Below are 144,179 nucleotides of genomic sequence, written 5' to 3'. Positions count from 1 at the left end.
CAGGACTGCATGCCATGCTCCTGAAGACACTTTGAGGAAGAGGAATGGCCAGTGGAGAAAACACTCAGTTGCCCACATGATTCCCTATTTGAAATTAGCAATGGAATTTGCATTTCCTCCTGCACATCGTTTTCTTCTGGTGGAACAAGGTTTTGAATGTCTATTAAAGACATATCAGGTTTGAGAGTTTCTGAAGAGAATGGAAAGCCTGTCAAGAAGTTAATTAGAAAGATAAGGACAAAGTTTTTTCACATCTTCAAATATCTCTTTTTATTGATATATTGTAACATAGATGTGTTTTTAATGCACAGTTTTTCATTTGAACTCATCATCAGGACCTATCCTTTAAAGCTGAGTTAACCTTACATTGGAAAGCATTATGTAACTGTTCAAATGCATTCCAGTACTTTACCCTTTGAGAAAACACCAAAACACACGCAAAATATAGAACGTATCCTCTGGTGTAATGATTGTCCTGTTTAACTCGACTGCAGAATTTGAATATTTTCTTCAAACAAACTGCTTCTGAACGTGGAAAAAATCCACTGCCCCAGTTCCCCCTCCATTGACTGATGGGCATTTTTCTTTGAAATAGAAAAGGGTCTGTGTGTTCTGTCATCTCAAATGGAAGTTTTTATTATAATGGCTGCTTTGTTATGACTGGAACTATTGAGGTTTCAATGAGCCTATTCTACTGGAATGTGTCAATGATACAGTTTCTAGCTTGTTTAAAAAGACTAAAGGAGTATATGTTTCACGGTGGCACAGAACTGCCTCAGAACTACAGGGACCAGGGTTCAATTCCAGCCTCAGGCAACTGTCTGTGAGGAGTTTGCACATTCTCCCCATGTCTGCATGGGTTTCCTCCCACAGTTCAAAAGATGTGCAGGTCAGGTGGATAGGGCATGGTGAATGCAGGGTTATGGGGATAGAGGGTGTAGGCTTGACTAAGATGCTCCTCAGCGACTCGATGGGCTGATTGCCTTCTATCTGCAATGTAGGGATTCAATGAAATTGTATTGATAATCAGGGCTTTTTCTTTTAGATTAAATCATGTTTTCCAATGATTTAAAAATATTTCTCTTTGCTATCACCTAGCTTAAATATGGCATGGGTGAACGATGGGGCATGGAGGATCTATGGATAGCATGGAGGGGGTATGGGCTGGCATGGGATATGGGTGAGGGTGAGGATTGTTTGTGGGATGAGGGGGCCTTTAAACAATTTTAGGAGTCTGGCTGCTGTGCTGGGGAATCGAGACCGGGCCCTCTAACTGGTTCGCCACAGCATTCCCAACACTCTGCACCATAGTTTACTGATGACATTGCAAAGCTGATCCATTTGTGAAAGGACAAAAATGGCGTGAGAGTCACACAATGGTCAGGTGTATGGCTTGCAATCCCCAAAAGTGGGCACGTTGGGTTTTCTTGGTTCCAAATGAAGTTACCGCTCAGACAGGATGGGTTTTCTGAGCGGCATGTAGAGAGAGACGGAGAGAACGCAAGAACATGAAAAAAAGGAAAGTATAACAAAGGGATGTGCGAGTGAGCCCATTCAGGCCTGAACACTAGAGTGAGCCCTGCTTATGCCCCAACAATGCCATGTTCATCCTGGAATCTAGTCCTCTGTGGGAGAATGCGATAGACACAGTAGGAAATCGCAGTAAGGAAGAAGTTACACTGGTCTTGCCTCCTTTTTATGTCACCATGTTTGGAACAGATGGAACCCATGCCCCTAGTCCTTCAGGAGCTCACTCCAGATGCTTTTTTCTGGGCAGAGAGCCAGCCATGACAAGAGCTGCCACATTTTACAACACTCCAGGCCTCTTCCATCTTCTAGGATCGAATTATCCTGCCTTCCTCCATTGCATTCAAGGCCTTACAGAAGAAATTCAGAATGTGAATGTCACATCTCATACATGAAGGATGGGCATTTAGACATAGTCACAGTCACCTATCTAATCATTTACCAGAAAAATTAGGATCAAGACCACCGGAAAGTTAGAGGGAAAACAACCAGAGCATGTTTTAGCTGCAACAGGTGGACACTAAAGTTTAAAAGATTCAATCATAGATTAAGTCTGCAGGACTACTTGATTACATGACAGTATCAAGGGTCCTACAACTTGTTTGGCTGCATTAGCTTCCTTTTGGCAACAGTCAATTAATTGAACACATTGCACCATAAATACACTGGGGAGTATCATTCAGCTGCCGTATCGGAGAATGGAATTGAGTTGGGGGAGGGAATACTGAGATCGATTAACAAGTGTATCAATGCCTCTGTGATATATAATACAATAAAAGTCTATGTGTGTGTCAAATTCATTGGATGTTTAAATCAAAAAGAAAGCGTTTTAACTAATCAAGTATGCTAGTTGCTAGGCTACTGTAACCATTAGTTTCACAGCAGGATGTTCAATGTTCTCTACATTGCAAGCTCAGTCATGAAGACTCCTGAAGAATAAATAGAATTAATGAGCTGTTTACTCCAAACATTAACCCCATGGTAGGGTGCCTTGCAAACAGAAACCATTGAAGACAACAAGATTTTTCTTCTGTGATTCGCCCAAGATGTAAGTTATTGGTGGGATCACCATAAAAGATATTTATATACGTATATTATCTACAAGAGCCACTGGAAATATTTCAGAAAGTAATTACAAATTGGGTTCTCTTTCTCTAGATTCATTTGACTCATTGCTTCCGGTGCTGTCTAAACAGGGTTAAAAAACAAATAAATAAGCCTAACAAGGGGAGATCAGAGGCTGGGAATTGTCTTGAGTAACGCATCTCCTGACTGCCCAGCAATTATCCACCATCCACAAGGCATAAGTCAGGAGTTTGATAGATATCCCCACTTGCATGGATGTGCATAGCTCCAACAATGATCAAGACACTCCATATAATCCAGGACAAAGCAGTCCATGCCAGCCACCACCTTAAGCATTCCCCACCGATAAGAGTGTCAGCAGTGTCTAACCATATCCACACAGCAACCCACCAAAGCTCCTTCTAAACCCACAATGTCCACTAGCTGGAAGAACAAGCACGGAGGACACATGAGAACACCATCAGCCGCAACCTTCTCTCCCAGCCACACATCATCCTGCCTTGGAAATATTGCCAATCCAGCTCAGTCAATAACTCTGTACTCTGGGGAACACCTGCTGAGGAAGCAGAAACCTCTGCCTTTCAAATGAATGGAGTCATTAAAGGCAGGCTCTGTGAAATCCAGTAGTTAGAGTGCTGGGTGAACAATGGTCTCCAAAGCTATTAATCCCTTCCAGATTTCCCCTGATTATTGTTGATGTCAGGGCCAGATTCCACATAAGGTTCCCAGAGTAAGAAATGTAGAAACTGAGAGTGGGAGTAGGCCATTCTGCCCTTTGAGCCCGTCCTGCATTCAAAGTGATAATGGCTGATCTTCAAAAGCATCTTCCTGCTGTATCTCCAAACCCCTTGATGCCTTTAAAATCTAAAAATGTATCAATCTTTTTCTTGAATACATGCAGTGACCTAACCTCCACAGCCTTCTGTGGTAGAAAATCCCACAGGTTGACCATCCTGAGTGAAGGAATGCTATAAATTATTCAAATTAATCAAATTATTAGGGTTTCATATGGGATATCCCAAGCCTCTGAATGAGAAGGGGGAAGCTGACTAACCTTCTTTACTCACAGTTGGTCACAGCAAAAGAATGAATTTATTATTTACAAAACACAAGAAGAAAGAATAGTGCAACATGCATACATTTGATTAGAAATGAGAACGGAGTGCAAAGAAGACAAAGTTAAAGGATATATGATTCAGTCTCTCGGTTATTCATGAAGATTAGATAATGGAGCATTAATAGTTTTACAGATGATTGAGACTTCTGGCTTTGCAAGGCGATTGAAATTATTTTATCCTGTTTGCTTCGAACTGGCTTGCTTTCTAGCTTGCTTCAAACATTTAGAGTGATAAAGTCTTTTGCCTGAAACAAAGAGGTGACTGGTGGGTTGTTCTTTAACTGTCAACTTCACAGCACATTAGCCCTCAAACCCTGACTAGTACAGACAAGTCCGCAAACTCACTAATACACTTGTTTCCACTGGGTTTTTAATCCCTGTTATTCTTGAAAGGAGAAGACAAAAAAGCTCTAGAGTGCTGCATTTTCTCCCAGCATATTCACACCCTGAAATACTCAGTATCTTTGTGGTGGATCTTTCACCTTTTATACCTATCCCTTCCTTAACACTTGGTGTGCGGGATTCCATTCTCTCTCTCTCTCTCCAGACCGCTACTGAATTTAAATCAGTAGCTTGTTTGTTTCTTTAAGAAAAAAATCTTGGAATTAAAAGTTCAAATCGTCCTCAAGTCGTCTGGAGTTATGATCCGTACTTATGGTAGTTATAACTTTAGCAGTAGTCTAGAGGGAACTATAAAGAAACAGTGCTAAAGTAGCCATGTATGCTATTCCTGAGAGTTTTTGCTAAGACCCAGCCAAATTCACTGGAGATCAGATGAACTTTATCACCATATTCCCAGAATCTGAATTAAATATAACCAGTCGAGAATTTAGAGGTCATTCTGACTTTATAAAATAATGTAAAATTCATCAGTGGGCAATAACTACAATAGAAATAAAACTGGGGTAAGATATAAAGTCTGCTGCCAATGAGCTCTATCCTATTTTCCACTGTTACGCACTCAGCTAAAACAATAGAACAAAATAATTTACTAAATTAAAACTTGGTCATTATGACTGTCAGGCTGAATTCTTTACAACCAATTGCACTGCATTGTTTTGGTAATAAATCTTGTTTTGACAATTGTACCTGAAAGCAAAAAAAAAAATGGATTCACTGGGATGAAATTTGACAGAACACAGGTACTTTTTCCAAAGCTCACTGCATAGAAAGAGATTGTTTATCTGACCTAGTTCCTTCACAGGCAACTGTCGTTTAGTTGCACAAAGAACTTCTTCTGCAAAAACACAAAGTATTTTTTTAAGACATGGAAAGAGAATCACATTTAATGAGATTTCAGAATATTTGTTCATGGGCACTACTAAAGGAAAATTCAATTTGTCAGCTATCCAGCTAGCTCAGCTATAGGCATCATAAGCTTTTACTGATTGCCTCTAATTCCATGCCCTTTGATTTTAGTTAGAACTCTTTTCTGTAAAAGCTAATTAAATGTCTCATGTAATTCCATGTCTATGACATCCATTGATTCTTCACTATCCACCACTTCAATGACTGTCACATAAACCCTGTTAAGTTTGTTCGGTATGAACTACTTTCAGAAGGAATGGTTGACCTTCCCTATGCTTCAACTTTTTCAAGTGATTACTTACCCTGTTCATGAGAAAGAACTTTGCACAACTTTCCGCAAGACCAACATTAGCTTTAATCCTTCACAACCTTTCTGTAATTATTTATTGAGGCAACTCTCTTCTCTTCATTAAAATTGCTATTCCAGAAATTGCATCTTTACCCACCACATCTGTAGCTTCCCCTATTATCATACATTCATTTAAACAGCCAGCTCTGATGATCTCATTCTTAGAGTCATATTAGAGTCAGAGATGCTTGGAAACAGATCCTTCGGTCCAACCTGTCTATGCTGACCAGATATCCCAACCCAGTCTAGTCCCACCTGCCAGCACCCGGCCCATATCCCTCCAAACCCTTCCTATCCATATACCCATCCAGATGCCTTTTAAATGTTGCAATTGTACCAGCCTCCACCACTTCCTCTGGCACTTATACAAACCTCTTCTTAGTTTGATAGAGACGTAGAACACATTGTAACTTTTTTTTTCTTTGAGGCACACTTATAATCTATAAAATAATCCCAGTGGTAATTCACCCTCCCTCCATTTTTCTTAATCCTTGGTGAATCACCATCATGATGACAGAAAGGGACACCAACAGTGGCATCAGTGCTATTCTGGTCACCCTGTTATAGGAAAGGTATTATTAAGCTGGAAATGTTCAGAAAAGATTTGCCAGGAATGGAGAAGCTGGACAGATTGGGACTGGTTTCACTTGCGTGTAGGAGATTGAGGGGTGATCTTATGAGGGGTATAGATAAAGTTGTATGGAAGGTGTCCTTTCCCTAGGATGGGGGATTTCAAGACTAGGGGGCATATTTCTAAGGTGAGAGGAGAAAGATTTTAAAAAGTCATGAGAGGCAACGTCTTTTACACAGAAGTTCATGTGTGGAATGAACTGTCAGAGGAAGTGATAGATGCAGGTAGAGTTACAACATTTAAAAAGATATTTGGATAAGTACGTGAGTAAGAAATGTTGGGAAGGATATGGGCCAAGCCCAGTCAGGAGAGACTTCTTTAGTTTGGGATTATGGTTGGCATGGACTGCTTGGACTGAAGGGTCTGTTTCCTTGCTCTTGACTCTGACTCCAGCAGTTGCTTAGCAATAACTTGCTCACTAATGCTCCATTTGGGTTCAGTCAGGGCTAATCCGATCCTGACCTCATTACAGCCTTGGTTCAAAGATAGACATAAGAGCTGAATTCCAGAGGTGAGGGTAGAGTGGCAGCCCAATGCAGTGTTTGACAGAGCACAGCATTAAGCAAAACTGGAGTCAGTGGGAGCAGGGGGAAACTCTCTGCTGGTTGGAGTCGTACTTGGCACAGAGGAAGATGGTTGTGGTTGTCAGAGGCCAGTCATTTCAGCTTCAGCACATCGCAGCAGGGGTTCCTCTAGGGTCCAACCATTTTCAAATGCTTCCTCCTCCACCATAAAGGTCAGAAGTGGGGATGCTCGCTGATGATTACACAATGTTCACCTCTATTTGTGGCTCCTCAGATACTGAAGCAATCCATGTTGGATCAATGAGAAGTTGGATAATTGGACCGCAGATAATGGAGGTCCCACAACAACCTCACAGCTGTACCTTGGATTTGATGTTCCTTGATTAAAATATCTTCAATTTCAGATTGCTGCATTTTTGCAAAAATTCCAAACTTTAAATAAAAATGAAATTAAAGCTTGTGGCCAAAAAAGTCTCAGGCAGTTTCATTTTCACAAATGATTGGTGACTTAAAATCAGTGAGTTCTCGGACTGTCAATCACTGGTGAATTACATGGGTTACACTGCCAATGTACGCAAGTTGAGTAATACTATAAAAGGTACAATCAGGCTATTCATGATAACAAAAGAAACGCTGACTAGTCAAATTGCTTAAAGGGCAATTGGATATTGTAAGTGAGAAGGGAAATTGGAAATAAGAGTGTAGAGTTTTGTCTTCGTATCTGAACAGGGGCTGATGATTCAGTTTGCTCTGTCAGACTATGAACTTTCATTCCATTGCGTTCAGTCTGATTGATGACCTGTGATATCCAGATGACATCCTTCACCTACATTTATTTTGTGAAGGGTGACATCTTTTCACTTTCTTTCTGCCAGCTTTTGGAAAACATCAGCTATCTCACTAATCTTCATGGGGGGCTTGAATTATAAAGAGCTTGAATAGGCTGGGACATTTTTTTCCCCCTGAAGCATAGGAGGTTGAGGGATGACCTAATCAAATTTTATAAGAGCAGAGGGACATGGATAGGGTGAATAGCAAAGGTATTTTCCTTAGGGTAGCAGAGCTCAAAACCACAAGGTATAATTTTAAAGTGAGAGGAGAACAATTTAAAATGGGCAACCTTTTCACACAGAGAGTGGTTGGTATGTGGAATGCATTGCCAGAGGACGTGGTAGATGCAGTTACAACATTTAAAAGACATTTGGTCAGGGACATGATTAGGAAAGGTTTAGAGGATATGGGCCATCCGCAGGCTGAAGGGACTAGTCTAGTTTGAGAAAACTGGTCAGTATGGATGAGTTGGATTGAAGGTCCAGTTTCCGTGCTATATGACTATGTTTAAATACAGCTAGTTCTGGATAATATCGAGGCTTGTGCTAATAAGTGGCAAGTAACATTCACCACCCAATGAAATCACCAATAACAGAAAATCTACCCATAGCCCCTTGACATGCAATGGCATTACCATTACTGAATCCTTCACTATCAACATCCTCAAGGTTACCATTGACTAGAAACTGAACTAGACTTATCATATAATTATTATAACTGTAAGGTCACAGGTGAAGATTCCTGCAGCCAGCAACTCATCCTGACTCCCCAAAGCCTGGCTACCATGTGCAAGGCACAACTCAGACAGGCAATGGCCTATTGGTAATAATCACTGGACTGTTAATCCAGAGACCCAGGGTAATGTTCTGGGAACCTGGGTTCAAATCCCACCATGGCAGATGATGGAATTTGAATTCAATAAAAATCTGGAATTAAGAGTCTAATAATGATCCTGAATCCATTGTTGATTGTCAGGAAAAACCTATCAGATTCACTAACGTCTTTTAGGGAAGGAAACTGCCATCCTTACCTGGTCTGGCCTACATGTGACTCCAGACCCATAGCAACATGGTTGACTCTTAAATGTCCACTGGGCAATTAGAGATGGGCAACAAATGCTGCCCAGCTAGTGTTGCCCTCATCCTGTGAATGAGCAAGAAGAAAAAAAAAATCAAAACTGTGATAGAAAGCTCCCCTGGTTGACTCCAACCACACAAGAAGCTTGACACCGTTTATGGAGAGATGTGTATTCTGTTCTGAACCTCACTGTCTAACCTCACACGGTGGGGTGAACACCACTGGAAGGACTAGGCCCAGCGTCACTGTTTGAAGGGATCATGTACAGCTCTCTGGCTAGTTGCTTTATTATTTTCTACTGGCTCTACTATTATGACAGTGCTGAGCAATCAGAGGGGCTGTTTACAAATGAAGTCTTCTATGGGCAGAGAATCAATGGTGATCTCTGGAAGGGATCTGGGAGTAGCACTTGTGATGGCGTTCTGTCAGCAGTCACCCTTGGGTTCCTGGATAACAGGGAGATGGAGATTATAAGAAGATTGTCTACCCACAGAGGAGGAAAAAGAGAAAGAGAGAAATGTTCTTAACATTTAGTCTTTAGGGAATTTTTCACCTGAAACAGTGTGTATGTTGTCTACAAACCCCATTAGAACATACCTATATTTAGTCATAGAGCCATACAGTACAGAGTCAGGCCCTTCGGCCACCATGAGTATATCAACCAACAATCACCAAACAACACTAATCCTCATTTACTTGGTCCATAGTCTACCATGTCCTGGCATTTTAAATACTCACCCAGATGCTTAAGTGTTGTGACACCACTTGTCGCTACCATGCTCTTAGGCAGCACGTTCCAGATTTCTAACACCCGCTGGGAGAATGTTTGTCAGATCTCCTCTAAACCCTTCCTCCTCACCTTTGTCTTAAAACAGGTCTGCCCTGGGGAAGAGACTCCCACCATCTGCTCAGCTGGTGGCCTTGATAAGCCAGTCCAATCACTGAGCTTCATTTCCCATCCAATCCATAGCTCCCTGAGGTCTGGGCTCAGCCCATGACAGCAGCCTCCACACCCTGTCCTGGATGGAGACACCACCCATTACAATTCCCCTTCCCATTCCGACATGCCCAACTTTGGCCTCCTCCATTTCCACAATAAACCAAACTGCAAATTGGAGGAACAACACCTCATCTTCCACCTACAGCCTGGACGACACAACATTGAGTTCTTCCCTTCCCATCCCTCCGACTCCATTCTTAGCCCCTCCCCACCACCAACCGGATTCATTCCTCCCATTGACCAACCAGGTCGTACCTTCTACACATCTTCACCTAATCCCACTTCACCACCCTGCCCCTGCCACCCCCTTTATCTGCAGTTCCCCCAACACCCACCCCCAGCCCTGATGGGTTACACCCAAAACGTCAACTTCACCTCCTGACACTGCCTGGCCTGCTGTGTTCTTCCAGCCTCCTGTCTGTCTACATCCTCTTAGAGTCAGTTCTGATCAGAAAAAAAAAACAACTCAGCTCAAGAGGTTCACAGGTAGATGTGCAATAGCTGTTCAGGGTTAACATTGCAAAGTGGTGCTGGAAAAGCAAACGTCGATTTCCCTGCTCCTCGGGTGCTGCCTGACCTGCTGTGCTTTTCCAGCACCACTCTAATCTGGAGTCTGATCTCCAGCATCTGCAGTCCTCAGTTTCGCTAGGGTTAACGTTGTGTCAAATTAATAAACCCACCTGCTGTATATTTGTGGTCGTAGAGTCATAGAACACAAACAGACCCTTGTCAATATTCTAGGCAAAAGTGAGGACTGCAGATGCTGGAGATCAGAGTGTGGTGTCGGAAACGCACAGCAGGTCAGGCAGCATCTGAGGAGCAGGAGAGTCGATGTTTCAGGCAAAAGCCCTTCATCTGGAATATGCTGATGAAGGACTTTTGCCCGAAACATCGATTCTCCTGCTCCTCGGATGCTGCCTGACTGGCTGTGCTTTTCCAGCACCACACTCAACTCTTGTCAGTCTTCCCCGAGAGCTAACTTGGGAGCCTCAATATCAATGGATTGTAATCAATTTCAACAATCTCTCCGAACACCTTTAGTTTTGAAATGGGCCTTCAAGCAGCCATGTGGTTATGGGATAGATTAGCTCCGTCTAACATGGACAGACTAACTTGTATTACCAGAAAGCATAAGTCCCAGTAGAGTCAGCTTGCTTTTAATCATTCACAGAATGTGGACATTAACAAGGCCAGCATTGGTTGTTCATCGCTGCCTGAATGTTGAGGGTAATGGTGAGCTGCTGGTTTGGATGTTAAGAGTGAGCAGGTTGGAAATCAGCTCAGGCGAGAGGAGCAGATTTCCTTCTCCATCATGAAACCAATGCAGGATCTTCAACATCACCTCTTTACAAGGGCACCACAGCTGCTCTTTTTTCCACCATTTAAAAAAAATACATGTTATGACTGTTGCATTGTGTTTTGAACACATCTCCAGAATCAAAGGCTTCGGTAATATCAACACCAACAGCTCTCACATCAAGCTTGTACTTAGGTCAGATGCTGTTGTTGGGGGAAGAAATTGCAGTGTTCACTCTGAAAACTATCTCACTTCAACTTGTGAACAGAATATTTTGAGTTAATTCCTGGTGATAGTGAAATGTTTCCAGAGGTCACTTTTCTGTATTCACTCTTTCCTCCATTGTGTTCTTCTGTAAGTAATATTATTTGTGATAAACATAACACATAACAGAGAGATCGACATCAGCCAGCGATATGGGACAGTATCCCATAGAAACAGCCAGCGAGAGTGGAATGATTTTGAAAGGGTGAGAATACTGTAAATGCTGAAACTCTGAACCAAAAACAACATTTGCTGGAAATACTTAGCAGGGTCAGGCAGCAGCTGAAGCAGAAGAAACAGTTGTATCATTTTCTCTTTATTTGTTTTTGGGAAATCATGTCACTTATGCTTGCATTGAATTTGCATTGTCTGCCCATGTATAGTGATTGACTGCCACCTGCTGACAACTTTGTGAATTGCAGCAAAGCATTTGACAATAACAATCTCGTTGTAACAAGTGCGTAGGATACATTTGCTAGATGTTACATATTTGCTTTCACGATGCACTTTAGACAACTGGGACACAGGAGCACAAGTGGTATACTGTGGCATGAAAGGCCAAATTATATATTGCTGTCCTGCCCATCTCCTCTCCCAAGATGGCTGAATCCAGCTGGGATTTGGTTCAAGGAATGATGACAGTCCAGAGAAAGGTCAGCAGCGTGCTCACCACACAAGTGTTTGATGAGGATTTCATCAGGCGATTAGAGTGAAGTCTGATTCTTAAGGTCCACTTTCCAACAGGGATCACAGCGATCAGAAACAGCTGGTAGTTTGAGTAGGAGGTCACTATAGCCCCTATACTGCCCAGAATCAGAGTGGGAATCAGGTTGAAAGTGAAAATATATTTCAATTAACAAACTACATGTTATAACACTTTGAAGGAAAGGGATATGGGGATGTATTGTTGTTCTGCCTAGAATGGTGCCTTTGCTAGAAACTGGATAAAATTATTTTGACATTCAAATAGTGGATCATTCTGTTCCATTCACACAATTTGACTAGAGAGGAGCACCAAACTACCTGAGAGTTGTGAAGAGGGGAAGAATTGAAAACCATCTATATATACGCAGGGAAACAGACAGGCAGGATTCTATACGTAACATCATTGAGGAACCACATGAGGTTGACAGTGACAGTGGCAATTACAGAATCAATAACCCACAAACATCACCACTGGAGTTTCCAAATAATCCTGAAAATCCACTGGTAGGATCCAGACTGACATCAGTACCTTCCCTCAGGCCCACAACCCTAACATTAAGGCACTGGTTACCATCAGTCAGCTACACTGGATGGGTCAGATTGTCCACATGGCTGACAAGACTTCCCAAAGAAGCTGTCTACTCCAAGCTTCATCATAACAAGTGATTACAAGGAGGACAGAAGAAATCCATCAAGGATGACCTCAAAGCTCCCCTTAAACTACAATACCCTCACTGACTTTTGGCAATCGCTTACTCCAGACGGCTCAAACTGCAGAAGAAGCATTACTGAAGGTGCCACCCATTTCAAGTCTCTCTGGCAAGGCCCAGGCAGAAACTGCAGTAGGAGTATGCATCGCACCCAGCCACCACTTCAAAGATCACCTTTTGGATCCAGCATTGAATGTTATAGTCACCTCAAGAAACAACACTGGAGGGGAAGAGCATCATAACACAAATAGGTCTGGAAGCATCTGTGAAGAGAAGTCAGAGTTAACATTTGAGGCCCAATGACCCCTTCTCAGAACTCCTTGGGTCACCGAATCCAAAATGTTAACTTTGATTTCCCTCCACAGGTGCTGCCGGACCTGCAGAGCTTTTCCAAAAACTTCTGTTTTTGCTTCTGATTTACATAGTTCTTTTGGTGATTTTTTTAGGAAGAACATCATCATCTATCTCAAGGGACTGCCTAAAGAAAACTTCGAGTCTGGAGACCCAATCGCATGTTCTGGAGACAGCAACCGATAGAATTTCAATCCAATCAAGAAAATCTAGCCTTCGTAACAGCAACCGTAGAGCCATCGCTGACCGTTGTAAAAACCAATGTCCTTTAGGGAAGGAAGTCAGCCATCGATATCTAGTCAGGTCTGCATAGGATTCCAAACCCATAATGGTGTGGTTGACTCTTAACTGCTCTCTGGAATGGCACAAGAGACAAAACAAACTGCAGATGCTGGAATCCAAGGTAGACAAGCAGGAGACAGGTAGAACACAAGAAGAGTTACACCCAAAACGTTGATTTCTCCACCTCCTATTGCTGCCTGGCTTGCTGTGTTCTTCCAGCCTCCTGCCGGTCTACCTTGAAATGAATGGTCTTGCCATTTCAAGGATGGTCAGAGCTGGGTAAAAAGAAGTGACAGTCTTTGTCAGTAACACTTAAATCCCATGGTCCTGTGAAATTCAGTCATCAGCAGTAGAGGAAGGCCAGCTAAAGAAATAAGGAACAGTGACACACCATGATCTTAATCATAGTAAAGGCCAATGGGGATCTTGAACAGCATAGTCCCCACACTGTAGCCCAGGCTAACAAGGAATGTAAAGGAATTCAAACAGAGTTTGGATCAAGAGATCAACCCAGTAACCTGATCAAGAATTTTAGGCAGAGTTTTACCAGGAGATGGGCTGGAAAAGCACAGATACTTTGTCAGTGACCTGGCATGGCTCCAAAGCAAAGGCATGTTCCCAGCAGTGGGACCCATCAATCTGTATGTGCCTTTCAGAGGCTCTACCATCACTGCCCACAACCACAGGAACATATGGACGGGTTTGCTGTCAACGAAATCAAATTGTGAGAGCCATAGGCTGATGAACGATATTCATTTTAGATTGAAAATCGAGCTGGATGTAAGCTTTGTTTCACAGTCAGATATTCAGGGTCTAAAAAGGTGGTCAGAAATGCTGATATTTAGAATTTTTAAGTCAGATTCCCATAGAGAGGGAAACACAGAGGAAGAGAGAAATACAGATAGGGAGAGACAGAGACACAGACACAGAGACACATACACAGAGGCAGGCAGATAGAGAGACAGGGACAGAGACATGAACAGATAGAGAGACAGACAGAGACGCAGTTCCAGAGGGTTTTTTAAATATCCTTCTAGCTTTATGAAAATAAAGCTCAGGTCTATAAAATGTTGTTTAGCAACCATCAGCACAGATGTCATTTCAAAGCCAAGATTTCTGACAATTAAGGGCGATAAACTCAACATTTTATCTCCCTCAAAGCTTTGCTTGTCTTTTCTCCAAAGTCATTTGGCGTTCTGTAAACAGCAGTAAACCACATCACACCTTGAAGTATTAACTTCATTTCCAAGAAATCACATGGCAAAAAATATTTTCAATCCAGACAGTTCTATATATTCCAGACTTTTCCATTAGAAATAGATATATACATATATAAATACATATTCCTAACAATATGGCCTTGGACAAGAACCAGAGACATTACAAATAGAAGTTTACTTGCCCCACCATCTTTGAATCTACTTGCATTGAGTTCTAATCAGCCCTGCTGGTGACTTATTCCAAATACTAGCATCTTTTAGCTGAACAGGGTTTAACCTGATATCCCTGTTCACACTTACTCTTTAGCCTCCATCCTTCTGTTTTGTAGGTGTTTTAAAGCCACAAACAACCTTCTGTTTTTTTTTATTTTTTTTTATTTTATTTTATTTCTTTATTTTTGTTTTATTAACCCCCACACTACCGCCGAACTGCGGTAGTATTTATTTAATGTCCTCTTTTATTTTTCTTTTCTTTCTTTACCTAAGTGCGGTAGTGCTTATTTTAACAAACAACCTTCTGCACACTAGTCTCCCGCATTCCAATTGGCTTCCTGGTGATTGCCCTCATAAAAGATGAAAGCAACTTATTTAAGTCCAGCTTTAATGATTAGGGCTTGGTAATAGCGAGCTTGTAATGAGTTTGACAAGCCATCGATGAATTGGGAAACAAGCCTCTCCCTCACTGAACAATCAATCACAACAGCCATGAACATCAGCTTATTATCACGGTCAGTCAATGGATTATCTCCTTCAGTAGCTGCATCATCAGTCAAAGTGGCTAATCAATTTCTATAATTTGTTTAGGTCACCCTTCATTTAACTTGGGAATCATCTCTTTACAACCTGAGCAGGTGCATTATTCGAGGGGATGGGATCCTGTTGTTCAGGGATAAAAGAAAGGGGAGGTCTTTTCTTTCTGTAATTACTGCTTTCTGCCACACCTTCAACAATGAAGGATGGGAAAAGTATGCCTGGTCTTGTCCTGTGAATACAGGGTTGTGTAAATAACTACATCATCCATGACTTCATGGGGTATGACCATATTTTAAATTAAACACGATCTGCATGCATGAAATAATGTGAAATACGGTGTGCCTGGGTCAGACAATGGACACAACAACATCTTGCAATTATATAGCATCTTTAGCATAGCAAAACATAGAAAGACTCTTCAGAGAAGCATTATGCAATTTGCTGGAGAGATCCATAAGCTGACTTTAGGTCAGACAGTCAGGCCCCTGGTAATTGTAGGCACAGCTGCCAGTGGTGGAGCGGGTGGCATAAAGAATTCCAAGCTGTGTGTTTAGCCTGTACAATATTCAATAATAGCAATGGGGTTCATACCAGATACTCTGACATTTGAATTAGGGATACATGTTATTTTCACAATGTGTTTGTGATTTCCTTTTAGTTACACCTGAGAAGATGGATGGGGCCTTTAATGTAGAACACAGAACAGTACAACTCAGGAACAGGCCCTTTGGCCCACCATGTCTGTACTGACTATGATGCCATTCCAATCCAATCCCACCTGCCTGCACATGGTTCATATTCCTCTATTCCCTGCCTGCTCACGTGTCAGTCTAAGTCTCTCTGAAACATTGCTATCAAAACTGTTTCTATCACATTCCCTGGCAGCGTGTTCCACTTTCTGAGTAAAAAAACTTGCCTTGAACATCTCCTTTAAATTTTTTCGCTCTCACCTTAACCCGATGCCCCCTAGAATTTGACATTTTCAACCTGGGAGAAAGACTGACCAGCCTTTCCATGCCTCTCACTATTTTATATGCTTATATCAGCTCACCCCTCAGTCTCCAACACTCTCGCGAAAACAATCCAAAATTATCCAACCTCACCGGTTAGCAAGTGAACTCTAATCTTGGCAACATCCTGGTAAACCTCTTTTGCACCCTCTCCAAAGCCTCCACGTGCTTTCCATAGTGTGGTGTCCAGAACTGCTCACAAAGCTCCAAATGTGGCCAAACTAAAATTTTATGCAGTTGCCACATGACTTGCCAACTTTTATATCCAATGCCCTGGCCGATGAAGACAAGTATGCCTTCTTTGTCACCTTATCCATCTGTGTTGCCACTTCCAGGGAAACAGGGGCTTGCACCCTCTCTATGTCATTGCTCCTAAGGGCCCTGCCATATACTGTATACTTCCCTCTTGCATATCCCAAAATGCATCACCTCACACTTGTCCAACTTAAACTCCACCTACCATTTCTCTGCCCAACTAACTGACAGATCTATTACCCTTCTGCACTCTTTGACAAAACCTTCCTCACTATCCACAACTCCACCAATTATTGTGACTTCTGAAAACTTGCTATTCAGGCCACTTACATTTTCATCCAAATAATTTATTATATATTACAAACAACAGAGATCCCAGCACCAATCCTTGCGGAACACTACTGTTTACAGTCCTCCAGTCAGAAAAACAACCTCCCCCACAACTACCCTCTTTCTTTTATGACCAAGCCAGTTTTGTATCTAACTTACAACTCAGTGTTGATCCCATGTGACTGAAACTTCATGAGGGACTTCAACAAAAGCTTTAATAAAGGCCATGGAGACAATATCCACAGCCTTATCCTCATCAATCACCTTCGTCACTTCCTCAAAACATTCAATCAAATCTGCAAGACAAGACCTAACCAGCAAGAAGCCATGCTGACTATCCCTATGATAACTTCAATCTGTTCTACACAAGGCCCCAGTGCGGTTTTGGTCACACCTATTTTCCATTTCCAGGCTGCATTTACAATTCACATGAGAGCATTTGACATTGCAGGTCATGTTTAGCAGAAGCTGTTTAACAGCTCTTTGGAAAGGCAGGCACCTCCAACAGTGCAGCACTCCCCTGAAGGCTCAATCTAGATTCTGGACACAAATCCATGGAGTGAGACCTGAGCGGACCATCTCAGGGACTGTGAGTCTTACCACAGAACCAAGGCGGGCACTTTAGAGGTTGCCCTCAGGAGCACTGGATGAGAAAGGTGTAAATCGAGAACAATCCGGGCTCTATGGATGCCAGGCATGGACTGGGCCAGAGTTGTTTATGCTCCCACATAATCACCATCGTTGGTGGCAGCCATGGTAAAGGCGAGGAGCTTGTGGTTACTGCTCACTTACAGAACCGAAACCCCAGCAGGAGAATTGTTTTTAGAAACACAAGGCTCTTCATCTATTTCTGCACCCTGACATTTTGTCTGATTCGATTAAATGTTCCTGCAGTGACAATGAAAAGCCAGATACTGGACGGGTCCTCAGGTTGGAATCAGATTGTCCAAACATTTATAACCTTAAAGTAAAATAGAAGAACACCTGAAATTGCCCACCTGCACTCCCAGCCCAGAATTAGGCACATCAATTAGCTTCCTGGATTCCTGGTACAATTGCCAGGACTTTCGGACAGCAGTGAAACAGGGCACTGACCTCCAGACCCAATAGTCTCAGTTGTGCTCCCATTGGCGGAGACTTCACAGAGGGAGCAGAGTAACTTCATTGACCATGTGGAGTCCCACCCAGGATATCGGGGGGGAGTCCCACCCAGGATATCGAAAAGGAGGCACTTTTCACCTCAAGGATTAGGAACAAGAACCCTGACAGGGTTTTTTTCCATGCTCTGTATGTCATTGAGTGTTTGTCCCAGGACCATGTGACATTTACCAACAGAGGTACCACAGAGACAGTCCTCAGCTATGATCAAGAACCATTATACTGATTCTTATCTTATTGGAGAATTATATGTTTCGATGTCCCAATTGTAATCAAATGACAATATACCTAAAGCGAGCAAACATCAGCAGGTTGTAGTACCTTGGGCTGCAGATGTGTATTCTCCGGATACTCATTCCCAGTGGCTGTTGTTCCATGATGGGAACATATTATTGGAATATCAATCTCCAACTTATTCCCAAATCATGAGCAGTTATCCTGGCTCTTTTTGTTGTTTCTGTCTGAGTATAATTCTCAGGGCGGTGATAAAGGTGAGGAATTCGTTTGAATGAATTCAAGTTTTAATTTGCTTTATTCAAGTTCAATTTGTTTTGGATTAGCTAGTCATGCGTGACACTGCCTCCCATAACTGATGGAGATTAGAGAGAGAGAAGCTGATTCTCCCTCTCTTTCTACATGACTGCAGCCATTTAATTGTAGTATTTTGATGCTTCTTCCCCACCTTTTCCAATTTCTGCCTCTCACAGGGAAAGGGGTTCCAAACGTATTGTTCTTTGTTATTCATACATTGGATGTGGGCATTATCGGCTAAGCCAGCGTTTATAAGATGGTGGTGTGCCACCTTGTTGAACAGAGAGGAAACCAAGCTGAGCATCAGGGAGTAAGTGATAGCACTCTCATCAACAGCTTCAATGATTTTCATAATGATTGAGTGTAGACTGATTGGACGGTAATTGGCCAAGTTGGATTTGTCCTGTTTAATGTGATCAGGATGTACCTGGGCAACTTTTCACTTTGCAAGTCGATTTCAGTGCTGCAACAGCTTAGCTCCTGGTGGGGCAAGTTCAAGATCAGAAGTCTTCAATACTATTGTCAAAATGCTGCCACAGCCCAGAGCCTTTGCAGTATGTCCATCCACTTTTTGATATCATGTGGAGTCAATCAAATTGGCTGATGTCTGGCATCTGTGGTGCTGTTGACCTCAGGAGTAAGGTCATCCATACAGTAGGGTGAAAGTGAGGGCTGCAGATGTTGGAGATCAGAGTCAAGATTAGAGTGGTGCTGGAAAAGCACAGCAAGTCAGGCAGCATCTGAGGAGCAGGAAAATCGACGTATCAGGCAGGAGCCCTTCATCAGGAATGAGGGTGGGAGCCTCCAGGGTGGAGAGGTAAATGGGAGGGGGGGTGGGGCTGGGGGGAAGGTAGTTTAGAGTGCAACAGGTGGATGGAGGTGGGGATGAAGGTGATAGGTCAGAGAGGAGGGTGGAGCAGATAGCTGGGAAGGAAGATTGGCAGGTAGGACTGGTCATGAGGATGGTGCTGAGCTGGCAGGTTGGAACTGGGGTAAGGTGGTGGGAGGGGAAATGAGGAAACTGGTGAAGTCCACATTGATGCCCTGGGGTTGAAGTGTTCCAAGGCGGAAGATGAGGCGTTCTTCCTCCAGGCGTCTGGTGGTGAGGGAGCGGCAGTGAAGGAGGCCCAGGACCTACATGTCCTCAGCAGAGTGGGAGGAGGAGTTGGAATGTTTGGCCATGGAGCGGTGGGATTGATTGGTGCAGGTATCCCAGAGACGTTCAGGTCTGGCTGAAGATGGATGCAAATGCTTCAACTTTGTCCTTTACACTGATGTGTTCTGCAAATCTGTTATTGAGGATCGGCATATTTGTGGTGTCTCCTCCTCCAATGAGTTCTTTACTTGTCAGTCACCATTCATAACTGGATGTGGTAACACTGTAGAGCCTAGATCAGATCCTTTCATTGTAGGATACTTTAGCTGTTTGTTGAATGTTGCTTATGTCACTTGGCACACAACTAGTCCTGTATTGTAGCTTCAACGGGTTCATTTTTAGGTTTATCTTGGTGCTGTTATGTAGCAACCAATTGATATTTGTGTGTAAGCTCAAAAGCCCAAAGCAGAATAATAGCCAGACAGAATAATAATATTATATACACACGGATGATTTAAAGATGGACTCTATTAAAGGTCAGAAAGACACACCACACCCTCCTGCACTCTTCATTGAAGCAGGGTTGATCCTCTTGCTTGATGGCAATGGTAAAGTATGGGATGCACTGCGTCGTGAGGTTACAGATTGTGGTTGCATGCAACTCTGCTGCTGCCGATAGCCCACAGTGTCTGATGGATGCTCAGTTTTGAGTTGACAAACCTGTTCAAAGTCTGTCCCATTCAGCATGTTGGTCACAACACTAAGCATGATGGCGGGTATCCTCAATGTGAAGACCAGATTTCAGCTTCAGAAGGACTGTGCGGTGCCACTCTTACAGATACTGTCTTGGGTAGATGCATTTACAACAGGCTGTTAGTGCTGATGAGGTCAAGAGATTTTTACCTCACCATCTGCAACACACCCAGTCTAACAACTTTGTCATTTAGGATTACTTTGTGGAAAGGTCATATATCTGTGTTTATGACTGACAGGTGTTTTGGGTTTGAGTTACTTGTATATTGTTTCTGGGAAAGTCATCTGAGGTTGTAGACTGCCCTGAGAAAAATCAACCCAACTCATCTTCCCCCACCATTTATCAACAAAGGTCTCTAACTGTTCAGTACGAGAGCTGGAAAACCGATGTGGCTGTTCTCCTGAGAAGCTTCTGGAAGGCTTGCTCTCAACACCCCCTGAATGACCTGCTTCAGAAAAGATCTCTATGGCAACTGCCTGAGTCTAGTGACTTATCAATGTATACTACGACATTAGACAAAAGGTCATCCGGAAAATTTCATAACCTATCCTTCTTTCTTCAAGAATTAACAATTATTTAATAAAAACATATTTTATAAAATTGATCTCTGCAAAGAACTTGTTTTCCTTTGACTGTTTTTTTAATGTATATATATGTGTGTGATAGGGTACTTGGAAGAGTTAATGTTTATACTTTCATATTTCAAACTGTGCTTTAATCACCGTTGCTCAGTAAATCTTGTTCTTATTATTTAAAAAATTGTTTATTAAAGACACCTGGCTGATATATCTTTTCTTTGTATCCTGAAAATAAAATATATAATTGGCCATAAAAGTTATTGGGTAAACATTTGTATATGTGTGTATACACACGTTTGAATATCCCTGGTGCAGTAGTGGAAATACAGAAAGAGAATGCACTTCACCAATCTCAGTCATAATAATATATTCACAAGACTAATATTAAGAAAAAATGGCAAGCCTTTCAAGCCTGTAATTTCTTCTGAATATGGCAATCTACAACTTTCTGCACAATGCTATTTTTATTATCTGTCTCATGATGTTTAACACTAGCTAAATGATAAACTGTAAGATCAAATGGTTGGAGGTGGTATGGTAAGATGAGGTCCTTTCCAACATCTGCAGTAATTTACTCCTTCAATAAACCATATGCCCATTAGTGATGATGACTAATACAGGTAAACAGAGCATTTTTCTAAGGCTGCTTCCATAATTTAAAAACCTTAACGTTAACCCAGACCTTTAACAATGCGTCTGTTCCGATCAGTGCAAGAGGATAAGCTTGAACAGTTTGTCTCTGTTTCTAAAGAGACCATTAGGAGACTGATGGATGATATTAAACAGTGCAATACTTGCATTGAAAAGAAAACATCATGTTTGGAATACTGAACTTTACAAGACTGATCTGGTTTATTTGATTTAATGTTGCTGTCACATGTATCTAAATACAATGAAAAGTTTTGTTTTGGGAGCAGTACAGGTAGATCATGACATATGGACCATAGGGTTTTTAGCCAAGGCAAGTAATACAAGCTATGCTTTTAAATATACATTTAATGCAAAGTAAAACAGAGAATTCCAAATATATGTATTCTCTCGAGACCTGCCTATGTGATCTGGTTACCAAAGAGTCATAGTGTCATACAGCATGGAAACAGACTCCTCGGTCTAACCAGTCCATGCCGACCATAATCTCAAACCTACCTGCCTGGTCCTGGCCTATATCCCTCCAAACCTTCCCTATTCTTATACTTATCCAAGTGTCTTTTAAACATTGTAATTGTACCCACATCCACCACTTCCTCAAAAGGTTCATTCCACACACACACCACCCTCCATGTAAAATATTTGCCCCTCATGTCTTTTTGAAATATCTCTCCACTCACCTTAATAATGTGCCCGCTAGTCTTGAAATTCCCTATCCTATGGAACAGACAATTACCACTAACCCTATTTGTAACCATCATGATTTTAAAAACCTGGTCATTTTTATACCTTTTCACAGTATCGCAGAGAAAGGGACAGCTGCTGTTTGAGATGTAGAAGCAAAGGAACCACTGCAAGGGGAAAGTAAAGTGAATTGTTTTGCATTAGGCTCATTTGAGATATGGTTTCTGTTCAAAAGGAAGGGAACCAAATCGACAGAGGACTTCATGATTTAAGGAACAGACATCCCTTTGAGATGGTCTTATAGGTAATAATCATATCTGGGAAAAGTCAGGCTGAGTGGATTAATTGTCAAGCGACTTTGGAAGAATCATAATAAGAGAAGCGAACCTGGGTGGGTTTTTCTTCGGAGGGTCGGTGTGGACCTGTTGGGCCGAAGGAGGAAACCTAATCGAGAGCTGTTCCTGTAATTCTGCACTTCAGCAAGAAATGTGGATTTTGATAAATGCATTTTATAAGACATGTTTTGGTTATATTTGTTAGTGCAGAGTAAAACTTCTTTTCTTTAGTTTGTCATAATAGTTGCTTGTTAACTAATATCTGATTGATGCTGGTTTCGGTTTGATTGTTACAGTAAAAGTCTTAAAAAACAAAATCTTGACTACCACATTATTTCTGTTAATAGTTTGGGAAATTCATTTCTTTTTAAAATTTAGAAGAGTCTCTGGAAATATTAACACAGTTTTTTTTTAAACAAAGACAGGAAACAAGTCATAGAGATGTACAGCATGGAAACAGACCATTCAGTCCAACCTGTCCACGCTGACCAGATATCCCAACCCAATCTAGTCCCACCTACCAGTACCCGGCCTATATCCCTCCAAACCCTTCCTATTCATATACCCATCCAAATGCCTCTTAAATGTTGCAATTGTACCAGCCTCCACCACATCCTCTGGCAGCTCATTCCATACACGTACCACCCTCTGCGTGAAAAAGTTGCCCCTTAGGTCTCTTTTATGTCTTTCCCCTCTCACCCTAAGCCTATACCCTCTAGTTCTGTACTCCCTGATCCCAGAGAAAAGACTTTGTCTATTTATCCTATCCATGCCCCTCATAATTTTGTAAACCTCTATAAGATCACCCCCCCAGCCTCCGACGCTCCAAGGAAAACAGCCCCAGCCTGTTCAGCCTCTCCCTATAGCTCAGATCCTCCAACCCTGGCAACATCCTTGTAAATCTTTTCTGAACCCTTTCAAGTTTCACAACATCTTTCCAATAGGAAGGAGACCAGAACTGCATGCAATATTCCAACAGTGGCCTAACCAATAAAATTACACATTGTGCACACGCTGGCCATATTGGTGAGTTAAAAGTTGATAATTCAGCTCAACAATACCAGAATGCTAGGATTTCTAAGGATAACAAGAAAATAATGAGATGCTGATAAAAATAGATCCCACAATGTTCCAGAAGCTACTTATCATCCATAGGGAATGCCTGTGTGAATGGAGGTGTTGGCTGAAAGGACTTTGACCATGATAGATTAATATATAACTTTAGTGAGTCATGTAATTAGTGTTATTCTGAGTTCATGGAAAGTGGGCATCACTGGCCAGGCCAGTATTTCCTGCCTATCTCTAATTTGCCCTTGAACTGAGTAACTTAATAACACATTTCAGAGGGTTGTTAAGAATCAACCACATCTCTAAAAAAAAAGTAAACATGGGGATAGAATTAGCATTTGAAATGATGACTTTGCAATTTCAGTAAATATTCTATCTATAAGCTGTCCTCGGGAAGGTCCAAGAACAAACAAACAATAAAGTTTAATCTGGACATTGCTTGTTAGACAATGTCAAATTGAGAATTTTAAGGACTTGTCCTAGAATTGTTTGGAGGCCGCTGAGAGACATCCATTGCTACACATTGGATTATAGGGAGTGACATCCCGTGCTTTAATGCATGAAGTTCGTTCCTCACACTCAAATTGTCTCGGGAAGGTCTTACTCGAAGCAGACAAGGGTGGAGATTGCCTAACAGTTGTCTCAAGACTCAGGGCACTCAAACAGAGCAAGTGCCTTCCAGAGGTCCAGGTGGCCCACAGCCAAGAAGAACAGTGAGCTGCCCACCATATTTACGCATCCTACTGCACCCTGTCAGAGTTGAGCCCTGTGTAAACTCCTCTCAGCATGGTGGCTCTGTGGTTAGCACTGCTGCCTCACAGCACCAGGGACCTGGGTTCGATTCCAAACTTGGGCAACTGTGTAGAGTTTGCATATTCTCCTCGTGCCTGTTTGGGTTTGCTCCAGTTTCTTCTCACAATCCAAAGATGTGCAGGTTAGGTGAATTGGCCATGCTAAATTGCCCATAGTGTTCAGGGATGTGAAGTTAGGTGCTTTAGTCAGGGGAATAAGTTAAAAATCACACAACACCAGGTTATAGCCCAACAGGTTTATTTGAAAGCACTAGGTTTTGGAGCACTGCTCCTTCATCAGGTGGTTGTGAAGTACAACACAAACACATCGGGGAATTGAGGCTTGTGCCTGAAACTTTGATTCTCCTGCTCCTCGGATGCTGCCCGACCGGCTGTCCTTTTCCAGCACCACACTCTTTGAGAGGAATGGGTCTGGGTGGGTTACTCTTCAGAGAGTTGGTGTGGACCTGTTGGGCCGAAGGGCCTGTTTTCACACCGTAGGGATTCTATAATTCTATGATTCTCACCTAGCAGGACAATCCTGGTGATGGGTTGCAATCGTGAGGAGGGGGAGCCCAGGGAGGCAACTTGTTTCATGGGACCCGGTTGAGTACTTCCATTCACACACCCCACCCCCACCCCCAGCCCCACAGCCATGACGCAAAGCTGAGTTTTTTTAGTCCTCTTCAGCTGTACCATCAGGACGTTGTGTAGAGGCAACAGGTTCCATCCAGCTCTGTATTGATAGTCAGGCTCCTCTGGGACATTTTAAAGGGGCCTCCTGCCCGAAATAGGCAGAAGGTTTGTCCACAACAGCCTCTTACAATACAGTAACTTCACAGAGTCCATTTTCAGTCTATTATGTTATTGCCCATGCGGTCAGGTGAAAATCAACCCTTGGCATTAACTCCTAGCCCTTGCAGAGAAACTCCAAACAAAAGCAGAGCAAGCAGAACTCAGTCCTTTCCATTTGAATCCAGCACTTGCAGGGTCTCTTTGACTCCATAAACTTTCCAGACAGAGTTTTGCTGATTATTTCAATGGGTAACAATGGAGCGGTCTGATCCGGGAAATCAGCATCCTGTCCCAGACAGGAACACAGCCAGGCTGGGTGTGATTGCTCATTGCAGCTGCTATTGTGATCAATGGGAGAAAAACAGCAAACACAAGATCTGGTGAACAATGAACGGTGAAATCACCCTCTCAGGATGCAGAACAAGGCATCCTGTTTATTAATGGAACCTTAGTCCCCAAGCGGCTCCGGAGACATGATTGTGAAATCTAAAGCAAAGGCTGAACAGCATTAAACTAATCCAAAGAGAGGCCAAGATTTGAAGTTTTAAGTGGATGGCAAGAACATACTTTATCCCAGCTAATAAGTGGATAGACTACAATAAGAGGTGGTGGTGATGGTGTGTCTACATTCATTCAGGGGTTCCCAGTTGCAACATATAATTTCAATAGGAGATGACAGTCCAGTGACACAACTAGTGATGATAACGGTTACAATTTCGTCCCATCACACAACTGACCAGCAACCTCTCCCACTCTCACCATTGACATGCGTCGCAAAGGTTTGCAAGTTGATGCTCAAACTGTTTGGCCACATTATGAACGCATCTTCCTTAGCTATCAAGTTGGAACATAAACTTGGAGCTTCCAGCTCAGAGGCAGGGACACTACCTACCATGCCAAAAGACATCACAAGCAGCAGTTCAGACTGCAACCCTGAAGTAATGCACATCATTTCCCTAGAAACTCACAGAGAAGAAATAGAACAAAGTTTAATCGTGTAATGAGGCAAGTTGAATTCTCAGGAATTTGAGGACCAAGTAATATGTAGGTAAAATCTTTGCTTTGGACAGCAAGTGTAGGGACAGCTTCTACAATAAAGTTGATATTAGGTAGACTATTGATGGAGTTTCATGAAATAGAATTACTGCCTACAGAATAAACTGTGTATGATTGATGGGAAGAGCAAAGCTGAGGAACTAAATAACTTGTGTAGTTGTATGTTTTTTGTTCTCTCCTCCCTCTGAGGTCCTTCAGAGCCACACGTGAGGAAGATTTTATTATTTTTCCATCATCATGTCCTTTGTGTCTAATCCTCTGACCACAGGAAGAAATCTGTTTCGGAGAAACGCTATGAGACATCATGTTTACAGTGCCTTTCTGGAGCTAAAAACTGAGCCAAGTGCTGTGTCCAGTCTACAGGCAATATCTTACATGTTCAAAAATGATGTAATTCATTGTAACTATGTGTGTACTGATTAGCCACATACCAGTACCTCAAGGCACCACTTATGAGCTGCTAAAGGAATGAAGGGAGCATTTACTCACACTCTTGCACAACTATGAGGTAATTTTACAATCATGATTAATTCTTGACTGGTTTCACTATTGCGAAGCGCAGCAATCATTAACTTTAATTATATTTCTCTCAAGTCATAATGGTGGAAGATAAATAGATTAAACACTAAAGATGACTGTTTGCAGCTTATTGAAGAGGCATCGGGGTATTCTAGAGTTGAGTGTGATGTAGACTGCACATGAGTAACTCTTTGGTCAGAATGTCATTTTTTTTTGTCTGAGTCGGATACTCACCAACCTTACAGCCTACCTTTCTATTTAAATTCATACACCCAGATTGGCCACTGGATTGTGCATCAAAGAGCTATCATTGGCTGTGATTAGCTTTGCCAAAAGCCAGTTCAGAATCCACAAGATACAAGTCAGGAGTGTGATGCAAACTCTCCCCTTGTCTGGATAAGTGTAACTCTAACAACACTCAAGATGCTCAGTACTAGCCAGGATAAAGCATTCCATTATATTGATACCCAACCACCACCTTCAGCATACATTCCTTTTATGAGATTAGATTACATTACAGTATGGAAACAGGCCCTTCGGCCCAACAAGTCCACACCGACCCGCCAAAGCGCAACCCACCCATACCCCTACATTTACCCCTATACCTAACACTACGGGCAATTTAGCATGGCCAATTCACCTGACCTGCACATCTTTGGACTGTGGGAGGAAACCGGAGCACCCAGAGGAAACCCACGCAGACACGGGGAGAACGTGCAAACTCCACACAGTCAGTCGCCTGAGTCGGGAATTGAACCCGGGTCTCTGGCGCTGCGAGGCAGATGTTAAGTCGCAACAGTGTGCACCTTCTGCAAGGTACACTGCAATAACTCACCAAGACTCTTTAACAGCATTTTCCAAATCTACCACCTCTACAGAAAGAGAAGGGCAGCAGATACATGGGAATGCCATTAACTGCAAGTTCCTCTCAAAGCCACACAGCATCCTGACTTGAAAATACATCATTGCTCTTTCACTGTCACTGAGTCAAAATCCAGAAATTTCTTTTCTCACAGAACTTTGGGTACAACTACACCACAAAGACCACAGCAGTTGAAGAAGGCAGCTCAACATGATCTCCAAAAGGGCAATTAGACACGGGCAGTAAATACCAGCATAGTGAGAACCAACCACACCCCATGAACAACTTTTTTAAACGTCTTCAGGAAAGGTGTAGAGAAAAAGGAGAGAGGAGCACAGATAGAGTTCAAATAAATCAAAAGATCAATCATCTGTTTAGATTTTGTGTGTTGGTGTGACTGAACTGCAGAACTAAATATGTTATATTTTATGGTAAAGTGGCCAACTGCCTAAGCATCTAGGCCCAACATAAAATTGGCAAAACAGTTCCTGCAAGCAAGGCCTAATGAAATGCAAAAGGGCAAGGTTCTGTGACTCATGCCCTGTAACCCCATTGACTGAGGCCAGAGAACATTCCAGAAGCACTGAGAAAGGGAATAGAAGAAGGGAGAGCTGACCGCAGTTCCCTCAGTGACGACTTAGCCTTTGCACCAAGAAGACCCTGTGTGCACCCATCGACGGAGCTCAGCAAATCAAATCGGCACGGTGGCTCAGCGGCTAGCACGGCTGCTTCACAGTGCCAGGGACCTGGTTTCAATTCTCATCTCGGGTGACTGTCTGTGTGGAGTTTGTACATTCTCCCCGTGTCTGCATGGGTTTCTTCTGGGCGTTCCAGTTTCCTCCCGCAATCCAAAGATGTACAGATCAGGTGAATTGGCCATGTTAAATTGCATTAGGTGCATTAGTCAGGGGTAAATATTGGGTAGGGAATGGGTCTGGGTGGGTTACTCCCCGGAGGGTCGGACTGTTTCCTGAATCTAATCTAATTAATCCAATCAAGTTCACCAGAGCAGGTCATTTGAATGTTTTCAGGCAGTGAGCCGAGCCTGGGGAAAAGCGGACTTCATTTGTTACATAAGAGTTGTTTTCTTTAACTTGCGGGTGTTTAAATAAAATGAAGTTTAAACCGTAGTTCCTTTATTTTGTCTCATACAGTAAGAATACCTGGGTAAACATGTTGTATGAGTAATAAGCTGGTCAAAGTGTCCGTAATAAATATTTCATATTGTAGCATCCTTCGATAAGACGTAACTCGAAGTTACTCCGAAGTTGAAACCACCTGCCTTGTATTGTCCAAAAACCAGTCTGAGCCTGCTTTCAGAGGGCAGCTGCCCCACATGATGGCCAAGACACAACTGGAAGAATGAAGATACAGGTGACCATCCTGGGGTCATAAACCCAAAGGTTTGTAAATTGAGACAAAAACCTGGCAGAATCTGAAGCTCAGTTAGTTAAGGGTATGGGTAAATTCGAGAGTCAGCCACAAGAGGGGAGAAGACTTATCTTCTGGAGTTTCAGAGGGGTGCAACGCACTTTTCTGATATGCCTTAGCCTTAGGAGGGACTGGAATGGGAATTTAGTCAAAGATGGACCCTAACCCACATTTAGATAAATGTGAGGTGCTGTATTTTGGGAAAGCAAATCAGAGCAGGACATATACACTTAAAGGCAAGGTTCTGGGAGTGCTGCTGAACAAAGAGACCTTGGAGTACAGGTTCATAGCTCCTTGAAATTAGAGTCACAGGTAGATAGGATATTGAAGAAGGCGTTTGGTATGCTTTCCTTTATTGGTCAGAGCAGTGAGTATAGGAGTTGGGAGGTCATGTTGTGGCTGTACAGGACATTGGTTAGGCCACTGTTGGCATATTGCATGCAATTCTGGTCTCCTTCCTATTGGAAGGGTGTTGTGAAACTTGAAAGAGTTCAGAAATGATTTACAAGAATGTTTCCAGGGTTGGAGGATTTGAGATATAGGGACTGGCTGAATAGTCTGGGGCTGTTTTCCCTGGAGCATCGGAGGCTGAGAGGTGACCTCATAGAAGTTTATAAAATCATGAGAGACATGGATAGGATAAATAGACAAGGTCTTTTCCCTGGGGTGGGGGACTCCAGAACCAGAGGGCATAAGTTCAAGTTCAGAGGGGAAAGATGTAAAAGGGAACTAAGGGATAACTTTTTCATGTAGATGGTGGTGCACGTATGAAATAAGCTGCCAGAGGGAGTGGTGGGAGCTGGTATAATTACAGCATTTAAAAGGCATCTGGATGAGTATATGAATAGGAAGGATTTAGAGGGATGTTGGCCAAGTGCTGGCAAATGGGACTAGGTTAGGTTAGGATATCTGGTCGGCCTGGACAAGTTGGACCGAAGGGTCTGTTTCCAAGCTGTACATCTCTATGACTCTATGATTCCCATATCCCTGTGATGAACCCCAGGGACGGTAAAAATAAAGATGCGGGGAAGCTGAATGCAGGGTCAGAGAACCCACATGGTGGTGAGAAGTCCGATATTGGGGCTGGGGATACATGAGGATACAGAAAAGTGAGTGTAGAGTCAGCGACCCAATGTCACAGAGAAGCAAGAGTGCAGCTAATATAGGATCAGGGTTGCACGAGAGAGAGAGAGAGAGAGAGAGCAGTAAATTGAAAGAAAACAACAGGGGAAATGGCACAGTACCTGGAACAGGAGGAGATACTAAGTAAGGACCTCAATAATAAGTGGCCCAGGGGGTTGACTTTTGCAGCGAGCAAATATCAGGACTAGGACCCACGGGGTGCAAAAAGCTGAGAGAAGGCATTCTTTAAAGCTTGGCAAGGCCACAGTGATAGCCAGCTGCATGGAGTGGCTCAAGGAGAAAGATTGCAAAAATACTCAGCTAACACAGGAGTTAGATGAGATGAAGCAGGAGGTGGAGAAAATAAAGATTAAAGTGATAGAACAGGAACAGTGAACCAAGTGAACTTATTGTCCATGGGCCAGTTCCAGAGCCAGTGGGAAAAGGCTTATCAGGAAGGGAGAGGCAATAGCCTGAGGAAATTATTGCTGGACTTTTAATCCAGAGACCCAGGTAATGCTCTGGGGCCTGAGTTCAAATCCCATCATGGTGGAATTTGAATTAAAGTTTTTAAAAATTTGGAGTCTAATGTTGTCAGAGGGTTCACCGGGGCATGGTAAGACCAGCTTGGTGCAGGACTTTGAGTGCAACCTGTAAATTAGCACCTTCTTCCAATTTCTTGCCTCGGTGTTTAGTTGGTTTGATCACGGTCACTAATTGCATGCTGTGCTTTTTAAACATTTACTCATACAATGTGGGCATCACTAGCTAGGCCATTGCATTTGTCAGAAAAACCCAACTGATTCATCGATGTCATCTAGGGAAGAAAACTGCCATCCTTACCTGGTCTGGCTACATGTGACTCCAGACCCACAATATGGTTGACTCTTAACTGCCCCTTAGGGATGGGCAATAAATAAATGCTGGCCTAGCTGGTGATGCCCACACTGTATGAATACATTTTTTAAAAAGCACAGCATGCGATCAGTGGCCGTGATCAAACCAAAGGTAAGGTATCCAAAAAAGGTGCAAATTTACAGGTTGCACTCAAAAGCCTGCACCAAACAGGTTTTACCATGCCCTGGTGAACCCTCTGACAACAAGCTGCTGGGAAACCTAAAATAATGAAAATCCAATCACAGACACAACCTCGTGTACACGAGTACAATTGACTGAGATAGCGAGAAAGAAACCCACAATTGAGCCCTCTGCTGATCTTGATGTGTTCTTAGAGATTACCCACCAATAAAGAATTTTATATAGGCCCAATGACACAGGGAAAATAGCGTGAATGTGCCTGAGTCCTGTGGTCCATTGTGCCTAATCCAATCCCAGAACGTCAAGGCGAGGGCAGCTGCAGGACAGGAAAGCAGTGACTTTAGCAGCAGTCGGCTACAATAAAGGAAATCCGCTGGGAGGTTTAAACATATGCAGTCTGAAGGAAGAGGGACAGCTGACAGCAATCACTAGTCGCCTGTGGACTTGCTTCACTGGAGTCTTTAGGAAGAACAAACAGAGCGAGGTTAAAGGGGCAAAATCTCTCAGATTGGGCCAGGGCTTTAGTAACACTATGTCATTGAAGGGGGTAGAAAGGCATGCAAAGATTTTGGCCCTACAGATAATACCTGCACAGAAACATGGGCGTTCAGGAGAATGGCCTGAGTTTGGAAGAAGGGCTTCCAGCAGGTAGATAAGGCAAGCAAGGTTGGAAAAGTGTTCCCAGTACAAGGCCCAAACACTGATCCTTGTGGAGAAACAGGGGAGGGGCAAAGAGGCAGAAGGAGAGTCACTTAACCCCAAATGGTCCACCCCACCCCCCTAACCAATTTCACCGCCACAGGGAGAGGCAGTGATCAGGCCCAACATGAACAGGGTGGTGTGGCCAAAAATGCAGAGCAACAAACCAGGAACAGAGCAGGGATATCGGACCATGCCACTATAGGGACTGGCACCCTCAGCCCCCAGAAACCCCGACGGAAGACACCACAAGCCCCTCTTCCCTGTCCCTTCAGCGGAACATAGGCCCAGAGGCATGATAGGGTCAGACCACACCAACTGGAATGGGTAACACAAGGTGGACAGTGTAGGATCACCCTTGGTGGATGGTGAGGAAGGGGGACACCCCTTGAATACATGTGGGACATACAGGACTCCTAATACATCTCCAAATGTCAGGGCATCATGACACCCAAAGAAAAAATCATTTTTTAGTGGGTTCACTGGATATTTAGAAGAGGGAGCAGAGGCCAACCCATTAGAATTTAAATGCTCCATCAGAGAAATCAAACCCTGACTAGGGCTGAACTTGTCAGAGCTTCAGGTCACAGCCCATAGCCACATAAAACAATGCACAAGAAGGCAGCAGCTATCAAATTAGTGAAAAGGCTCATCTTGAAGAGAAAGTGACCCAGTAGAAAGTAGGGCAGTGGGTAATGCTGCAGGTTTTTCAGCCAGCAGTGTTCCTGCTCCCCTGGGTTTCCAGGTCTTACAGATTAGACAAGCCCATCTTATTGGACTCCAGGAAGCCTGGATGGCATCATGTGAATCAATTAAAATCATGTGGAGCCCAGAGCAATAGTAACCAGTTGGACCTGTTTTTTAAAGGGTCTGGAAGAAGCAAATCCTAATTCTAAACGTGTGGCCCCTGCTGATCCAGTACCAGTCCCAGTTACTGTTCCTGATCCCGATCCCGATCCTGATCTTGATACTGGGCAAGACCCAGTGCCTATTCCCGATCCTGATCCTGATCTTGGGAAAGATCCTATTCCGGATTCTGATCCAGATCCTAATTGTGATTCTGGGCAAGATCCAGTGCCTCTTCCTGATCCTGATCCTGATCCCAATCCCAAGGAAGGCCCAGTCACTGAGGGCAATGACTAGCATCATCACTAACATTGTTCATTCCCAGGCATTGACCTCAGGATCCAACTCAGAGCTGACCCTGCCCACCCTGGCCTGGTTAGTAAGGCCTCAGCATACAGCAACTCTGAAATGAAAGAGGTGGATAAATATGGGGAAGCATCCAGTAAGGTGTTCCAGTCCAGAGGCCATGAAAGAGACAGTCCCTTTGCTGACGTACTCACTCCAGTGTTCCAGCTGAGCCACCATGGAGGAACCAATCCTGGTCATCTAAGTTCTCCTAAGTAAGCCGGGGACCCCCTCAGCACAGGTCCAGACACAGTGAGCCCAATCCTGGTACTAAGGTCAACAATACCCTCAACTACCATTCATTCACGTTCATTTTCTTTCAAACTGGCCCAGAGCCTACGGTCTCTGTCAATCTTTTATCTGCTCATTCATACCCACAACTCTTTAGAAAGGTATCCATCTTAGTAAGACAAGAGCATGGGCTCCTGCTTTCACAGTCCCCCATCTTACAATTGGTATTGATTATCAGCAAGTTACATCATGGTACAATATGATTGGTAATCATTATCCTGCACTCTCCTGAAGTTGGCTAATCTCTGCCTCCATTTTTCATGCTTATGTCTTCACAACACGGTGTCTCTGTTTATGGGAGTCATTGAATTTTCAAAGTGTCGACCCACTTTTTATCCTTCTCATTCTCATTACCGCTGTACCACTCTGGTGCCTGTGAACTTAAAGTTGTTCTGCATTCATTAAACTTTTCTCAAAGGTGTCCATGCGCCCACATAATCCAACTCCAAATTTTAGGTTAAATCCCCCAAAAAATTGACTAGGAGAAATAGGTACCTGACAAATTGTCGATTTTAGAATAAAAAGGGAAATTGGGAGGAACCAATTCTTAAAGAACAAAACTACAAGTGGGAAAAAGATTTGATCAAGGAGCGTAGGTCAACTCTACATCTGTATGTCTCCATGTGTGGGAATACTGTGAAGATGGTAATCCATATTGGTATTAAATAAGATAATGACACATGCGACCTTGACCTCTTTCAGAAATTGAGCAGCATGTAGTGAACAGCTCTTCTTCTTATTGTCAACTTTATCTTCAGGAGATCAGATAAACCGGGAGAGAACTACCCTGGCTGCATTTGGTTCTCCCCTGCCACAGTGGCCAAGTATGATAATGGTATTCTGTGGGTCCATTTACATTCATTCACATTAATTTGATAGAAGTAAGAATTACTGTGAAGTATGTGGTCAATGTTCAACCAATCCTCTCCACATATATATTAAAGTCTCTCTTGTACATATCTATATATATTTATTTTGTATTTGAATTCAGAAAGGATGGTACAAGACCAATCTATTTTTGATTTTACAACATTTGAGATTTGTATTGACATTTGAGAAAATGTTTAAGATTAGGACGTATTTGGTTTTGACTTTTGCAATGCTTAGTTGTTCTGTGCATGAAGTTTGAAGTTAATATTTTTAAAGAACTTAATTAAGGGTGTTTGTGTAGTGAAAGAGCTGGAGATTTTGCGTTTACTGAGGCTCAGATGCGTGCCTGTGAAAGGATTTTGACTTGAGTTGTGTGACCCTATTTGCTGAGGCTCATGGGAGCAAGAAGAGGGACTATGGCCATGTGACCAAAGACCTAAGCCCAACATAAAAATGGCTCAAGGGTTTCTGCCAGCAAGGCAGGATGGAATGCAAAAGGTCAAGGTTCTGTGACCCCTGCCCTGTAACCTCATTGGCTGAAGCCAAAGAACATTCCAGAAGGACTCAGAAAGGGCATATAAGAAGAGGGAGCTGACGTCCATTCCCTCAATGAAGAACTCAATGTGAGACCCACCTTCTTCCCATCAAGACCCTGAGTGACCTGTTGACTGAGCTCAGTGAATTAGATCCAGGCAGTCAGCCTAGTTTGGGGAAACGTTAACTTCATTTGTAAGAGTTATTTCTTTAATTTGCAAGTGTTTTAATAAGACAAATGTTTAAATAATGTTTGAACTGCTGTCCTTTCTTTGTTTGTCTCATATATTAAGAGCACCTGTGTAAACGTGTTTTATGATAATAAATTGGTCAAAGTGTCTGTCTAGAATATTTCACAGGCAACAATTTGAACATGCATACAATGCTTGAATAATCTCATTTCAATTACATTAAACTAATACAAGCCATCTGTCACAACAGAGCAAAGCATAAATTCCAACAATGGCTTCAATGCAGCTACCAGAGCTGACAGATTAATAACCAGCAGCGACATGGGAGGGGGGACGTGGCAAGGTTCCCGCCACCCCATGGTAGGCTTATGCGGAAAGTCAGGAGGCATGGGATAGAGGGAAATTTGGCCAATTGGATAGAAAACTGGCTAACCGGTCGAAGGCAGAGAGTGGTGGTAGATGGTAAATATTCAGCCTGGAGCCCAGTTACAAGTGGAGTTCCGCAGGGATCAGTTCTGGGTCCTCTGCTGTTTGTAATTTTTATTAATGACTTAGATGAGGGAGTCGAAGGGTGGGTCAGTAAATTTGCAGATGATACGAAGATTGGTGGAGTTGTGGATAGTGAGGAGGGCTGTTGTCGGCTGCAGAGGGACTTAGATATGATGCAGAGCTGGGCTGAGGAGTGGCAGATGGAGTTCAACCCTGCCAAGTGTGAGGTTGTCCATTTTGGAAGAACAAATAAGAATGCGGAATACAGGGTTAATGGTAGGGTTCTTAGTCAGGTGGAGGAACAGAGGGATCTTGGGGTCTATGTACATAGATCTTTGAAGGTTGCCACTCAGGTGGATAGAGTTTGTAAGAAGGCCTATGGAGTATTATCGTTCATTAGCAGAGGGATTGAATTCAAGAGTCGTGAAGTGATGTTGCAGCTGTACAGGACTTTGGTTAGGCCACAGTTGGAGTACTGTGTGCAGTTCTGGTCGCCTCACTTTAGGAAAGATGTGGAAGCTTTGGAGAGGGTGCAGAGAAGATTTACCAGGATGTTGCCTGGAATGGAGAGGAAGTCGTACGAGGATAGGTTGAGAGTTCTCGGCCTTTTCTCGTTGGAACGGTGAAGGATGAGGGGTGACTTGATAGAGGTTTATAAGATGATCAGAGGAATAGATAGAGTAGACAGTCAGAAACTTTTTCCCCAGGTACAACAGCGTGTTACAAGGGGACATAAATTTAAGGTGAAGGGTGGAAGGTATAGGGGAGATGTCAGGGGTGGGTTCTTTACCCAGAGAGTGGTGGGGGCATGGAATGCGCTGCCTGTGGGAGTGGTAGAGTCGGAATCATTGGCGACCTTTAAGCGGCATTTGGATAGGTACATGGATGGGTACTTAATCTAGGTTAGAAGTTCGGCAGAACATCGTGGGCCGAAGGGCCTGTTCTGTGCTGTATTGTTCTATGTTCTATGTTCTAAGGTTCATTACAATAACAGACCTGGTCGCTGTATTCATTCATTCATTGGCAGTCCCTCACAGATGAGGATGACTCTCTTCCACTCTCAGGGTGAGCCCATAGGTGGCTGTACAGATACCGCAGGCTCTGTTTTACTTGGGTGGATGGTAGTCACGGGAAGAGCTGGGTGGGACATTGTTTTCCGCTGACTTCTGCTTTTTCTCAATGGCAAGTCTCAAGGTGCTCGACGCCTTCCCAAATGCTCCTCCTCCATTTTGGATGATCTTGTACCAGTGATTCCCAGGTGTCTATAGGAATGCCACACGTTGCCAGTGAGACCTTGAGGGTTTCCCTGAAGCACTTCCTCTGTCCACCTGGGGCTCGCCTGCCACTTCAGAGCTGGGAGTAGGGCACCTGCTTGGGGAGTCTCATGTTGGTCATGGGGATGAGGTGCCCAGCTCATCAGAGATGATCACTGTTGTTCGTGACAGCGGGTACAGGGGGTCATGTGCAAGCAGCATTGGAGGTACTGCTCCAGCCTTCTTGAGATATCTGCTGCAAAGAGTCCACATCTCAGAGCTATAAAGGAAGGTGGGAACCACCACAGGTCTGTAAACCATGTGCTTGGTGTCGGATCTAATACTGTTGTCCTCAGACATCCTTTTCTCCCAGCCGGCCGAAGGCTGTACTAGCATACTGGAGATGATGTTAGGTCTCTTCACCCACAGCTGCTTTGGCCAACAGGACAATCCCGTGGTATTGGAAGTGATCAATGTTCTTAATGGCCTCCCAGTGGACCTTGATGATCAGCGATCACTCCACAAGGCCAGGATAGGTTGGTGGAAGACCTTCGTCTCGTGGCTGTTCAGGATGAGACACTTGCTATGATATGCTTTCATAAAGATGCTGATGATAGTCTGGAGTACATCCTCGGATTGCACACACACAAGCATCATGTGCGGACTGCAGCTCAATGACACTGGCTGGGGTGACTTTGGTTTTGTCTTGAAGGTAGTGGAGGTTGAATAATTTCCAGCCGGTTCTGTGGATTAGCTCCACTCTCGCGGGGAGCTTGTCGGTTGTGAGGTGAAGCATTGCAGCGAGGTCGATTGCGAACAGTGTTGAGGCAATCACACAGCCCTGCTTGACACCGGTCCAAACGGGGAATTGGTCAGTGGTGGAGCCATTTGTCATTATCACAACTTCCATGTCATTGATGGTTGCACCATGAAGTTTGTCACCAAAGTGGAGAAGGACAGTGTCAGAGAAGGCCATGTACAGGGGTGGGTTCTTCTCTCTGCATTTCTCCTACAGCTCTCACACGGTGATGATCGTGCCCCTCTGTGGCCGAAAGCTGCACTGTGATTCTGGGAAGGGTTCCTCAGCCACAGGGAGAACATGGTTGAGGAGGACCTTTTCTAACAGTTGACAGGAGGGCGGTTCCCTTGTCGTTACCACAGTCCGACCTGTTCCCTTTCTTGAAAATGCTGATGACTGTGGCAACTCAGAGCTCTCCCAGGATGCTCTACTCCTTCCAGATAAGGAAGACAAAGGCCTGTAGCTGCATTGGGAGCACTGTGCCTCTGTACTTCAATGCCTCAACAGGGATACCATCTGCTCCAGCAGCCTTGTTGTTCTTGAGCTGGCAGATTGTCTTCTCTACTTCATGTGGGGCTGGAGCATTGCTGACATCGTGGAGGGTAGGGTGAGTTCAAGGACGCTCAGATTGATGACTGAGCCATGGTTGAGGAAGTCTCTGAAGTGCTCCCCCCACTGTTGTTTTGATAAGTGCCACTGCATTCTTGGCCAGCAGTGGGGTAGGGCCTTGGATGTTTGGTCCATACGTGGTCTTGACAGAAGAAACCTTGCACATCATGGCTGTCAGTTATTCATTGAGCCTCCAATGCTCTCCCAACCCACTGCTTGATCCTTATATCATCGGTTTGTTGTTGGATCTTAGGTATAATTCATCTGTCAGCCTGCCTTTTCTCTTCCGAGAGCATTTGTTGTTTTACACTCAGAAATGCCACATGCTTTTGGATACCAATTCTTGGATCACCTGATCATTCTCCTCAAACCAGTCTCAGTCTTTCCTGGATGAGTGACCAGCCAAGTTTCTGCAGGCATTGATGATGACAGCCTTAAGGGCAGACCAGAGGCTGTTGGGATCCCGCAACTTGGTATTGCCAAGAGCCGCTAGGTTTCTGGAGAGGAGCTGGTTGTACGAGGCTATCTTTTTGGGTTGTTTAAGTGGCTCAGTGTTGAACCTCCTGTGACAGTAGCTCTGTTGTCTCTGCTTCGTTGGGGCTGTATTTATGGTCATCGTGTCTCAGATCAGGTGTTGGTCTGATCATTCAGCAGTCGTCAGTTCATGTCCCATGCCACGTGTGATTTTAATGTCTTTCCAATCCCTCACTCTGATGACAACTTAGTCAAGGGGGTGCCAGTGTTTGCAGCTCAGGTACTGCCACGTTGTCTTGTGTTTGTCCTTTTGGCGGAACAGTGTGTTGGTGACAAGGAGGTTATGGTCATTGGTCAGGAGAAGTGTGTTGCTGGAGTTTTGCTTCGCTACTCTCTGTTTGCCAGTTACTCTGGCTGAAGTCAGCAAGGATGATTAGTTTGTCCACTGCAGGCAGCTGTGAGCGGTTGGTCAAGGCTGGAGTAGAATTCCTCCTTGTCTTCAACTGATGTACTGAGCGTTGGTGCATACTGTGATATACTGGTTCTGAGCAAGGGCGAGTTGGAGTGTCACGAGGTGTTCACCTATTCCACAGGGAGAGTCTCTGAGTTGGTCCACCAGTTCGGTTTTGATGGTGAAGCTGACTCCATGGATTGGGGGCTCTCCTTCGACGTTGCCTTTCCAGACAAAGGTGTAGACCCCACTTTGCTCTCTGAACTGTCCTTCCCCTGCCACCCCTGTTGGATGTCACTCAGGACAGCGATGACAGGATCGTAGTGGCTGAGTTCACGGGCAATGATGGCAGTGTGGCGTTCCGATCTGTCACTGGCAGGACTGTCCATAAGGGTCCTGGTCCCAAATTCCATCCTGAGGATGTGGAAGGTGCCTGATTGAAAGTTCCTTTAATGTGGGGAAACCATTGCACACTGACTACCAGAGGGGATTGGTAGAACAAGGCCAGTCACAAAATGGGTCTAAGAGAGAGGAGGCAGTGCTGTTCAGCCTTGGCTTGACTGTGGTGGAGTGCGGACACACAGCTCGGTACTGGGCAGCAACTCCTACTGGGGTAGTGCAAGGTCCGAGGTGAGGAGAGTGGGAAAAAGGGGAAAGAACAAGATGTATAGTGTGGTCATTGGGGTTGGTCTCTGCACCATGATTTTGACCCACACCGTGAAGCAGAAGCACAGCACCTAATAGCACCAACAAAGAAAACAAAAAAAAACCCAATATTGCCACAAAGCATGCGCTGCCTGACTGAAGTTGGAACTGAAAGGGGTAGAAAGTGGAAATCTCCAGGGCCCATGGTCAGATCCCTAACACTGACCTCAGCACCTCTGAGCCAGAGGCAAATTCAGCACCCCACCCCCCAGATCACTATCCAGGGGAACCTTGTTAGTAGGTGATGTGGTTATTATTGAGGACAGTTCAGTGTGGATGCCTCATCAGTGAATAGGTCAATGGTACTGCCAAAGCTCATATCTTGATATGACGGGGCTGCTTTTAGAGTGCAAATCTGCCTGTTCATATCTCAAGGCAGTTCACAAAGTCCCAGAACAACAGCATACATCGACTCTCATTCCTGCCTGTGCAATTCACATCAGAGCGGTAATGGTGGTCAGTCCAAAAAGCCAATTTGAGGAGTTTACACAATTCCTACATATAGGACTGTAAGCTCAGATCCTCACCCCGTTGTGAACTGAACTGGATGATGTGTCTCTTGCAGTGTCCCCACGTACTCTCGCATTAGTAGAGGATGGAATACATATGGTAATATAACAGGCAGACTATCTCCATGTTATATTCCTGCCAACGGTTTTACATGAAGAAGTTCCAGATTGATTACCTTCATAACATTTTTCTGAACCTACTCTGCCACCTTCATTCATTTGTGCACTAGTTGCCTCAGGTCACTCTGATGTAAGATTTATAATTACTGTTACTTCAGTCCAACAGATCCAGATCCTTGATTGGATGGACAACTCGGGCAAAGGAACAGATTTCCAAAAAGCCAGGCAGATATGAATCCAGTGTAGGTAGCAGCTAGCCATTGGGAATCCCTGGCATAATACTCTCTGAAGGAATTGCTCAGGAAATTGAATTTTCCACTGGGCAATTCATGTATGTTTGAAAATCTGAAAGGCTCCATGAAAACAGAGGCTTTGTGCGATTCCAGTGAAATTAAGTAAAATAGTTATTCTTTAAACATTAGTCTGAAAACAACAAATGCTGAAGATCTCAGTGGGTCAGGTGGCATCCATGAAGAGAGAGCAAGCTAATGTTTAGAATCTAGATGACTCCTCAGCAGACCTAACTTGAAGTGTGGAGGGGACAGCAGATATGCAACAGTTGGGAGAGTGAGTTGGAGTGCTGGGGGAGAAAGTATGTTGATAGTTCAGTTTCAGTGATTGGAATGTGAGAATGACAGACACACCATCGTTCTAACTGCAATTGTCAGTGGGGGAGCATTTTGGGGCCAGCGACAATAATTCGATTCGTCTTAAAAAAGTGATGGAAAAGGATAGACCAGATCTAAAGATTGAAGTTCTAAATTGGAGAAAGGTCAATTTTGACGGTATTAGGCAAGAACTTTCGCAAGCTGATTGGAGGCAAATGTTCACAGGTAAAGGGACGGCTGGAAAATGGGAAGCCTTCAGAAATGCGATAACGAGAATCCAGAAAAAGTATATTCCTGTCAGGGTGAAAGGAAAGGCTGGTAGGTATAGGGAATATTGGAAGACTAAAGAAATTGAGGGTTTGGTTAAGAAAAAGAAGGAAACATATGTCAGGTATAGACAGGATAGATTGAGTGAACCCTTAGAAGAGTATAAAGGAAGTAGGAGTATACCTAAGAGGGAAATCAGGAGGGCAAAACGGGGACATGTGATAGCTTTGACAAATAGAATTAAGGAGAATCCAAAGGGTTTTTACAAATATATTAAGGACAAAAGGTTAACTAGGGAGAGAATAGGGCCCCTCAAAGATCAGCAAGGCAGCCTTTGTGTGGAGCTGCAGAATATGGGGGAGATATTAAATGAATATTTTGCATCAGTATTTACTGTGGAAAAGGATGTGGAAGAAATAGACTGTAGGGAAATAGATGGTGACATCTTGCAAAGTGTCCAGATTACAGAGGAGGAAGTGCTGGATGTCTTGAAAAGGGTAAAGGTGGATAAATCCCCAGGACCTGATCGGGTGTACCCGAGAACTCTGTAGGAAGCTAGAGAAGTGATTGCTGAGATATTTGTATCATCGACAGTGACAGGTGAGGTGCCGGAAGACTGGAGGTTGGCAAACGTTGTGCCACTGTTTAAGAAGGGTGGTAAAGACAAGCCAGGGAACTATAGACCAGTGAGCCTGGTGTTGGTGGTGGGCAAGTTGTTGGAGGAAATCCCGAGGGACAGGATGAACATGTATTTGGAAAGGCAAGGACTGATTAGGAATAGTCAACATGGCTTTGTGCGTGGGAAATCATGTCTCACAAACTTGATTGAATTTTTTGAAGAAGTAGCAAAGAAGATTGATGAGGGCAGAGCGGTAGATGTGATCTATATGGACTTCAGTAAGGCGTTCGACAAGGTTCCTCATGGGAGACTGATCAGCAAGGTTAGAGCTCATGGAATACAGGGAGAACTAGCCATTTGGATACAGAATTGGCTCAAAGGTAGAAGACAGTGGGTGCTGATAGAGGGTTGTTTTTCAGACTGGAAGCCTGTAACCAGTGGAGTGCTCTACTTTTTGTCATTTACATAAATGATTTGGATGCGAGCATAAGAGGTACAGTTAGTAAGTTTGCAGATGACACCAAAATTGGAGGTGTAGTAGACAGCGAAGAGGGATACCTCAGATTACAACAGGATCTTGACCAGATGGGCCAATGGGCTGAGAAGTGGCAGATGGAGTTTAATTCAGATAAATGTGAGGTGCTGCATTTTGGGAAAGCAAATCTTAGCAGGACTTATACACTTAATGGTAAGATCCTCGGGAGTGTTGCTGAACAAAGACACCTTAGAGTGCATTTTCTTAGCTCCTTGAAAGGGGAGTCGCATCTAGATAGGATAGTGAAGAAGGCGTTTGGTATGCTTTCCTTTATTGGTCAGAGTATTGAGTACAGGAGTTGGGAGGTCATGTTACGGCTGTACAGGACATTGGTTAGGCCACTGTTGAAATATTGCGTGCAATTCTGGTCTCCTTCCTATCAGAAGGATGTTGTGAAACTTGAAAGGGTTCAGAAAAGGTTTACAAGGATGTTGCCAGAGTTGGAGGATTTGAGCTATAGGGAGAGGTTGAACAGGCTGAGGCTGTTTTCCCTGGAGTGTCGGGCTGGGGGGTGATCTTATAGAGGTTTACAAAATTATGAGGGGCATGGATAGGATAAATAGACAAAGTATTTTCCCTGGGATCGGGGAGTCCAGAACTAGAGGGCATAGGCTTAGGGTGAGAGGGGAAAGATATAAAAGAGACCTAAGGGGCAACTTTTTCACGCAGAGGGTGGCACGTGTATGGAATGAGCTGCCATAGGATGTGGTGGAGGCTGGTACAATTGCAACATTTAAGAGGCATTTGGATGAATAGGAAGGGTTTGGAGGGATATGGGCCGGGTGCTGGCAAGTGGTTGGGATATCTGGTCGGCATGGACAGGTTGGACCGAAGGGTCTGTTTCCATGCAGATCTATGACTCTATAACGGACATTCTCAATGGGCTTGGGGGGAGAGGACATGATGACAGAGAAGCAAAAGGAAAGGGGAAAAATTGGAGTTGGTTCACAATTTGAAGGTGTTGAACTTACTATTATGTCCAGAAGGCTGTAAAGTGTCGAGTCTGATGAGATGTTGTCCCTCCAGTTTGTGCTGTGTTTCACTAGAGCACTACAGCATGCTAAGGACAGATAGTGGGTATGAGAGCAGGACACTGTGTTAAAATAACCAGCTACGGGAATGTTGGGGTCCTGTGTGCACACTGACTGGAAGTGTTTCACAAAGCTGTCACACAGTCTACGTTCCGTTTCTCCAATGCAAAGTAGGCCACATTGGGTGCAGTGAATACCCAATGTGGCCTACTCTACATTGGAGAAATACCCAGTGTTTTTTCTCCAATGAGGTGAAATTCTGCTTCACCTGGAAAGACTGGTTAGGCCCTTGGATGGTGAGCAGGGAGGAGGTGACGGGGCAGGTGTTGCTCCTTCTGCGGTTACATTAGAAGGTGCCGTGGGAAGGGGGTGTTGTGTTAGTGGTCGACGAATGGACCAGAAGGTCGCAGAGGGAACCATCCGTATGAAATGCACACGGGGGCTGAGGGGAAGATTAATCTGAACTATCAACAGCCTTTCTCCCTACACTCTAACTCCCCTCCCCCCAACTATTGCATAAATACCGTCCCTTCCCCACTTTACTGCAGCTCTGACAAAGGGTCAGCTAGACTCAAAACGTGAGCTTGCTTTCTCTTCATGGACACTGTCTGACCCGCTGTGATTTCCAGCATTTGCTGTTTGCAGTACAGATTCCAGCATCTGCAGTAATTTGCTCCTACATTAGTCTATTTAGTACTTAGCCTAACTCCTGAGCAACCATTAAACTGATCCCCATATTTATCTCCTGCTCCCCAACTTTACCCATTCTCAGATCCCTTACACCATCCAGATCCTGACCTGACACCCCAGGATCCCATACCTCCCCCAGCATCTAACACCCCTGGCCTGGGACACAACACACCTCTTTCCGTTGAACTTAATCTGACCACACCACCCCGCCAATCCCAACCCTCCCATGTCATTGCCCCCAAGCCCCACCATCAGGCATGACCTGACCCAACACCACTACTGATGGACCAACCACCCGTTCCTCTCCCTTCGCTGTACCAGACTCAACCTCAACGCACACCACAATCCATTGCCTCAGACCACTCAATACGTGACCCGAATCTCTCAAACCTGGCACACACCTTGCAAAACTCGATTTCTCCAGCCCACCCCAACATACCCTAAATACTCACCTGTTCCCCCCCCTTGCCACTTTGTGCCCTCCCCCACCCCAACTCCAGCTGACACCTTACCCTAACACAGATGGTTGGAGATAGTGAGGACTCAAATGTTGGAAAGTCAGAGTCAATAAAGTGTGATGGTGGAGGAAGCACAGCAGGTCAAGCAGCATCAGAAGAGCAGGACAGTCAATATTTCAGGTAGAACTCTAGTATCCTACCCACCTGGTGCCCTATCCCCTTACTATCTGACACCCTGTCCTCCCGGCAGCTGAACATCACACTCCCCTGCTAGACTCACCCTTTGACAGCTGTTGTCACAGTGGCTGGCAGGGCTTTGAAATTTCAGATTATTGAAGCTGACTTTCGTGAAATGGGGATATGCTTCACCTGACTCTGACAGGTCCGTAATATGAAAGGACTGTCAGAATGGAAGCTCACCACTGCATTTCTGAGGATGGCCTGGGCAGAATCTCCTGTCAGAAATGCAGAGCTCCCTTTTTCATTAAAAATGGGATGTGTGAAATTGTCACTGCCAGAAAATCTGGGACAACGTTTTCAAGGTAACTGCTTCTTTACTTAAAACTAAAACTAGCTACCACAATCAAGCATCATACATGCTTAAACCAACAAAAAAAAGTGCATCTATACATCCCTCCTCCTCAATGTCTCAAAGTATTTACAGTCAATGAAGTACTTTTCACTGTAGTCTTTGTTGACAAATGTAGGTAATGTACTATTCAGTTTGACCCACAGCAGACTCCCACAATGTGATAGTAAGCACAGAATCTATTTTGGTGATGTTGACTGACTGCTAAAGGTTGATTTGATGACCATGGATAACCTCACACAGTTTCTCGTATCTGATTAAATGAACATCCAAGCAAAAGTTTACTACATCCCTTCAGAGAAATGGCTATACCACTGTGACCTTATCTGACCTATGCAAAACTCCTGTCCCTCACCATGTAGTTAACTCCTAGTATCTTCCCAAATTTGTCTAACAAAGCACTCAGTTGTGTAAATATTTGCAACCACTGGGTTAAGAAATCTCACCTTCTCAGGGCAATTAAGGACAAAAGGTCACTGGCCTGAAAGGTTAAATCTGTTTTTCTCTCTCCACTGCCTCTTCAGCTGAACACACCCACCATTTCTAATTGCCAACATCCACAGTATTTATTTTTGGGAAAATAGCCATTGCCCACAATCTGAGAACAAATAAACATGAGGTTTCTCAGGTACTCATCTCATTTCCAGCTCGGACTTACCCAACATTGGCAGCCAGGGATGGAACAAGCCAGAATGGCAATTGTATTTTCAAACCACCTAGGAAGGCAAATGATCTCCGGATGTAGACTTGGATTTTGACTTCCAAAAGCGTTACTGCCTCCAGAAGGAAGAAATAAAAATAAATTTTGACTGGGGGAGGAGAGTAAAATTTTTAAAAATGAATTTGCTTTCATTAGGAAGGAAAATTGAGAGGATGTGAAAGAGAGAAACAGCTGCAATGTCTGCTTTTCCATTGTATTATTTTCTGAAGTTATCTGAAAGGGGATTGAAATACTAGAGCCTACCAGCATCCCTTCATGCAGACTTTGTCCAATGGGGTGCAGATAATTAATAACTGACATAATGGTCAACACAATTGAGAACACTTTGAGAAAGACAAGAAACATTGAACAATTCTCAGCAAAAACAAGACAAATTCTCTTAAAATTTCTGACTGAAATTCAATCTTGAATAGATGGAAAGATTACAGGTGTTCAGATGGTCAGACCGTCCAGCTCTAATGTGTCAGTTCTGGTAGGCAGTAAGGTGACACAATGGTTAGCACTGCTGCCTCACAGCACCAGTGACCCAGGTTCAATTCCATCCTTGGGTGACTATCTGTGTAGAGTTTCTCCCCCACGTCATTGTGGATTTCTGCTGAGTGCTCTGGTTTCCTCTCAGTCCAAAAATGTGCAGGCTGGGTTGGCAATGCTAGTTTGACCCATGATGTTCAGGCTAGGTGGATTAACCATGGCAAATGTGGGGTTACAGGAAAAGAGTGGAGGTCTGGGTGGGATGGTCTTTGGAGGGCTGGTGCAGATGTGATGGGCTGAATGGTCTCCTTCTGCAGTGTAGGCATTCTATAAACCACCAATGATTTCCTCAACAGTTTCCCAGAGTGGAGAGTTGTTCAGAGTATCTTGAGGCATGTCACAATGTGGAACCATGGCCACATTAGAGTCATAGAGATGTACAGCAAGGAAACAGACCCTTTGGTCCAACCTGTCCATGCCGACCAGACATCCCAACCCCATCTATTTCCACCTGCCAGCACCTGCCCCATATCCCTCCAAACCCTTCCTATTCATATACCCATTCAAATGCCTCTAAAATGTTGCAATTGTACCATCCTCCACCACTTCCTCTGGCAGCTCATTCCACATACGTACTCTGTGTGAAAAAGTTGCCCCGTAGGTCTCTGTTATATCTTTCCCCTCTCACCCTAAACCTATGCCCTCCCCGACCCCAGGGAAAAGACTTTGCCTATTTACCCTATCCATTCCCCTCAATTTTATAAGCCTCTATAAGGTCACCCTTCAGCATCTGATGCTCCAAGGAAAACAGCCCCAGCCTGTTCAGCCTCTCCCTCAAATCCTCCAATCCTGGCAACATCCTTGTAAATCTTTTCTGAACCCTTTCAAGTTTCACAACATCTTTCCGATAGGAAAGAGACCAGAATTGCACGCAATATTCCAACAGTGGCCTAACCAATGATTCAAATCAGTTAGGGTCTTTTTGAAAGGCAGACCAGCTCAAGGTGCTGAATGATCTACTCCTGCTCCTACGAAACATGTTTGTTTTCCAATCCCTGGAATCTATCCACCTTCAACACCTCTGAAAGAGGTTGAAGACACCCAGGTAAATCAAAACCCAAAGCACCACTCAAAGATGCAGTGCTTCCAAGGGTTTGCCCTGGCCTCTCCATGCAAAATATTAAAACGTGCAGATATTCTCTGTCTGTCTTCCTGTGTAGTGATGCACTACAGGGGGCTGGCTTATTTGGCAGTTCAGTCAAAACGTTCATTTTCGTTTGTGCTGAATGACTCATTGGTATTTACAGACATTATCTTTGTATCGAAGATGTAAATTACAAACTCTTGTATAACTAATGGAAACTACACCCACAACCTGTGTTTCAGTTTGAAATAACATGTTTTCTATATAATCTCTGATGTTACAGCAGTGACTACACTAAAGAGTATTTAATTTGACTTTGAAAAGTTTTCAGGTTGTGCTAGCTGAACGAAAGTTTTTTTTCTTCTTTCCTAAAACTAATATTAACTGATCATGTAAAATGACCAATATCTATTCAACAGAAATTTTCATTTCACATTAATTGAATTGAATTGAATCATTCTTATTAATATTCACATTATCAAAATCATAATTACACCCAAAGGTGTTTAACACTTTAACGTGCAGAGCATTGAATTCTCCTACAGTCTGCTTTTAAACAATGGCTAGGCCCGGAACAAAACCCAGCTGTTATTCTCTGGCTTTTGGCCAGGGCTGTAATTTTTACCAATCATTTACTCAGATATCCGGATGACATTCAAGAACTGCTGATACCATTTGCTTGATCAAATAAAGCCCATTCATGGTGAATGCCTTCCTCATGAAAGTTATTCCAGCGGTTTTGCAGGAACTGAGAGGAGAATTCCGCAAGCAGTGTGTTCTGGGTACAATGGCTCAGGCAAGATCATGTACCATTCAGATTCAGACCTGTAACCCCATCACTCCGACCATTCCACTCAGCTTGGTCCAGTTTGATGCGAACACTTAATTGAATAACAGTCAACTTGCTGGAGCCTCATTCCCGATGAAGGGCTTATGCTCGAAACATTGATTCACCTGCTCCTTGGATGCTGCCTGACCTGCTGTGCTTTTCCAGCACCACACTCTGATCTCCAGCATCTGCAGTCCTCACTTTTTCCTCCCTGCTGGAGCAGGGAATCAAACTACATACAGCAATATGCTCAAGCAAAGTTAAAGAGCAGAGGATGACTGGAGCCAAATGGGGTTGGGGAAAACAAAGCAGATAAAAGACAGACAGAAAGAAGGGTTCAGTGAGAAAGAAGGGAAAAGGAGCTGGAGATCAAAGGAGAAAAGAAATGGACAGGGAAAGTATGGAAGGGTAGAAATCCAAAATGGAAGGTAGGAAGTATCATGTGACTGCGGTAACTGTGTTACCAAAACAAAGGGACATTCAGGCAATCATTAAATGTTTATGAATATTTCTGTTTCTGTTCTGCAAACAACATATTTTCCTAAATAAAAGCCAAAAGAGCTGAGAGTGCTGTAAACCAGAAACAAAAACAGACGGACCCAAAACGTTAACTCTGATTTCTCTTCGCAGATGCTGCCAGACTTGTTGAGCCTTTCTAGCAACTTCTGTTTTTGAATCGTATTTTGCTATTTTTTTAAAAGAGGTGTTTGTTGAAGTGACTTTGGCCAAGCGGCCATGAGAGTGGCCATCTTTTTAAACGGGACCATGAGAGCTTTAGCAAACAGCTGAACCAAAATAAGTGAAGAATCCAAGTAACACTGTCGGTCAGGTTTGCAGATGTGATTGCAGCAACTACAAGCATCGCCAAATATGTTTTTTTCAAATTATTCTTGGGATGTGGGCATTGTTAGCCGGGCCAGCATTTATTGCCCACCCTTAGTTGCACTTGAGAAGGTGGTAGTGGTGAGCTGCTTTCTCGAACTGCTGCAGTTTATTTGCTGTAACATTAAGTAAGGAGTTCCCCAGGATTTGGCATTGTGACACTGAAGGAATGGCGATATATTTCCAAGTTAGGATGGTGAATTGCTTGGAGGTGTGCCACGTTGTAAAATTAGAAGTAGCTGATCTTAGTGATCATCTTTCTTTTCAGTTAAGGCACTGCGGCCTTATCTTGCAGTTCTGTGTGGTATGCTAAAATCCCACGGGGTAGAGGCAAGAAGAATTTTATCTTAATTCTTTCATCCAAAATTCATCACAACTCCTGAAGCATAGCAATCATAAGGACTTTTAACAACAGCAGAATATTTTCTTCCACTATCCAAATTGTAAATGAATTTCCTATGTTGATCCCTCTTTTTGTGAAGTAGTTCTTCCTGATAGAATTTCTAAATTCATCTGTCAGCAGTTTGACCCTGTGATTCCTTGTCCTCATGTGACAATTTAACTCAAACGCCTGTTCCAGGTTTACAGACTCGATGAGTTTTCAAACTTCTCCAAGATCACTTCTCATATATTTGTTTCAAACACGAAGAGCTCATGTTTCTTCAGTCTGTCCTTACACCTCAAACTCCTAATTCAAGGGCCTATTCCAGGCACCACCTTTCAGCACTTGAACATCTGGACTGAATCTGAATGGCTAGAATTAAACATGCTGCTGTTACTGATGGGATAGTTGACTGGTCTGTTTGCTGGATGAATTTTTGCTGAGATACAATTAGGTAGTGTGTTAAAAATCGCTTTGAAAATCACATTTAGTTAGATCAGCGGCATTCAAAGAGATTGTAAATATAATGTTTGTTCCTTACCTTATGCTTGTTTTGTACTTGGTGTATTTTGTCTGCCACTGACCTATCCAATCATATTTTCCTTGGCTGCCTCTTCTGATTGAATTACCCCGCCTGGTCTGGTATTGTCTGCAGGTTTGACTAGTTTGCATTGAGTTTCTCGCTGGATGTTTAGTAGCCGCAGGCTATGCTAGTTTCCCGTTTCTCTTTGCTACTCTTTTTACATGTTTCTGAGGGTTTTTGTTTTTATCTGACTTGCTCCCTGCAGGGATTTTAAAAGTTTATTTTGCTTCCTTATTTCACTTCATTCATCAAGTGTGACATTTGTTTAGTCAATGCTGGGGATGTATTTCTCCTTTGACATTCAGCTGTGTGTACTTAAACATATTCCATTTATCCTCACAAACAATGCTTTAAATTCTTCATTCATTCCCCCCGAAACTGGCCTGGTTAAAATTGTTTCCTTGAAGCTTGGTGATGAAATAGTGAAACGAGGATTACATTGATTTCCACTGATGCCACGCAATGATTGACAACAGAAATACCTTTGTATTTTCCCCTGTATTTTCTGTTGTTATTGACTGTTGTTGAGATCTGGGTGTATAGACTCCAGCTACTGATACTTTATCCAAGGAGGTATTCTTCCTAGTTGAGCCAAGAGGCAAAAGAAAAACAATTTAAAGTCACTCAATCTAGAGGGAACTCACAACTGTTTAAACTCTCCTCCAATAACCTACAAACCTCATTGTGTTTCCAGTCTCACTCTCCTTTATGGTCCCTTGACAATTTCTTCAGGCACCCAAATCAGGGGAGAACCTCATTAGTCCATGCAACATTTCATATTGTTCAAACGCTGCTTTGCTTCAACAACGGCAGGAGAAAGTGAGGTCTGCAGATGCTGGAGATCAAAGTTGAAACTTTATTGCTGGAACAGCACAGCAGGTCAGGCAGCATCCAGGGAACAGGAGATTCGACGTTTCGGGCACAGGCCCTTCTTCAGGAATGGATGTGAAGACCGCAAAGACCGTTCCCTCCGTGACTACCTGGTCAGGTCCACGCCCCCGTACAACCCACCCTCCCATCCTGGCACTTTCCCCTGCCACCGCAGGAACTGCGCCCACACCTCCTCCCTCACCTCTATCCAAGGCCCGAAAGGAGCCTTCCACATCTGAAGAAGGGCCTGTGCCCGAAACGTCGAATCTCCTGTTCCCTGGATGCTGCCTGACCTGCTGTGCTGTTCCAGCAATAAAGTTTCAACTTCAACAACGGCAGTCACTCCATTCAGAGAAACCTAGCCTACAGGAAGAAAAGGTCAGATATCACCAGTGTTAAGTTTCCCTAAGTGGATGCAGGGGAATAAGAACACCTGATTTCACCTCCTGCTGTCCAAACCCTTCAGTCTTTACAACTGAACCTCCTTCGCCTACCCCCAGCGGAGCAGCTGGACCTTTACTTTGTAACATGAACATGAGCTAGGAGCAGGAGTTAGCCGTACGGTCCCTCAAAGTCCATTCTTCCACTCAATTAACCCATAGCTGGTCTGAATGTGACCTCAAATCCACATTCCCACCTACCTCCAGTAACTTTTCACTCCTGCTTTGCTTATCAAAAAACGATCCATGTCAGCCTTAAAACATTCAAAGACTCTGTGTCCACTATCTTCCAAGAAAAAAATCTCACCTTATTTTTGTCTTAAATGAGTGACTGCTTACAGTTAAACAGTGCCCCCTCCATTGAGATTCTATAAGAAGAGGACACAGCCTTTCCCCATCCACCTTGTGAAGATCTGTCAGGACCTTATATATTTATGCCATCCTGTATTCCCAATTCCTCCGCCTCCGCCGGATCTGCTCCCAGGAGGACCAGTTCCACCACAGAACACACCAGATGGCCTCCTTCTTTAGAGACCGCAATTTCCCTTCCCACGTGGTTACAGATGCCCTCCAACGCATCTCGTCTACATCCCGCACCTCCGCCCTCAGACCCCACCCCTCCAACCGTAACAAGGACAGAACGCCCCTGGTACTCACCTTCCACTCTACCAACCTTCGCATAAACCAAATCATCCGCTGACATTTCCGCCACCTCCAAACAGACCCCACCACCAGGGATATATTTCCCTCCCCACCCCTTTCCGCCTTCCGCAAAGACCATTCCCTCCGTGACTACCTGGTCAGGTCCACGCCCCCGTACAACCCACCCTCCCATCCTGGCACTTTCCCCTGCCACCGCAGGAACTGCGCCCACACCTCCTCGCTCACCTCTATCCAAGGCCCTAAAGGAGCCTTCCACATCCATCAAAGTTTTACTTGCACATCCACTAATATCATTTATTGTATCCGTTGCTCCTGATGCGGTCTCCTCTACATTGGGGAGACTGGGCGCCTCCTAGCAGAGTGCTTTAGGGAACATCTCCGGGACACCCGCACCAATCAACCGCACCGCCCCGTGGCCCAACATTTCAACTCCCCCTCCCACTCTGCCGAGGACATGGAGGTCCTGGGCCTCCTTCACCGCCACTCCCTCACCACCAGACGCCTGGAGGAAGAACGCCTCATCTTCCGCCTCGGAACACTTCAACCCCAGGGCATCAATGTGGACTTCAACAGTTTCCTCATTTCCCCTTCCCCCACCTCACCCTAGTTCTAAACTTCCAGCTCAGCACTGTCCCCATGACTTGTCCGGACTTGACCTACCTGTCTATCTCCTTTTCCATCTATCCACTCCACCCTCTCCTCCCTGACCTATCACCTTCATCCCCTCCCCCACTGACCCATTGTACTCTTTGCTACTTTCGCCCCACCCCCACCCTCCTCTAGCTTATCTCTCCACGTTCCAGGCTCACTGCCTTGATTCCTGACGAAGGGCTTTTGCCCGAAACGTCGATTTTGAAGCTCCTTGGATGCTGCCTGAGCTGCTGTGCTCTTCCAGCACCACTAATCCAGAATCTGGTTTCCAGCATCTGCAGTCATTGTTTTTACCCCTTATATATTTCAGTCAAGTTACCTCTTGCTCTTTAATACTCCAGTGGATACATGCCTCATCCATCTAACCATTTCCTCATTAAACAACCCACCCTTTCCTGACTTTCATCTCCTAAACATTCTGTGAACAGCTTCCAACATATTTACATCCTTCTGGAAAAAATGGAGATCAATGCAGTACACAGTACTCCAAATGTGGTCTCATCAATGCCCTGTATTACTAATTGAAGCGTAACCTCCATTCTTTTGTATTTTCTCTAGTCAGGTAGTTAGTAGAATATAAATTGGGCCCAAAGTTAACCAAGCCCAAACCTCAAACTAACAATGTCAGGGAGGCAATGATTGAAGTTTCATCCACCCATTAACCACCCAACACTTGTTCACAATTAAATCCTCCACTCCCAGATGGCACCAAGCTAATCCTTTCGAAGAGGCAGTATAGGTGATACTGATCCTGCCAGCATTTGCCATCTACGCACAGGATGGCAATCTAGTGGAGAAACCTGGCTTGCTTTATTTGCCCTGCCTAAGTTCAAAGGTGCTGGGGTTAAATGAAGCATCGCCACTGTCATTGCAGCAGAGATAAAACACAGTTTGATCAACTTCTGCACTGAACTGAGTACATATCGATCGGATTCCAACTGCCTCGATGAAATAGGGGAATCAATTTAAACTCACACTGTGAACCTTTTTAACAGAAAATCAAATCTATTAAATCAAAATTAGATTCCTTTTCAGAGCCTGGTAAAAATAATAAATGTGCAGGAGAGTGTATCTTTGCTCCAAACCTATATGTACTCTCAATGTATAATATGTGGACCTGGCATTTCCTCTCAATTGAATGTTTTCCTTTGGTACAATTCTCCCAGCACCAGTGAAATCAGTGCAAACAAGTTGCAAAAACATTCGAGCAAATTGCACTCATCATCCTTTACACTCCCCCAAAGTTTTACCCAATTCTTAAAAAATATCGGTTTAGAAGCAGAGCTTATTGACAGAACTAACCACACCACAGATAAGTTAATCAGCATTGGCACTTACACTAATTATACTGATTTGTTGGCTTTCAAGGAGGCCAACATGTGTTAGAATGTCTTAAGTGCGGAAGCACTAAATGAACCTTTTAAATTATTTTCTTTAAATTTACAAAGAATTTTTAATGATCATGTAAACTACTGACCCATAATCTTTAAAATATCGACGCTTGGAAATGAATGTGAAAGTCACTTGACCAGAAAGTATCCAAACTTACAGGAAATGTAAAAGGCTTATCATACTGGGGAACCAGGATCAAATGCAATACCAAGATAAGGCAATCCAAGGGTTGATTACCAAGACATTGATGAATTTTAATTTATAACTTGCAATGAGGCTTTCAAATACCCCTCAATGAGGGTAAGACTTCTCAACTATAGGCATTGCGGGAACAAAGATTTAAATTTGAATTCCTGCAAAGAGAAGGATCTATATCAAAGGACAACAAGGCAGCTTTGATATAGATCCTTGAAAGTATTTATAAAATTGGATTGTTCCTATTGTGGGCCACTCCACAGCTTTTAGCTCATCGAAACCGATCAGAGTCTCAATAGACATTAGCAAACGCCAAGTGTTGAACATTGGCTGTTGTAGATAGAACAACGCAAGGAACCTCTTGGACATATACTCTGGAACTAGTATTTCAAGAGAGGTTCCAAGAGCATTTTGGCAGGTAAACGGTGAGAAACTGCTGTCCATTTTCTGGGTCATTGAAGGAAGTGATTCCCAGAGAAACAGCAACAGGGAAAGGTTATCAAGGAGCCAAGAATTTTCAACTACCACTGACTGTATTTGCTTGTGTGTGGGCTCACGTAACTGCATGAAAGCTGTGTGCCTGATATTGTACTTTTTATTTTCTTTGTCCAGTTTAACAATTAGTTTGTTCCTTCTTTGACTGATGGAAAACGTGTAAATTGGCTCCTTATTGCTCTCAGTGTAAAATGACTAACTATTTTGAATTTAAGACAGTCACAATCTCATACAAAATCAACTTAAACATTCACTGTGACCAACCAAGGAGTTTGAACAGAGGAAGCCTTGTCACCTGGTTGTAATAAACTCTACATTACCCTTATTGAACCAGAAAATAGATTTGTGCTTTTTTAAGGTCATTTTCAATATTTAAAATTAGACTACTCAAGGTAGTTGATTGACTATGATTTAAAATGTTACTTCATTCTTGGGTTAAGCCCATTTTCAGCTATCATAAATAAGCTGAACCAAGCTACCACTCAAATACATGGACCATTTACATTTTAAAGCAAGTGCTCTTTTTAAAAACAAATTCATACTTAAATGATGCCCGCTTGCTGTGGTTTGTTGGACATTTTGTATTAACAATATGCAAATTATTTCAAGTGGTAGTCCAGCAAGAGAATAACACTATTTGAAATGGGTAGAATTTTGGCCATTATTCGTATTGGTTTATAAATTGCACCTGGCAGAAAGGCCAGTGCATATACTATTTGATATATTAATATATATGAATCACAAATTCCAGATAATACCTGTTCTCCTTCCTAACAATCATTGTAAGGAAAAAAGGAAATAACAAAAAGCCTGTCTTCTCTATGTTTGTATTTACTTTTACTACAGTCCAAAGATGTGCAGGTCAGGTGGATTGGCCATGCTAAATTGCCCATAGTGTTAGGTACATTAGTCAGAGGGAAATGGGTCTGGGTGAGTTACTCTTCGGAGGGTCAGTGTGGACTTGTTGGGCCGAAGGGCCTATTTCCACACTGTAGGGAACCTAATCTAAAATTTGTTATCCGGCTATGCTGAATGAAAACCACACATAATTTCAATTTAGAATGTGAAAGTCACTGAAGGTTCACAATACATTACCCATCTTCAATTAACCAGTTACCATTTTACCTTGATGGCACTTGACCTTCAAGCTATGCATGGGTACATGCAGCAATGCTCATGGGAATCTGAGGGTGAGATTGGATGATAAACAGGAAGTTAGCCAGACAATGTCTGATAGTTCCTGACAGGGCATGCTCTCTATAACGCAACATTTTTCTTCACTGAAACAAACAGATAGACAGAACTGTAGATTACTAAGCTGCATATTTAAGGAAACAGACAAAATATGACTTATACAATCCTCCATCCCCTGTCTCAGAATGCTTCATGTAGCTAATCCCATGGAGGCATAGTGACTGTTGTACTGTGTGGGTAAACATGGAATTTTGCACATAGCCAATTTCCATAACAAGCAAATGCATTACATGACCAATTAGCCTGTTCCTTGACAGTTAGTTGAGAGAGGTACATTGGCCAAGCTGCTTACTTGTCTTCAAATTATAGTGTAGGATATTTACTGTACGTGTGAGCTAGGAAATAGATGTTTCAGATAATGTTGCAAGCAAAACTCTGCACCATTGATAAAGGCAGCAGTTCTCAATATAGCACTGGATTGTCTATCTACAGTTTGTGCCAAATTCTCAAGTGGGATTTTAAATCACAACTTAGGCACAGATATATCCAATTGAGCACACCATTAGGATCAACTAATATTCATACAGGAACAGAAGGAAGACAATCGTACAATCAAAATTCAACAGCATATGACCAGTTTGGTACAAAAACAGTGTCATGCCTCAGCTTGCATGCAATATGCTGCCTTTCACTACCACAGGGCAACTCAAAGCATTTCACAGCCGACTATAGCCGGAGTTATAATGCAGGAAAACATACACGGTGATGTGTGCACAGCAAACTCTCAAAATTGCAATGAAGTAAATTAACAAGTCATCTAATTCATAGGTTGTTACTTGAGCAGTAAATCCTGGTCAGGACACGGAGGCTAATCTTCTCCTCAATTCTCCTTCAAATAGAACCAGCTTTCACACCCAGTTGAGGCAGTAGACAGGGCCTCAGTTTAATGTTGAAACTTTATTGCTGGAACAGCACAGCAGGTCAGGCAGCATCCAGGGAACAGGAGATTCGACGTTTCGGGCACAGGCCCTTCTTCAGGAATGAGCAGAGAGTGTTCAGCAGGAGAAGATAAAAGGTAGGGAGGAGGGACTTGGAGGAGGGGAGTTGGAAATGTGATAGGTGGAAAGAGGTCAAGGTGAGGGTGATAGGTCAGAGTAGGATGGAGGCAGAGAGGTCAAGAAGAAGACTGCAGGTCAGGAAGGCGGTGCCGGGCTGGAGGGATCCGGCTGAGACAAGGTGGGGGGAGGGGGGATGAAGAAACTGGTGAAGTCCAAGTTCATCCCCTGCGGTTGGAGGGTTCCCAGTCGGAAGATAAGACGCTCCTCCTCCGACCGTCGGGTTGTTGTGGTTTGGCGGTGGATGAGTCCAATGACCTGCATATCCTCGGTGGAGTGGGAGGGGGAGTTGAAATGCTGTGCCACAGGTTGGTTGGGTTGGTTCGTCCGGGTGGCCCAGAGGTGCTCTCTGAATCGCTCCGCAAGTAGGCGGCCTGTCTCCCCAATATAGAGGAGGCCACACCGGCTGCAGCGGATGCAGTAGATGATGTGGGTGGAGGTGCAGGTGAATCTGTGGCGGATATGGAAGTTTCCCTTGGGGCCTTGGAGAGAAGTGAGGGGGGAGGTGTGGGCGCAAGTGTTGCACCTCCTGCGGTTGCAAGGGAAGGTGCCGGGAGTGGTGGTTGGGTCGGTGGGGGGTGTGGATCTGACAAGGGAGTCGCGGAGGGAGTGGTCTCTACGGAAAGCTGATAGGGGAGGGGAGGGAAATATATCCTTGGTGCTGGGGTCTGTTTGGAGGTGGCGGAAGTGACGGCGGATGATGCGCTGTACATGGAGATTGGTGGGGTGGTAGGTGAGGACCAGTGGGGTTCTGTCCTGGTGGCGGTTGGAGGGGCGGGGCTCAAGGGCGGAGGAGCGGGAAGTGGAGGAGATGCGGTGGAGGGCACCGTCGACCACGTCGGGGGGGAAATTGCGGTCCTTGAAGAAGGAGGCCATCTGTGTTGTACGTATTTTGAACTGGTCCTCCTGGGAGCAGATGCGGCGGAGACGAAGGAATTGGGAGAATGGGATGGCGTTTTTACAGGGGGCAGGACGGGAGGAGGTGTAGTCCAGGTAGCTGTGGGAGTCGGTTGGTTTGTAGTAGATGTCCGTGTTGATTCGGTCGTCTGAGATAGAAACAGAAAGGTCTAGGAAGGGGAGGGAGGAGTCCGAGACTGTCCAGGTGAATTTGAGGTCGGGGTGGAAGGTGTTAGTGTAGTGGATGAACTGTTCAACCTCCTCGTGGGAGCACGAGGTAGCGCCGATACAGCCTCAGTTTAATGTCTCCTCTTGAAGGCTGTACCTCTAAGAGTGCAGCATTCCTTCAGTATGACACTGGAAAGGTATCTGAGGTTATGGTTCAAAATCTCAAAGCTATAATTCAAAGACAACAGTGGTGCCAATGAGGCAAAGCTGAAAAGTAAGGGAAAAGGGCTCAGGGGAGAAAACTCAACCATGAAAACACTGACATCGGTATGTAAAATAAATTAAAACCATACTGACAACGTCAAAAATATCGTATCAACAGAATAATATCCAGAGGCATAATAAAAACAGATAAAATCTATTTTATCTTCAAGTTTTGTGAAGAACAGCAAAAGATAAAATGTTCTGAATTAGATTAAATGTATGATCCAGTTTCACCAGAGGCTTTTCACTATTTGTGACTTGCTTCAGAATTTAATTGCAATGAAACTGGCAGGAGTATATGATGTAACCTCTAGCCTTGGGGGATAAAAGACAGCCAGGATTGAAACACACTAAATATCTTGATTCATAAAGACAAAGGAAGAAAGGGGGGGAAAGCATTTGCATCTATGATGTGGCTTTCTAAGTCTTCAAGATATCCTGTGCACCTCATCTGATTTTTAAAAGATTAAAATTGTTGCAATTATGCAGACCATAGCCAATTTTCACACAGTCAGATCCCGCCAGTGATACCTAAGTTAACTGAGAAGTCCATGTTCTTCTGGGTGGTTGATGATTCTAGTTGAGGGAGCAATGCTGATCAGTATAATAGCAAGAATCATAAATAAAAACCTGGAATGCTAAAAACCTGAAACAATGCTGGCAAGATAAGAAAAGGTCAGTTAACATCTGTGAAGAGTAAAGACTGGTTACCATTTCAGGTGAAAATCTTTCTTATGTTCTGTTCTCTCTCCATCAGGAAAATGTCAAGCATTGAAATGACACTATTAAAAGATTACATGTGATTTCCTTGATTCTCTGATATCTGCTCCTTCCTGCACTGCTTGGCCTCTCTGCAGTGAATTCACCAAGCCACCCCTCAACTGGACTGTTTTGTCTTGACTGTACCTGTACCTAACCAAACCGAGCCAAAGCATGTGATGTACTGATTTCCCTCCCTAACCTGGCAAAGTTAACTGCAGAACTGATCTGAATTCCACCCTTGGCATCATCCTCTTATCAATTTACTTGCTGCCCCCAAGGCAACATGACACGCAGACATGGTGCATGCCATGGATTAGAGAGAGATGTAAATTGAATTTATTTTTTACTGTTTTTATCTCCTGTCTTTAACAGGAGATTTTATTTTAAAAATTCTTTTCATACCTCTTCTCCCTTGGATAAATAGGCAATGGTGTATTTCCCCAAACACTGGTTGGTGATGTCCATTTTAAAAAAGACCCAGAACAAATTATTTAGGTGAACCACTAAGTAAACGTTTATTATTACATGCAGTTTACACTGGAGGTGGTGGAGGTGGTGATAAAGGTTAGCAGCACAGACTCACACATACAAGCGTACAAGAAGAAAGAAATGAAGGAAATGTTTAAAAGAAGAGTTACAATTACAAATTGTTTAAAAATAAAACATATTGGTGTTAATTCAGATGTATTAGAGCCCAGTAAATCAATGTCTGATGATGTTTTGCAGTTGGCTAGTCTGACAGAATTCCTTCGCATAGATGTTCAAATGCAGTTGAAGGTAGTACAGCTACATAGTTCTAGTAAGCAGGGAAATGAGTTCATTTACAGGTGAAATGCGTGGTTATTTCCAGAAATCAGGTTTCAAGAGGGGTTAAGACTAAAATCAAGCTGTAGCTGATTGTCATTTCTGTCTTGGTCTGAAAAAGGATACTATGGAAAATGTTAAAATTTCGAAATTAAACTTGTTCAGTAACTGTCGGTTTCAGTTACACGGCTGGGGCTGCTGCTTGAAAAAAAATCAACTAACAAAATGGCTGTGATGATGCTTTTCAAATGCATTGTGTTAGGAGATAACTGTGGCATCGTAAGTGCCTATCCATGTATAATGTGTTTCTGAGAGACATTGCATTTGCAGATCCTTTCTGTTGGCTTGGCTGGAATATCAATACGATGCAAGAAGTGTGACGTTTCAGCAGAATGATGTAAGCTTTTGTCCCCTGGTTACTGCTGTTCAGAACATTTTAGAAATTGGGGTTAACATGCATCATGTGATGAGCAACAGTCATATCATCAATGCAGAAACGTGTAGAAAATAGTTTTTAAAAACAGTTTAAGCAAGAACATTTTTTTAAAAATATGATCTCTTCATGCCTTCTAGACATGACAGTCCCCTCACGCCATTTTCTGAACATACTCACATGATTATTCCAAAAGCAGTCTTTTATTTCATAGCAGCAATGTTACAAATAATTTCTTTAAAATTGCTAAGAGTGACTCCCTCTAGCAGGTTGTGATTCTGTGTAGAATAAGAATAGGTGCCTCCTCTTATGTGCAAGTGTTGGAACTTCCACCTGACTTCCAACAAGGTTCAACCTGATTCCTGTCATAATGGCAACCAGATCATCTCAGTTTATCTCTGTGCAGTTCGAATATGAGATCAGGTTGGACTGTATCCAGGCAGATTTAGGATGCAAACAATTGTTCCAAGCAGATTTCCTAGGAAGTCACCTTCCTTACTCCAAACTACTCATTTTACCTTAAGTTTAAGAACGTTACTTAAATGCCCACTGTTTTGCAACATCCAGCAATTATAACATTAATCTTCAGGCCCCACCCTGCTCTATTTCTGTAATCTTTTCCACCATCGTTATTTCTCTGAATCAAATTGCCCAGTCCTCTGACTCTTCTCCAACACCCTTCCATTATGCAGCATTGTTAACCATGTCTTCAGAATCTTATTCACCGAAATTCCCTCCCAAATCCTTCCAACTTTCATTCCTTTTTTAAGAACTTGCTCAAAACCCATTACTTCAAGCAGCTTTCCTGTCACCCATTTCAACACTCCAGGCTCAGGGTACCGAGCACCTATCAATGAAGAGTCTCGTGACATTTTATTTGACTATAAATGTAAACTGTCCCTCTTCTTAAGTTGTAGAAGAATTTTATACAGCCAGCTTAACAGGCAGATCGGCTTGCCTTTGTAACAAATTGAAATGCTACAACTCAAACTAAGTCTTTCCTTATCTTACTGGTCTCACACAAGAAGCAAAAACATTACAGTTCTGACCAAGCTAACCAGTTCTAACTAGGTTTTGTAGTAACTCTGCATGTTTCCTGGTTAGCTTGACACAAATGGGAACTAACCCAATTAGCGAATGCCTCTAATGTGTGACCCTGTGAAATGGTAGGTTTTAGATCTTGCAGGTGCCAATATTCTGGAATAATCCCATTTTACAATTCAGATCTTGGAACTTTCATCCAATACATTTTACATCCAATATATGTTATATCCAGTATGTATTACATCCAAACATCTTCCATCTCACCGTATATTACTTAATCATAGACAATTACTTTCCAGTACAGATTGTAGCACACCAGTGGGCAATGTGCCATACATATATACATACACTTGATAATATAGTTCCTAAGTCGTTTTAGAATAATATAATCAAACAACAATCAACCTCCAAATAGTTTAATTGCATTTGAAGTTATTTTCAACTAGTCAAAATGTTCACGGAGTTGTGAGCGAGTTATCCAAGTGCAACAAGCAGATGTGGTTGCCTAATTCAACTGTAGGGATACATGTGTAGAAATGTTCATTATTCCAGTATTGTATGTTTGCCCTTGAGTAAATAAGTATGCCGGAAGAATATGTGGGAAACAGGAAAAATCTGATCATGGTTTACAAGGAAAAGATGTGTAAATATTTGTTGCAATATTCATTCAGAAATTGCAAACCCCCGCAAAGCCGCCTGAATTTGGCGGATAAGGAATGAAATCTTTAAATGGGAATGGGCTGGAGAAAGGAAGTGTACCGAAAGAAAAATAAACTACTAACATTGAAACTTGGCGTTGGTAGACAGCTCTGCTCAGTGCCCGCCCTCGTTCAACTCCACAGCTCGCTACCAGCGACACAGAGCATCTGGATTGGTCACATTGAATGTCGATCAACAACTCCTCAGCCGTGTGGACATGACAGTTCCTTGCAAATTTGAAACTTTTTTCTCTCTCTCTCTGCTGGAGTCAAGTTTCAAACTCGGCTAACAAGGGGGTTCAGTTTCTGAGTACCCGCCGGTTCTCGGCTGTTTATTTGGCGAATGATTCACCCTCCGAAACCTGGAGCCTGCTACGAATTTACAGCCTTTCAAACCTGATCCGTGGAAACGAAAAAGGGCTTCATTTTTGTCTCTCATCCACCGCCCCCCACCTCTGTTTGCAAAAAAAAAGTTGTGAGGAGTTCGCAGGGAGCCGGATCAAAGTTCGCGGTTTAAGGAAAACAGGTAAAAAGAATGATTTTAGCGGAACAAATAGAGAAGAAGGAAACAAAGAAATATTTATATAGATTATATAAACATAGAGTAAGTAGCGTGACAGAAGGAATCTATGAAGGTGGGTATAACCTCTACATTAAAACCAATACTAAGCAAATGTGTACCTTGAGTTCTTGAATGTAATCCGGTTTAAACCCCTTTAAGTCTTACATAAACCCATGTAGAGGGTTCAGTCGCTCACTTAGAATAACCACTTTTACAAAGGTTCAATTGCGAAAATCCCCAATCTCGCTATATTTTTGATATTTGTTGACTTTTCGGTCTCTGTATTCAAAGGATATTTTTATGGGACGATGAGTTTTCCCTCACTGCAGGAGTTGCATTTTGCCCGATAAATATACATCAGAGAGAGAACAGGTCAATTTGTGTTTTTTTTTAAAAGGTAGTCAGTGAAGCCTGGAGATAATAGAACAAGTCAGATTTTTTTCCCCTCTGCTGTAGTTGAGCGAGCAGGAGAATCTATTCCACTATCCCTGGAATTAAACCTGTTTTTTTTGTTTGGAATTGTTGCCAATTGTACTGTCAATTTCATCCTATTCGAAATGTATCCAATTAACGTGACGTGTAACAGAGCCAATCAGAGACGACCAAGTGCTTAATTGTACCAATCAAGAGCTCTCGGAAGCAGAGGAAGGGAGGGGAATAGTTTCCATGGTAATGAGTAACAAACTTTAGCCAGTCTTACTAGTTTACCTGAATCACCTTTCCTCTGCTCAGTTGCCTGGTGATCTCAAACTACTAGAGGTAGCAATGGATGTTAAATGGTATCTTAACATGTCTTACACGAGTCATCTTCTTAAGGAGGATAGGTGTTTAAAAATGAAGGAGCCAAAGCAAGACCCCAGTAAATTTATGAAACTTTCAGACTCAATATGGAAATGTACTTTACACTCTTTCGATACTCAGTGGTGAATACATTGTCCTGACTTGGAAGCCTTACAGATCAGGAAGTAGCTTTCCAGTCTTTGCTGACCTGAAACAGAATTGGGAATTGCTAAAGTAAACAAAAAAAAACTGGGGATGCTGGAATTCTGATACAAAAACAGAAAGGGCTGAAGAAAATCAACAGGACTGGCAGCACTCTGGAAACAAAAGAAGTGCTAAAGTTTCAACTCCAATGATCCAGACAAAGTGTCACTGACCTCGAAATGTCAACTCAGTTTTTCTCTCCATGGATGCTGCTGCACATTCTGTTTTTGTTTGTAAATTGTCACAAAAGGTAGCTGGAATGGACAGCATATACGACTTCAGGAAGGGAGGAAATGGGGATGGATGTAATATTCACGTCATATAAGTCAGTTGCTAAGCCACAAAGACTCAAACTATTTCTATTGTTCACATTCCAAGTAAAAGAAAATTTGTTACTGCTATTTCAAGCTAGTCTATTGCAAAGAGATTGTTATCTTGCTGTGGTTTTTTTTTTGAACCAAAGAAACTTTATTTCTGAGTCATTTGTGATAACAGAGTCATAGTGAAAATGTAACCGATCCAACTTTCAGGTCAGCTTGGCACATATTGTTTGGACTTTGTACTGAATTTGTCATCTCCTAGTTTTGCCCATGCTGGGAAGGGAGTTCTCCCATCCTGTGTGCCTCTCATTGAGAGAGTCTGACACTGACTTGTAATGAAGGAGGTGGAACCTGTGTTTAATGTCTCACCCAAAAAATATGCAGCCCTTTCTCAGCATTGCATTCTGACTCTGAAATGGGGTTTGAACTCAGAATCTTGTGTCTCAGAGCTGACAGTAAGACCCACTGAGCCACACTGATCTGTGGTGAGCATCCCCAGCATTTACGGATGAGAGAGAAAGTTGTAAAGAACGTTCATTTTATCCTAAGAATACATTAAAGGAAGGATCAAATAATGTCCTTCATTTATTTTGTTCTCATTTTGAAAGTACAAACACTTCCTGGGGTATCAGGTCTTCATTTGTGTCATCATTGTCCCACCTAGCCTGAGCAGTCAATCTTCCCATGTCAGTCTGGATCTTCACTTGTGGAGGGCATAATGACCAGACAGCATCTTGTCTTCATTTGATACCCACATTCAAGCTGTCACTAGCATGAATTGGTTACTTTTCTCTCTCCCCTTTTCCCTAGCTCAGGTTGCAGAACCTGATGGCAGTTAGATTAGATTACTTACAGTGTGGAAACAGGCCCTTCGGCCCAACAAGTCCACACCGACCCGCCGAAGCGCAACCCACCCAGACCCATTCCCCTGGATTTACCCTTTCACCACTACGGGTAATTTAGCATGGCCAATTCACCTAACCGGCACATTTTTGGACTGTGGGAGGAAACTGGAGCACCCAGAGGAAACCCACGCAGACACGGGGAGAATGTGCAAACTCCACACAGAAAGATGCCTGAGGCGGGAATTGAACCTGGGTCTCTGGCAGTGTGAGGCAGCAGTGCTAACCACTGTGCCACCGTGCCGCCCAGTTGTTCAGTTACAGCCTTGGCTAAGGTTAGCCAACCCTGGAGGGGATCAAATCTGAGATTTTTCTTCACCTGGTGTGGTTCCAGTCCACACCAGCCAGTCCATTTACTCCAGTAAGCCACTTCAAAATACTGCTTTATTTTTCTTAGTTTCTTCCCAGCTCTCTTTTCTTTTTTTTTGCAATGCTGGCTTTGTAGGCAGTGCCAAACAATTTGATTTTATTCAGGCTTCTTCTGGAAAGAAGCCAACTTCTTTCTGCATGTGTGAAAGCTGCTTTTCGATTGCTTCCTTCTGTTGCACCCAATATGTTGGATATTTTCCAGTGAGGCAAAGTATTTGTGGAAGATTTGTACGTGCCCTGTTAATCGTTCACAAGAAGTTATTCCTCCTGTTTTATTGCTGGAAATGTCCCCTATTTGAAGATGCTGAATTTAGGCTGGATTGCAAGGATGTAGATGTCCTAAGGCATCTACCTATGTAGTCATTGCCTTTTGCTGAGATCTACTTGCTCCAGGTTATTTGACTGTATTAGTATTGCATCACAGCTGAATGTGTTCCTATCTTCACCCAGTGTCTATTTCTAGTCGGCTGACTAACAGGGAATAGAAGCAGGAATCTTTGCTGATTGTGTTTTTTGGTAATCCAAAGGCATTGAAGCCAACAATTGCTCTTGCAGATGTAATCAGAACTCTTACCCAAACTAGGAATCAAATCTGGGCTATCCAGATTTTTTATTAATTTAAAAGCCTCATGAAATATGGGTGTCACTAGATAGGTCATCCTAACCCTCTTAGAGAGCACTATCCTGGGAAGCATATTTAATTAGGGAGCCATTTGGATAAAAGTGGAATTACCTGCTAAATTTTGAAAATAGTTCCCCATCATGCAAGTTTTATTTTGATTTTTTGGCTACTGTTGGATATTTACCGCAAAATTGTAAGGCATTCATCACGCTGTTAGTAGTTTGGACCTGCATGTCGTCTTATATTGACTGATGTGTCCAGTAAATTATCTGAAATGAAGGACTAACTGACCATGATAAAATACATGATATCTGGCTTGACGTTCCAACAAGATCACTGACTTATTTTCACAGTTTATCACGGAGAGGTTATGGTGAGAACCGGAGGCAGCAAATGTGCAGAAATCAATGCTCCCTTCTGTTTCTAACAGTTTTCTTTGCTGAATAACTGGTTACATTATTAACTCTGATCCAATCACTTGACTCAGTTCCAAAATTGTAACGAAGAGCACTGCGCAAAGGGAACTATTTTGTAGTTTTCAGCAAATTCCAACTCCTACCCTGCTCCCAGCAACCTCCATGCACTACAAAGGTCAACCTCTCAGTTTCAATTTGTCATATAAGGGCCTCTCCAATAAGAAAAAATTGAATTTATATAGCATTCTCATTGGAAAGAGACCCTGGCTACTTTCCTGATTAGATAAATGGAAATAGGCACAAAATAAAGAAAAAAGGTGAGTGAATTCAAACGACAAATTTAGTTCAAGCAAAGCATATTTCGGAATACTTTGAAAGCTCGGATGGTAAAGGGAAAAGTTGTTGAGAAGATGTTTCGAGATAGCAGGGCAATGATGAGCTGTCACCAGAGCTGGAGTGAAAGAATGGTGCAATGTCACACTGATGTCTCAGGGTTGAGCGTTATGAGCGGGAGTATGGGGCTGATACAGGCAACTGCAATAGACAAGATGAGCCTGGGGCAATACTTAAAGATGAGAGCAATGATGGTCTCATTTAGTACTGAAATAGAGTTCCTTCAGCAGTGTGTTTGTACTGTGGAACTGATTCACACACACACACATTGTAAATGACATTGGAAGAGCTGAGAATAAGGCAGAAACCAAAGAAGAAACTTTCTGAAATGAAATAACGAGAATCCAGAAAAAGTATATTCCTGTCAGGGTGAAAGGAAAGGCTGGTAGGTATAGGAAATGCTGGATGATTAAAGAAATTGAGGGTTTGGTTAAGAAAAAGAAGGAAGCATATGTCAGGTATAGACAGGATAGATCGAGTGAATCCTTAGAAGAGTGTAAAGGCAGTAGGAGAATACTTAAGAGGGAAATCGGGAGGGCAAAAAGGGGACATGAGATAGCTTTGACAAATAGAATTAAGAAGAATCCAAACCGTTTTTACAAATACATTAAGTACGAAAGAGTAACTATGGGGAGAATAGGGCCCCTCAAATGGCAGAAAATGGGGGAGATACTAAATGAGTATTTTGCATCAGTATTTACTGTGGAAAAGGATATGGAAGATATAAACGGTAGGGAAATAGATGGTGACATCTTGCAAAATGTCCAGATTACAGAGGAGGAAGTGCTAGATGTCTTGAAATGCATAAACGTGGATAAATCCCCAGGGCCTGATCAGGTCTGCCCTAGAGCTCTGTGGGAAGCTAGAGAAGTGATTGCTGGGCCTCTTACTGAGATATTTGTATCAACGATAGTCACAGGTGAGATGCCGGAAGACTGGAGGTTGGCTAACGTGGTGCCACTATTTAAGAAGGCTGATAAGGACAAGCCAGGGAAATATAGACCAGTGAGCCTGAGTCGGTGGTGGGCAAGTTGTTGGAGGGAATCCTGAGGGACAGGATGTACATGTATTTGGAAAGGCAAGGACTGATTAGGGATAGTCAACATGGCTTTATGTGGGAAATTATGTCTCACAAACTTGATTGAGTTTTTTGAAGAAGTAACAAAGAGGTTTGATGAGGGCAGAGCGGTAGATGTGATCTATATGGACTTCAATAAGGCGGTCGACAAGGTTCCCCATGGAAGACTGATTAGCAAGGTTAGATCTCATGGAATACAGGGAGAACTAGCCATTTGGATACAGAAGTGGCTCAAAGGTAGAAGACAGAGGGTGGTGGTGGTGAAGGGTTGTTTTTCAGACTGGAGGCCTGTGACCAGTGGAGTGCCACAAGGATCAGTGCTGGGCCCTCTACTTTTTGTCATTTACATACAGATTAGATTCCCTACAGTGTGGAAACAGGCAGTTCAGCCCAATAAGTCCACACCAACCTGCCGAAGAGTAACCCACCCAGATCCATTTCCCCTCTGACTAATGCACCTTGCACTATTGGCAATTTAGCATGGCCAATTTATCTGACTTGTGCATCTTTGGGCTGTGGGAGGAAACCGGAGCACCTGAGGAAACCCACGCAGACATGGGGAGAATGTGCAAATTCCACACAGTCGCCCAAGGCTGGATTCGAACTAGGGACTCTGGTGCTGTGAGGCAGCAGTGCTAACCACTGAGCCACCATGCCAGCCCAAAATGTTGAATCAAATGATCTGCAGCATCAAGATTTTCCCTTTAGCCCAACAAGTCCACACCTTCCAAAGTCCTGTACAGTGTAACCCACCCAGACCCATTTCTGACTAATGTACCTAACAGTATAGGCAATTTAGCATGGCCAATTCACGTGACCTGCATATCTTTGGACAGTGGGAAGAAATCCACGCAGACACAAGGAGAATGTGCAAACACCACACAGACAGTCACCTGAGGCTGGAATCAAACCTGGGACCCTACTGCTGTCAGTCAGCAGTGCTAACTACCAAGCCACCGTGATTTGGATGTGAGCATAAGAGGTACAGTTAGTAAGTTTGCAGATGACACCAAAATTGGAGGTGTAGTGGACAGCGAAGAGGGTTACCTCAGATTACAACAGGATCTTGACCAGATGGGCCAATGGGCTGAGAAGTGGCAGATGGCGTTTAATTCAGATAAACGCGAGGTGCTGCATTTTGGGAAAGCAAATCTTAGCAGGACTTATACACTTAATGGTAAGGTCCTAGGGAGTGTTGCTGAACAAAGTGACCTTACAGTGCATTTTCTTAGCTCCTTGAAAGTGGAATCGCAGGTAGATAGGATAGTGAAGAAGGCATTTGGTATGCTTTCCTTTATTGGTCAGAGTATTGAGTACAGGAGTTGGGAGGTCATGTTGCGGCTGTACAGGACATTGGTTAGGCCACTGTCGGAACATTGCGTGCAATTCTGATCTTCTTCCTATTGGAAAGATGTTGTGAAATTTGAAAGGGTTCAGAAAAGATTTACAAGGATGTTGCCAGGGTTGGAGGATTTGAGCTATAGGGAGAGGCTGAACAGGCTGGGGCTGTTTTCCCTGGAGCGTCGGAGGCTGAGGGGTGACCTTTATAGAGGTTTATAAAATCATGAGGGGCATGGATAGGTAAATAGGCAAAGTCTTTTCCATGGGATCGGGGAGCCCAGAACTAGAGGGCATAGGTTTAGGGTGAGAGTGGAAAGAGACCTAAGAGGCAAGTTTTTCACACAGAGGGTGGTACGGGTATGGAATGAGCTGCCTGAGGAAGTGGTGGAGGCTGGTACAATTGCAACATTTAAGAGGCATTTGGGTGGGTATATGAATAGAAAGGGTTTGGAGGGATAAGGGCCGGGTGCTGGCAGGTGAGGCTAGATTGCGTTGCGATACATGGACGGGTTGGACCGAAGAGTCTGTTTCCATGCTGTACATCTCTATGACTCTAATCATGAGCCTAATTCCTTCTGCCCCAGGTCAAAATGATGAGGAAAATCTTGATAAACTTGAAGACAGGTGTTTCTGAGATTGTCTTGCAGATATACGTATTGATCCATGGCCTTGAGAAAGTTCATCTGAGGATTACTTTCAATTAAATTCACTTTCGGAGTGTTGCTGAACAAAGATCTTGTTGTGCAGGGTCATTGCTCCTTAAAAGTAGAGTCGCAGGTAGCCAGGATAGTGACAAAAGCGTTTGATATGCTTTTTTTATTAGTCAGAGTATTGATTACAGGAGTTGGAAGGTCATGTTGCTGCTGTACTGGACATTGGTTAGGCCACTGTTGGAGTGTTGCATGCAATTCTGGTCTCCTTCCTATCGGAAGGATGTTGTGAACCTTGAAAAGGTTCAGAAAAGATTTACAAGAATGTTGCCAGGGTTGGAGGATTTGAACTATAGGGAGAGGTTGAATAGGCTAGGGCTGTTTTCTCTGGAGCATCGGAGGCTGAGAGGTGACCTTATAGAGGTTTATAAAATCATGAGGGGCATGGATAGGATAAATAGACAAGGTCTTTTCCTAAAACTAGAGTGCATAGGTTTAGAGTGAGAGGGGAAAGATATAAAAGAGACTCAAGAGGCAACATTTTCACGCAGAAGGTGGTAGGTGTATAGAATGAGCTGCAAGAGGAAGGGGTGGAAGCTGGTACATTTGCAATATTTAAAAGGCATTTGGATGGGTATATGAAGAGGAAGGGTTTGGAGGGATGTGAGCCAGTTGCTGGCAGGTGGGATTAGGTTAGGTTGGGATATCTTGTTGGCATGGATGATTTGGACTGAACGTTCTGTTTCCGTGTTTTACGTCTCTATAACTCTATGACTCTAAATTGAGATTAAGACAAAAAGACACAGTCTCGAACTCTCGGATTACAATACTAAATACAATATTGGAATAATATCAGTAAATTCTTCATACAACATGTGATTTTACTTTTCTTGGGATGTCAACGTTGCTGTCAAAGCCATTACATATTGTCCATCCTTATTTAGAAGGCCATTGCGAGCTGCCTTATTGAATTTCTGACATTTACATGTTATAGTTACATCTGCAGAGTTATTAAGAAGGAATCTTAATGCCTAGGAATCTAGGATCTAATGCCAGTGAAATTGAGAGAGTATTGATAGCATTCCAAGTCAGGTTAGAGGCCAACTTAGAGATGGTGTTGCTTTTGTTGCCAATTAGTGGCAATATTATTGAACTGCAAGGACATTGGTTAGGTTCTCTCTTGTTGTAAGATGGTTACCGATGGACACTTAGTGTGGCGCAAATATTACTTGTGCTGTTAGAGAGGTGCTCAGATTCATGCTGGTGGTGAGTATTCCTTGTAGATATTGAATGGTCTCTTGAGAGGCAGGAAATCTAGTTCCTCACCACAGAATTCATGATCTCTCACCGCATCATGGGAATCAATTTGTAGGATTTAATTTCAGGTCGAAGAGAGGTGAAGAAAACTCCAATATTATTTAATAACATGAGCCATTCCTCAGTTGATCTCAAAGTAGTGAACTCAAAGTTGCCTCTGAATAGATGAAATGGCTTTGTAATTGCCTTATGATTCCACATTTCTTCCTAATTCATTCACAGAATATGGGTATCACTAAGCAGGCCAGTGTTTATTGTCCGTGCCTAACTGTCTTTCAGGCAATTAAGAGTCAGCCACATTACTGTGGGTCAGAACTCACATGGAGGCCAAACCAGATAAGGACAACAGTTTCCTTTCCTATGGGATATTAGTGAACCAGATGGCAATTGTCAAATGGACAATTGGACCCTTAATTCCAGAGTTTTAATGAATTAAAATTCCACCATTGGCCATGGTTAGGTTCAAAACCGGGTCCCCAGAACATTATCTGAACCTGTGGACTAACAGTTGACTGACAATGCCACAAGGCCATCACATCCCCCTTATTATGCCCTTACTCTTGATGCTTTGGGCACACTGCATTTGCACAAGAGAGGGAAATCACAACATCAGCAGCAACACTGAGATGGCTGAGGGTACACAACTGCTCCAAAGTAGTGATGCCACCTTATGTTTGTTGTCAGGTTTCGTGAGTTTTGGAGGAAATATGTTTTGACTCTACTGGCCTCACTATATTTGAGAAAACGAAGGTCTGTGGTTCTCATTTGTATTTGATAGACTCAGTGCTTTGCATCAAACAACCCAAAGACAATTATTTCATCAAGAGAGGTCATTGTTATAGAAGAAGATTTGCATTTACCTGTATACAGAACCTTTCATAACCTGGGACTTATGCCAGTAAAATGAAGCAAGATTACTAAATCCTGACATTCCACTGACATTTATTTTACCATCATGTGCCACTTCGCACCAAGTCATTTGGGGAAAAGTTTTGTGTACAATCACTGAGTTACAAACCTCAATGAATCTTTATATTTTAATTGAGTGGCAGTGGGACATTGTAACTATACTCCCCTGCACAAAAAAAAGCAGGCAAACCCTGACCAATGAACAAAATTTAAGGAAATGTAGGTTTCCACTGCTGCTCTGAAAAGATAGCAAGGGTTCTGCATCCAATTACTCAATTGCCATTGGCTTTGCTCAATAAATGTGAAAGAACTAGCAAAGACACTGTCATCAGGGGATCTGATTGAGACGTATAAGATTATTAAAGGATTGGACACTCTGGAGGCAGGAAGCATGTTTCCGCTGATGAGTGAGTCCCGAACCAGAGGACACAGTTTAAAAATTAGGGGGAGGCCACTTAGAACAGAGTTGAGGAGGAACTTCTTCACCCAGAGAGTGGTGGGTGTGTGGAATGCTCTGCCCCAGAAGGCTGTGGAGGCCAAGTCTCTGGATACTTTCAAGAAAGAGTTGGATAGAGCTCTTAATGATAGTGGAATCAAGGGGTTATGGGTATAAGGCAGGAACAGGATACTGATTGAGGATGATCAGCCATGATCATAATGAATGGCCTACTCCTGTACCTATTGTCTATTATCACCGAAGTTATATCACTTACATCTGTAACACTAATAAAATGTTGACATCTTTAGAACACAAAATGTTAAAGGATGAGATATGACAGTTGTTTAAACAGTGAGGGGTTGGGATACAGGAAGTAGAAACAGACTTTGACCATTGATTGATGCAGCTTAAACAAGGTAATATGGGTATAAAATTAAATGTAATATGTCTAGGACAGAGAATAGGTGAATAGTGTTATCAAGATTAGAGTGGTGCTGGAAAAGCACAGCTCCTCGGATGCTGCCTGACCTGCTGTGCTTTTCTAGCACCACTCTAATTTTGACTCTAATCTCCAGCATCTGCAGTACCCACTTCTGCCCAGAATATTGTTATCATATGATGTTAAGAGGCCATGGAATACACTTCTGGGGTCAACAATTGGACGAGTTGGACCAAAGGGTCTGTTTCTGTGCTCTACATCTCTATAATGCTATAACTAGAGGCCATATCATCATTTAAAGAATGGCTTTGTTGCTGGTTGAAGGAAAAGGGAACAGAGCGATTTGTGGGCAAGGTTTACTGTCCACCTGGATATTTAAAATTGGCAGGCTGGTTGAGCCAAATGGCAAATGTCCATGTTGTAACTTCTCGATGATGTGATTACTTTGATTTCAGACTCGAGTGTTGACATTTATGAGCACACCCCATAAGGGCTATTTTCCTTGTCATAGTGTGTAGTGCCTGTCATTGAAGCACTATCATTTAAGCCTCTTAGGTGACCAAGATGGAAATTTGAGTTGCTTGAATAGTTATCTTTGAAAACATAATGCCGGCTCGCTGAAGAAATCTAACTGAGCACCAGGAATGGAGACAATTAAGCCTCTGAGTATCAATTGGATTGGCTTCAAGTACCTACTAAAGAGGCCATCTTCCATTTCTCAGGTTGGTTCTGCAATTACAGACCTTGATGAATGACTAGGAGTGAAAAACAACATTGGTGTGGATTGTGAGCCAGGTTCAGCCTTCACTTGCTGATTGAGATTGACAATGTTTGAAAAAGAATTTGGATACATATTCAGACTTATGGGACATTTCATCAAGACTTCACCAATGCATGAGCAACATCTGTCTGGAAATTCATGGCCACATCACTTAAAGAGAGTGAGTGATGTACCTTATTGAAAACCATATTGCAGTGACCTGGAGAAAGGGAATACCTGGTCATATGAATTTAGTGAGGGATTCTCTTTGGTCTGGAGGAGATACTAGGGGTAGGTGGAACAGTACTAGCTGCTGGAGGAGGGACTGGAAGAGGACAACTGGAAAGCTCCAGATTCCTAGTGTTTTGCTGTATATTCCACAATCTGGCAATTGAGAAATCAGCTATTCACACCATTACTGGTGTGAGAGGGTCAAAGGTCAGGAAGCAAAAGAGAACAAGGACAAGGATGAGGCAAGCCAGAAGACCTCCAGATTTCAGCACGATGATCCATACCTGAGAGGAACATGCATCACCATCTAATTATAATCTGCTTTTGAGAAGTAACCTTGAGCATCAGACTTGAAAGCGCCGCTGTCACATGCCTTAGTGAAAATCCATCAACAATTCACCATTGACACTCAATTGTTTCTATCCCTTCACCAGAAAGAATAAGACAAGAGTTGAATCACCAAATCTAACACTTCACACTTTGCATTCTTCTAGTACTCAACACATCCAAGGACACTTGTAGCTTTACCTTGCAACGTGTTTATATTGACTATCCTGTGGGTGCTATCAGATAGTCTGGCCAGGAACTGAAAGAGCAGCAGTTTAATGACAGGGGAAGGAGCAGAAATGCTGGCATCCAGAAAGGGAGATATTTCTAGGGTTTGATCTATGACTCTGATTTCATTGCCTTTGGGGCATTTGGTCAGATGATCTGATGGAGGAAAGACCTCTGGGAATCTGAGACAAACTGAAAGCTCCTTTCAACCCATAGCTACAGTAGTAGCTGCCTGAGCTTCTGTTGCAATCCCCTGCCATCTCTTGCCAGCTTCTTGGCCTTCCATGGAAGCAGTGAAGTGTTATCTGTTATGCGATGCTCCACCATGTTTTGGCTCCACCAGTTGCTGACTCCACGTTAGGCCAACTGACCAAGCCAGAGGTGGACCCCACCATGTCCTACCTCCACCAACCTTCAGGCAGACTATCCATTGCGCCAAACATTTGGTTTGTCAAATTCATCCACCATCTTCTTAAGCCTGACTTTTCAAATATAATTTCCACTCCCTACACTGAACAAACCCTGCATGAACCCTGGGCCTTCTTTCCAGGTGTAGAGGAGCTACCATTTACAAGCAGTAGGTGTGTGACCCAGCCAAGCCAATAGCCCCTTTAAAGGCCCATTGACAGAGGATGGTCTGCAGTTTCTCTGTAGCCTGGGGAACAAAACAGGTGGCTCGAGGTGACCTTCCATTTGCAAACCAGGGATGCAGCACTCACCCCAGACAGGAGCTTGGGCCTTCCTGCCCCCCTGGTGACAGAACCAGCTACTGACTACCACCATCCCCCATGAGGGTGGCCATACCACTGTTGGCATTTTGAAATTTACAAGTTTTAAACATTGCTGAGAAATACTCCAAGATGGCAGAAATCTCTTACCTCAACAGCAGGCGGGAGTTTCTTCTGAGCTGGAGGACTTCTTATTTAGCTCCCTAACTTCAATATTCTGCTCAGTGTCCTTAATGGGGCAGGAAGCATGCTCTGTGGCCAATTCAGGGAAAATCATTGTCCAATGTCTATTCGCCACACAATGCAGGGTGAGAACCTTCATTTAGCATCAACCGCAAACACAAACACTAAGAATTCTGCCCCTCTGTCACACAGGACTGTTGGCCCAGCTTAAATCCAGCAAGGTGGCATCTGTGATGCCACTGCTGTTCTTCAGTGCCAGCATGTACAATTGGCTACACTTCCAGACGTTTCATTACCTTACTAGGTAGCATGTTCAGTCAGCCTCAAGCAAAGCAATGCTGAAAATTCCTGCTTTCTATTTATATGTTTGGGTTTCTTTGGGTTGATGATGTCATTTCCTGTGGTGATGTTATTTCTTGTGGTGAAGTCACCCCCTGCCCCTTTTCTCAGTGGGTGGTAGATGGGGTCTAACTCGACGTGTTTGTTGATTGAGTTATGTTGGAATTCTCATGTGTGTCTTTGTTTGGCTTGTCCTAGGGTGGATGTGTTGTCCCTGTCAGTGGTGTCCTTCCTTAGCTGTATGTAAGGAGACTAGTGAGAGAGGGTCATATCTTTTTGTGGCTAATTTATGTTCATGTATCCTGATGGTTAGTTTTCTGCCTGTTTGTCCAATGTATTGTTTGTTATAGTCTTTGCACGGTATTTTGTAAATGACATTAGTTTTGCTCGTTGTCTGTATAAGATCCAGGAGTGACTTCACCACAGGAAATAACATCACCACAGGAAATGACATCATCAACCCAAAGAAACCCAAACATATAAATAGAAAGCAGGAATTTTCAGCATTGTTTCGCCTGAGGCCCACTGAAGATGTTACCTAGTAGGGTACCGAAACGTCTGAAAATGAACCTTGCAGCTCACCACACAAACCTACATCCAAACCCTCAACCTGAGCTACAAATCTTCTCAAAACTCACTAATTAGTTACATATATACACATGTGCACATGCACATAGACATGCACAAACACACACGTGCACAGAGACACATGCACGCAGGCAAATTACAATCATTCACAATCATTACTTTATCCCTTTTGGAAGAAAGATGGCAACTATGATCTTCTGAAGGGTGAGAAACGCCATTGAAATGAAAGTGCTGGCAGTATTTATGTGAAGAGCTATAGATACTGCTGCCAGAAGCTGAGCAGGGCTCTCATCTAGCAGTATGAAGCCACTCTGGGTTTCTTGTACGTTTGTACTATTCCCAATCCCTCGTTCCCTAACCCAACCTTTAGATGATGTGAGATGCTGGTTTCAGAGCTGATACATCGTACTAATGGGAACAATGTCTATGTCCTGCACTCCCCGCACCCCACTGAGGGTCAGGTGGCTCTTCCTCATTTTCTAATTAGACTGGAAGGGAAAAGGTGTCTCTTGTTCCTGGGAGCATGCAATGACATGATGAGAAGAGTTCAGGGTACAGCGTGTGTGGCTATCATCAAAAGAACTGGGTGAGCAGCCATTCTGGCACTTGAGAATGAGAGCAGGTTCAGGGAATTAGGAATCTGAAGTAGTTGTGAATACAGAAGGTCTGGACACCACATTGCAGGAAGGATATGATTGCACTAGGGAGGAGATTTCAGAGGGTGTTGGCAGAATTGAAGAATTTTAACTTTGAGCAAAGATTGAATAGGCTGAGGTTCCTTTCCTTGAAAATGAAAAGGCCAAGGGAAGACTGACTTGCGCATAAAACTATGAAAAGCCGACATAGAATGGAAAGCAAGGTCATATTTCCCTTAGCAGTGAGATCAACAACCAGAGGACACTGTGATTGTTTAGATTGTGGTTGGAGTGTGTTGAGTTTGTGACGGTGTAATTATTTGCAGCACAAGAGACGAGTTATGGGTACTGCACTCCTCACTAATTGCTTGCTAACTCTGAAGCTTTCATTCCATCCCTTTCTGCCATCCCATCGCTGATTTGTGAACAACGGCATTCCCTCTACACTGTACCACCTCCACCAGAACCTCGAGTGAGAACCATCCAACCTTCCCTCTCATTCTCTAAGGGAAACCGTTGTCTGTTGTCAGCAGACTGAAGTGGAAATATGTGTGGAGGTTGTAGATACCACTGCACAACAAATGCACCTATTCATTATTTGAATGCTGAACATGTAGGACTCTGCTTAGGAACCTCAGGGCATGGTTAGATATGAACATCAGCAATTGCCCATAAAATTGTGGACTAAATTCAGACAGATGGGTTTTTTTTTTGGAGGAAGTGAGAACTGCAGATGCTGGAGATCAGAGTCGAGAATGTGATGCTGGAAAAGCACAGCAGGCCAGTCAGCATCCAAAGAACAGGAGCACATTCCTGATGAAGGGCTTATGTCCTGCTCCTCGGATGTTGCCAGAAGTGGATTTTATTCGTACAGTACCCACTTAATTTCTGTTTCACGGTTCCTCAGAATGACACTGTTGTATTTTATCATTTTGGACAAACTAAAGTACATAAAAGCAAATAGTGACTTGTCCGTGGTGTTGCCCACTATCAACTGATATTTACATTTCCTCAGATTTTCAAAATGGAAATGGAATTAGAAAATCATAGGAACTTCCCAAGATTGGCACCTACCTGTCAGAGCCTGCAACCACATCATGACAGAATCATGGAGCCATACAACATATAAACAGGTTCTTCAGCCCACCATGTCTATACTGATTAGCAAACACTTCGATAATCTCATTTACCTGCATTTTGTCCATAACTTACTCTACTCTGGTATTTTAAGTGCTCATCCAGATGCTTCGTAAATGTTGCCAGAGTATCTGCCTCCACCACACTCTCAGGCAGTGCATTCCATATTTCTGAGTGAATTTTTTTTTCCTCCTATCTCCTCTAAACCATTTAGTCCTCACCTTAAAATAGTGCCGTCTGGGCTTAGAAATGTCTGTGGTGGGGAAATTGTTGGGGTGTATAATTGAAGATAGGGTAACTGATTACCTCAAACTTTCAGCAAATCAGGGAAAGTCAGCATGGATTCATGAAGAGTAGGTTATGCTGATAAACCGCAGAAATACTTGGAGTGGTGACAAAGGTGGTGGACAGAGGTAATTTGATGGATGGACTTTTGATAAAGATCCACGCAACCAGACTATTAACCAAGGTAGAAGCCCACGGAACAGAAGACACATTACTGGCATGGATAGAAAATTTGTTGCGTGGCAGGAAATAGAGCGTTGGAATAATGGGTAAGTACACAAGTTGGCAGGGCGTGATTAGTGGTGTGGGGATCTGTGTTGGGACGTCATGTATTCAGAATATTCATTAACAACTTTGATAATGGCATAAAAAGTCAAATATCCAAATTTGCTGATATTGATTAGCTGAATGTGCAAAGCTGTGGCAAATAGAACACCTCACATTACATCATATTAAAATCTATTTCAGACCAAAAAAGGATATATCAGGGTATTTTTATGAGAAGGTGCAAAGTTAAGTACAGTAGATGTCCAATAAAACTTGGGGGTTCAAGTGCATAGCTGTTTAAAATGCCATGAACTGGTACAGAAAATAGTCAAGAAGGCTAATGGAATGCTGACCTTCATATCTAAAAGGCTGGACCATAGGGCTGCAGATGTTATGTGGCAGATATACAAAACCCTAGCTAGAGCTTGCTCAGAGTATTGTAGGCAGACTGGGCACCACATCTAGGGAAGGGTATTTTTGGCTTTGGAAGGAGTTCACCACAGGTTTACAAGGACGATACCTGCACTTCAGAGGTTAAGTTATGAGGAGAGATTCTACAAATTAGGCCTTTCAAAGGTTAAGGGGTGATCCAATTGAGGTCTTTAGGTTAGTAAGAAGAAAAGACAGGGTAGATAAAGATAAACTGTCTTTACTGGTGGAAGATTCTAGAATGGGCGGGGGGGAGGTGCGTAGTCTAAGAATTAGGCCCAAACCACTCAGGAGAGATGTTAGAAAGACATGCAAAGAGTAGTGGAGGTTTGGAACTCTCTTCCTCAAACGACTGTCGATGCTCAATCAATTGTTAAATTTAAATCTGAGAGATAACCTTTTATTAAGCAAGGATATCGAGGGATATGGGCCCAAGGCAAGCATTTAGGTTTAGGCTACAGATCAACCATGATCTTATTGAATGGAAGAACAGGTTAGAGCGGCTGAATGGCCGACCCTTGTTGTTATGTTCATATTTCTGCCATAGGAAAAAGGTTTTCACGATCTACCCTGACTCTGCCTCTCATAATTTTGCATGTCAGTTAGATCCTCCCTCAGCCTCCACTGTTCCAAGGAAAACAAATCCAGCCTATCCAGTGTCTCTTCATAACTGAGACTTTTCATCTACATTCATGACAAACCGACAGGTAAATATTGACAGAAAACTGTGGCCAAAACATGTGATAAGATGTAAGGATGTAAATGGGAGATTGCGGATCGAATGCAAAATTTGCCATGATACACAGGTACACTTCTGTCTTCAATGCAAATCCCAACAAGTTTTGATTGGGTTATGTTTTGCATTCCCATTTAACTGAGCTGTGTCAGCTTTTGCTGTGTTGGCTGGGAAGAATGTTAGAATTGTTGTTGCTGGACACATCACTGTGTCATCCAACTAATGTCTTGCTGCAGATTTAGCCTTTGTTTAAGGTGGCTGGTATCGTGTTTATGCTGGCAGCATCAGGAGATGGAGAAGTCAACGTTTTGGGTCTAACCCTTCTTCCGGACTGGGGGTGGGTGTGGGGGGGATAATGGGGGTGGCAGAGGCAGGGTGGTGAAGTGGGGATTGGTGAAGACAGGTAGCAGAACTGGAAGAACACAGCAAGCCAGGCAGCATCAGGAGGTGGAGAAGTCATAATTTTGGGTTGCCTGTTTTGGATTCCAGAATCTGCAGTTTCTTTTTTGTCTCGCATTTATCCTGGCACCTGCTAATTGGACCAGTTGATAATTTCTAACTATTGTAAACCTTGTGAAGCAGAATGCATTGCAAGTCCCTGTAGTTAAATGTCTGGAATTCTGGAGCACTGCCACAAGCAAATGTAAGCTGGAAAGTTAGCGTTCCTTCTTGTACCAACTATTCTCCTGCCTGTGCCTCTCTGTTAACCTCCCTCTGCCAGTCTTGAAGCTGCTGAGCAGGCAGGGGTGTTCAAATGCTGACCGCTTTTCTGTAGCAGGCGAAAGTGAGGACTGCAGATGCTGGAGATTAGAGTCGAGAATGTGATGCTGGAAAAGCACAACAGGTCAGGCAGCATCTGACAAGCAGGAAAGTAGACGTTTCGGGAAGGGCTTTTGCCCGAAACATTGATTTTCTTGCTCCTCGGATGCTGCCTGACCTGCTGTGTTTTTCCAGCACCACACTGCTTTTCTATAGTAGTCAATGTTGACAGACTGTTTGATTAGGAGGACACCTCGTGGCCATAGTTGTCCTCCCTTGCTATCCACGCACATTCATTTTGCAACAGGGGAAGTTGGACAGTGAACAGGAGCAAGAATCTGGGCCAGTCTCCCCTGAAAAGCCCCTCCCATGCTCTAGCTTATCCAGCCAAAGGCAGCTAACTTCACACAGACCCAGAGTCCAATTGCTGGGCATATACCTATTGGACCACTCGACAGCTACTAACTTGGCTGGGCATACTTCAGCCTAAATGTTAAACCTTCCAGGAGTATTTACACGTTACGATTGCAAATAAAGCTGCTGTCGAACACCAGCTGGATCAGCATCAAATTGTAATCAACTTTGTTGGAACTCATTATGGCTCTGATAATTGCTTCACTGTGGGTGGATAGACCAGTATAAATCATCAACACACTCTTTCTTCCTTTTCTTGTTTATTGTTTCCAGTTTGGATTGAACTGCAGTTTAATAGGAGCATTTCCCTCTAGCCTTGCTCAGTACTGATTTTGATCCTTTGTGGCTCGAAGTATTTTGACTATTTGACAGTTGCCAAGAAGGAAGAGGCTTTGTAACTCAGAGGCTTTCAGAGAGATTCCAGTTCTGCACCGCTTGAAAATAATTGTGATGCTTTACAAAGGATTTGCTTGCAGTGACCAGCAGAGAGTTGAGAATCTCAATTGTAATAGCTTCTATATTTCTAAAAGTGCTGACTCATAGTTGGTATGGGTTTCTCCCCAGAAGGCTATTCTTACCTGGAATTTGCCACAATTTACATTTAGCTCAATGGGTAAATTCTCCACATAAACCTTACTCGGATTCTAATTAAAAACTGAATGAACTCTGGATGCTGTGAATCGGAAACCAAAATAGAAATTGCTGGAAAAGCTCAGCAGGTCTGACAACATTTGTGGAGAGAAATCCGATTTAACGTTTCAGGTCAAGTCCTCATAACTGATGGTAGCTAGGAAAATGTTGGTTTACCATGCAGAAAATAGGGTGAGGGAAGGGTTAAGGGGTAAATGAGAGATGGGGATAGAGCCCACAGAGAGAGAGAGAACAACAGTTGGACAGGCAAAGAAGTGGAGAACCATCCAGCTAGGAGGGTGAATGGGGTCTGTTCATGGCTAACAATGGGCTGTGTGTAATAGCAGACCGTGACAAGGCCTGGTGTGCGGGGATTGGGGTAAGGATATGAGAGAGCACAAACTCTGAGACTGTTGAGCTCTATATTGGGTCCCAAAGGCTGCAGTGTCCCCAAGCAGCCTTGTTATCGCATCTGTGATTACGTCCTTTGTCTGTGCAAATATTCTGTCTCCCTTTAGGCTCTATCCTTACCTATCATTTACACCCTTATTCCCTATCCCAACCCTACCTTCTGCATACAAACCAACATCTTCCTAGCTCCCATCAGTTCTGAGGAAGAGATGACGTGACCTCAAACATTAACTTGGATTTCTCTCCACAGGTGCCGCCAGACCTGCTGAGTTTTTCCTGCAAATTCTCATTTTATTGTTCCTAATTCTAAATCCTTGGAAACAACGAGCAGTTTCTTCTGCAGTTTCCTCACTCGTGTGGTGTGCCTCAGTTGCAAGCACTCTTATCTTCAAATCACAGACTTCAAGTCCAACACCAGGATTTGAGCCCAGAAATCAAAGCCAGCACTTGGCGTGCTGAGGGGGCCAGTGTACTATCGGAGATCTTTGGCAAGATGTTTAGCCCATGGTCCCACCTGCCTGCTGATTGCAGGTAAAAGATCCCTTTGTAGCATTTCAAGGAATGGCAGGAATGTTGTCCCCAAAGTCCTAAATAATATTTATCACTCCATCAACATCATGAGCAGATTATCTGATCATTATTGCATTTGTGCTTGTGGGAGTCTGCTGAGCAGGAATTAGCTGCTGCACTTCCTACAACACTTCTAAAGGAACCTCCTTGTTAATTAAAGCAGTTTGAGATGCCCAGTTGTCATGAAATATATTTTGATTGTGCAAGTCTTACTTTTGCTTCCCATGTGCTTATTTTGTTTCCCTATTATTATTCATCAATGCAGTCTCTGTGGCAGCATGGTCATCCCGACAATTCTCTGGGTAAAAAAGTTTCTTCCAAAGTCCATCATTAAAGTGACTACTGAATACTTTACAATTACAAGCCCTAGCTTTGGACTCCATTACATGTGGTCTGTAAGTCTTTCTGCCAAGTCCTTTCATATTATTGAAGGCCTCTGTCAGGTTATTCCTACTCCCACAAAACTGTCTTCAGCCCCAACATTCTCTTCATCAGGAAAAAGAGTTCTAGCCTTTTCCTGAGGGCCTTCGGACAGTGAATGTTGACATCGTAACTCACAGGCTTTCAGAGAGATTCCAGTTATAGAGTCATAGAGATATATAGCACGGAAACAGACCCTTCGGTCCAACTCGTCCATGTCGACCAGATATCCCAACCCAATCTAGTCCCACCTGCCAGCACCCGGCCCATATCTCTCCAAACCCTTCCTATTCATATACCCATTCAGGTGCCTTTTAACATGTTGCAATTGTACTAGCCTCCACCACTTTCTCTGTCAGCTCATTCTATACACATACCACCCTCTGCATGAAAAGGTTGCCCCTTAGGTCTCTTTTACATCTTTCCCCTCTTGCCCTAAACCTATGCCCTCTAGTTCTGGACTCCCCCCACCACAGGGAAATTACTTTGTCTATTTACCCTATCCATGCTCCTCATGATTTTGTAAGCCTCTATAAAGTCACCTCTCAGCCTCCGACGCTCCAGGGAAAACAGCCCCAGCCTGTTCAGCTTCTCCCTATAGTTCAAATCTTCCAACCCTGGTAACATCTTTGTAAATCTTTTCTGAACCCTTTCAAGTTTCACAACATCTTTCCAATAGGAAGGAGATCAGAATTGCACGCAATATTCCAACAGTGGCCTAACCAATGTCCTGTACGGCTGCAACATGACCTCCCAACTCCTGTACTCCAGTTCTACACTGTTTGAGAACAATTGTGACACTTTACAAAGGACTTGATAGCAGTGACCAGCAGATAGTTGAGAATCTCAGTTGTAGTAGCTTCAGTTGCATTAATGCAATCTCAGTCATGGTCCTTTGCCAAGATACACCATTGCCCACTTCCCAACAGAAGTCATTTAAATTATTCATGGAAGAAAAGCCTGTTAATTTCCTAACCTCACCCTAGCTGAGACTGATTCTAACTTCACACACAGTCCTGACTTCAGAATGGCTAACACAGTATAGTTGTTCCATTTGTGGTTGATGCATGAAAAGAATTAGGTTCATCTCTTGTGAGTGCGATTACTAGGTTAAAGCTCAACTGGTGGTAATGCCGTGTGTGGGTTCCCAACTAGTGGCCAGAGTCATTGGATTGGCATGGCAGTGGCCAGAGTCATTGGATTGGCATGGCAGTGGCCAGAGTCATTGGATCGGCATGGCAGTGGCCAGAGTCATTGGATTGGCATGGCAGTGGCCAGAGTCATTGGATTGACACCCATCAATGTTCCCTGTAAGCTGCAGAGCTTTGTAACAGCTGGAAGCCTGCAGTGTAGATCATGCACAAGAATCCCCTTCAAGTTAACATTCAAGCGCAGTTGTGCCAAAAAATTGAAAGAATCCATACAAAAAAGAAAACAAGGGGTTATGGTGTTTACCCCCTATTTACTCTCCTCCTCCAGCAGCCTTTCCCAGCCCAATAGTTCAGAGGTCAGATGTTCTAAAACATTGATATCCAGTATCCTATTGCTAAGGACTGTAATTATCTCTTGTTTCAGTGTTTTCTTGCCTACAGATTCAATAATTTGCTCAGTCTTGCTGTGGAAGACCTTTGATTCCCCCGTCTGTTTTCATCTTGTTTGTTTTAGTCTTTCTAGATCATGCCAAACAATTTGAGATATTTTACGAGAAGGAACTGGGAGGAAACTTTGTGCAGAGTATGGTTGGGGTTGTTTACTTCTTTCGTGTACTTACTATCTTGGATTCCTTTCAATGAAGCAAAATATTGAAGGAAGATTTTTACGTAGGTGGTCACCAAACCGCTACTCCTCCTGATTGACCTGTGTAGGGTCTGTCTTGCTCTTCTTCCCAGCTTACAAGTGCTGGGAAACACAGAACGACAGACACACTGTGTACTTTGGATCTCTGTCCAAGTAACCTAGATAACTTAGATAATACGTTTCACTGGCCTAGTTAACTGCTGGGAAAGGCCAAAGCCCAAGTGCAGTTCCAACTGCAACTTATATATTTCAGAAAGGCTACACTTCCTGTTTAATTTCCACACGCACCCCTTATTGCTTTACCCTGCTCAAGGCATTACTGAGTATTGTACCCCTCCTGCTGCCTTTGTGGGATTTGGAACAAACACAGCACAAACAGGAATCAAATGTGGGAATGTCTAGTCTTTGTGCTTTATTGGCACCTTCACGGAAGAAAGGACCAGCTACTCTAAAAAACTATTGAGGAAGCCAAATATTTCACTGCTACAATATTCTATTGGAAGGATGTTGTGAAACTTGAAAGTTTCAGAAAAGAATTACAAGGATGTCGCCAGGGTTGGAGGGTTTGAGCTATAGGGAGAGGCTGAACAGGCTGGGGCTGTTTTCCCTGGAGCGTCAGAGGCTGCGATTTAGAGAGGTTTATAAAATCATGAGGGGCATGGATAGGGTGAATAGCCAAGGTCTTTTCCCCAGGAGAGTGGAGTGTAAAACTAGAGGACATAGGTTTAAGGTGAGAGAGGAGAGATCTGTTAAGGACCTAAGAGGCAACGTTTTCACGCACAGGGTGGTGTGTGTATCTAATGAACTACCAGAGGAAGTGGTGGACGCTGGTACAAGTATAACATTTAAAAGGCATCTGGATGGGTATATAAATAGGAAGGTTTGGATGGATATAGGCCAAAAGCTGGCAAATGGGACTGGATTAATTTAGGATATCTGGTCAGCATGGACGAGTTGGATCGAAGGGTCTGTTTCCGTGCTGTACATCTCAATGACTCTATAAGTGCATCTTGAACATGAGTACAGAGTGAAAATGAGGAAACTCAAGCAGTACGATTTAATAATAGATAGGTTCTAACAAAGCAATAACATCCATTATTGATACTGCTTCTGTAGTTTGACTCCACAAGCTTTAGTGTATTTCAGAGACACCGTGACAAATGGTTACCATATTGTGAATTACCAAATTTCCATGGCATGTTGTGTTTGTGCTTCATGCTTGAAAGTTAGTCATTATTTGAAAACCAAACACATTCCTTTATTAACAGCTTTGATGTACTGAAACTATTGGAGTTGATCTTTTAAAAATAATTTGGAGTAATATCATTGTGTTGGGGGTATAGATTTAATTCATGAAGAGGTTATGAAAACCAAGCTGTATTAGAAGAGGTTAAATAAACTGGAGACATGACAATAGCCTACTGTCCACAAAAGACCATATTTCACCATTCAAATATGCATTGCACTAAGTATAATGAAGACCGATGGGATTCTAATGCTCACCGTGCCAAATGTACGATATCTGGTCCTGAAGAAGGGCTTATGCCCGAAACGTCGATTCTCCTGTTCCTTAGATGCTGCCTGACCTGCTGCGCTTTTCCAGCAACACATTTTCAGCTAGGATCCCACTAGGCTTGCAGAGTCATCAGATGTCTTTAAACATGAACAAAGCTGGTCAACATTCACATCTGTCAAAGCAGAGCAGACTTTTTTCACCATTTCCAAACTTCAGTGAAATTCGCAGAACAAGAACTCGAAGACTTTTTTTTTGGAGACTTGCTTCCTGGTCTTACTGTCACATTTACTTGCTTTGAAATTTATAACCCTGCCAATACTCCAATAATTCATGAAAAGAAAAGCATCACAGTGAGAAAGATCAGCTACAAGTCTGGTTCTGTGCTGTGGAGAACAATTTTCAAGCCTTCCATTTTCCTTTTGGCAGCTAGTACAATCCTAGGGAGTTTCGCAAAGAGTACCTTGGTAGGGTGGGTCACTTCTTATGGTGTGCCAAATAGCAAGCCTGCTGTCTCCCTCACTTCAAACCTGAGTGACTCCACGTTTGATTTGTAGCTGACTGTCCCAGTCTGGTAATGGGGCTAAAATAGCTTTTGTGCAGCACAGATGTGCCTGAGATGTTAGCTGACCTAACATCTTGGCAGGCTGCAGGATGCCTCCTCGTGTATATGCCCCACAGACATCACCAGACTGGGAGCTAGGTGGATGTGAAGGTGGGGGCTGAAAAAGCACAGCTCCCTATCTCCTGCAGCGTCTGCACAGTAAGGTCTTCTTGGCCATCTCCCCGTCAATGGGCTCTCCCTATCACTGGGAGGAACCCATCCCAGAGCAGGGGCTGCTACATCCCTTGCCATTACTGTTAAAGGAGGAATGATACATCTCCTCATCCAGATGTTAGAATGACCAGTGGCACAGATGGAGCCAGTTATGTCATAAAATCATAGAAACCCAATAGTATGGAGGCAGGCCATTCAGTCAATCAGGTCCTCACTGACTCTTCGAAGAGCATCCCACCCAGATCCACCTCCCACCCACACAAGCCCTGCATTCTCCATGACCTATCAAATTAACCTGCACCTCTTTGGACTGTGGCAGGAAACCAAAGCACCCAGAGGACATCCACGCAAACACAGGAAGAATGTGCAAACTCCACACCAACAGTCCCCTAAGGGTAGAATTGAACCTGGGTCCCTGGCGTAGTGAGGCAGCAGTGCTAACCACTGAGTCACTGTGCTGCCCCATGTCAGCTGGCCGTGACACTTTGTGCGCGCGCGTGTATGTGTGTTCCAGTGTATGTTAATATGTGTTCCACTGCGTGCACGTGTTTTCGTCTGTGCAATTTTCTGTGTGTCCTCTGTGTGTGTGTTTCTCTGTGTTTCTGTGTGTGAATATTCACATGCTCATTGGCCCATCTCATGGTGGCATTCACAATAAACATAAATGGAGAATGCAGTACATCATCTTCATTTGGATTTCATGCAGTAGCAAAAATATTACAAACCTGTGTCACAACATGGACAGGTTTAGTGCCCATTTCCCTGTTGGTAAAAGATAAAGTCACCTTAGTCCTATTGGACCATAGAGCTGCTCTCTCATTAGAGAGATGCTTGGTGGTGGAGGTGGTGGTTAAACCTGAGGGTCACCATGCCTCAGGCAAGGGGAGAGATTGACCAGGAGGGACCTTCATACTAACCTCAAAGTGAAGTCGGAATTGAACTTGTGTTTTTCCCATCACTTTGTATCACTAACCAACCATCCAGCCAACTGAACCCTAAATTAGGTTCCCTGACCAGGAAAACAGCTCAAAGATGCCATCTACGATTTTAATATTTTAATATTCTGATCAGACATAAAGATAACAACTCATGATTTTATAGCTGGCATTTAAAAAGGCACTGAACAATAAATTAACATCATTGCTACTTACTGCTGTTGCTAAATAAGTCTGAATGATCGCGATAGAATTCAAGGTCAGCAATCTTAGGCTGGTGACAAGTCATTTCCAGTGACCTTGGCTACAATGTCAGCACTTTGGCTCCAGATCAGCGTTAGCTGTGATAACCCTGCTGACCCTGTCTGTCTAGCCTCTGGCATGAGGCTACACTGACCAGTGGGTCCTGTCAGTGCCTGAGTGAATGAAGGAAGGGAGAAAATTGAGAGTCTAACAAAACAGCCAGCAAAAATACAGAAAGACATTTTTATATAGTAAATTCTTTATTTGGAGCCCAGGGCAGCAATAGGTGCTACCACCTTCTGCAGGGAAGACCCATGGGACAGGAACAGGAAATACTGACATGCTTCTGGTCCCAGTGTATGTCGTGTTAGTCCTTTCAGGCAAGCATCTGGTTTCAACTTGTTTCCAGTTTGTTACAGCCTGGGATTGAGGGAAGGAAGAAAGTTGCTGAATTTGCTCTGATGGCTTTGTACCTGGCAATGTTAGTTTGGTGAGATCTTACGGTTTATTTTCAAGCTTTCTCACTCAGGCAGCTGTACTTTTGTGTGCATTGTAAAGCACCCTCCATTCAGAGACAGAATGTATGTCTCACTACACAGACCGGAGCCTACTTTAAGACTGCCATCTTACTTCAGTAATTTCGGAGTGCCGCACTGCTGGAGGTATCATGTTTTGAAGGCCTTTCTCAACCAGGCATGTACGAAGATCAGTGAGAAATCGCCCCAGTATCCTGTCTAGCATTTATCCCTCAACAAACACAACCTTTTTATCTTGAGGGATTATCTGGTGATGATCCCATTATGGTTTGTGAGTCCTTGCTGTGGTCAAACTGGCTGACAATGTTCCTGCATTTCAGCGCTTTTGAAAGACCGTGGTGTCAGAGAAGGGACTTAATAATACAACCAACTTCCTCTGTCTGGCTGAGCTCATCCTCACTCTGAACAACCTCTTCTACAATTCCTTTCACTTTCTCCAGGTCAAAAGTGTGGCCATCGATACCTACATGAGCCCCAGTAATGCTTGTGTGTTTGTGGGGTACATGGAACGTTCCTTGCTCTGGTCCTACTCCAGCCCCCACCAACTCCTCTTTCTCCAGAACATTGATGGCATCATTGGTGCTGCTTCCCTCTCTCATCCAGAATTGGAAACGTTTTCCAATTTCACTTCCAATTTCCTCCTCCTCTCGTCTTCACCAGGTTCATTTCTGACTCCTGGAAATGGAAACAGAGATCTTGAGGAAGGGAAGGGAGGAACCCTACCACAGGCTAGCCACCAATATCCATTACTAAGAAACCAACTCCCACAGTTATCTTGACTATACATTCTTGCACCCTGCTTCCTGTAAATACTCTATTCCATTCTCTTCTGTCTCCATCACACCTGTTCTGATAATGCCAACTTTGAGAAGAAAGTGTCTGAAATGGCCATCTTCTTCCTTACTCGAGGATTCCCAACTACCATGGTTGACTCGGTCCTCAGCCGGGTCTGACCCATCTCCCACGCTTCAGCCTTCATCCCCACAATAGCGATAGCATCCCCCTTGTGCCACCAGCATCCACATTCAAAAGATTATTAGCTGCCATTTCTGCCACCTCCAGCTGGATTGCTCCCAACACCATACCCCAGCCCTATGGCACCTTCCCATTCAATCACAGAAGGTGTAACACTTGCCTGTTTGCTTTGTCCCCCCTCACTATCCAAGGACCCTAGATACACCTTACAGGTGAAGGAGCAATTTACCTGCACTTCACCCAATCTAGTTTGCAATATTTGCTGCTCACAATGTGGTCTTCTCTACACTGGGGAGATGAAGTACAGATCGGTGACTGCTTCACAAAACACCTATCTTCTATCCTTAGAAATGACCCCCAGCTTCCAGTTAGGTCCCATTTCAACAAACCACTGTGTTCCCTGGACAACATCTCTGTCTCAGGCTTTCTACAGTGCTCCAGCAAAGCTCAGCACAAACAGGAAGAATAGCGCCTCATTTTCCACTTGGGAATCACGACTCAATATCAAGTTCAATAATTTCAGGGCCTGAGTACCTTCTCCCATGTCCTTTACTCGACCTCCAAACACCAGACCTTGTCATCTCATAGGCTACTATCATAAACTGCCCTTTGTCAGACATTTCCTAGCCGCAATCAGTTCTGAAGAAGGATTACTGCACCCAAAATGTTAACTTTGCTTTCTCCCCATACATGTTGCCAGATCTGCTGAGTTTTTCTGACAGTTTCTGATTTTGACATAATAGTTGTGTTTTTCTTTCTCAGCTACCTGGAGCAACAGCATTACTCCTTCATGAGGGGATACTGAAAGAGACAGAGATCCCTAAGGATGATAGGGAGCAATGTAACAGTGAGAAACAATACAGTGGTCAGTATAATTCCCCAACATGCACAAAGACAGGCACAAAAGCCACATTATCTGGTAGACTTGTATGTTATTTCATAAGAAAAAAACTGAGCATAAATCTTTATCTACAAAGCCATTTTCCCGCTTCATTTGTGTTTTTCAGCAAACTTAGCATATAAATCAATTCCCCGTTTCACCATGCTGTACTTGCATCAGTAGTGGCCTCGATTTTTCACCCCATAAATGAATGTTTTACTCGCTGGTATTTTGTACTGGACTTGACAGGTCAAGGAGATGATACAGGCTGTGTTGTAAAGACAAGGAGTTTAAGACATGCCTACTCTTTGCATGGAATGCTGATGATGTTTCAAAATGTGACCACTCACAGTCTGACATCAGCGGTTTACTATTTTCCTGGGCATTCAAGTCAACCCTGGTTTTTGGAGGAATTTGCCACGGCTTCAAAGATTGAGTCGAAGAGTGTGGTGCTGGAAAAGCACAGCTGGCCAGGAATGATGAAGAGCTTAGGCTCAAAATGTCTCGCCTCCTGCTCCTCCGATGCTGCCTGACCGGCTGTGCTTTTTCCAGCATCACGCTCTCCGACTCTGATCTCCTGCATCTGGAGTGTTCACTTTCTCCCGCCAAAGATTGATTGACATGTTGATATCTATGTTAGATTTTACATGCATTATCATCAGCTTCTGCAGCTGCTCTAGAGGTCTTTGTTGAGCTATCATGTCTTGAGGATTTGAGGGCAGTAGTCCACTGCTTCCATTTAAACTTTGCTAAGCCCTAGTTCGACTACTACACCTGAAATACTGAGTGATGTTGTGGGCACCGTACTTCAGAAGGATATTTAGTTATTGAAGGGAGTGTAATATGGATTTACCAGAATAATGCCTGGATGCCAATGGTTAAATTACAAAGCAAATTTACACAAACCTGGATTGTAATCCCATTAACTTAGAAGACTGGGAAATGTTTCAGGATATTGTGGGGAACTGTACAGGGTAATCAAAGAGAAACTATTTCTGCTGATTGAGGAGTTCAGTACTTGGGGAAATTTTGTAAAAATTACAGCTGGACATTTCAGGATTGCAATTGGGAAATACTTCACAAACAAATGGTAATAGAACTTTGGAACTCTTGTTCATAAGTCACAAAAAGCTAAGCTGCAGATATAACAAGCGATTAGGTATGCAAGTGGAATATCCATCTTTATTCCATTGGGGAGGGACTGTAAAAGGAAGAAATTTTGCTTCAGCTGTTAAGGTAATACCAGAGGATCAGAGGGTTGCTGTCTTGTTACAATGACTAGTGGTGGATTAACCTAAGGGTCCCCACACCGCTCACACAAAATTGATGGTGTAATGAACAGTGAAGAAAGTCACCTCAGGATCCATTGATCAGATGGACTGATGGGTCAAGGAGTGGCAGATGGAATTTAATTTAGATAAATATGAGGTGCTACATTTTGGAAAGGACTTGTATCAGGGCAGGACTTATACACTTAATGGTAAGATCCTGTGGAGTGTTGCTGAACAAAGAGACCCTGAGGTGCAGGTTCATGGTTCCTTGAAAGCAGAGTTGCATTTAGTCAGGGTGGTGAAGGAGGTATTCACTACGCTCACTTTTATTGCTCAGTGCATTGAGTATATGAGTTGAGAGGTCATGTTGCAGTTGTAGAGGACATTGGTTAAGCCACTTTTGGAATACTGTGTTCAGTTCTGTTGCCCTGCTACGGTAAAGATGTCGTTATACTTGAAAGGGTTACAAAAACATTTACAGGGATGTTGAGAGGGTTTGAGCTACAGGGAGAAGCTGACCAGGTTGGGGCTATTTTTCTTGGAGCATCGGAGGCTGAGGGGTGACCTTATAGAAGTTTATAAAATCATGAGGAGCATGGATAGGGTGAATAGACAAGTCTTTTCCCCAGGGTAGGGGAGTCCAAAACTAGAGAGAATAGGTTTCGGGTGAAAAGGGAAAGATTTAAAAGGGACCTAAGGGGCAGCGTTTTCACACAGACAGTGGTGTGTGTATAAAATGAGCTGCCAGAGGAAGTGGTGGAGGCTGGTACAATTACAGCATTTAAAAGTCATCTGGATGAGTATATGAATAGGAAAGGTTTAAACAGATACAGGCCAATTGCTGACAAACAGGAATAGATTAATTTATGATGTCTGGTTGACATGGACATGCTGGACTGAAGGGTCTATTTCCTTGCTGTACGTCTCTCTGACTGTATGACTTCAGACAAAGTTGGAAAAATTGCTAACCTCAACTGGCTTGGGAATTGAACCCATGCTGTTGTCATCACTCTGCATTACAAACCAGTCATCCAGCCAACTGAGCTAAGCAAACCCCAGCACCATTGTACAAGTCACTGGTGAGATCACACCTTGAGTACGTCATAGAATTAAGGCCTCTTTTTATTATTAAGAAAGGATACAACAAGCAATTGGCCGGCGTTGTTTTATGAGAAAAGATTGAACACGTTTTGCTTCTATCCATTAGAGCTGAGAGGAATAAAAGCTGATCTTATTGAAATATAACATTTGAAGAGATCTTGACAAGCTCGATGCTGAATGGCACATAGCTTCAGATTAAAGTATCACACCTTTCCGATGCAGATGAGAAGGAATTTCTTTTCTCAGAAGAATTTATTTGGATTTCTTTCTCCCCTGGAGCTGTGGAGTCAGGGATATAAAATCTGTTCCAGGCTGAGTTAGAGAGATGTTTCAGCCATGGGGGTCTCCAAGGTTACCGCAAACAGGCTGGAGAGTGGAATTGAGCCCAAGATCAGATCAGACGTGATTTTACTGAACGCTCAAGCATATTCGGGGGCTACATGGCCAACTCCCTGAATTTACCAATGATAATTGATGATAAATCAACTGTAATTTTTTTTGAAAAAGAGATTGATAGATCTTTTGTACTGCAAACATGTTAAGAGATTTGGGACAAAAAGGAAGTCAGTCAGAGATCAGCGTTGTTAAACAGCAGAATCGCTAGAGGGGTTAACTGGGATCCTCCTGTTCCTAAGTTTCTTGACAAAGTTAAAATGCCACAATGTCAGGAGGAAAAAATCTTCAATGAATTTTTTATGCCCAGGCTTGCCTTGAAATAGCTTTAAATGCCAGAACAAGAAATGCTTCAGAGACCTGGATATGTATCTAACATTGTCTGTTTGTAACACATCGCAATCGAATGGATAGTAAACCTGATGTAGCTGCTATCTTAGAGAGAGAAAACGTGCCATTGGTTATAAGGAATGGTCATCTGTGGACTCTGTTTCTTGCATGATCTTGGTCCAGCATCCCTTCACATGTGATCCTGTATGCGAGTATGAGATTTTCCTGGAGTTGCCAATAGTCTATGGGGCTTCGAAAAAAGTGAATAGGACCCAAATATGAACATCCCACTCCTATTTCTGACTGACTGAATTTCTGCTGATAGAGGAAAGGGAGAGTGTAAAGATGTAATTCACACATGAGGGGAACCCGGACCTCAGTGGTGCCATTTGAATGCAGTGCTCAGTTCAAACAGCAGACAGCGTTTTGTCAGCCAAATGGGACTTAACACGCATTATGGGAGTCATGAGTGGACATAAAGATTCTTCACCAGTGGAGTCTGAATAACTGTCATGATATAAAGTTATTTAAACCCCCAGCTCTTTGGAAATGAAAACAAATCAGTGGGAGTTTTAAAAATAAACTCCGTTCACATAGTTTAAATAGCTGTTTATTGACATTTCCCACATGGCTAGCATTATATTATGTTGATTGCAGGCAGACTTCCAAAAGCTACACTTGGCTGATGAAGGCCTATTCTGAGTTCTCATTTTGGTGACAACTTAAACAAGCTAATTAGCTGTCTTAGACACAGGGACAAAAAGAATTCATTTTTAGAAAGGATCAAGCAATTAAGATTTTAAAAAGTTTGAATGGGCTTTGATAAACTTTGTTTAAAATATCTAGTCTGTCTCATAAAATCTATATTAAATTTTTAGCATTTTATTTGATTTCACCTCTGCATGGCTCCTGATGCCATCCAGGTTAAATACTGGATGTGTTGGCATGGTTGCTAAAAGATACCATGGAGTTGGTTGGAGGAAGGATTTGACATTAAGGTGACGTGGGGATGGGTGGGTGATGATGAAGTGTGAGCAGAGGGCTAGAGGACCGAGGGACTGAGATAGGCCTTTTAGTCAGGCCGCCTGGGCATTCAGCCACCTCTTTGGCCATGCTTCCATCATTTGTGCATTCGACTGGAACCTGCTGCAGAGCCAAGATCCTTCTATGTGGAGTCTTTCTATTGAGGCTATGGGGACAAGTCAGGAAATTTCCACAAAAGCGAAAATCTAGGCTTGAGTCTTTGATTATGGTCCACTAAGGTATCACTGGAGTTGAAATGCAATTTGTCAATCATTCCCACTGTAGAATGATAAAATAAATAATTACATTTATATATCACCTTTTATGTCATCATAGTGCTTTACAGCTAATGAAATACTTTGGAAGTGCAATCACTTTTTTTTTGTGTAGGAAATGTGATACCCAATTCATGCAGAGCAATTTCCCACAAACTGGGTGGATGGTCTGATGGTTTTCTGCTTGCCATGCCTGGTTTTAGAGGATTAATTGATGGTAATTACAGAAACTGTGGTATAACCTGGCTTAATGCAGAGCAGGGATTAAACCTGGAACTTATTGGTGCATGTGAATTCAGAAAGGGGAAAGAGAAATTTCCTCTTTGGTCTGTGTGTAGCATGATTTTAAATTCTTATTTATGCTTGTGCAGAAGTGAAATTGGAAAAATGTCAGAAATACACAATATTTCCTTCAGTGTAAATAGAAAACTCTCTAACATTTTGGGTATTACCCTTTCTCAATTCTGAAGTAAGGTTTATCTCTAAAACAAGTAAGCTCCCTTTGTGCAAAGTCTGACAGACGTACAGGATATTTACTGCATTTCCTGTTTTAGTATAATATGCAAAACGCATCAAACCAAAAGGAGAAAATTCAATGTCTAGTTTATGAAGTTAGTATGCCTATCTCCTGTGATTATCTCTTCCCTGTGCCCCCACCCTCCCCACCTTCAGCGAGTGGTGATCATATCAAGGAGGGAAGAACGTTTTCCAGCTGGCTGCCTGGCCGGACCTGAAAGGGTGTCTGTCGTCAGTCAGGGTGGAGGACAGGGCAGGGCAGGGCCAGCTTCAACTGACAGATTCCAAAAAAAAACATTTTCTGAACTCCTCTCAGAAGTGTCTTAACTGTTGCACACTCGGGATTCAAGTGTGATTCAGCCCCTTTGCACAGGTACTTCTTGAATTGGTGGGGAGTGCACTATTCCGCAGTGATTTAACCAAGTTGTGCACGTTACTACAGATCTTTACCAGCCATGGAGTTGGAAGACGAGGTAAAAGAAGGTAAGGGATGGACTGGAATTTCACTGCAAGTCATAACAAGTCAGATTGTCTCTCCAAACTAAAAGTGTTCTGAAGTTTTCGCTTGTTAAATACCATGTATCTTCTGTATACTTGGGCAAACTTTAAAAAGTCATTAATACGTGAGATTATTGGGAATAGATTTTGAAATGCCATAATTCTGTAAGTAGCACTGAAAGTGAATTTCATGAAGACTTGGTCACTATTTAAAAACCTGGTAGATAAAATTTCAGGAAAAATATATTTTTGTTCTCTCTATGCCCTATGAGAGGTTACCACTGTCAGAAAATCGATCAGTAAAATGAGTTATCAGCAGGTTCATGACTACTGGAGGAAAATCTGGGGGGAGAAATTCATAACAGCATTTAAACGCCTCAAAAACAAGTTCTAAATTCAATTCTGAAGGTGTAATGTGAAATCTATTGATCTGTCCACAAATTAGACCTGGATCAGGCAATGCAGAAATGATAGTTATGAAGAGTGAAAAAGTCTCTCTGGCCTGTAGAACCTCATAGTCCATGTATTAACAAAATAGTATGAGGAGGACACAAATCATGAGTGAGAAATTGTGAGGGCCCCTTTGAATCCAGAGTATCAATGTAATTCTGGCACCTCCGAGAAACATCGAACTGAGTTATATACAGCCGGCTACCTACTGCTATCTAGCAGAGGAAATGGAGCTGTTCTTTTGTTTTCCTAGGGTATCAAATGTTACATTTAAAGACATTTGAACCCCATTTTAATATTCAAACAATTCAAGAATCAGTTCTTTTTAACAGTTCCTAATTCTAAAAGTAGTTAACTTTGTGTAGGTTTAAAAAACCAAGTCGTGCCATCAGCATCAATTCTCCCACCTAGAGACCCACGAGAACAAAATGGTCTATTCATGAGATAAACAAATTATGTTCTTTTTAAACTCACATCCTCTGGAGAGAGGAAGAGGGAGTCAGTTTAGTTGATTTCCCTGGAAAAGAACTCTTCAAAAAGACTGCATTCCCATTACTGGGAACACAGGAGATAAATGAGGGGACTAGCCCAGTCAGTTAGCCAGCCAGGCTTTGGGAGGAATCTTTGTCAAGCAGGGAGTAGCATAATGATCTCAAATTCAGAACTAGTCTGAATGAGAAAGCTGACCTTAAAAGGTTAATCAAATCTGCTCAAGGGAATTAGTGTGACTTATAATATTTCTTGGCCTCCAGGAGGGTTTGAGAAACACTTTGATTATATTGGCACTTTGTACACTAACGTGCTGTCTGCAAAATAATGCTGCTCAACAATAGGCAGAGTATCTAGTTCTGAACGCAATTGGACCCTTTTGTTCTAACCCAGATTGTCCTTTGTACAATTAGATGTTGAGCAGGACCAACTGTGAGTGAGTCTGATTGGACTGCTTAAGAGAGTGGCTGTCATTGCTGTACCAGTTTCTAAGGTGCACACAAAACGAGTGACATTATCAAATAGCCAATGGGACGATCTGTTCTCTAAAAGGAGTAAAAGGATTCAAAATGAAGTTTGAGACTTCTCCTGTTGTGTGGTGGCAGTTTAGAACTGGATATTACTTGCTACCACTGGGTATTTTCAATGGGTGACATGTAATATAGATCGGGGGTTTAGCTCTCACAAGTGAGGGCATCCACCATGTGAAAATTATTGAGGGTTTTTAAAAGCTTATTGATCTCACTGTGACACTGCCCACAAAAGGAATACATTAGGTTGGGTAGAAAGGTGAAAGCAGGCAGGTAGTTTTTCCAAACTGATTAAAACAGTGAGAAGAGAGAGAGTGTACTATCATCATTGCCCCTATTGGGCAGTAGGCACTTGACTGACTTTCTTCTTAGCCACAATATAAAAACCAGTGCCGTCCACCCACCCTTCTCACCCTCCTCCCAAAGCTGCCAAAACCCCTGCTACCTTCACTTCTGGTGTTCCTGTAATTGTCTGCCTTTAAACTTTATTTTCCACTCTTTCTACATTATCTACACTGCAGTGCGTGTGCAATTGAAATGAGGTGAAACTATCTCCTTCAGCTGATCTTTGTATCTGGGCAACTGAAGTTACATCACAGTTTATCTTGATGCAAGCCTGAAACCAATTTTGACCAGCTCAAGTTGTATGTTTCTCCCAATTCTGCAATTGTAAATTTTAATAATGTAATTGTATGTTTGTATTCCATTAATGTACTGCTAATATAATGGTCATAATTATAAGACATTTCAATAATTATCATCTCCACATATACCCTTTAACAAGGGGTAAAGGATTGTCTTGTTTTTGCAATGCATCACATTACCCCGGAGGATGTAGAAGATCAATCGTTGAGCAGGTTCAAGTCGAAGATTGATCATTTCTTGAGACTGATTACTTTAAGGGATATTAAATGCAGGAAAAAGGTATTGAGGAGACAATCAGCCACGATCCAGAATGGTAGGGCAGGCTTGATGAGCTGAATGGCCTATTCCTGTTCTTATGTGATTGGTATTATTCATTCTAAGTTACCCCAATACAGCATTTTGAGTACGAATTATAGTAACTCAGTTTTATAATGAGATTCTATGCAGATCCACAAATCTTGTTGCTATTGTGATTTCTCAGCCTCCTGGTACAGGTGACTGTTAGTCTTCAAATCCATTGCAAGTTTGCAGATAATAGCGTTCATGTAGTCCATCTTAGCTCAACTCTTCAGAATTTCCAAAATAATAATTGTAGGATCCCTACAATGTGGAAGCAGGCTGTTCGGCCCATCAGGTTCCCACCAACCTTCCGAAGAGCATTCCACCCAGACCCCCCACCCCCACCCCCGCCTTATATCTATAACCCTGCATTTCCCATGGCTAATTTACCTATCCTACACATCCCTGGATACTATGGGCAATTTAAACATGGCCAATATCCACCTAACCTGCACATCTTTATACTGTGGCAAGAAACCAGAGCACCCGGAGCAAACCCATGCAGACACAGGGAGAATGGACAAAATCCATACAGCCATTCGCCCAAGGCTGGAATCGAGCCCAGGTCCCTGGCTGAGGCACTGATGCTGACCACTGTACCACCTCTGTCCCATTGCACCTTCTCAGTTCTTGAATGGGCCAAACTCTTTATCTACTCTATAAGAAAATGTAAATTTTACTAACTGCACATAATTGTAACATTATCGATTTGACAGTGTTTGATCAAGTCTTTGGCACATACAATGTTTCAAAATAAAGGACATTCAGAGAAAAAAAGTGAAATTACTGTGCTTTTATGAGTAGAAAGGTAACCTTCATCAGTGTGAACAGTTTTGATCTCCTTATGTAAGGAGGGTTATATTTGCCATGGAGGGGAGTGGAAGGGAAATTCGCCAGATTGTAATGGCAGGGTTGTCAGACGATGGGAGGTTGAGGAGACTGGATTTGAATTTCCTAGCATTTCAATGAGGAGGTGATCTCTTTGAAACTTACAAAATCCTTATAAGCTCTCATCCAGGTGGATGTAGATAAGATGCGTACCCTGGTTAGTGAGTCTAAAACCAAGGGACAGAATCTCGCAAAGGGCAGGTCTGAGATGAAGTGGAAGTTTTCACACAAGACAACGAATCTCTGGAATTCTCTACCCCCAAGGGCTGTGAAGCTCAATCATTGAAAGACAGAAATTGATAGATTTCAGCCGTGATCTGCAACAATGCTAGCACAGGCTGAATGGCCACTCATCTTTCTTTCAAATTTGACTCAACATTTGTGAAAGGAAGCACGAGATCTTTCTAGCCATTGTCTCTCACAAACACCCTTCTTGCTGATTTATTATGGCGTGACAAATGTGATTGTACACAGGCCCCAGAAATGATACTGATCCTTCAGTGGCCAGATGTAAACAGCTTATTCACCATCTCAGATGTGACTAATCACCCTAAACTCCACTGTGCTGCACTTTTATCTCAAGAATGTCTTGGCTATCTCATTTCATAATGTGGCCACAAAAATAAATCGACCGACATAAATCACACATCCTGCGTCACAGCAGAAGCTAAACAGCATCATCAGCCAGATTACAACCCAACATTTGAAACCGTATTGTGTCCTGGGAATGAACGATTTTAACTATTTTGTTATCTCTAGGTTTATTACAAATTCACGAGCTGTTTCCTTTGAAAAGAAAGCAAAAACACAAATCATTTAAATTAAAGCAAATCCTGTCCCTGTGCATATATGTTAAAGCAACTAGGATATCTTACAGAATACTAAGACCATTCCAAATCCATCATTTATCATCTTTTCTTTTTGTAAAAGAGTCTCAGTTATGTGCCCTCACAGTTAGTGCTTCAATTACCCCAACCCTTTCCTCTTCACTTGACTGAGGCAAGTGACTGGCCTTAAGCTTCTCTTCTACACTGACAATTGTTTACTTTGCCATGGTGACCCAACAGAACACTCTGCTGATGGTGACACCTGACCCAACCAGAATGATTTATAGTTTTAGCAAATCTTCTGCCAATTTATGTGCAAGTGATCTGGTAATGTAATAGTCAGTAAACAGCTCGCTTCCAAGCACATGAGAAATAACAGCAGGAGTCAACCATGGGCCTCTTGCTGAAATATTTGTATCATCGATAGTCACAGGTGAGGTGCCAGAAGACTGGAGGTTAGCAAACATGGTGCCACTGTTTTAAGAAGGGCGGCAAAGACAAGCCAGGGAACTACAGAACAGTGAGGCTGACCTAAGTTGGTGGGCAAGTTGTTGGAGGGAATCCTGAGGGACAGGATGTACATGTATTTGGAAAGGCAAGGACTGATTAGGGATAGTCAACATGGCTTTATGCATTGGAAATCATGTCTAACAAACTTGATTGAGTGTTTTGAAAAAGTAACAAAGAAGATTGATGAGGGCAGAGTAGTAGATGTGATCTATATGGACTTCAGTAAGGCAGTCGACAAGGTTCCCCATAGGAGATTGATTAGCAAGCTTAGATCTCATGGAATACAGGGAGAACTAGCCATTTGGATACAGAACTGGCTCAAAGGTAGAAGACAGAGGGTGGTGGTGGAGGGTTGTTTTTCAGACTGGAGGTCTGTGACCAGTGGAGTGCCACAAGGATCGGTACTGGGTCCTCTACTTTTTGTCATTTACATAAATGATTTGGATGCGAGCATAAGAGGTACAGTTAGTAAGTTGCAGATGACACCAAAATTGGAGGTGTAGTGGACAGCGAAGAGCGTTACCTCAGATTACAACAGGATCTGGACCAGATGGGCCAATGGGCTGAGAAGTGGCAGATGGAGTTTAATTCCGATAAATGCGAGGTGCTGCATTTTGGGAAAGCAAATCTTAGCAGGACTTATACACTTAATGGTAAGGTCCTAGGGAGTGATGCTGAACAAAGAGACCTTGGAATGCAGGTTGTTAGCTCCTTGAAAGTGGAGTTGCAGGTAGATAGGATAGTGAAGAAGGCATTTGATCAGAGCATTGAATACAGGAGTTGGGAGGTCATGTTGAGGCTGTACAGGACATTGGTTAGACCACTGTTGGAATATTGCATGCAATTCCGGTCTCCTTCCTATTGGAAAGATGTTGTGAAACTTGAAAGGGTTCAGAAAAGATTTACAAGGATGTTGCCACAGTTGGAGGATTTGAGCTATAGGGAGAGGCTGAACAGGCTGGGGCAGTTTTCCCTGGAGCATCGGAGGCTGAGGGGTGATCTTATAGAGGTTTACAAAATTATGAGGGACATGGATAGGATAAATAGACAAAGTCTTTTCCCTGGGGTCAGGGAGTCCAGAACTAGAGGGCATGGGTTTAGGGTGAGAGGGGAAAGATATAAAAGAGACCTAATGGGCAACTTTTTCACGCAGAGGGTGGTACGTGTATGGAATGAGCTGCCAGAGGATGTGGTGGAGGCTGGTACAATTGCAGCATTTAAGAGGCATTTGGATGGATATACATGGATGAATAGGAAGGGTTTGGAGGGATATGGGCCGGGTGCTGGCAGGTGGGACTAGATTGGGTTGAGCTATCTGGTCGGCATGGACAGGTTGCACCAAAGGGTCTGTTTCCATGCTGTACATCTCTATGACTCTATTTGGCCACCCAAACCTGCTCCACACACCATTCAACAAGATGATGGCTGATCTACCCCAGACCTCAACTCCTCTTTCATGCCAGCCCCTCTGATTATTTTAAAACTCAATCAATCTTTGGACACTTTCTGTGATTTAGCCTCCACTTCCTGGGGTAGGGAATTCCAGACATCCACTAACTTCTTGAGAGAAAAACAAAATCCTCAGATCTCACTTTAAAACGAATGTCCTCTTATTCTGTAAATATTTTCCTCAAGTTGAGATTTCTCCATTAGTGGAAACAGCTTCTCAACATCTCCGCTGACAAGCTCCCTCAGATTCTTGTATGATTCAATAAGTTCTCCCCTGCTGAATGGATAAAGGCTTAACCTATTTATCCATACTCAGTACAATTCATCTCAGTAAACCTCCTTTGAATTGTCTCCAATGCCAGTATATCTTTTCTTACATTTGGTGATCAAAACAGTACACAGTATTCCAGTTGCAGCCTCATGAATAGCCTGTACGTTTGTAACAAGGCTTCCCGACTTTAAAACTTCATCCCCCTTGTAATAACTTCCATTTGCTTTCCTGATTATGTGCTGCACCTGTGTCCTACCTCTACTTCATGCACTGCAACTCCCAGATCCCTCTGCACTGCACTTTTATTTTGGAGTCGCTCTCTATTTTCATAATAATAGTCTGCCTTTTTGTCCTTCCTACCAAAGTACATGACTTCACACTTCCCTGCATTAAATTCCATCTTCCAAGTTTTTGTCCATTCACTCAAATTGTCTTTATCCCTTGCATGGATACTATATGCCCTCATCCCAGCATACCCTCTCATCTATTCACGCATCATCAGCAAATTTGGATGCATAAAACTCTGTCCACTCCTCCAACAATAATAATCAACATTGATGAGACAAATTCTTACAAGGGTATGATCAGATTTGGAGTATCGGACAGCAAGGTGGGTGAGGCCTATCTTGATGCCTCTCTCTATGTTTTGTGCTCTTGACAATCGACATGGTGGAGCAAGTTTCTCGTATGGCAGCAGCAAGTTGCCAAAGAGGATTATTGCTACTTAAACACTTTGTGAACAGCCAAACAAGTTTCATTAACATTCAGTTTCCTAACTTACAAAATGTGCCAAACAAACTAGATATTGAGAAGACTCTATATGGAAATCAGGATGAGCACCTAGTGTCTACAGTCACTGCTTACTCCATGTCTACCAGCCACATACCCCAAAACCATGGACACTGGCATCTGATGCATGCCAACTTCTTTAAAACCCTCGTGGCTCATCTCTGATTAATTTTCAGGATATTTCTGCACTTCAGGGTACCTCAGGCTCTATTGGCAGCTATCAATGTAATGCTGCAGCAAAAGTATTCTGTGCTCAGGGATATGCAGGCTGCTTATGGACTGGATCAGGCTGTGTGTTCAGGCTCATTGCTCACCTTGAACCTATCTGGATACACACTGTATCCCTATATTGCATTGCCTTGCCTTGCCTATTTGTGCTTTACCCCTTCAGTTAGAGATACCACATGACTTCTGTCTTGCCTTTAGTATAGTGCAGACACAAAGCTGAGAAGCTTGTCATGGTTGTCAGCAGACCTCAATGAAGTCAAACTGGATTTGGCCAGGCTTTCTCAGCACAGGAAGTTAAGGGCAGCCTCGAATACTAGACCAGGAGCAAGGACAAGGTCAGTCAGCCCCTCGGGACAGTCAGAATTAGGATGCCCTCCTCGCAACGGGCAAGGAGTCTAATGTTGGCCAGCCCACCATCTGTCTTAACTATTCAAAGTGAGGCTGTACACTGCTCCCAAACATGTTCCTAACTTGTCTTTGAGAGGGTGTTCCAAATTTATTCAATTTCAGAAGGTTGCTCCTCTTTAGGTAGACTTATAGAATCTCTGCAGTACAGAAGCAGGCCATTCAGCCCATCGAGTCCACACTGACCCTCTGAAGAGAATCTCACCTAGACCCACCTCCTCCCTTATCCCTGTAACTCTGCATTTCCCATAGCTAACCCACCTAGCCTGTACATCCCTGGAAACTGTGGGAGGAAACGCACACAGACACTGGGAGAATGTGCAAATGCCAAACAAACAGTTGCCCAAGTTGAACTTGGGACCCTGGTGGTGTGAAGGAGCAGTGCTAGCCTCTGTGCCTTTTACTGAAAGACCGCAAGCATAGATTCCAATGTCTAGGTTTTAAATATAGAGTCCTACAGCACAGAGTCAAGATTAGAGCGGTGCTGGAAATGCACAGCAGGTCAGGCAGCATCCGAGGAGCAGAAACATCGACTGCATCTGTAGTCCTCATTTTCTCCTACAGCACAGAGACAGGCCCTTTGGCTCAAACTGGTCCATGCCAACCAAAATGTGCATCAGTGCCAACCCCATTTCTCTGCACTTGGCCCATATCCTTCTAATCCTTTCCTATCCACGTATTTGTCCAAATGCCTTTTAAATGTTGTTAATGTACCCACCTCAACCACTTCCGCTGGCAGCTCATTCCATATGTGTAACACTCTCTGTTTAAAAAAACTTGCACCTCAGGTTTCCTCTTATTCTTTCCTTTCGAACCTTAAACTGATGCCCTCTAGTCCTCGATTCCCAACCCTGGGTAAAACACTGAGTGTATTCACCCTATCCAGGCCCCTGATGAATATTTCTGTTCATCAAGGTTGGGAATGTTTTGAGCTGCAGAATGAAATATTATCATCCGGTGTTTTGTCAGGATATTGAAGGTTAAAATTTGAGGTTGCATAAACTTGGCCTATATTCTTGTGATGCCAACCCTCTTGTGCAGTGCTTTGTATAACCCTGGGGAAAAAAAAACCATAGGAATACTTTTTAAAAAAAAGAGCAACTCTTGCTTTGTAATTTTCTTTGAATAGGTCTCTTAGCCAGGTATATAGGTATTGAAAATAGGAAAGGGAAAACATTGTTTGGTCCACAGCCAGGCAGACCCCGATAGGGAAATACATATTTTTGCTTTCCAGTTGGCGTGGGAAGGCAGTGTGTGACAAGGGTGAATGTGGCTGGAATAGAAGGGCCTGTCATGTGATGAAACCTCCCAGAATAGGTGAATATGGCAATCATGGTGAATTCCCTTGGTTATAAAAGTATAGTAAATTTTCTGCTTGGCTACAAATGTTAACAGGATTCAATAGGATGGACACTGGAAAACTGGTTTCTTGGGGATGGGGAAAGAGTGTGGGAATCAAGAACAAAACATAACATTATTCAGGCTTCACCATTTAGTAGCGAAGTCAGAAAGTACTGTTCCACACCATCAACAATGAAAATCTGGAGATCTGTCCTGTAAGGAGGCTGAGGATGTGGAATTGATTGGAGTTTTGAGTCTTGTTTAGATAGCATTTTGATGGATAGAAGTATGGAGCAAAGGCAAGTAAATGGAATTGAGGTGTAGCTCAGTCATTATCTAACTGAATGGTAGCTCAGGCTTACATCTACCCCTGTTACTCAGACTCCTAGGTCTGGTATTCTGCATCTATTTATAAAGTAATACTCCATATATACTGTGCCTCTGCCTCCAACCATAACAACTCAGCGACTAATATCGTTAAGGTCTACCAGCCTGACCCCCAAAGTACCAACAAACACTACATTGTTCTAAATTCATTTGTTCTGAATTTGCAGTTCACTGCAAACATTCACCAGCCTGAGGTAATTCTCATAAATCTAAACTTTCACAATTTTCCCTCTCATGAGCTTGAATATTTGCTAAACACAGTGCCTTCTGATTCACTGCTATGATTACTTCTCCCTAGACTGACCATCCCGAGGCCTCAATAAGTAATGCTGTCAGGTTAAAACAATCTTATACTGTGGGCTGTTCTCCATACTTCAGTTTGGTATCTGAATTCCTTTAATCTGCAGACTTACTTGCCACCCTGTTTCTGAATTCCCATCCTGGGCATGGATAACTTGATGCCCCAGACCACACAGTCTCTCTTTCTGTTCAGCTTAAATGTAGTTCTTTATAGATCATTTCCAGAGTATTAAGGTTCAAGGCAAAGTTGGACTGGGAAGCTAGAAATCTTTTCCCACAAAGACAGTACAACGTTGTACAAGTTGTAAGACTATCAAAGTAAAGCATTTGGCTCAACAACGTGTCAAAATTCAAATGCCATTTTAGCCCCTATTAATTTGGGACCTAATTCGGTGTTAGGTGTGGATGTCAGCACCTGGAATTTCCCCTTGTAACTTGAGGATCAGATCCTGCTATGACAACCTTGCATTGTTTGTTGTCAAGTCTGGACACATTCTTGGAGTGATCACCATGTGACCAACTGCCCCATCCATGCATTCCTGTCATTGGTCAACTGATATGGCCATCTTGATGGCACCACTTTCCTAGACCAGTCCTAAGGGTGCAGAGAGTTGCTAACATCTGTGTTTGTAGCTTCCATTTTCTGGTCAGATCTAATGTCTGAAAACATCTTCAGAAGCTTCTTAGAAATGCGCTCCATGAAAAGAACACTTGTGAAGCCTCAGTTAAAAGAGCTTTAACTTGGTAAGAGTTTGTTGGTATTCATTCATGTTATTGCTGCCAAAGAGCACCAAGAAACTAGAGGTAAATGGCATGGTCTATGTATATCCAATACTACTTAGCTCCAGATCTTTTGTGGATCACGAGTTGGTTTCAGATCTCCAGTTAGAAATGAAAGTCAAGAGTGTAATTCTTCACTTTGAGCAAATTTCAGTTCTTGAAAAGTGGTGAATGGGAGTGGATCCAATCGAGGTATCTAAGATAAATGTTTAGTGTATATCCAGACACCAGTTTAACTTAAACTATGACAATTGGATAAAATTATTGGTGATACATTTTAATGCCAATGGCAACCTCTCAAAATAGAGTAATCCACATGTAGTACAGAATTTGGGTAACCTAGTGGAGTGAAAAGTTTGAAATTGTCTTAAATATTTGGATGCAGTTTGGAAGCCATGACTGATGTGATAGTCTGCAGTGTATTTCATAATGGATTGGTGAGGATAGGCTGGACAAACTTTCTCAATCTGATTTGTCATATCAAAGTTATTTCCAAGTGTCTGACTTTACGCTGGTTCTGTGATAGCAGGAGCAGGTCAATATAAACAGAGACAGCAGCACATAAAAATGACGCCTTCTGTTTGAGAATCTCCTCCTCACTCAAGCAATGTTTAGCATGGTTACAAATGGTCCTTTATAGTACTGCTATGCCTCCCAGCAAGAGTAGAAATATAATTGGTGATTGTAACAGAAATGACACAACAGACGAACAATCTTTTGAATCTGCTGTAATGGAATCACTGAAGCTTATTTTTTCTTTTAAGTGGTCGGTGGATAACAAGGTGTTAAATTGCATTCATCAAACAGAGAGTAGGTTTGTAATATTGGCAATGAATTGTGAATTATGGAGATAGAAGTACAATAGATTAAAAAATCAAACCAGGCTGTAGATGTTAGAAATTTAGAGGATAAAACTTCCTTAGAAAGTGTTATGATGGTGAGGGACTTGCTGAGGGGTTTATAAGTTCCCTGGAAGAATATGGGCTCCCAGTGGTACACTTCACTATCCCCTCCATCCCACAGTCCCAGCTCCCTCCTCATATTCGAATTACAATCCTACATGGTAACATTTATACAATGCACAATACACTGTATATTGTTTGCTGTTCTGGTTACCATGCCACAAGAATAATACCCATGTACTGGAGAGGATGAAAAGAGAAGTTACAAAACAAAAGATTACAAACTTAGTCCCAAATAAATCCAATACAGAATTTAGGAGAATGTTCTTTACATAGAGAGTTGGTTTGAATGTGGAATCTGCTGCACATTTGGTGGTGGTTAAATGTCGATACGTGGAAAGGGAAGGCAGGTAAGTACATGAGGGAGAAGGGAATAGGAGGATCTGCTGATGTCTGGAGTGGGAGGAGGCTCAAATGATGGACCAACACTAGCATTGGCCGGTTAGGCTGGGTGGCCTGAATCTGTGCCTACATTTTATGTATTACGTCTGATTCCAGGCGTTAGCCAATGAAGTAAGAAACTGAATTAAAAGAGCTTTGATTTTACAATGTAAAGGGAAGACTTTTTAAAAGAAGGACCTATAGCAATTGCCAGTTATACAGAACCTTTAATCAAAACAATAAAATTTCACATTGCCTCACCAAGGAGAGTAATGAAAATACGCTTGGAACCAAGAGAAGTGACTTGAAGCTGGATCAATGTTAGGGGAGGGTGAGGATGAAGAAGAACAAGGAGCAAGAGTAGGCCGTCTGACCCTTCAAGCCTGCTCCACCATTCAATAAGATCATGACTGATCTTTTCATGGCCTCAGCTCCACTTACCCACCCTCTCACCATAACCCTTAATTCCTTTACTGTTCAAAAAATTATCTACCTTAGCTTTAAAAACATTTACTGAGAAAGCCTCAACTATCTCACTGGGCAGGGAATTCCGTAGATTCTCAACCCTCTGGGTGAAGAGGTTTCTTCTCAATTCAGTCCTAAATCTGCTCCCCCTAATTTTGAGCCTATGCCCTCTAGTCCTAGTTCCACCCACCAATGGAAACATTCTGTCTACTTCTTTCTTATCTCGTCCCTTCATAGTTTTATATGTTTTGATAAGATCTCCCCTCATTCCTCTAAATTCCAATGAATATAATCCAAGTCTCCTCAGTCTGTCATAAGCAAATCCACTCAACTCCAGAAACAACCGAGTGAACCTCCTCTGTACACCCTCCAGTGCCAGTACATCCTTTCTCAAGTAAGGAGATCAAAACTGCACGCAGTACTCAAGGCATGGCCTCATCAGCACCTTATATAGTTACAACATGACCTCCCTGCTTTTAAACTCAGTCCCTTTTGGCAATGAAGGATAAAATTCAATTTGCCTTCTTAACTGCCTATTATACCTGCACACCAATGATTCATGCACAAGGATACCCAGGTCCCTCTGCACAGCAGCATGCTGCATTTTTTTTTACTATTCACTTAATAGTCCTTTTTACTGTTACTCATACCAAAATGGATGCCTTTACATTTATTAACTTTGTACTCCACTTGCCAGACCTTTGCCCACTCATTTAAGCTATCTATATCCTTTTGCAAAGCTTACAGTCCTCTGCACACTTTGCTCTCCCATTCATTTTAGTGTCTTCCACATACTTTGACACACTACACATGGTCTCTAACTCCAGATCATCTATGTAAATTGTGAACACTGTGTTGAAGTAGTCAAGTCTAGTCTGTGATTAGAGTGGTGCTGGAAAAGCACAGCAGGTCAGACAGCATCTGAGGAGCAAGAAAATCAACATTTTGGGCAGGATTGCCTGAAATGTCAATTTTCCTGCTCCTCAGATGCTGCCTGACCTGCTGAGGTTTTCCAGCACCACTCTAATCTTGACTCTAATCTCCAGCATCTGCAGTGCTCACTTTCGCCGAGCCTCGTCTGTGGATGTGGTAAAATGCAGGGTGAGTTCAAAGCCTTCAAGCAAGGACATTTGGCAGTTAGTTCATATGAACCAATGACCATCTGTTACCAAGAAAGTGATAACCATAAATTTTCTCTATTGGTATAAATGACATGCTTTAAATATTTGGCAGATTCTAACTTTTACACCTGCTTTCTGTATTCAGTGATAACTGGTCATTAACTATTCATCATGCACTACCAATGAATTCCTCCCTTGAGGTTATATAATTTTGGAGATACTGGCTAATACTTTAGTTGCTTGTTATATTTGATCCATTAGATTGTGAATGATGAAGGTGCTTTGGGAATTAAAATGTTGCTTTGGTACTCTATTGGTGAAATTGACAATCAACGTTTGAGATTTCTGGGAACTCTGGCTATTTAGTCAAAATTGCAGCTGAGACGCTTAGTCATTCTCTCATGTCCTTTGAATAATGTAATGGCCCTCAGTGGGTTACCAGAAAACCCAACAAGACCATGTACTGGAAAGGATGAAAAGAGAATCTGATAAAAGTTACATCAATTACTGAAGTCAATCATTGCATGAAAAAAAACATTTCAAAATGGATTCATTTGACTCAGCACATGCAAAAGCAAAGACCCCTGAGGAAATCAGGTTCTGAGAGCTCTTGTAGCAGAGTGGATAGTGTTCCTGTCTCTGAGTTTTCTCTCCCTTCCAACTCCATTCAAATTAAATGCCCTCCCTCTTTCCCTATCCTGTTAATTGACATTTTGGTTAGAGACTCAGGTAACTTGGTGATAATTTCATTCAAAAAGAGACTAGGTTTTCTATCCTTGAACTCTGCCTTACTTTAATCTCCTCCCTCCCTTCCCTATCCACAGTCCAAAGATGTGCGGGGCAGGTGAATTGGCCATGCTAAATTGCCCGTAGTGTTGGGTAAATGTAGGGGTATGGGTGGGTTGCGCTTCGGCGGATCGGTGTGGACTTGTTGGGCCGAAGGGCCTGTTTCCACACTGTAATGTAATCTAATCTAATCTATCCTCTCCCTGTTTCCATTGGTGCTGGTGGTAGTGCTTGTGATTGGTGAAAGTTACTTTAAAATAAAGAGCTAGGTTTCTCTCAAATGGGGAGGAGAAAGGATCCAGTAGGGGAATGGAGAATTTGCTGTTTGTGCTAAACTGTAGATTTACAATAAAACTTTTCTAAGCCTCTAGAAATCTTTCGCTGCGTAGTTCAACATACATTGTTACCTGTTGAACACTGGGCACTGCTAAGTCTTGGATTACTTGGTTTTTAAAAGGACATCTGGAAATTTCCAAAGTATAATGTGAACATCTTTTCTTTAAAATAACACCGTTTAAATCTATTTACTATTGTGTTTTGCAATGTGGAGAAATCAGTAAGTGGGAATTGCAATTATTTGTATTTGTAGAACATCAGAATTCTGAACTATACTCCTGTCCCTGACACTCTATTTGTACAGCAGCTTTCAAACGAATGCATTTCAAAATGTTTTTTTACGCAATGATTGACTTCAGGAATTGATGTAACTTTTATCAGGTTGGTGAAGGTAGTGATCATTCTTTGAGGAAGGTGAATGAGCAATTCATTTGGTGGTTGACAAGAAACATTAGCTCGGACACAAGGAGAGATTCCTGCCCGACTTTTAGTACCGTGGGACTTTTAACATCCACTTGAACTTGCAGGCAGAGTCCTCATGTAATGTCCCATCTGAAAGATGGCACATCCAGCTTTGTAGCACTGTGACAGTGTTACACTGAGGTGTGCCAAGCTTGGTCTAGACTCTATAACTCTAGATGTACTTAAATCATCACCTGCAGATCCTATGTATGACAGTTCTCCCAAACAATTCAAGTTAATATGAAGTAAACTGGAGCGATCTCAAAGTTTGGAATTGTTGGTGTATATGTTTGATATACTCCAGCTCAATAAAGGTTTGCAAGGCATGTTGCTTCCTGTTATCTAAAGAGCTGCTGTTGTTTGAAAATTATACCTGAAATTCCACACCTATGTGAATGTCACTGCAACATGTCCAGCACTGACATGTAAATGCAGTAAGTTAAATCAACTTATAGCTCACAATTAACTGCCTGAAATCTCTCACTGCTGTAGAGCTGAGATTGTTAGTTGGAAGCTTGGTTTTGTGATATTTACACGCCAAGTTACTTTCATTATAAAGCAGTGTTGACACTAAATGTGTACAGCACAAATTAAATGCCAAAGATGGAACACATTCCAAAGAGAGGAGTGAAATTTCTTTCTCCCAGGCTATGTTTCCATGGCATCAGGTCAAACTTTGGTTCTGGGTTCAGTCTGCATTTACATTGCACCTCATTTTCCACTTTGGATCCTGCAGCCTCAGGATTCAATATTGAGTTCAATAATTTTAGGGTCTGGGCACTTTCTCCCACATCGTTACCCTAACAACCACTCGCCAGGCCTCTCCACCCTTCAGGATCTCTGCCTGTATTCCTGATGAAGGGCTTTTGCCCGAAACATCGATTTTACTGCTCCTAGGATGCTGCCTGAACTGCTGTGCTTTTCCAGCACCACTCTAATCTAGCCTCTTGTCATTACATGGGCTGCTACCACAAACAATCCCCATTGTCAGCCACTAATGATCCCTATTAGCAGCTACTTGAATTCTTCCAGGCTGACCTTTTACCCATCCTTTGTCTGTCCAACAGTTTTCCCTCTCTCTGGGCTCCATCTTTACCTATCATTTACTACCACCCCACCACCACCCTGTCTTCAGCATGTATAGCAACCTTTTCCTAGCTACAATCAGTTCTGAAGAAGGGTTATTGGACCTGAAACATTTAACTCCGCTTTCTCTCCACTCATGCTGCCAGACGTGCTGAGTTTACCTCGGTATTTGTGTTTGGATTTCTGATTTCCACTATCCACCAATCTTTAGCTTTTTTTTTACATTTCAGCACGTTGTGTTAGTGTGAAACTATGTCTGTCCAAAACCATGGGCAAAGTCTAACCTGACCCCAAAGGGAGATACATTGGAAAGGGAAATCTCCCTCCAGGTGGCTTTGGAATCAGGTCTATCTTGGGTCTCAGATTAGCATTACCCAAGTTTTCTGTTGACAACTTGATTGTTTTTTTTTCAGTGTGACCTTGAAAGCAATAGTTGCAGTTTATTAAAACGGAGATTAATCATAGCCTTCCACCGTCAACTTTGGTGAGGAGCACCAATGGAAACAGGGAGAGAGTAGGAAGGGAGGGAGGAGATTAAATTAATGTGGAGTTCAAGGATGGAAAACCTAGCCTCTTTTTGAATTAAATTATCAACCAAATTACCTGAGTCTCTAACCAAAATGTCAATTAACAGCATAGGGAAAGAGGGAGGGCATTAAATTAGAATGGAGTTGAAAGGGAGAGAAAGCTCAGACAGGGACACTATCCACTCTGCTACAAGAGTTCTCAGAATCTGATTTCCTCAGGGGTCTTTGCTTTTGCATGTTCAGAGTCAAATGAATCTGTTTTGAAATGTTTTTTTTGTGCAACGATTGACTTCAGGAATTGATGTAACTTTTATCAGATCCTCTTTTCTTCCTTTCCAGTACATGGTCTTGTTGGGTTTTCTGGTAACCCACTGAGGGCCATTACATTACATCTTCAATGACCCTCTGTTGAAGTAGGATGTTAGTCGTCATGTACATCTGGAATGACTACTGCATGTCTTTAAAGTATTGTCACAGTCAAAAATAAAATTGCATTCAGACTTCCCACACAGGAAAGAGCACTTGGCTATTTGTGGCTTAAAGAAGATGGAACCCAGACTGTATATCCGGACACCCATCGCAGTATGACAATCAAGTATGATTAATGCCCTAGTTTGGAAAATGATGGTCATTGTCTTTAAAACTGCCTGCCCCTTAATATAGGAATGAAACTCATCTGGTGTTTAAAATGCAGAATATCCATGTAAATGAAAAGCAGCATTCAGTTTGCCTGGGAACAGCTGTGGAATGAGTGAGGAGCTTGATTCCAAATCATTATTTGATTGTCTATCTGTTGCTATTTTTAATTTTCTGCTTCTAGCAATCCCTGAATTCTAGAATTATTGCAACACAGAGGAGGCCATTCTGTCTGTTGTCTATGGGAACCAGCTTTCTCCAACCACTTCCTGGCCTTTTCCCACTTAGCCCAGGAAAATATAACTTAGTACTTACCTAATTCCCCTTTGAAAACCATGTTTGACTGCCACACTCTCAGCCAGTGCATTCAAAATCCTAAACATTTGCTACTTGAGAAAAAATGTTTCTCCTCACGTCACCATTGTTTCTTTTGACCATCACCAGTGACCTCTAATTCTTGAATGTTACATCAACGTGAAAATCTCTATCTACTCTTTTAGGTCCCTCATGGCAAATCTACTCTAAGGAGAACAACCACATGCTTCTTCAATCTGTCCATTTAACCAGTTCCAAGGATGAGGATTAAGCCCTTCTATATCGTTTCTGCATTGACTCTAAAGTCTTCATATTGTTCTGAAAATGTCCAGCGCAGAATTTAACACTTGAGGTCAAAAATAGTCCAATGCCTTCTATTGAGTGGGACTTGATTCTATTGGTGTCTACATAACTGCAGCCAGAAAATTACCAACACTTTTTCTGCTGTTCCTGCTCCTCCACTATTACTTTCCTTTTGTCTACCAAGCATTGATCCATGGCTGCCTTCTATTTGTTATGTACATGCTGCCTCTTGGCAAAATCTATTGATGACACTGTATTGGTTTTCCCATGGACACAGATGACACCCATCTCAAAATCACCACAGTCTCTTGTGACTGCTCTACCAGTGCTCAATATTCAGATTGGACCCCTATTTGCTCAGCTGTGACATTCTGCAACTTTTTTCCAACTGAGCTCAGGAGCTGCTGGAACTTTTTATCCATGTTGTTGTCACCTATAAACCTGACTATCTCCATTCATTCCTGGTTCCTCACCCATGTTCTGCCCGCTCCAACTCGGGATTACCAAAACCTCTGCCCCCATCAAATCCTGATTGCAATCACTCCTAAATTGTTTGACATTGACTGTTCCCAATCAAGTAACATCTTCATTTAAAATGATTTTCCTTGTTTTGATTTGTCTCCGTGGCCTCCGAATCCCTATCTCCGTAATGTACTCCAGCCCCTCAATGCTCCAAGATAACTAATGAAAACAAAAAATACTGGTGGTCACAGCAAGTCAGGCATCATCCATGGGAGATAAAGCAAGCTAATGTTTTGAGTCGAGATGACTCTTCATCAGAGTTCTTCGTCATAACTGTATTGCTTTAATCACTCCACTATGACACCAGTTACCTTGGCCTGACCTCTGGGATTCCCTCCCTTTACCTCTTTACCCTATCTATCCCACTTTCTCTCTATTAAGCCACTCCTTAAAACCTACCTCTTAGACAATATTGTTAGTCATCTGCCTAAATATCTTATATGGCTCATTATTTTGCTTTACTGGATAATGCTCCTGTGAAGTGTCTTTGGAAGTTTAATTATATTAAATGTGCAATGTAAATATAATATTGTTTTTAAAGTAATGTTTTATAAATGTTCTTCATAACATTCTTGCTTTTGAACTGTGCCTCTGTTTTTAAAGTCGAGTGCCCTATATGTCTTTGAAATTACTTTCTTAACCTGCCCTGTCCCTTTCACTGATTTGTGAGCATACACTTCTGGGTCTCTTTGTTCCTTTATCGCCTGTAGAATTGTTCATTTAATTATAAATTCCCTGTGTTCTTTCTTCCTACAAATGAATTAGCATTTCACATTTCCTGGAGCAGATCTTTATCTGTTATTTTTCCACAAGTTTGTCAGGTTCTCTTGAAGTCAATCATGATCCACCTCACAGTTGACAATATTTCCTTGTTTTGTATTTTCTGTATTTTTCTAATTTGTGCCCAGAGCACGCACCTCCATGCCATGCTTGAATCAGGAAAAATTGTGGTGTTAGTACCCTTGCTGAACCTGACTGTATATGTTGAAGCAGTCTAAAGAAGATAAACATCAGTTTTTCATCATTTAGGTAACTGTATCTGAGCTGCCCCTTTTTCAAATGTCTTTTGGAAATCCATATACGCCACATCGACTGTGTTGCCCTCATCAATCAATTTTGTTACCTCATCAGAAGTTAGTTGAACACAATTTGGCTTTGTTTCCTTGTTCCTTGTCCAAGTGACTTCTGTTTTTCTTTCAAGTTATCACTTCATTCACACCAACAACACTAAACCAACTGGGTAGTTGTTTGATTTGCTCTTACACTCATCTTTTTTTCCCAAAGTAGTTATGACATTTGCAGGTTTCAAATCCAGCAACACCCCCACACCACCCACCCCTGTTTCTGAAAAGAATTGAAAGATTATGGGCAATTTCCAACTTGTACTGCCATCAATGTTCTCAATGCATTCCATCTGATTCTGGTAACTTTTCAACTTGTAAGTACAGCCAATCTTCTAATATTACAACATATCAATTGTAGCCCATTGAATTTTTTTTTACTGCTTTCTCTTTCACTATAATGATCATAACTTCCTTCCGGAAAAAAGATGCACAGTATTCACTTCACATTTCTGGCATACCCTTTCCCTCCCTGGAGGTACTGTTTTTGATTCCTGATCTTTCCAGGGCCTCTAATTGCTAATATTTTATTGGTTGTATACCTATAGGTTCCCTTTACGTGAGCTGTCAGTCTTTCCTCATATTTTCTCTTTGTCTCTTTTATTTCCTTTATATCACATTTCCTTTGAACTTTATTATATTCAACCTAGTTCTCACTTGTATTATTAATCTGACATATTTTCGTGTCATTATGTTGAATGCCATGTATTGTAGGGATAGCAGTCAGAAGCACAGAAGAGGGGATCACATGCTCTCTGGCAAGCAAAAGCCGGGATTGAGTCTTGAAGTTGTAACTCTCCAAGTTAAGAACCTGCTAAGAATGATAGATCAGAATGTTTGCCGCCCTAGTCAAAACTGAACTGACTGATCTCAGCTGGCGCAGTCTGTGTGATGTCACTGTTAACCTCAATATCCTGACCACGGAAGGACACACATGTGAGGAAAGAGTGAAGCTCATTGAACATTTTGCATCTGAAAGAAAGACTTGCATTTATGTAGTTCCTTGCATGATCATAGGATGTCCCTAAGTACCTTATACCAATGAGATAAGGTTTGAAACATATTAACTATTATAATGGAAATAAATGACAACCAATTTGTGTATAGTAAGTTCCCACCAACAACATTGTGATTATGACTGAGTAAACTACTTTGGGGATGTTGATTGAGGGATAAACATTGCCTAGTACATTAGATAATTCCCCTGCTCCTCTTCAAATACTCTCTTGGATCTTTAAACCGACCTGATACAACAGATAGGGTGCCGGTCAATACCTCATCAATTGCGTCATGACTCATTTGCACGTCACCCTCATTTACTTTCTTGTTGGGCTGAAACTCTTTTTTCTCTCTAATTTCGTAGCCATCCCTGGAGATCAGTCCCTTGTTTTTATTCCCATCCAGTCCTGGAGAGTGCATGTGTCCCACCATTTCAAACTTGCCTTTGGACGAATTCATCCCCAATGGGCAAGAATAAGTTATGTAATAAAATGCTCTCAATCCACCAAAGAATTAGTTTAAAATTTCCAAAATATTATATTCCATGTCTGTCTGATCCACTTGAGTCACCTCCTATCTTCCCTCAGCTAAATCTGCCATGCTAGCGAACTATTGTATTCTTCAGTGAACGTACTGACTATATTTGTATTGTGGTTATCTTTCATTGATCAAATGACACAGCATCAAATTTCTACAATGTAACTTTTGTGAGAAACAAAACTGCCACTGAATCCAAACCAGAAATGACTGGAATTTCTCCCTCTTGGAGTTTGCTAGTGCTGTGAAGTAGATCACATCCTCTTCCACTCATACCCTCTCTTACATCTCTTAATTTCCCAAAACATCCTCAAATACATACTTTATTGGTGTCATAGTAGGAATTGGTCAATTAACCTTATTCTGATTCATCATTTTTACTAGTGATGAAGCATTTTAACCTTTGAATTCCACTTGCCTGTCTCTTTATTTGCTGGGTGAGTATTTCTGTCCCTGGGAACCGGTTTAGCTCAGTTGGCTGGATCATTGATTTACAGAGCGGTATAATGCCAACAGTGTGGGTTCAGTTTCCATCACCGGTTTGAGGTTACCATAAAGGAATCTCCTCAACCTCATCCCTCACCTGAGGTCTGTTGGCCCTAAAGTTAAATCACCACCAGTTGCTTCTCTCTCTGAGAGAGCAGCCCCTATGTTCTGGGAAGACTATGGTGACACAAAAACAATTTCTGTCCCTTATTTCAAATGGTGCAACTGATTTTGATCTGTACTTGCTAATCTTTCTACAAAAAGGCAAGGACAGGAATTATTCCCCATCTGCTTTACACATTCCCTTTTGTTAATTTTAACTTCTTGATCCAGGGAATTTTCCTCAGTGCCACATCATATCTCAATCCTAACTGTTCCTGGACTCTTCGGAGGCCATGCTTGTCTTTGCTAACATGAACCAAATGACTTACTGCACTACTCCAGCGTCCTTTTACATTTTTCCTAGACTGGATCTTGTTCGCTCTGAGTTTTTTCTTTTACATCTGTAGGCCAGCTTTCAGTTAATTACTAATAGAAACAGTTGAAATGCATAGCAGGTCAATCATTGTATCTGGTTTTACAAAAAAGAAAAGTTATTGTTGCTGATTTTTATCAGGGCCTGAGAATAAGTAAACAACTTCATATGTTTTGGGGAAAAAGGGAGGAGGCACAGAATATATCGGCCCCCAATCTCTGAGAGGTAATTGATGGTCAAATGATTGTAATTGCTTTATCTTAACTTTAAAAAGTTGCAAAACATTATGGGTGCTGAAAATCTGAAATGAAGGTGAAAAATATGGAAAACCTGGTGGGTCAGCGAGAAAGCAACAGAACTGGCATTTCAGATTAATCATCTTGCAACACATCTGCAAAATGGAGCATTTTGTGTTTTTTTTTATTTTTGTACTGCACAATAAAAACTGTTAGATGGTATAAATAGTCCTGATTGGAAAGACATTACAAAAACAAATGAATAAGTAAATATCAAAGGAGAGGCCTACAAACAAAGACAATGAGGTGAGGGTTGTGAGGTCTATTTGGTGTCATCATAAATGTAGGAGACCATGGAGAGATTCAGGTGTTGGGTTCAATGTCAGATTGCTTTGGCAAACAGCGGGCAGTGACAAAATGGTTTTTTATGTTGTTGTGAATCTCTGTGGTTCTCCAGAAATGAAACGAGGAAACATTGGCAAAGTGAGTGAGCTAAACAATTGGGCCAGGAGTCCGTGGATTAATATCCTAATCTATACTCTTATGACCATGCCCTGAGCAAATTTCCATAATTTGATATGATTCCAGAATGGATACCCAAATCATTGCGCTTCTGGGAGAGAAAAGATTAATTGGTTCCTTTTCTCTATTCACTCGTTCTCTGTTTGTTGCAAAAGGGCAGTTTACAAAGGATCTTCTCACATTTCTCCCAGACCAAATGATTTTATATTTTAAAAGGAGCCAATTTTACCAGATTTTCTTGAGTTAACAAAGGAGTGAATTTATCAGTTACTAAACATGAAACAGTAATGCAACATATATACACATAGATTAGGGCTACAAAGTGAGACCAAAAAAAGCTTTTTTTCAAAAGAGATCAGTCTCATGGTCATTCATGCAGTGGATATTGTTCATTGCATTGACATTGGCAGTTGAACAGTAGCTTTGGTCGATTGGAATGCTTTTGGCTTGCTTCTTTTTGACAGCAGTTGGTTGGTAGCATTTAGAGCAAGGTACAATATACCTCTTATTTCCTGCAGTGCAGGGGTGTTTAGCAGGTCTTCTCAAACTGTAACCTTCACAGGAACTAGTCCACACACTAGGACATCAGACTAGTACCCCACACTAACAGCTTGCTTTTAACCCCAATATTATGTATATCCCTAGAAGGTAAGATACAAACATGTATGCAGAAGGTGTCCTCCTGTAAGAGGGGATTGAGTAGTCAGCCTTTTGTTAGATCTTCCCTTTTATTCTTTCTGTTTGAATTTCCGCTGACTCTGTATAGGTGTGACATTCCAGACCTCCGCTCCAGACAGCCACTGATTTTACATTCACAGTTAATTTTTGGCTGTGTCTTCTCTTTGTTAATAAAATACATACTGCAATTCAAACTTTAGTATGGCCATTGGTGATCTCTGTTATGGATCATGGTCATGATGATACAGAATCCTCTTACTCTTCCCCTGTATCTCACCCGTGTTTTGTAGACTGCTGACAAGATCCTCACCATACTGCACAAGAGATTCCAAGATGATTTTGGAAAGTTGGAAACCCCTCTGTACTGTCTGTTGGGTTGGTGAAAAACCCACTGCTGTCTTTATTTCTCCTGCTAGAGAATGCATGTTAATTGAGGACATTAGACATGGTAGTGCTGCCCTTCATCACCTGTCCAGTGTGAAAATGGCCTGCCAATGTTCACTCTCACAGTGCCTGAGTGCCACCTTGACCAAAACTAAAGGAAGGCAGTGGGTGGCCCAGGAGCTAAAATAGCAAGAGTCACTGTCCAAGTGAGCAAAATAAATCATATATTCTATATATTCTGTCAAACTGTGCCCAGTGGCTTTGGGATTGGGATTAGATTGGCAATCAGATGTGCCCCAGTGGTACCTTTGGATTGTGACTAATAAGCATTTGGCAGACCATTCAGTGCAGTCTTCTCATTCAAGCTGCAGAAAGTATAAGCATTGATATATAGGCAAATTCAGCTGCTGATTTACACCCATCAGGAAGTTAAATGGCCAGATCATGTGACTTTGGTGGTGGTGTTTGGTGAAAGATTGTTGCCAGGAAACTGGAAGAATATAATGTTCTCCTTTTGAATGTAGCCATAGAGACCAGCATTCAAAAATACACATATAGATAATTCTGATGAAAGAAAAGGCACTAAAGGATAAACGTGCATTTAATTAGCTTCCTTCACAATCTCAGAACATCCAGTTTGGTATATAGTGACTGACCTAATATAGGAACCACAGCAACCAGTCTGCACACAGGAAGCTACTGTAAACAGAAGTGAAGTAACTAATGACCAGGTTAAGTTTCTTTTGTGGTGTTGGTTAAGGATAAATCTTGACCAGGTTACTGTATGAAGTCTTTATTTTGTTTCGCCTTGGGATCTTTTATATTCACCAGGGGGATAAACTGCACTGGAGGCTACATTTTGTGTTTGAGTCTGGACTGGGATTTAAACTCTCAGACTTCTGGCTCAGGCAGAAGTGCCAGTACTCAGGTCAGGGCAACGACAGCTTCAAATTGAAATGTTCATTTTCCTTCTCTCTGACCGACTGTGTGCTGCTTATACCTTCTGCTCTTATTTGATTTCCAATACATGGAGGTTTATGTTGATCTGAAAGAACATACTCATTGTCTGTTGTAGTTGGTGTTGCTGAATTGTGATCAGGAAGTGAAGCTTCCTGAACTCAGGCTAATATTAACCTAATTAAGGTCACCTAACATGGCACTAGGTCTTTCAGTTGACCAGCTCAGTTTGCCCCATGGACCATTGGGAGAGCTGATATTTGGTTGACCTTGCCACCAGCAGGCAGACAGAAACCATTCTCTATAATTTTCTGCACTGTTAAGGCTGTGCCATTTGATTTATTGAATTGATTTATTTATTGTCACGTGTACCAAAGTACAGTGAAAAGCTTTGTTTGTGAGCAGTACAGGAAGACCACACAGTAAGGATGTACAGATCAAAGCAATTTTGAGGTTACACTGCACACAGGTTACACTGCATGGGGCGTGCACCAGGCGAGATCAATGTTAGCAAGTTCAGCATTACTTGAGGCTTCAGAGTACACTTGTTCGTCTAATAATGGCCAGGGGGAAGCTGTTCGTGAACCTCTAGCGGTTCAGGCCTAGGGTTTATGACAATAGACAATAGGTGCAGGAGTAGGCCATTCTGCCCTTCAAGCCTGCACCACCATTCAATATGATCATGGCTGATCATCCTTAATCAGCATCCTGTTCCTGCCTTATCTCCATAACCCTTGATTCCACTATCTTTGAGAGCTCTATCCAACTCTTTCTGAAATGATTCCAGAGACTGGGCCTCCATTGCCCTCTGGGGCAGAGCATTCCACACAGCCACCACTCTCTGGGTGAAGAAGTTTCTTCTCACCTCTGTCAGAAATGGTCTACCCTGTATTTTTAAGCTGTGTCCTCTGGTTCAGCACTCACCCATCAGCGGAAACATGTTTCCTGCCTCCAGAGTGTCCAATCCTTTAATAATCTTATATGTCTCAATCAGATCCCCTCTCAGTCTTCTAAACTCAAGGATATACAAGCCCAGTCGCTCCAGTCTTTCAGTGTAAGGTAATCCCACCATTCCAGGAATTGACCTCGTGAACCTACGCTGCACTCCCTCAATAGCCAGAATGTCTTTCCTCAAATTTGGAGACCAGAACTGTACACAGTACTCCAGGTGTGGTCTCACCAGGGCCCTGTACAGGTGGTCAAATTGTAGCTGCAATCGTCAGGTCTGTCATCTTGCAATCCTCTGAATTGCCTTACCATACAGTGGAGTTTGTGGAGGGTGGATGCCAGGGTCAGGGAACCTCTTTGCTTCTATACTCAATCCCTCTTGTTATGAAGGCCAGCATGCTATTAGCCTTCTTCACTACCTGCTGTACCTGCATGCTTACCTTCATTGACTGGTGTACAAGAACACCCAGATTGTCTGTACTGCCCCTTTACCTAAATTGATTCCATTTAGGTAGTAATCTGCCTTCCTGTTCTTGCCACCAAAGTGGATAACAATACATTTATCCACATTAAACTGCATCGGCCATGCATCTGACCACTCACCTAACTTGTCCAGGTCACCCTGTAATCTCCTAACATCCTCCTCACATTTCACCCTGCCACCCAGCTTAGTATCATCAGCAAATTTGCTAATGTTATTACTAATACCATCTTCTATATCATTAACATATATTGTAAAAAGCTGCGGTCCCAGTACTGATCCCTGCGGTACCCACTGGTCACTACCTGCCATTCCGAAATGGAGCCGTTTATCACTACTCTTTGTTTCCTGTCAGCCAACCAACTTTCAATCCAAGTTAGTACTTTGCCCCCAATACCATGTGCCCTAATTTTGCTCACTAACCTCCTATGTGGGACTTTATCAAAAGCTTTCTGAAAGTCCAGGTACATCACATCTACTGGATCTCCCTTGTCCATCTTCAGAGTTACATCCTCAAAGAATTCCAGAAAATTAGTCAAGCATGATTTCCCCTTCATAAATCCATGCTGACTCTGACCAATCCTGTTACTACTATCCAGATGTGTCGTAATTTCATCCTTTATAATAGACTCCAGCATCTTTCCCACCACTGAGGTCAGACTAATTGGTCTATAATTTCCTGCTTTCTCTCTCCCACCTTTCTTAAAAAGTGGTATAACATTAGCCATCCTCCAATCCACAGGAACTGATCCCAAATCTATCGAACTCTGGAAAATAATCACCAACGCATCCACGATTTCTCGAGCCACCTCCTTCAGTATCCTGGGATGTAGACCATCAGGCCCCGAGGACTTATCAACCTTCAGACCTAACAGTCTCTCCAACACTAATTCCTGGCAAATATAAATTCCCTTAAGTTCAGGTCCTTCAGCCACTGTTACCTCAGGGAGATTGCTTGTGTCTTCCCCAGTGAACACAGATCTGAAGTACCAATTCAATTCTTCTGCCATTTCTTTGTTCCCCGTAATATATTCCCCTGTTTCTGTCTTCAAAGGCCCAATCTTAACCATTTTTTTGCCTTTCACATACCTAAAAAGACTTTTACTATCCTCCTTTATATTATTGGCCAGTTTACCTTCGTACCTCATTTTTTCTCTGCGTATTTCCTTCTTAGTAATCCTCTGTTGTTCTTTAAAAGCTTCCCAGTCCTCCGTAATGTTATACTTTTTCTCTTTTAACTTCATATGTTTCTTAACTTCCCTCGCCACCCATGCCTCCTCCTAGGATCTTTCTTCCTTTTTGGAATGAACTGATCCTGCAACTTCTGCATTATACACAGAAATATCCGCCATTGTTCCTCCACTGTCATCCCTGCTAAGGTATTGCACAATTGAACTTTGGCCAGCTCCTCCCTCATAGCTCCATAGTTCCCTTTATTCAACAGAAATGTTGTCACTTCCGATTGTACCCTCTCCCTCTCAAATTGCAGATTGAAGCTTATTGTATTATGGTCACTACTTCCCAATGGCTTCTTCACTTCGAGGTCCCTGACCAATTCTGGTTCGTTGCACAATACCAGATCCAGAATTGCCTTCTCCCTGGTCGGCTCCAGCACCAACTGTTCTAAGAATCCATCTCTGAGGCACTCCACAAAGTCTCTTTCTTGAGGTCCAATACCATCCTGATTCTCCCAGTCTACCTGCATGTTGAAATCCCCCATAACAACTGTAGTGACACCTTTGCGACAGGCCAATTTCAGCTCCTGATTTAACTTACATCCGACATCCAGACTACTGTTTGGGGCCTGTAGATAACTCCCAAGAGGGTCTTTTTACCCTTCGTATTTCTAAGCTCTATCCACACTACCTCTCTCCCCTGATTCTAGGTCCCCCCACGCAAGGGACTGAATATCATCCCTTACCAACATGGCCACCCCACCCCCTCTGCCCGTCAGTCTGTCCTTACAATAGCACATGTAGCCTTGAATATTCATTTCCCAGGCCCTGTCCACTTGAAGCCAAGTCTCAGTTATCCCCACAATATCGTATCTGCCAATTGCCAAAAGAGCCTCAATCTCATCCATCTTATTTCTAATGCTTTGTGCATTCATGTTTAATATTTTTAATTTGTTACTGCCCTCACCCTTCCCATCAACTCCTATTTCACTCCTGTTTATACATTAGACAGTCTTGAATCGGTCATTCTTAATTGGAACAGCAATGTGCACTGAATCTATGGACAACATAAATTCAACTAGATCTTCCCATGAGAACACACTGGGCAGAATTTTTTCTGTTGTGCTCTCGATGTTCTGCTCGTGATCTTTGTAACAAACCTAAGCCTTGTCTTCACTGGCTGGCCTGTCAGGACAGGCCTGTTTGTATTGTGGTGCACACCAATTGCCAATCACAGAATCTTATTTACGAGTAATAGTGATTCTCAACAATGCAGAAAAATAGCGAAGCTTGTGCCCAGTAACCTGCCTGTTTGTTTCCAGCTGGGAGGAAGGGTAGTGGATACTTGGGAAGGGGCCCTCCAAAATCTGCCAAATAATCTTTGGCAGGCATTGCACGCCATCTGTGAAGCATGTATAAGGGCTGATGCAAACATCTTGGAAAAATTCTGGCTCTGAATCAGTCATTTCACAAGCAGGCATTTGCAAAGTCTTTGAACAAGCCTGTTCTGTCTTCTGGTTCCCATCAGTTACAAATAATCACACTTTACACAGACTGCTGGGGCTTCACTGATTCTATATCTTGCTGCTGTCCATGTGACTGATATTGATCGGCTGACATATTTAGTCAGCACATGACTGCAGTGCGACAAGGAAATAAGACTCCTGGTGATAGATATTCCCAATACAATTAATTCCTAGTCCTGTATGAATAATAGAACAGCATTATAAGGCTTGTAACTGAGTAATACTGTATTTCTACATGTAACTATTATTGGGATGTTCCAACACTGAACTTAGTTTGAACTTAGTAATATTGTCCTGTTGCGGTCAATTTAACAAGCTGTCTTGGTTTCTATCCTAAAGAAAAAGCAAAAGTACTGCCGCTGCTGTAAATCAGAAACAAAAAAAAGAAATTGCTGGAAAAGTTCAGCAGGTCTTAGCAGCATCTGTGGAGAGAAATCTGAGTTAACCCTTCATTGTGAAGGGTTCTGAGGAAGGGTCACCGGACCTGAAATGTTAACTTTGATTTCTCTTCACAATTGCTCCCTGATCTGCTGAGCTTTTCCAGCAACTTCTGTTTCTGTTTTTGACTCTATCTTACTCTACCTTGGTTAAGTCGATAACTGTACCAACCTGAAAATGCAGGAAAAATTAAACTCTTGAAATATCAAAACAAAAGTTTTTGAAGAAGTAACAAAGAAGATTGATGAGGGCAGAGCAGTAGATGTGATCTATATGGACTTCAGTAAGGCGTTCGACATGGTTCCCCATGGGAGACTGATTAGCAAGGTTAGATCTCATGGAATACAGGGAGAACTAGCCATTTGGATACAGAACTTGCTCAAAGGTAGAAGACAGAGGGTGGTGGTGGAGGGTTATTTTTCAGACTGGAGGCCTGTGACCAGTGGAGTGCCAAAAGGATCAGTGCTGGGCCCTCTATTTTTTGCCATTTACATAAATGATTTGGATGCGAGCATAAGAGGTACAGTTAGTAAGTTTGCAGATGACACCAAAATTGGAGGTGTAGTGGACAGTGAAGAGGGATACCTCAGATTACAACAGGATCTGGACCAGACGGGGCCAATGGGCTGAGAAGTGGCAAATGGAGTTTAATTCCGATAAATGCGAGGTGCTGCATTTTGGGAAAGCAAATCTTAGCAGGACTTATACACTTAATGGTAAGGTCCTAGGGAGTGTTGCTGAACAAAGAGACCTTGGAGTGCAGGTTCATAGCTCGAAAGTGGAGTCACAGGTAGATAGGATAGTGAAGAAGGCGTTTGGTATGCTTTCCTTTGTTGGTCAGAGTATTGAGTACAGGAGTTGGGAGGTCATGTTGCGGCTGTACAGGACATTGGTTAGGCCACTGTTTGAATATTGCGTGCAATTCTGGTCTCCTTCCTATTGGAAAGATGTAGTGAAACTTGAAAGGGTTCAGAAAAGATGTACAAGGATGTTGCCAGAGTCGGAGGATCTGAGCTACAGGGAGAGGCTGAACAGGCTGGGGCTGTTTTCCCTGGAGCGTCGGAGGCTGAGGGGTGACCTTACAGAGGTTTACAAAATTATGAGGGGCATGGATAGGATAAATAGACAAAGTCTTTTCCCCTGGGGTTGGGGAGTCCAGAACTAGAGGGCATAGGTTTAGGGTGAGAGCGGAAAGATATAAAAGAGACCTAAGGGGCAACCTTTACACGCAGAGGGTGGTACGTGTATGGAATGAGCTGCCAGAGGATGTGGTGAAGGCTGGTACAATTGCAACATTTAAGAGACATTTGGATGGGTATATGAATAGGAAGGGTTTGAAGGGATATGGGCCGGGTGCTGGTAGGTGGGACTAGATTGGGTTGGGATATCTGGTCGGCATGGATGGGATGGACCGAAGGGTCTGTTTCCATGCTGTACATCTCTATGACTCTATGAAAAGTGTCTTTATTATTTAAACCTTGACCTGTTAATCTCAGTAAGGCCAGTGACTTAAAACAGTTGACCTCCATACTCCACAGGATTGTTTAGTGGTAGAATTGAGGGAAAAGAAATTGGATAGGGAAAAGATCAACTGTGGGCCCCTTATGTAGTTGAATAGTCTTTCAGCAATAATTGTGTAAGGTCATTCTTACATGCAAGCTACTTGAGTGACACTAATAAAATGGCTGTATCCAAGGTCAAACACAAAATTGCACTTTCAGGAGACAAAAAGTAATAAAGTGATCAAGCAGGCAAGCAGATTCTTGCCTTTACTCACCACGGAATAGAATATAAAAGCTGGGACGTTATGCCAGTACATTCTAAACTGCTTGACAGGCCACAGCCTAACTACGTGCATGATGTGGAGATGCTGGTGTTGGACTGGGATGGACAACGTTAAAAAAATCACACAACACCAGGTTATAGTCCAACAGGGTTTTTTGGGAGTACCAGCTTTCGGAGCGCTACTCCTTCGCTAGTCTGGTCACCACATTGCAGGAATTTGTACTTTTACCTGGACCGGAGAATTTTAGTTACAAATAAAAAAATGGGTATGTTGGGGTTCTCTTCTTTATAGCAACAGAAACTAAGAGGAGAGCTGAGTGATGTGTATAAAAATGAAGGCTCCAGATAGTGAGTAGGAAAATCCTATTGCCCTGGATTGCAAGGGTAAATATTTAAGGTAAGAAGTGGAGGCTTCACAGGGATTTGATGGGAAATCTTTGTCACCCAGAGGGATGTGAAACTCACTGAGATAGACACGTTTATTTAAAAGGCATTTGAGTGGGCAATTGAAGTCCCATAATCTACAATTCAACAGACCAGGCATTGAAAAGTGGGATGATACTGGATGGTTACTTGGCTAGCAAGGATATAATGGCACAAACGCCCAGTTTCTGAGCTTTAATTTTCAATAATTCAAGTAAAACTGGTCCAGGAGCTGGTGGGTGGTGGGGGTATTTGTAGTTCTGGCTTAAGGTTTGGTGCTGAGGTCCTCTCATGTGGAATTGTGCTTTGCTTTCCTTCCCCAGAGACGATGGATGTCTTCAATACCAAAAGCCTGGCCATGCAGGCACAGAAGAAACTTCTGGGCAAGATGGCGTCCAAAAGCATGGTCAACATCTTCATCGACGACACGAGCAGTGAGGTCCTGGATGAACTTTACTATGTGACCAAGGAATACACGCGAAACAAAAAGGAAGCCCAGAAGGTCATCAAAAACCTCATAAAGGTGGTGGTTAAACTCGGAGTTCTCTACAGGAACAACCAGTTCAATGCAGACGAGCTGGTGTTGGTGGACAAGTTCCGCAAGAAGGTCCATCAGTTGGCTATGACAGCCGTCAGCTTCCACCAAATTGACTTCACGTTCGACAGGCGTGTTCTTGCGAACATCCTGAATGAATGCAGGGAGTTGCTGCACCAGGCCATCAAACGGCACCTAACATCCAAGTCCCACGGGCGCATTGACCACATCTTTAACCATTTTGCGGACTGTGAATTCCTGGCGACACTGTACGGCCCCACAGAGCCCTATCGCGCACATGTGCAGAAGCTTTGTGAAGGGGTCAACAAAATGCTAGAAGATGGCAACATTTGACTGGGACATTTGCGAGAATGACTGACTGTGTGGGTGCACTGTGAGGTGGGGGGATTTGTTTGAAAACAAAAATGCGCGGCAAAAAACGTTTGTTTTGATGAGATTCCTTTTTTCATACTGATGGCAAAGTACCCTAACCACAATATGATGCTGAAGTATCTTTCTACAGGGATCCATTTAATAATTAGGGCATTGAACTGTAGTCTACCCAATTCCTAAGCCTGATCGCACATTATTATACACTCAGGCTCTGCAAGAAATACAGAGGTCTTCCTTAAATGGGTGCTTTTAAAGCCAAGCCCTTTGTCCAAGCAGTTGGAAATAAGTGTGGCCTTGTGAGGGAAGTAGCTTTTACATTGCACATCATTTCCAGTCCAACTGATGAATGGATGATTCAGCAGCTGTGTTGACCCAAATAGTTTTGTTTCAAATACAATCAAATCCATCAATCACTATTCTTAGACAAACCGGCTGTTGTTGGTCACAAAATGGGTAAGTGAGATCAGATGTGTCTTGCTTGTCCTGGGGGGGTAGAGTGCAAGAAGGTTGGTGAGTGGACATTCAGTCGGGTTTCCAGATTGGCTATCCAATAAACCTGGCTCAAAACTCTCTGAAGGTGAGATTCAATTTGACTGTCCTGTTCCTGCAACCAAACAGCCTAGCCACTTTCCTTACCTGGGCTCAGGTGCATGATTGAGATACACAGTGGGGTGTGATTCCCTTCAGTGAGTGTCAGTGCCTTTGAGGGAGGAAGGGATAAAAATCAGGATGGACATGGCCAAGGAAGAGTGCAAGCCAAGTCGGTCAAGCACTTCCAGCCACTGTGAGCCACCAGAACGGTCGTACAATTACAAACCTCAGCCTCAGGCAAATAAAAACACCAACTCTGAGTAAGACTGTGGTTTTAGCCTGAAGCCATTAATTTAATCCAATGTTAAGTGGGCTTACTGTTGCTGTTCCAGACTTGTACTGTTGACCTTCTACCACCAGTGTCAGGCGATTACTGTATATACCGTGTATATTTGAAATGGAACGATGCCAGCTATGATGCATGTGGGCTTTTCTTTAGGCTTTGAGACACAAGCTTCTGGATCTGTTTGTGAATGATTGCCTATCAGCTTTCTGTACTTGGACCCATTTTGAATCGTTGAAGTCTTTTTTTTGGCGGGGGGAAGGACACTGTATTGGTTTTCAAACCTGTTCTAATGTGAAATGACTTAAATGCTGTGGTTCTAATCTATATTTCTATCGCTTCTCTGCTTTACTTATTTGTATTAAGTTCACAGACAAAAAAATGGTCAAATTTCCTTCAACTCTCCTCTCTTAGTCAGCTCCTAACTCTCACTTCCCTAACAGTACTGTTGCTAAATCTACGTTCATGTTTACTGAGCCACATGGTGTTTGTAGAGTTAATCGAACACTTAACTAGCATCAGAAGTATTTCAACTGCTTTGAGAAAGGGATAAATATCAACCAGTACCACCAGCAGTGGCCCATCTGAGAAAGTGAGTGTAGATATTAACCAGGTCAAGTTTGAGCTGAGCACTGATGGCCACAGGATTTGATTATTGTGGCAACGCTTGCTATCTAGGCACATTACAAAAAGAGACCATTTCAGCATCAGGGTTGTACTAAGCCACATCAGTTTTATTTTGTTTCAAAAATATATCTTATTCATTAAATTAGTAGATGTGTTTTACAGTACAATGCAAATGTGAGAATTCTCAATGAAATACTAGGTTAAACATGGTATGCAGTAAATTACAACTCCTCAATCAGCTTACAGTGCAGATTGCAATTACATTGCATTAAACATTCTCTGGTTCACATGGCCCAAGGGCTTTTGCACTGCTTCCAGCCTCTCAGTATACAATAGCAGTCAGACTCTGTTTACAGCCATTGCAAAGACTGGATGTGTCAAGGTTTAGTGCTTTGCTCAGTAGGGAGTCCTGGACCTGGGGCTGTGCTGGTCTGCAACATACAGTCCTGAGCAGCTCCTGCCACTGGAAGCCATCCCAAAACAAGTCTTTAACGGAGTTGATGGGCTTTGAGTAATAACTGATGTTTGTCTTGACTTGCATCCCTGGGAACCGTCCTGCATTACAGAGCTGTTCAGGATGAAGTTTGCCAAAAAAACATCTTTTTCCAGTTGCTCTTTGGGAAGTGTGCAAACAATAAGGTGGGGTGTAACAGTCTCCTCTTCAGCTGTCTCCAGAGCAACATACCGTGTTTCTAACACTTCAAGTCATAGAGTCATAAAGTCATACAGCACGGAAACAGACCCAAATTAAACTCGTCCCACCTGCCTGCTCCAGACGCATATCTCTCCTATTCATGTATCTATCCAAATATTTTTTAATGTTGTAATTATAACTGCACCCACCACTTCCTCAGGAAGTTCATTCCATGCATGAATCACCCTCTGTGTAAAAAAAATCCCCCATGTCTTTTTGAAATCTCTGTCCACTCACCTTAAAAATGTGTCCCCTAGTCTTGAAATCCACCATCCTAAGGAAAAGACAACTACCATTAACTCTATACCCTTCATTATTTTATAAACTACTATAAGGTTGCTTCTCAACTTCCTATGCTCCAGTAAAACAGTTCCAGCCTATCCAGCCTTTGTTTCTAACTCAAGCTTTCCATACCCAGCAACATCCTGGTAAATCTCTTCTAAAACCCCTCCAGCTTAATACTGTCCTTCCTATAGTTGGATGACCAGAAGAGGCCTCACCAAAGTTCTGGACAGCTTCAAATGACTTTCTAACTCCCATACTCCAAGGACTGAACAATTGGGTCTGAAGCATCTGAGAGGGAGGTCCAGCTCCCAGCTAGAAACATTGTGCTGCTTGTAGAAAATTTGGAGAGATGAGGCATTCTGCTTGATGAGTAAAACTTGTCCAGGGAATGATCAGAAACGATTGTTTCGTCCAGAACTATCAGAAAAGATTGCTTTATCCCCAAGAGCATTAAATATATCAAATGTGCATTGTGTTGTGATCACAGTTGTTTTTAGCACAATTGTTTCTAGAAATGCAATGCCTTATCTAAATCCTACAGCAATGTGTCCAGAACCAACCTTCACTACATTGAGCTCAGACAGGACTCAGAACACAATGCCACATTGGTGCTTACATAGCAGGAATCTATGCAGAGTTTGACACAGCCACACACAAAGATGATCATCGCGTTGAGGGCAAAGTGTTGTATATTTATCAGCTTTACTTGATGGTTTTGTATATTGTGTCTGTGTGAATTTTCGACCTCCCGATCAAGTGAAAACAGAGGCACCAAGAGCAGCTGAAGACTAGCTTCAACCTCGCAGGGAGACAGGAGCATTGCTGTCTCATTCCCAGCATTCACTTGAGCTACAAACTCCGAGATACTGATCTCCTCCCCAGTCCCTCTGATTCATATTCACAGCATCTTCAGGTATTCTGAGTTGAAGGTGAAGGTGACAAAAGATTCTGTCAGCTCATTTGCAAATTACTGTGCTCTGATCTGGATGAGCTGACAGTGAATCTGAGCAAATCACAATGATATGGTTCGTGCACAGGGAGATACTGACCTGAACCCTCTTACACACACATCCTATTTGGTAGGCTCAGCAAAAGTGTCGATACATAACAAGCACAAGACAGGAGGAGAGTAAATCCTTATCTAACCCCAGATTTAATTGGAAAACCTTTATTTCCAACCTGTTGATTAAAACTGATGCCGCTGTAGTAAACCAGTTGTGGATCCCTTCCTAAATCCCATTGCAAAGAGAATGTGCATTGTAACATTCTGTGAAAGGCCATCTTGTCCAAGGTGATGAGGCAGGTTTTCACCCTCTCTGCACCTTCCCAGCAGCCGGAACATCCTCTGTTACCCTGGTGCACATGTATAGTACTGTCTGCCTGTAGAGTACATAAGATACCACTTTTCACTGTACCTCTGTACACTTGACAATAATAAATCAAATCAAATCCTTTCCTGTACGTACATGATTGTATCATGGGCTGTTAGAGTCCCTGGAATGGGTGCAGTACTGGTCTGATGACCAACCCCACAGCAGACTTGGCCAGATTGGTGATGACCTCAGACAGGGTTTTGCTGCTGATATTAAGCCTGAAGGCAGGAGCCACTGATCTCCGATTTCCTTCCTCTCTGCCTTCTGTTTGTAGATGTGTGATGATACTATTTTTCATGGATCGTATCAATCAGGAACGTACTTCTACACATTCCCACAGCTGGGAGCCAATCCTCTCCCACAGAGCTGTTGGCTTAGTGGGAGTTTAACAGGTGATACAGAACACTCTTTCACTCCTTCCACTCCCCCCTCCCTCCCCCCCCCCCAACTCCATGTTGCTGATGCCTAACAAAGCTTCAAGGTGGAGGATTGAAAGGCCATGCTGTCAGTTGGCTTCACATTGTACAGCTCGTTGCAAAAGGATTTGTTGACCCTTGGCTCTGTGATGTCCTTGCCTCTCCACTACATTGTCTGTATTCAGACTGCTAATCACAGAGCTACCAGTTTTAGCTGTGTGCTTGGCTGACAGCTGATTGTGCTTCAGCTGGTGAGTTCATGAAGTTAGCTGTTTCCTACTTCCCAACCCTCCCCTCCCAGTCACGGAGAGGTCAAAGTCACTCTCTCCAGTCCAGATCTGGTAATGATGAAATGTTGAGCAGATGGGATTACAAATCATTGCCACTGAGGGAGCAGAGTCAGTAGGAGAGCTGTCATCTGTGATTGTATTGGAGGATGTGTGCTAGGGAACTTTACCCCCTCACCTATATTTACTCACTGCCAAGGAATCACATTGTAGGCTAGCTGCAGAAGCTGTGTGTATTATTGATGTACTGTTGCTTTTCCTGGTGACAGAGGGAGTTATCTGACTAGAAGAATGTTTCCCTTTGGAATTAGTTCATTTGCCTGTCTACATTCCTTGTTTGTCCTGCTGTCAAGAGCTGGAATGTTACACCAGGGAGTAATGTGACTAACCCTGCATTCCTCTACAGTGAGGTCTTGATTTCAATTAATGAAACGTGGATATTTTGTCTCCACAGGAAAAGGGGGAAATCCAATACACATCTAATTGTGTTGTTAAATACAGGTACATTTGAAACTGGCAGGCTCGATGCCAGATTATGAATTTTAGGTAGGAGGCTTTGAACAGTAGTGAGATCAGGCTAATCCTCAGGTTGGTTGAGGAGAACAGATTGGATGGGGCAGCGTGATGGATCAGTGATTAGCACTGCTGTCTCACAGCGCCAGGGACCCAGGTACGATTCCAGCCTTGGGTGACTGTATGAGTGGAGTTTGCACACTCTCCCCATGGCAATGAATTCCAAGGCCCACCACTCTCTGGCTGAAGAAATATCTCCTCATTTCAGTTGTAAATTGGTCACTTCTAAGGCTATGCCCATGGGTCCCTGTATCCTAGTCTAATGGAAACAAATTCCCAACATCCACCCTTTCTAAGCCATGCATTATCTTGTAAGTTTTTCTTAGATTTCCCCTCAAAACTTTCTAAATTCTAATGAATGCAATCCCAGGATCCTCAGCTGTTCATCATATGTTAGGCCTACCATTCCAGGGATCATCAATGTGAATATCTGCTGGACACGTTCCAGTGCCAATACGTCCTTCCTGAGGTTTGGGGACCAGAATTGGACACAGTATTCTAAATGGGACTTTATGAAGTCTCAGTAGCACATCGCTACTTTTACATTCCAACCCTCTTGAGATAAATGACAACATTACACTTGCTTTCTTAACCACAGACTCCATCTGTCAGTCAACCTTTAGAGAATCTTGGACTAGCACTCCCAGATCCCTTTGTACTTTGGCTTTAGGAATTTTCTCACCGTTTAGAAAATAGTCCATGCCTGTATTCTTTTTTCCCAAAGTGCAAGACCTTGTATTTGCTCACATTGAAGTTCATCAGCCATTTCCTGGTCCATTCTCCTAAACTGTCTAAATCTTTCTGCAGCCTCCCCACCTCCTCAGAACTACTTGCATGTCCACCTAACTTCGTATCATCGGCGAACTTCGCCAGAATGCCTCCAGTCCCTTCATCCAGATCATTAATTTTTAAAGTGAACAGCTGGGGCCCCAACACTGAACCCTGAGGGACCCCACTTGTCACTAGCTGCGATTCTGAAAAGAACCTTTTATCCCAACTCTCTGCCTTCTGTCAGACAGCTAATCCTCAATCCATGCCAGTAGCTTATCTCGAACAGCATGGCATCATGTTGGTCATAGCAATATTTTAGGACTGTCCAACCCCTGAGGCCTGAGAATCTTTAGTAGTTGCAAACACAGGACATTTCATCTTCTGTATTCTTTTGTAGGACATGGGTATCACCAAGGTCAGCATTTATTGCCCATCCCTAATTGTCCTTGAGCTGAGGAGCTTGCTGGGCCAGTTCAGGGTCAACCACAGTGTTGTGAATCTAGAGTCCCATGTAGGCCAGATGGAGTACAGATAATGGATTACCTTCCTTTAAAGGGCATGACTGAATCGAATGGGTTAGCACAACAATTAGTAACAATGACCATGAAACTAACTTTACATTCTGAATTTATTAATTGATTTTTAAATTTACACCAGCTTCTGTAGTAGGATTTGAACCCATGTCACCAGTGACATTACCACTACATCTATTCATTATGTAACAAATGTATGTTTTACTGGCATACATTTGTTTTTCAAACACTGTGAAACATTTCCTTGGTAAGGAAAGAGAAAAATAAACATTTTACCGCGTGCTGGGTTTTAAAAATATTGAGGTTGATTTAGAGAGAGGGTCACGCAGTGACATTACATCTGTGGTTTTAAAAAAAAATTAAAATCTGGTGAACACAGAGGTTTGAGCTGCTGGTATTTGTGGATTCTGAAGAGTTATGTACTCTGCATCCATAGAAACTGCAAGTAGCAATTATCCCTCCAAACATTATCAGCTGGGGAGGGAGGGGCGAAGAGAGAGAGAAAGAAAATGTCTTGCATTTTGGTAATAGGCCTATCGCTGAGCCTGGGTAAAGTTGCCACCTCTAATCCTGTTCCTGTGGCATGCTCTCTCCATCTACACAAGCCGGTCAGATAGACTTCCTATCACTCATCTCCCAATATTTTTATGACTAATAAACGTTCAAAGAAAATCACAAAAGAACCTTGTCTTTACGCTGCAAAAATTTCTCAGTATCCAAGAGATTAATATTTAATTCCTGTTAACTCCAAAATAATCCTGGAAGATTAGTGGAAGCAGTTTAAGGTGATAAGTGAAGACATGTGGTAGTATCACATTGAAGTGCAAAGGGTTAAACCATACTTGTTCTGCAGTTAAACTGAATGAAAACAGTGAGGGAATGAGCTATTGCTCCCTGAGCATTCGTTCACTTCCTGAGCTTAACACTAAGAAACACAGTCCACATCAAAACTGCTCCATTTTACTGAGTGCCTCAAATGCCCAGTTTTCCTCTACTGATTTTCATCTTCTGTCAAGTGGGTAAGCGTTGGAATGTTATTGTGGGCCTTTAAAGAGGGAGGCTCACAAATAATCTGGGCCACTTCCAAATTATAACATCTCTACCCCCCCATCCCCCCCCCCCCCCCCCCCACAGTCATGTCACCTCCTCCAGTTACTATGATTTCCCTTGTTGCCCTTTCCAGGGCTGCATCAGGATGCCTGTTTGGGGCTTACCACATACAAGATGAATATAAATCAAATTGAAAATGACATGGGGTTCCTTCAAGGTCTGAGACGTTTCCTAATTATGTTGTGCTTATCTTCAGCTTGGAAATGTTCATGAAATTAAATTCCAAACAGAAAACATACACTCAGGTAGTCTCTGAGCATCTCGCAGAATTGAGGAATACTGATCCTTTTGGAAGTGACACAGCTTTGCTAACCCCCATAATTGTCCTGGTATATCTTGTTATTCCATGCACCGCTCAGTCAGGAATTGAACCAGCATCCACCTTGGTTCAATCCTCAGGCTCTGCAAAAATTAGATGGTATCTGGGATGCTGCAGTTAGCTTCCTGCCCTGATTCCTCTCTAACAAGAGGTTCAATAGCTGTCGGGGGCAGGTAGGAATGTGAAGATAAAGTCATAATCAGGTTAGCCATGAGCTTGCTGAATGACGAAGCTGCTTGGAGGGACCGAATGGCCTGCTCTTCCATGTGGTGTATATGTCCCTGGGCCTGGAACAAGAAACAGGAATCCTCTAGAGTTCCTTTTGATTGAAAATCTGCAGCATTAATCAGTGGGATTTCAATCAGATGAGTTGCCTCCCAACATTCTCAGCTCAGACTCTCACGTGAAGAATACTTGTGTGGGTGAGATAACAGCAGGCACAAGGTCCCTGTACAGGTCCATCTCAAAAAAAAGGAAGGAACTTCAGAAATGTTTTGGGGGGGGGTAGAGAAAGAGAGAGAGAGAGAGAGGAGTACATTGAGGCTAAAGAAAAATGACCCTGACAGCTGTAGAGAGTCAATATGAAATCATTCTGTCCATATTAAAGTCTGTTAAAGAAACTGATGTGTGGAAGTGGATGCAGAGGCACTTGCTTGTCTGTCCAGGCTGTGCCAGCCTATATTGGGAAAAGCAGCACTACAAATAGAGACGTGACTGTTGGCTGACCTATTCTAATATAAACTGTGGGAAACAGACTATAAATTCCATATCCATTTTAGCCACTTCTCCACCAAAGTTCTTTTCTGCAAAGTGCTTTTTAAATCTCTCTTTAAACTGTTTGATTAGAAACAGGAATACACCATCTGTTTGGACTTAGTCAATAAGATTATGCTTATCTGTGCTTCAATTCCATTTATTAGCATTAACTTTATATTTATTGGTGCTGTTCCCTAAACAGAAATCTATCTGAGCCTGAAAATCTAATTGCCTCATCTTACACAGCCTTTGGTGAAGAAAATGCCAGATTTTCTACTGTCTTTTGCTAGAAAAATTGCTTCCCAAATTCACTAAAGACTGTATCCCTTCATTCTTGAGCTCCCCACAGCAAAGGAAAGGGTTCACTGTCTCTCTCCAGGGTACTTCTACTCAGGCCCTCTGGAAGCAACATTTTACAGGCCAAACACAGATATGTTGAGTGTAAACAAGCAAACATTCAACTGGGTAATAAAGAAAACCCAAGGTATATTTTCATTGTATTTGTTCAAACAGGATTATAAGTTGCTTTCTTATTTCAGACTACCCAGAGTTAGTCTTCCAACAGAAGTATTGGGCAGTTTAGATAGAGAATCTTTCTATACACGCATCTGAAATAAATCCACAAAGGCCAGTATACCATCAGCGAGTCACCCTTTATTTACACGTGCATAGTACACAACACTAGATTAGATTAGATTCCCTACAGTGTGGAAACAGGCCCTTCGGCCCAACCAGTCCACACCGACCCTCTGAAGAGTAACCCACCCAGACCCATTTCACTCTGACTAATGCACCTGACACTATGGGCAATTTAGCGTGGCCAATTCACCTGACCTGCACATCTTTGGACTGTGGGAGGAAACCAGAGCACCCAGAGGAAACCCACACAGACACAGGGAGAGTGTGCAAACTCCACACAGACAGTCCCCGAGGCTGGAATCGAACTTGGCACCCTGCTGCTGTGAGGCAGCAGTGCTAACCACTGAGCCACCGTGCCGCAACCCAGGTAGCTCATAGTCTGTTTGCAGAGTGAGCAGAACCCCTGACACTCCTGTTTATATCTGTCAGCCAGGACTCCCTGATGAGGGCTGTTAACTTGGGCCAGTCAGGGAACTCATTCTACGACATCTACCTGGCTGACCTCATTCCAATCACTACAACATCACTCCTCAGTTTTCCAGCCCAATCATGATGCCTCCAGTTGATTGGTCAAGAGTCAAAGAAAAACAGAAAGAACTGCAGATGGCGTATGTCAGAAGCAAAAGCAGAAATTGCTGGAAAAACTCAGCAGGTCTGGCAGCATCTGCGAAGAGAAATCAGAGTTAACGTTTCAGGTCTGATGGCCCTTCCTCAAAACCTGCTGAGCTTTTCCAGCAACTTCTGTTTTTGTTTCAAGTTAAATGTCACTTTGAGCAAATGTCATCCAGGAATTCACTCGAGAACATATGGAAAAACCTTGCATAAATTTCATGCAGGCAACTGCATCCCTTTAGTCTTTGAATTCATGTTCTACAAATGAAAGGCAAATGTGTCACTTGGTATTTAACCCAGCGCCCGCTGTTTTAATTATGAAGTCTTTCCCAGGAGCTGTGTTGATGTTTGATGGATGAGAATAAGCTGAAACTCTGCTGCGACCAATGTGAAGAGCCCAAGACTTTGGAATCCAAACCATATTGGCCACCATCCAGCACTTATTGCAGAGCTGTTTCTGAGACTTGCTCACCCGCTGAACTAAGAATTGAAACACTCGAGTGTTAAAAATGCTCTGAGTAAATTAAATTAAACCATTTCTCACTATCATGATACACATTCATTACAATGTCCAAATGGGTTTAAAGCTGCAGTTCAGATTTCTCAGGCCAGTTAAGCTATCACGTTGTGACATCTGATGGGCCAGCTGGTGAGTACCCTGAGCACACAGAAAAGAAAGCTCTCAAATAGATGCACCTGGCTTCAGTTAAAAATCACACAACACCAGGTTATAGTCCAACAGGTTTAATTGGAAGCACTAGCTTTCAGAGTGCCACTCCTTCATCAGGAGCAGCGCTTTGAAAGCTAGTGCTTCCAATTAAACCTGTTGGACTATAACCTGGTGTTGTGTGATTTTTAACCTTGTACACCCCAGTCCAACACCAGCATCTCCAATTTCAGACTTCACTGTAATCCTACTGCAGTTTTAAAAAGCTCTCTCTCTCACACACACACACACACACACACAGTGCCATCTGACATGTATAAGATTAGATTTCAGGCAAAGTAAAAGTGTGCAGTTGTGCCTCTGGAACTAGATTGCTGCGGTTTTGTACGTTGAAGGTAAATTTACCAAAAAACTACTGTTCATGATAGGTGTATTCTATAGTATCACTTTCAATGTTGAGCCAATACTGGGTTCAACATCTGCCAGGCATTCTTTAAGCATGACCAGTTTCTGTCTTTCAAATAGTTTTAATCAAAACTATTCAGATGTGTCAGGACAGATGTCTGAAAGCAATGGGACTTAAACTCAGGCCTTTTAGCTCAGAGGTACGGTCTCTACCACTTCACCACTCAAGCTCTGTCTAATCGTGCCCATTGATTGCCAAAATAGTCCTTTTTTCTTCCAAACAATGTTTTTTTTTCTAATCAACCTCTTCAGAGATGTTAGATGAGACTTGCATTTGGGCTTCCCAGTCCAGAGGTAGAGACACCACCACTGTCCCAATTGGGAACACCCCACATGAACTGACTTTTTTTTCACACCACACCTGCACCAACAAGGGAAATCGGTCTGATCACACCTGAGACCCAATTTGATCTCAAACTGGATCCCAATTAAGTAATCAAATTTTCCTTTACATTTCCTTCTCCACATCCTCCTATCCTGTGCTACATACTCTAACTCCCAACCCCCGTGCGACTCAATGCATTCCCTCCTGCTCTAACTCTTTTTTTAAAATTCAGAATTGTAAGATTGTTTAAGAAACATTGCTTCACAATCATAAGTTGCTTTTACCTTGGCATAGTGATTTTGGGCTGAATCTTACCTTTCTTTGGCTAAATCAGAGTTGTGAGCTGAAAATGTGTTGCTGGAAAAGCGCAGCAAGTCAGGCAGCATCCAAGGAACAGGAGAATCGACGTTTCGGGCAGAAGCCCTTCTTCCTGAAGAAGGGCTTATGCCCGAAACGTCGATTCTCCTGTTCCTTGGATGCTGCCTGACCTGCTGCGCTTTTCCAGCAACACATTTTCAGCTCTGATCTCCAGCATCTGCAGTCCTCACTTTCTCCCTAAATCAGAGTTGTATCAAGTATTTTGGATTGATTTTCATTGTGAGGCCTAGTGAGGTTTCTCACTGTATCTTACCAAATGCGTAACGTTAGCTTGATACTCTGCCACCATCATACACCATTCTGGCCCCACCTTATCACATACCATGCCCTGAACTACTCACCACACAGCGGATAGTAGCTGAAAGACCAGCACCCTTTGCACCCCTGCCAGCGTTGACAGGCCAATACAACACCAGAACAAGTGTTGGCAATCCAACATTGCCCCTCACCAATGACATGGCAGAGTTGTCACAAAGGCACATGCTGGCATGGCTGACATTCCCTTACACCTCTCTCCTCATTTATTTAACCATTAAGCCCTACACTCTTGCCTGTCCTCAGTTACATCCTGTCTGATGATCCTTTAACTAGCACATTACCTCACAGCCTGTTCCAACTGTACAGAGCACAGCTCACCTCGATGATGCAGCACAATGTTTCTGGACTGTACTTCAGCAACTCCATGGTCTGCTTTACCACATTGTCTCTCCACCCACCCTCCCCAGTCCCTGCTCCACCTCCAGTCCCTGCTCGACCCCATTGTCTTCTCCACCCCAGCCCCTACCCCATTCCATCATCTACTCCACCCCCAGTCCCTGCTCCACCCCATTGTCTCCTCCACCCCGCAGCCCCTACTCCACCCCAGGCCCTGCTCCACCCCCCAGCCCCTGCTCTACCCCATTGTCTGCTCCACCCCCCAGCCCCTACTCCACCCCAGGCCCTGATCCACCCCCCAGCCCCTGCTCTACCCCATTGTCTGCTCCACCCTCCAGCCCCTGCTCTACCCCATGGTCTGCTCCATCCTCCAGCCCCTACTCCACCCCATTGTCTGCTCCACTCCCAGCCCCTGCTCCTCCCCAGGTCCTGCTCCACCCCCCAGCCCTTACTCCACCCCCAGCCCCTACTCCACCCCATTGTCTGCTCCACCCCAGCCCCTACCCCACCCCATTGACTGCTCCACCCCCAGCCCCTACTCTACCCCATTGTCTGCTCCACCCCCAGCCCCTACTCTACCCCATGGTCTGCTCCATCCTCCAGCCCCTACTCCACCCCATTGTCTGCTCCACTCCCAGCCCCTGCTCCTCCCCAGGTCCTGCTCCACCCCCCAGCCCTTACTCCACCCCCAGCCCCTACTCCACCCCATTGTCTGCTCCACCCCCAGCCCCTACCCCACCCCACCCCACCCCATTGACTGCTCCATCCCCAGTCCCTACTCCACCCCCATTGTTTGCTCCACCCCCAGCCCCTACTCTACCCCATTGTCTGCTCCACCCCCAGCCCCTGCTGCACCCCAGGCCCTGTTCCACCCCCTAGCCCCTACTCCACCCATAGCCCCTACTCCACCCCAGGCCCTGCTCCATCCCCCAGTCCCTACCCCACTCCATCGTCTGCTCCACCCCCTGCCCCTGCTCCACCCCATCGATTGCTCCACTCCCAGCCCCTACTCCACCCCACCGTTGACTACACCCCATTATCTGTCCTACCCCATTGTCTGCCACATCCCATTATCTGCTCCACTCCAGCCCCTGGCACCAATCCTGTGCTCCATATCCATCAGGGGGTTGTATAACAGTGCCATGACCATGGCTGCAGTGGGTAGTCCTTCCTCCCACTCCCCACCTTCCAGTAATCAGCCTGGACCCTCAAAAACAGCAGATACATGGGAGGGCTCCAGGGTAGTGCCAGGGCAGTGGACATACGCCTCCAGAAAGTGTTTGCAGAGGTCACAGATCACCTGAACTGGAATCAAGCGGAGCCCCTTCCTGTTGGTGATCTCCACAGTATGTTCCTCTCAGTGCAATGTGTGCGGTCAATGTCACCCAGTAATTCAGGAGACGCCTCACTGTTCCTGAATCCTATTGCCCAGGCTGTAGCCCTGACCTCGTCCTGGAGAGGAATGAAATGAACCGGAGTAGCCTTACGCTTTTGGCATCAGTCACTGTCCTGATGGATTTGTGGGAATGTGACTGTGAGATCCCACACGGCTCCCCCTGGAAGGAGCCAATCACATACAGCATCAGCACAACAGTGACCAACACAGTCACTGGGAGAGGATGGCTACCCAATCCTACAGCCTGCAGCTCCCAGTCCAGCATCTGGAAAAGTCTATCACATACAGTGCTTGTGGCATCACTGCATCTCACTCAGGCCTGGGGAGCACAGTCATGGACAGAGATTCTGGGTCTCCTACACAACCAACTTACCATGAGGGACCCTGGGGAAAGAGGTCTCCCTGAGCTGGGTGCTCTTCACCCTGTGGAGGAGGCTGCTTCAGATCCTGGGCTTTCCATCAGGCCAGCTCCCCGTGCATCCACTTTCCCTTTTAAGAAGGCAGCCTCATCATCCAACATCCCACCGGACTATCAATGGAAAGGAGGGAAAGCGGGATCAAAAAGGAGTGAAAGAGGTTCTCCGATCTCTGAGCAGTCATCGGCGACGTTCCCAACAGATAAGGCTTGAGCACGTCTCTCCACAAAGGGAGACACATTACTCCCTGATAAAGAGGGAGCTGATTCCATCATCCATCCACCCACCCTCCCTCAGCTCAGTATCTGCAGGAATGGCTGAAGGTATTGCAGTGGAGGAGTGACCAACATGTATCAGCAAGAAGGGAGTATCTGAAGCCTCACCTCACACTATCCTGTTGGATGAAAGTTTAGTCAGACGATAGCACTCTTGTTACACTCACACATATACACACAGTGCCTTTATTACTTGTAATGCAAGGGACTCAACCTTACAAAGCACAAAAGTCCCTCTTGCCCATAGAGTCTTCCTTTTGACATTTACAATTATGTTTATATACACAAATCCGTGTCAATCATATAATTGGTTTCTTCTTATTAACCAATTACATATTGATTTTCAAGCCTCGGCAACACAATAGACCAATCATATTCTGCTTTGGTGACGCTTTACATAAGATGAGGTCTTTCACCTTAGAATCCTGCCACAGAAGTTAAATATGATTCATAGCTTCCTCTTTGCTTAAAATGGAGCATGTTGTGGTTTGCTACATGTCTAACTACTCAACATCTAGCTTTTACACAGAGCAATGTGTTCAGTGCTGATCCATCCATATATTGTTTCGAACCTGTCTGTCTTGTTTAAATTGTCTTTGTTTTATTTTAATCCCTGCCACAATCCCGACAGCCCATTTCAACCCAGATGGAATCCCATCACATTGAACCTTCCCTGCAACTCCTCCCTGCTCCATGAACCCCAATTGATGATGCCCAGCCCTGCTCCTCTCTGTTTCTCCTATGGAGACCATAGTGGCAGTTAGTGCCAATAGCCAAGATGACCATGCTATCCAATACTGCTCCAGTCCCGACTCCTCCATCAATCCCACCTTCACAAACACCTCTTCTTCCAATCTCAGCCCTGACCCTCCCCACCCCCTCTTACACCCCCAATGCTCCTACAGGCCACCCCATGCATCCTCTTGACAGTTTGCCAGGCAGAGCCCCAGGACTCTCTGTGCCTCAGCCCTTAGAATGATTTTGACAAGTAGCTTCTAGACGTTACTGGCCAGATCCCTAACCTCTGTCTTTATAGCTCCATGACTGATGG

The 144,179-nt window shown here is 43.1% G+C and overlaps 1 protein-coding gene across 2 annotated transcripts; it reads left to right on the top strand.

Annotated features, from left to right (window-relative positions):
* Positions 1–62,432: 62,432 nt before the first annotated feature.
* Positions 62,433–132,617, top strand: tnfaip8l1 (tumor necrosis factor, alpha-induced protein 8-like 1). Of its 2 annotated transcripts, none has more exons than XM_043720982.2 (2): positions 62,433–62,698; positions 128,079–132,617. In XM_043720982.2, exon 2 carries the CDS (start codon positions 128,084–128,086, stop codon positions 128,642–128,644), a length of 561 nt encoding a protein of 186 aa, XP_043576917.1. In that variant the 5' UTR covers positions 62,433–62,698; positions 128,079–128,083; the 3' UTR covers positions 128,645–132,617. The 2 variants fall into 2 exon arrangements, with proteins under 2 accessions (XP_043576917.1, XP_043576915.1); XM_043720980.2 differs by lacking the exon at positions 62,433–62,698 and adding an exon at positions 95,749–96,039.
* Positions 132,618–144,179: the final 11,562 nt, after the last annotated feature.

Source organism: Chiloscyllium plagiosum, unplaced genomic scaffold (genome assembly GCF_037043375.1).
Source record: "Chiloscyllium plagiosum isolate Xiang-an unplaced genomic scaffold, Cpla_swu_hap1 HiC_scaffold_28, whole genome shotgun sequence".
Taxonomy (NCBI): domain Eukaryota; kingdom Metazoa; phylum Chordata; class Chondrichthyes; order Orectolobiformes; family Hemiscylliidae; genus Chiloscyllium; species Chiloscyllium plagiosum.
This window is presented reverse-complemented; position numbering and strand designations above follow the sequence as displayed.

Excerpts from the sequence above, each read along its gene's own strand:
- tnfaip8l1 (XM_043720980.2), top strand. The coding sequence starts at position 96,012 with ATGGAGTTGGAAGACGAGGTAAAAGAAG. Across the intron at positions 96,040-128,078 it reads GGAAGACGAGGTAAAAGAAG|AGACGATGGATGTCTTCAAT; the intron begins GTAAGGGATGGA and ends TTCCTTCCCCAG.